The following is a 140762-nucleotide window of genomic DNA, read 5'->3' as shown; positions in this document are numbered from 1 at the left end:
TGATAATCCTGTGCAGATTAATACGTTCTGAGTGTGTCCAGCAATGGGCATGTGACACAGGCTGTCTATATGTGACTGTATGCTGAGAGGGGAGGGAGGGTGATGGTAAAAACAGCAGTGCCTCTCTGTCTCTATCTCGCTTAGGAGTGAGGCTTGGGAGTTCTGAGGGTGGTGAGAGCAGTGACTGTACACAGTCTCATGTTAAAGGCTAGCAGCATGCCAAACCGGGAGCAATGATATCTCTGGACCCCTGGAGTTCCACTCACTAACATTTGCAGCCAGAAACTTCCAAGAGCTCTGTGAACAACACACACACACACACACCACCACCATCCTACACACCAGTAACACAAAAAGGCCTTCAGGAATTAAAATCAGTGTAGTATGTGCCATACCAGCATTTTGAGGCATGTCATACTGTCTAACACCAGGTACTCCTACAAGCTACAGTTGAATGGCAAGAAATCAATAGAGCAAGCCTATCTGCAGTACTGTGACATATGGTCAAAACAGGCATCAAAAGACAGACAAGTTCATTGAACAATTTATGTATGCTATAAAGAACAAAACAATCAGTGAACAAAGAACCATGTTTTTTTTCCCGAACATATGTCGCAAAGCTTCATAGTGACAACACAACAAACATCTGAAATGCATATGTGCGTCTATCTGTTGGTATGCATTCACACACAAAATTCATGGCAGTCTTGGGGTTCTAAAGAAAAGGCCAAATGTATTTTACCTCATATTTTTATGCTGCCCTTCAGCTCAAATACTGTCAGTACCAATGATGCAGTTTTCTTTCCTTAAAAGCTGTAAAAGTAGTTACTAACCAATGAGAGAAGACAAGGGTAACCCTCTAGCCCAGGATAAGGAGCCTTGCATGTGAATGGTAAATAACCTTTCAAAACAAAGTAGTTTTCTCTATTTCCCTTCTTCACAATGTTCACATATGCTACAGAATTCAAAGGCCTTAGAGCACTCTCTCAATTCTACTTTGACGTGCATGTGCAAGCATATCCAGGATCCATCTCTAACTATGAGGCAAAAAAGGTAGTAGCCACTGTGAACTATAGATGACCTGTAATCAGGCTTATCTCTGTTGACTCTGTCAGCAAAAGACTACAGACCGCCTGACTGTTGCCATGATCTGAAGTCCAAAGTCCAACTGATGTGAGCGAGGCAATTGAAAAAGAAAGAAAAAGCGCATTGCTTTTAATAATACAGGTAAACATGGAAGCATAAATTCCACTGGAATCAAACAGATGCATAAACAATCCAAATTATTCAGAGCATTAAATATCAATGACCGCCACAAAGAAGACACACATAGTGACACAATGCGTGGGATAGCATATATTCTTATAGAGGCGGCAGTGTGTGTGCGTGTGTGTGTGTGCGTGAGAGAGAGAGAGAGAGAGAGAGAGAGAAGCGACATGCCTATGTTCCAGTGTGTGTAGTGGTTATGTGCATAACTTTAGCAGGATTACATTATCCATCAGTATCACTGGTAATTCCATCAGTGCATAATGCTCTCTCAGATGCGCACCTTCCTGTGCTGTTGTCTAAACCTGCACCCTGATGGCCCTGTGCTGTCATCTCTCCCTTCCCCTGGGGATCCCCCCCCCCCCCCCCCGTTTTCTCTCCTTCTCTTCTCCTTCCAGATCAAACACACTTCCAGCTCAACACCATCTCTAAGAGAAATCCTTTTTGTTTTCTCCCCCCATACCTACTGTTATGTCATCTTTGTAATCCTCTAAATTCTTTCTGCCTGCATCTTACTCATCTTCAGTCATGAAAGGAGTGCAATTACAAATTATATTATAAACTACAGGCGGTGGGGTAGGACATACGGAGACACACTCACACTGCAAGAATATCATTGAGAGAACAAATCACACCAATGTGAGTATGCACACACGCACACACACACATACTCACAAGTCTTATGCAAACACAAAAACTCACACATAACACAAGGGAATATACTGCACTGCGCTATGCATTGCAGTATGATATGCATTCAAATACACAAACAACACATAAGCTTACTGAATATGTAGGATATGCAAACACATATGTGCACATACATACACATACACACACATTTGCCAAAAATGTGCATTCTACATAAATCTATAAACACACATTTGCATGCACACCACACACACTGCATGCTTATTTGCTTCATGAAATCCCAGATTGCTTCACATTCCCATTCTAAGATTCTGATGCCAAGAGACAACAAGCCCATCTGTGTTGCTGTTTTCATTGTTGATTACAGAATTCAACAGTGCGTAATCAGTAGAGCAAGTTTGGTTTGGCAAAAATGGGCTGAATGTCACTACCAGGCTAACCTGATCTGTAGAAAAATAGCTACAAAAAGCACCAAAGAGCCATGAATGAGAAAGCTAGTCGAATTGCAAGGAGGATTCCTGCAATCCTCCTCTTTTATGTGTCATATTAAGGGCCCTTGGATTCACCTTGGACATCAAGTGCTTTATCTGAGTGTAATAGCTTTCTCTCTCTCTCTCTCTCTCTCTCTCTCTCCCTCTCTTGCTCTCTTTCTCTCTCCATCTCTCTTTCCCTTTGTCTTTTCTTTCTTACTCACTCTGTCACTATCTGTCTCTCTCACATTGACTCTCACTTTCCTTGGGGGTAATGGTGTCGCCATAGAAACAGGAAGTGTGAGACAAGCTTTCAAAATGGCTACCAATTTATGAATGGGTGCATTCCTCAACTGCAGAGCCTCCCATGGGGGAGGTGGGGTGAGAAAAGGAGAGTTTATTCCGAAAGGGACTATATAAATAGTAACGGCTGCTGTTTTAAGGACTTCCTGTCATTAGGTATTCCATAAAGCAGTAGTTAAACAAACAATCAGTTCCCCACTGGGGCTGCCATGTCAGTGCCGAGTGAGACTTGCACGTGAGGCTTCATTCAGGGGCTCATTTTCCAAGTCAATGCTCCAGCTGACCGTGAACAGTGTAGCTATGGGTCACCTCCCTCTCTGTCCCCTTTCTCTCTCCTTCCTGCCATCGGTGCTGATTCAGGGGAGTTGGGGGGGGGGGGGGGGGTGCCTGTTAGCGCAGGTCTGCAGGTGAAATCTGTCCACACAAATGCTGTTTTAAACTGAATGCACAAATCAAGCCTCCATCACTTCTTTCAGTATCCTCTCCCATGCCTCTATCCAGTGATCACACTTTCTACCACAAATATATTATCATTATATATTTTTGCATTAAAGTCTTGCTGATTTTGCTGTTTTCCATCACTACTTTGCATTTCTAATTTTTCTCCATAATGGAGTGTGATTATGTGATTTGTGCTGTATGTGTGCTTTTGCTCCACTACATCCCTGTTCTTTAATGCACTGTTTTGTTTTGTTTTCTAGGGCATGGCACAGTGTATAGGGGCTGAGATGCAAAGGCATACAGGCCCAGGGTGATAAACTGCCAGACACTCTCAGCACTCAGGAATGCACAGCAGAGAGGGAAGAGTGGGAGAGAATGAGAGAACAGCAGAGGGGAAAGATAGGAGATGCTCTATCCATCAGCTTCTCTGTCCATTTCTCTTAACCACACACCTTCCCAGCATATATGCACACACACTCACACACACGCACACCCCATGTGCACATGCCCATACACACACACATACACCGTACACACATGCACACACACACACACACACACACACACACACACACACACACACACACACACACACACACACCGTACACACATGCACCGTGCACACATGCATATGCGCACACACACACATGCGCACACACACACACATACACCATACACACATGCACACATACACACACACATACACACACATACACCATACACACATGTACCGTGCACACATGCACATGCGCACACACACACATGCGCACACACACTCACACACACACACACACACACCGTACACACACGCGCACACACACACACATACACCGTACACACATACACATACCCCATGTGCACATGCCCACACATACACACACCGTGCACGCACACACATGCACACACATACACACACACACACACATCTGAAATTAACAGGCAAAGCACAATCAATCATATCCTTTTCTGTAAGACAAGTTATAAAGCTGTCAGCAGTGCTGAATGCACCCCACAATACCAGATCCAGCAAGATATTATCGCTGCACTCTTTAAGTATTGAGTCACACTGAAATGCTTTCCCTTCACAATTTGATACTTATAACACAAGGGACTATAACAAAGGGCAAAATCAGCGACATGGACTCAAAGGGTAATGCCGTGTGCAGGTCTGTGACTATGTTTTGTTTGATATAAAACAGAAGACTGGTAAATTGTGCTGGATTAAAGTCCCGTATTTGCATTGAGCCACCATTACTGTAGACAATTATCCTTTCAGAGTGAACAGGGTGGAAAGGGTGTAGAGACAGTATAACAGCATAACTCTCATTACAGCACCCTCAGCACCCACATCATTGAGAAGTATCATTTGTGCGGTGCGCTTCCAGGCCAAATACATTATCTCCAGATACTATCAGTGTCTTCCGCTACTCTCCCTCTCTCTTTCACACACACATGCACACAAGCATACTCAAATATACACAAACACACATACATTTGCATGTACGCATAAGTACAGTAAAGATTCACACATGTTCACATGCATCCACACAAACATACACACAAACTGACATAAATAAAAAATGTAATATATACACAGGTACACATAGATATACACTGACACACATACATACACACACAAACACATAGCAAAGATGTGAATGTATGTGCAGTCCTATGTGTGTTTGAGCCATGCCTTGGAGAATTACATCATCACAGTGTATCTAATGTAGAGTTTAGACATGTTGTCCCAGGCGGCAAAATGAAGCAAAGCTCAAGGAGCCTTCTGCTGGAACAGGCCAGGCTGGAGGAAGCAATGAGCAGATGTGAAGAAGACACCGAGACACTGATGTCTTAATAATAGCCCCCTCTCTACCTCTCTCTCTCTGTTTCTCTCTCTCTCTCTCTCTCTCTCTCTCTGTCTCTCTCTCTTTTTCAGACCAGTCCATCCCTGCACTCGCCCCATTCTCTGCGCCTGTTCCAGAGGCAGAAACTGCAGCTCCCAAGGGGGCAGACGCCGAGACAGAGGGAATGGGCGGAAAAAGGGGCTCCTGTTTCGCATTAGATCTGCAGGACAAAGGTCCCTTAAAAGAACACCCTGAGAATCCCACAGCTCCCTCTGCAACCGGCGAAGAGCATTCCCTCCCCACCGCTGCCTCGGACACTCAGGCCCAGTCCGGATCAAGGCGAACAGTGTGTCTCTACCCATGGATGTGCGCTCTTGTTTTCATGCCTGTGTGTGTTAGAAGGTTGTAGACTCCCGATCGTGACACTGAAAGGCAGTTTACAGCCCTGTTAAATTGGAACAAAACCACTCTCCTCAGAGACACATATTTCATGGGCTGTTCTCTCCTCCTGTTATAAAGCCCACCCAAAGCGTGATTCCCGCCTTTACACCCCACCCCGTCCCCCATACGCTTCCAGATCTGCAGCTCCAAGCCAGTGCTGCCAGGCCCTGGGTACAGCATCTCTCTGCAAATATGTCTCTGTGTACTTTCCTGACAGTCGGTCAACTGAAAGGAACATAATGTTTAACTCTATTTCCTAAGCTAAAGTCACAGCAAAACCTCGCAAGAATTTGGGTTTGCGGAATGGAGGAATGGCGGGTTGGGACGTGAAGGCCACAAAGAAAGAGAGACATGTGGACAAATAGATTATAAAGTAAGACTTCAATGTTTTGACACTGTCAGACGTGGAGTGAAATGAACACCTGAGACAAATTCGGCCAAGGGGTCAAATTTGTTTGCCAGGTTCGGATCTTGTCATGGGACAGATTGATTGCTCGTCAGGGAGCACTTTGGAGTCTCAGGTTCCATGAGACGGCCCTATGCGGGCACAAGTGGGGGGGACCCGGGCAATAGGACTTCAGAGGAGTTTGGAGCAAGACCAATTTACTCCACTCAATCATGTGCCCTCATTTGAGTTATGATCCTGCTGTTGTCCTACTGGTGCCAGGTTAGACAGTGATCATTGATGGCCTTGTCTCCGTTCCCCAGGATTGAGTCACAGTAGGTCCTACTGTTCCTATCCAGGGTTCTTGGCTCCCCATGTCCTGATCTGGGATGGACTCAATTTCTCAGTGTGTTTCCAACACTATGATGGCCAAAACAGTCACGGTCCTGACCCCATTAACCACACAGTGTTCATGAACTCACTGCACCCAAAAACAAAAGAGCTCAGGCCTGTCTGTACCGAAAGCAGAAGATATATACCTTGGCATTATGTGAAGCTTTCAACCATGCATAGCACTTTTCTTTAAAAAAAAAATGTAAATCAGAAAGTGTGCTTTTCTAATTTATTGGTTAAATTATGTCAATGTTTTAATGGTGTTTACTATGGAACAGATATCATTAAAATATAATAAAACTAGCTTTCTGAGTTCTAAAAGTTTGCCAGTACTAATGACGATGGCTGTTTTTTTTTTTAAAGCTGTGCCATGCTGAGTTAATCTCTTTTCTTTTAATCTTGTGCATGGATATTAATTCCAGCCTCTCTGGCCCCAGTCCCTCCACCTCTGACCCCTGCTGTTATCCACCTGTCCCAGCAGCTCATTAGGAGCAGGGAGTTCACACCTCTCACCATGTTGGGCGCAGCTGTGACTGCCGAGGCCCAGCCAGGCCAGGGAGTCAGGAAAGGCTGCTGGCTTCACAGGCCCCAGCCTCTGATCTCCAGCAAAATGCTGTAAATCACAGAGTCAAGGTGGCGGCAAAAACCTCATTAAAAAAAAAAAACAACAATGAATAGAAAAAGAACGAAAAGCGCTCTCAACCTGTCTGGACTGAATCTTCTAATGAGAGAGGCAGGGCCTGAAGATTGATGGAAAGAGAGGGGCGGTGAGAGAGAGAGATGGAAAGGAGGCTGGGCACTGTAGAAAAAAAAAGAAAGCACAAACATTCCTTGCACCGGTCAGACTCCCTCACCCTCGAAAACAGGAACACAAACTCGGAGCGCCACACACACAATCAAACAAACACACTCATATTTATTAGCGCGCAGGCCAGCCACAGGAATGCTAATATTGGGCTTGGCGGTGTGGTTGGCCGAGTGGGGATTAGCAGCTGGTGCTCGACGTGAAAGAGACCACTCTTCGGGGCCTTATCTCCTCCACGTATCGCTGTGAGGGGTGCCGGGGTCCGGCCCGGGCTTCAGAAAGACCGCATTCACCGCGGGGGCCACGGGTGGACCTCCCTCACCCCTAGTGCCGCATGCAGCTGGGCCTCCTCCATTCCAAACCAAGGTTCCATCTGTCCGTCTGTCCACCCACTCTATCCAGCTGCTGGGATCTCACCCTTATTCTGTCCACTTCCTCTAAATCCACCCTTGCTTGTCAGCCCCCAACTTTTGTATTGCAGATAAGGGCAATATGATCTCAAAGTAGATTTCAATCTCGTTTGTTTTGGCAAGGGACAGGAGAGGGAGCAGTGGGTAGTGAGGGAATCCTTACACGAAGCATTGAACCCTCTTGATTTTGATCCTGGTTGAGGATGAATGCCCGAATTAAAACTGCTCTGCCACTTTAGAGCAGACAGAGCTTGGTATTATAAAAAGAGACTGAATACTCAAACTCTATCTGACGTTTACAGTATTCAGATACTGTTTGATTTCCATTCCGCCATGGAATTGTTTGCATTTACTACTGCATCTACTGTATGTATGACCTTAATGACATGTGAATGAATTTTCATTCCTGTTTTCACCATTCAAGAGAGCCACCATGGACATCTTCCTGTGTAGACAAAGCTAATCTCAGCAGCAGCTCAGTTAAGCATCTGCTGAATGTTATTGTTCACAGTTACAGTTATTGCTCAAAGTTTCACCTGGGGTGATTTCATTAGAATAGCAAGGTTTTTTTTCCCCTCACGCAAGCTCAACTCTCAAGCTCTCAAACTCAAGCACAAGAACTTACTTTTGTTTCATTTTGGTATTCAGTTGTGCTGTACTCCGCCTCACTTGTAAGTCGCTTTGGGTAAAAGCATCTGCCAAATGAATAAATATAAAATGTAAAAAGTAATGTCTCAGTACATTGTCTAGTGTCTAGTACTGTATCTGTTGGAAAGCAATATAAATAATTCCTACTGCAGCTGAAAAACATGATTTACTCCTAAAATGAAAGAGATAGAGAGGAGGCCAAAGAAAGACTGGAAAGGAGAAGGAGCAAAGTGGTGCTAGGATTAGCGAGGGGGGTCTGTTTTTCTTCTGAACGTCCTCAAGTTCTTGCGCCACACTAGATAGATAGTGACGGGCTGGCAGTTGGTTTTCATTAAGTTCTCAGCACACTTCAAGCCCACGCAACACATCTCCCTCTCACAGACCTGTGCTCCATTTGCTCACTCCATCACAACATGATGTACTTTCTACTCCCTAAGAAGGACAGGCAGAAGGTACAAAAATCATTCCCATTTTTTTTTTTTTTTTTTTTTCAAATAAAAAAAGCTAATTTGCCAGAGGGCAGTTTTTCCAATGTATTTTTTTAATATCCTCCTCAGACTGGAAGTCTCCCCTGATTTTTTCCCCCCCTCCTTTTTAAATAAACCCTGTTGTCTGCCCTGTGGGGCCTTCTTTGGAATTCCATTTCAATGTAAGCTCTGTACCTTTACGTTTTCTGTAATGTGCGCCTACATGCATCAGACGGATCCCGGGCGCCGGGGAGGGGGGGGGCAGGCATACAGAAATAAGGAGAAACTCTCTCTGTTTGTCGCCCTCTGATCAGACTGGCTGAAAATTGAACATCAATAAAATAAGTCCCAGATGTGCATTGCTGGCCCAGACTTCAATTGTCCATGACCCAGGAGGAACTCTGGTCGTGAGCCATCAGAAGGTGGACGGCTTCTCTTTCCTCAAAGGGGGCTGTTATCTCCCAAACATGCTGTGCTGTGGGTGCCAGCACACAGCGCTTGATAAACACAACCAGAACATCTCCCTGCAAACGCTTCTCTCCCTCTTTGTAGATGTCACGCCATCCCCCTATTTTCAGGAATGTAGGGAAAGAATTTGGCTGTGTGAATTTTGATCGGAATCAAGCCTTTGACCTTGGGCGCGTAAGCTCTGACCATGCTTGGAATCACTAACCTTTCACATTAAACGCATTTATCCAAGAATGAAAACTTAACCATCATATCACATCATATATATATCAGACATAAAATCCTTCCTAGTTACAAATCCCTTGTTCTACATCTTTGCTTCATTTAGTTTTAGTGTGCAAATGTTGTTGCGTACCATGATCCATGGATTCAGAGAAACCTAAACCTAAATACTGATTGTGCCAGAAATTTTGTCCCTTTGTGGCTTAAAAAACCATAAACTAATACTACCTTTAAAGGACAACGCTATTTTAGTGAAAAAGGAACATGTAAATGTCTCTTCTTTTCAGACAGAAAAATCACAACGCAAACCCCACCATGTGTGGGATGGGGCATTCCATCACATGACCCAAGGAATGAAAGGAGAGGATCCTTGCCAAACTGCAAGTTGAACTTGATTCACCAGGTAATCCATAAACACAGAGACACTTTCACACATTACAGAGCACAAAATGGCCCTCTAATTCCTCCACCTGTCACTCCTGCGGCCATTTTTTTCAGAAATCCCTTTAAAAATCCAAGAGGCCTTATAAAAATTATGGACATCTCACTCACTTTGCACCTGTGCTGTTTCCACACAAGAAAGCAGCACGGTGCATCATTAAACAATCATAATGACTAGACGGGTGGAGCCAAAACGAACCTGGTTTGGACCTGGACCACCCCCTCAAAAGCAGGAAGGCTGCCACCTTACAAAGCAGTAGGTGGGAATTGCCAGTGCTCATAATAGGTGATCACCCTTACTGAAAGGCATGATCGCCACAATAAATCCCAATGAGCCTTGAAATCAATTTAATGTTCTTCTGTGAAAAGTAAAAAACTATTTGAGCTCAACCCAAGGAAGTAAGACTGTTTGGCTTGGATGTCCAAGCACACACCAGAGAAGCGGTTCTGATGCTTACAACAGCTGACCCAGCGCCATTGTTTGATTTGTTTTCTTTCTGAGAACAATGCTGACTGGAACATCTCAGGTGAGCCCACGTGGTTTTGAAAGTTGTATTTGTCAACATATTATATCTCTAAGATGAAAAAAAGGAACAAGCAACATCTGAATATGTCGAGGGAAAGAAAGAGCAGGGTTTGTGAGGCCTGCATGAGCAAGCGCTGCAGGACTGTCCTGCACTGTGAGACTGTGGAGCTGGAATCACTCTAACCCCCTGCTGGAGCCGGAACATCTGCCCGCCCGACGGAACCAATCAGAGGGGAGAGCCGAGAGGCGTGACGAATCAGCCTGCTCGGTGATCTTTTCATGGAATCCTGGGATGGACGGGGAACAAAGGCTGTGTGCCCCCTCTCCACCCTCCATCCTCCATCTTCCCCACACCCTTCCGGCTTTGATATCTTAGACCCCTGCATGGGGTAATAACCGTCCCCCAAAACACTCCCCCCAACATTCCCTGGCTAGTCCCAAAAAAATTCTCTGGGTCATGACAGAAAAATCACTATCTCAATATCCCTGCCTAAATGGCTCTCCATGAGAGTATGAAAAAGGTTTGTAACTTTCTACGCTTCCCACCCTTGTTTCAAACCAGCCTATTTTGTCCAACACCTCAAGTATGTAAACATAACATATGTAAACATGAAAAACATTAAAAAAATGTGATCAGAATTGTTTTTCATGTCCATGTGGACCAGAATGCACCAAAACCTCCAGTAGACTAGTAGTAATTCATTAGTTCTCATGTGATCCGAAACTCACAGACACGCAGGCTCCATCTCTTCCAGGCAGACAGACAGACACAGCGAGACACCCTACAGTAAGCCATGCCTCTGGCCTGCCCAGACCAGTGAGCTAATGACATGGCTCTCAGAAAATATCTGAGAAATTGGCAGACTGGCAAAGGAGCGATTTGATTCAAGGGAAAAAAAATCTCAGAGGTAATTATGGGATGGAGTAATGGAGAGAGCGAGGGGGAAGGATGCGAGACAGCGGCATGTGAGAATGTGGCTTTGGGCCCAGTGACACAATGAGTGCCCGCACAGGAGTGACTTATACAGATGACAGGCCGTGACCGGATAGGATTACGCACCACTGAAATATGTCAGCACAGTTTCCTGGCTTCATACAACTACTTTTTTCATGTCCTCTTCTTGAGTTGGGCATAAAACAGCCATTGAGGAAAAAGTCATTTAAAGGCATCGTTCACCATTGAGCAGGCTCTCCTGTGTGACCCAAAATTGCTGATTTCTCGCCTATTTGTATATCAGTATTTCATTCATAGATGAGTGAAAAATGCTGATGGAATTTCTCCTGAGCCACGTCTTCTCCTCTCAGGCCAGATGTGATTTGGAATGGAGGATCACCTGGGGTACCTCACTCTCGCGGCTGGGTCAGATGCTCCCCACAAACAGGTGCTTAATGGATGTAAAATCAGCTCCATTCTGCCCATCATTACTGTTGCTTTTCACTCATTAGTCAGTCCGTTCCTCTTTCATCTTCCCCCTTTCTGTCAGGTCTAATTTATCTAATTGGTGTTTCTGGTGGAGGCAATGACCCCACCTCACCCCCCACCCCATATGCCAGACACTGGCCCCCTTACATAGGCCCTTCTAAAAAAATCGAGTCTCTCTCCTGCACCTACGCTGAACTCAAGTTAACCCCCCTGCACTGATGAGCGGTGACTCATCAGCCAGACATCAGACCTCGCTCACAATCTCGTCAGTACCATCACAGAGTTCGCGGGGATTGGGTTTTACCCTCTCTGCACATGGAGCTGCATTGCAATCTCACCCCAAAATGGCAAAGAGCACAGGAGAAGGTGCACAGGGGGGGTACGGGACACCCTTGCAATGCAGCAGAAAGGCAAAATGACAAGTGCTGGAGGGAAGGATTCTGGAACTATATCAGGGAAGAGAAAAGGGAGGGTAGCAGAGATTGGGCAAGAGCAGAGAGAGAGAGAGAGAGAGAGAGAGAGAGAGGGAGTTCGACATGGAGAACGCGGGGGGGGGGGGGGGGGGGGGGCAGGGGAACGGAGGAGGGGAGGAGCTGAGTGCCTGAGAAATGAAAACTGGCTCACTGAAAGTACTTGAGTCAGGAAGGCACGGTGGCTGGTGGGTAATTTATAGCACAGAAAGGCTTGTAGGGTGAAAAACATTATTTTAGCGGCCCCCATATCCTAATAGAAGCCAGATGTGCCGAGATCAACAAAGACCGTTCCCCTCCTTCTCCCTCTCCCTCTCCCTCCCTCGCTCTTTCCCACTCTCTTTCACTCTCTCTTTATTACTATAACATTCATTTATTCTTTTTCTTTTATCCCTTCTCATTGTCTCTGTCCTGCATGTGACTTTCTGCCTGGAAGAAAAGGAATTCTTTTCTTATTGTCATCTTGCTTTCTTGAAAATGTGAAATGCAACAAGAATATGCAAGCAGTGCTGTGTTTTTTATTTCAGTCAAGGATGCCTTACTGAATGTATTCAAAGAGCGCAACAACTGTTTACTTCATATTCACGTTCAAGCAGAAATCCATAGGTTACTGAAGTCACCACGTTGCACATTTTCAGTTTATGCTCGTTCAATTGCAAGGTCTACTGTGGTTATTAAATGGTGTTACAAACAACCAATAGCAGACATTGTGGAGCAGATTTGTTTGGATTTTGAGTTTAAGTTGTGATCAGAAAACTGCATGACTGGTCTTTCCTTTTACATTATGAGCACTGGTACTTTATTTAGATCATGATTACAGCAGTCAGGTTAGCAATAGATTTGTATCAATTGTGGAGTTAAAAATGAACCAAAGAGAGGTCCCTTCAGCTGCTGTACAGCAGTTCTGAGATGGACAGTTTTATTCACTCAAATCCAAACCAGCATCAGGACGGGTTACATGGGAAAAGGGGAAAAATGTTTTAGGGCTTAAACTTTGTTGCAAGAGAACTGCCAATAAAAAATTATATTCCTTCCAAAAGAGAAATATACTTTCCAATGTTAACATATTATGAGAATCGGATGAAATTATTTCCCTTCTTTCCTCCTTAGTTACATCATCTCCTGGGAATAAAAACTTAATGATGCAATCTTTTTCATGAAGCTGACAGAACTGATTGCACATACATGTAGGTATGTGTGTGGGTGTGTGCATGTGAACATGTCTGTGTGTGCCTGTCCATGTGAGGTCATGCATCTGTGTGTCTGTGAGCGTTCGTGTGTGTGTGAGTGTGTGTGTGTGTGTGTGTGTGTGTGTGTGTGTGTGTGTGCACGTCTGTGTGTACGTGTGTTTGCAAGAGAGAGTGTATACTGTAAGTGTAGCTAGAGTGTTTCGTGTGCGTGTGTGTGTGTATGGTTGTGCTTGTGTGAGTACGTGTATATGTGTGTGTGTTTGAGACAGAGTGCATGTGCATTGAGTGTGTATTTGGAGTGTTTAGTGTGCGTGCGTACGTGAGTGCGTGCGTGTGTGTGTGTGTGTGTGTTTGAGACAGAGAGCACTGAGTGTGTAGTTTTAGTGAGAGTGCATTGGAAGAGTGTGAACAGTGGCACAGACAGGGAGAGAGGGACTCAGTCTTTGGCGGGAGAAACTCTAGCCCTCTGATCTCCGCACTTTGTCTCTGCCCTCTGAGGTTGAAATCACTCCTGCATCCCAGCTGTCTGTGCCTCTGGCATCCCTTTCGCTCTCCCGCCCACTCCCCCTCCCTCCGCCTTTGAAGAGCGCTGCCCAGGAAATTGAAGGCTGTCTTCAAACAAAAAGTGAGTTAGACAGAGAGTATTAAAACACACCTAGGGCTGTTCGCGGAGAAATGAACCCCAGGGAAAGGGCTTAGTTTCAACTACCATGCATTTATAAATCTGTCTCGCAAAGGACATTGCAGTGGGTATGCTTGGTTTGTGTCTTTTACTGTGGTTCATTTTTTTAATTGAAATTTTCCAGAAAACATAATATCACTTTCAGGCTCTAGTTTGATATAAATAGTACATTTTGTCTAGAAAAATGTGCCTTTAAGAGACAAGATTAATAAGAAAACAGGCCCAAGTGCAAACAGACAGTATTATTTAGAGTATTATGACATGCAGATGCAGGGGAAGAATTTGAGAGAAATACCTTAAGCAGTTACTCACAATTATACAATTGTGTTGTATGTGTCAGTGTTTCAGCCAAAGTCACATGTTACCATGTTATAAAAACTCAACTCATTTAAAAAAAAATAAAATTTAACACTACAGAAGATTAAACAAGTGAGAGAGAGTGTGTTTATTGCTTGCTAGGCAGCATTAGCTCTCCTCAGTACTGAATAAGTAAACTACAGAGCTTGACACACTAATGACAGTGTTGCAGTTGGACTACACTCAGTAGTCAGATATATTTCATCCAATTCATTCTGGTTTTCTCAGAGACACTGGGCTGGAAACATGCCCAACAATCTATGTTCTATTTTTTATGCAAGATATCAGCACTTCCCTCCCATCCTATAAAATCCTAAGTCTACTGCCTTTCCCCCATGTGTTTATTTCTTTTCTTATTAATATAGCTTGCTAGCAGCATATCCAAGGTGGATCCACTATTAGCCTCATATATTACATTCGCTTGTGTTGTACGCTGCCTTACATGTAAGTTGCTATGGATGAAAGTGTCTGCCAAATGAATAAATGTGAATGTAAATGTATTAACCAACCTTTACTCTGCATTAATAAGACTAGTTTAAAGTGTCACAAACATAATCTAATTCATATACTCTACAAATTGCTTTGTGGTTGGAGTTTCCAAGTTTACTGAGCAAACCAAAGTTCTGTTAGACAAAACTAATCAAATAAAACAGGTTACCAACATCAGAGCTGGATTTGTAACTTATATTTTTTTCTATAGTATCAGTCTTAGAAATCTTAGACAAGATTTTTGACAGGAACTGGATATTGTCTTCTCTGCAGCCATGCTTGGCTTGCCACCTCTTGGGAACTAATAGTGGATTTTGAACACAAATCTAGTTTTTTTCCAGTATCTAAGCTGAAAAAGGCCTACTGTCTTCAACAACAGATATCACAGACATGACCACCTCCTTCTCTCTGCCTTGCTCACTTCTCTCTCTCTTCCTTACATACTCTCACTCTCTCCTTGCCTTTTAAAGTCAGCTCTCCAGCTCTCTTAATCCCCCTGTCAACCTGGTGTCAACCTGTTCTCTTTCCCTCTGTTTCTGACTTTCTCCTACCCTAACCTCCCCCAGCTCCCCACCCCCACTGTAACTGTGTGTGTTGGTGGTGGTGGGGTAGGATGTATGTGCGCGTGTGTGTGTGTGTGTGTGTGTGTGGCAGGAGGGGGTGGGGGGTGGGGTGGTTCTTTTTGCCACCCTGCCAGTGTTAACAGTCAGTGTTTGTTTCTCTGTTTCTGAGGCCCTGATCCCAGCATAGTCATCCGCCTCTAGGATTCAGGTGTCAAACTGTGAGAAAGCCAGAAAATGAGACTTTTGGTTCCTCGGGGAAACATAATGGCATTCCTGAGCTCTGGCATGTCTTGGAGAAAGGATGAAATAATATGCAAGGGCAGTAAAAATGGCCCCCTTCTGCCTGGCATGGTGTACAGGCGCTGATGTAATTACACTGCTGGGAAGGGACTGGGAAGAGCAGGGCACACACGCACACATACATACATACATATATATGAGCAGGTACACACATATGCACACACATATATATAGACACACACACCAACATATGTACACATGCATTTACACAGGCTCATAAACACATACATACAGGCATACATTCAGATACATGTTCACACTTGCACACAGGCACATATGCACACACAGGTACAGGCACACAGTCACACCACATACATGTGAATAGTATTCACACACAAATACACACACAAACAGGTACATACATGTACTTATAAACGTATATACTGGAACACACCCTCGCATACATGCACACACACACACACACACACACTCAGATGTTAGTCTTTTCATGTCAGTGCTATAGCATAGCACAGTAAACAGAACAATGCTGTCATACAACCAAAGTATGGGTAAAGGGAAAAGGGAAAATAAGAAACCATGCACAATTACTTTGCAAACATTTTCGAAGGTGGAGGGTTGATTTACAATGCTGAGCACTCAGTGTTGACTTTTCCACAATGCAGTAATGTTGGACTCCCATGTGCTTGCTCTGGAGAGTGTAGTCATGTCTCCGAATCTGAGCTCCTCCTTTCTTAACATCCGTCAACAGTCGGATCACTTTTACTGGCAACAGTAGCAGCTGCATTACGAGCCACTGTGAGGGCCTGTGTTACAGGAGGAATCTGTGGGGAAAGCTCTGGCTGTGATGTGCCTGCAGTTTGGGGTAAGAGAACACTGGCCCTCAAATTGCAAGGGGGCAAGTCTGCCTCTCTGCCCAGCTGTGTGTCTGTTTGTCAGAAGATATGAGGTCATGAGTGCAGAACTCAGAGCTCCCTCCACCCCACCTCCTTCCTCTCCAGACGGACACTCTGCCCATGCTGACGGGTCTAGACTGCAAAGCTAACACATACATGCAAACACACATGCGCTCACACGCTATGTATGCTATACACACACACACACAGAGTGCAGTGCCCACAATAATGCAAACAAAGGCTACTCTGTAGGGAGCAGTGTGGTGACTGAGACATTCCCTGAAGAAAAGCTTGATTATTATACAATAATGAAGTAGATGGAACACTTCTTTAAACACAAAGCGCCTATGTATGTGTACCTCTTTCTCTCTCACTCTCTCTTCCCCCTCATGCTTTCTTTCTTTCATCATCCTTCATCACTCTTTCACACTGACAAAAATTTTCCAACCTGCATCCCCAGGTGCTTTGAGGTCAAAGCTCATTTCTTAAGGGGCAGAGGTCAGAATCTATGGTCAGTGGAATTTGGGCGTTGCTATGGCGATCACAATAGAACTGAGAGAATGACAGGTACCTCCTGAGGGTAGTAAATACGTGGAGATAAATACTCAAAGTCAGAGCAGGAGGGAGGTGTTGAGGCCAAAGTGAAAATAGAGGAAGTAAGAGCACAAAGCAGGTGCATTAGAAAAGGTGACAGGAGGTAACATATGACACAGTAGAGAGAAATATGGAAGAGGCAAAAATCACGAAATCACCACCTTTAAAAACTTCAGTTTAGGGAAGGGCTTTCAGAGTGAAATTATCTGTCTGTTTAACGCAGTAACAAATCCACCGTTCACAGGAGGATGGTAATATATTGCAGATAGCTGTGATTTGAAAAGATGCAGGAAGGGGATACAGATCAGAGTGTTCTGATTTTGAGGTGTGGTGGCGGGGGGGTGGGGGGGGGGGGGCAGAGAGAGAAAAGAGCAGAAATGTTTGAGAGTCTGCCAGCCTCACTCCTCAACACTTTACTTGTCTGGCCTGTCAAATGAGAGATGGAAGAGAAGACTGTTGGTTTAGCGAGCTGCTGGGAGCGTGTAAGCGGAGACAGCGCCGTGTAATGGACTTCATTTCTGCAACAGGCTCCAAAACATTCCTTTAAGCCAACGCACAGCGGGAACGGTTGCCAAAGTGATGGGAAGGGGTCGGTGGGAGTGGCGAGGGAGAGAAGGGGTGGGGGTCAGCACGTCGACACCTGGGCCTGTTAAAATGGAAGGGATGCGGTAATGCACTGTCTTAAGATGTTTCTATTGGAAAGGCCAGCCTTCCTGGCATCCATTTTGAAGGGAGGGGTCTCCTGTCTGCTCAGCTGAATAATCAGGTCTAACTACAAACCCAGGGTCATGTATGAATTGCTTGCGTCCAAACCGATGTGTGACTGCGCGTAGCTCTCTATTGTGTACAAAGTAAGGAACCATTTGAAGTGTCTGATGTTAAGTCGGTGATATGATTGTGCACAGAAGAGTGTGGACACATGCCTTTCTTATCTCTGGAGGGGCCCAAAGGGGAAACTGATCATCTGTGAGCCCCTGGGGGGGTGTGGATGAAAGGGGGGGAGTGAGTGGTCCCTGAATCCTGACCTCTCTCTGAAAGAGGGACAGAGCAACGTGCCTGAGCAGGACCAGTGTCAGTAAGAGTAGGAAAACTCACTTTCCTCAATTTACCAAGAAAACTACTTCATTACTGATATTCATACAGATATACTCACATTTTGGCTATGATGCAAAAAGCACTTCTGGGTGTGTGTGTGGGGGGGGGTCTCTGCAAGTGACTATTCTCTCTAGCGTGGGGGTTAGGGGTGTCCCTTGAGCTAAAAGCATATCAAACATTGTACTCTGCGTCCCTCATTCCTACCTATATCGGCATATATCCATGTAATGCTGCCCATCCCCTGTCTGTGTCTCTATTACATGCCTACAGGGCTAAACATCAGAGTCTGTCCCAACTTAAAGATCTGAAAAACTGCACATTACGAAATGATGAAGGAGCTGAGGAAAGCGATTAGGCTTGTGGTTAATGTTCATAACGAGCGCACACAGCAGCATGCGTGTCTGTGAGTGACTGTTTGCCTGTATGTTTAGCTTTCCTTATCAACATGCCTGTTTTTAATTATTATTTTATGTGTTTACTCCATCGGCTGTCCTTGCTAGCTTCTTCCTTTTCGTGCTTGCTGTGTTCCCTTCTTTCCCAACCGCAGACATGAAATTCCTCCTTTGGGTTGGAGCGGGGGTATCTGTAAACCAGCCAAGCTTGGAGCAACTACAGAGGTCTGTTCATCTCTGTTGTTCTTCACTTTCTTCTTTATTCTCCAGTTAAGCGCCTGACTGACCCTTTACCCTACCCCCATGTGTCCAACTCCCATATGCCTTCCATATGTGCAGTTACCTGAGAGAGGTTCAAAAGACATACCTCTGAAGGACCAGCAGGTGGCAGCATACCAAGTGTGTCCACAGCAGGTAACCTCTCATTATGAAGACCTTCATGCAACAGTGCTATTAGTACATCCAGGTTTGCATGAGCCAGCATCCCTGTGATTCGATCAGGTGGCAAGATCAATAAAGAAAGACTCCATAATGGGAAAAAAAAAAAAAATCAGATAAAATATGAAGATTTCAGGCGCCAAATTAGACTGTTGCCAAGGAACGAAAAATGGTGCAAAGGAAGAGTGACATGAGGCTTCTTCTCTCCTCACTACCTCCTTGCTCTGCTTTGTGTAAATCACTGCTTTTTCTCCCTCACCAGATGTTCGCTGTCTGTTAAAATTAAATAGAAAAAAGGGCGAAAGGTTTTTTTTTTTTTAGGTCTTCTGCAAATCTGGCAGGGACCCAGCCAGCAGCCGCATGAGAAAATATTACATAAATATTGTTTGTCTTAAAATGTGTTAAAATAAACCTCTTCCACATGGGAAATGCAGACGATCTCTTAATGATAATAATCATTTTAGCGGCTGACTGCACAAGTGGGGAGGCGTGCTGCACAGTTTCTTGCTGGGCTCCCTCTTGGCCACACAGCACCACTGGAAGATGGGAAAAAAAATAGGTGGCCCATTTTTTACTAAACTGGGGCAAGGTTCTCCCTGTCAGCCAGTACCTCCCCTTCACCTATGTCTCTCTGCCCTATGACTCCAAACTTTCCCCCCAGTCCCCGAAAAACAAACTAGTGGCCCTTTTTCTCCCCTAATACTAACCTCTAGTCTCTCTCTCTTTCTCTCTCTCTCTCTCTCTCTCTCTCTCTCTCTTTCTTCTCCTTGTCATTAACCACTAGTCCATGTTCTCTTGGTCCCTTAGCTCTTGCTAATCGCTCACACTCTTTCCCTGTCCAATTAAGCACGCTAACAAGCTTAGCCTGATTTACTGCTAGCCTGCCGTACTGGTAATTATTGGCAGAATGTGCTGAAACAATTCGGTATATAAAACGGCTTACTGCTCTGTCACGGTTCAGTTGCCCTGTCTTTCTCTTATCTTCCTCTCTCTCTCCTTCTCTCTCTCTCTCTCTCTGTCTCCCTCTCCCTCTCCCTATTTCACCCCCTCTCTCTTATTTCGAAGAGAGCGAAAGACCTAAGAGAAAAAGAGAGAGAAACTTCTCTTCGTCAAGGGGAAATGCTGAGAACAAGTCGGTGTGAGAAAAGAGGCCATTGTAGGGGGCTGGCCCATGGACAAGCAGGCCATTCAGGTGCGGCCAGCCGTGTACAATGGCTAAACTAACATCATTGACATTTGGAGTTGCCCGGGCTTTGGAGCATTAGGGGAAGGGGATGAGGGGGGACAGGGGGAGGGGTGCGGTAGGGGAGCCAAGCTGGCTAAGGGAACAGCGGAGGAACGGGACTCTGAAGGCGCTTTTAGCCATTGATCAAAAATTCATGTCAGGGACTGGGATCAGTGTGGGTTGCCCTCTACCTGCTTTCACAGAGAAAAGCACACAGAGAGACACAGACATGGGGGAAAATGTCATTTGAACTCTACTGTCATCCTCCCCAACACAGCAATGTAGCTTCTGGGGAACAGCGGGGATTCAAAACAGAGGGCCACCCAACAGTTCACCGAATGCAAAGTGTCACAAAGCTGGATCACTTCTACAGCAGCCGACAGCTGTCTCTGGGAGAAATACACAATGATTTCTACACTATATGCAACTGACATTCACCAATGACACTTCTATGGGCTGACTTTAACAACAATTTGAGGTTATTTATTGATTAGTGTCACAGACGAGATCTGTCTATTCGTGTAGTGTTATGCTGTATTTATAAATAGTCACACTGAAAGTATGATAAACTTTTTAAATCCAAACAATATTATTTGGATTATTATATGGGTTCGTTCAGAATTATGGTCATGAGCAGTGGTCATGAGTAAATACAAGTAAATAAAATGAAGTTCATGATTTCCACAAGTAGATATAAAACAGGAAATGTTTGTGTGGGCCAGGATACAATAAGTATATATACAATCCATACCTGTGCTTGTAACATTTTCCACATTCCCCGACGTCGACAAGAGAAAACTCAACAAAGTGCCAGACATAGTAACACACACTGTCAGAGCATCATGATTCACTGATGCTACAAGCCTGGGTGGGGAGAACTCATCCCTGCTTACACACAGTTGTACACACACACACACACACACACACACACACACACACACACACACACACATACACACACACTCCTACTCACACGTATGCACACACGCACAGGCATATACCCTTGTGGAAGAGGAAGTAAACAGAGGTGGTGCGGAGGTGCTCCAGGGGAAGGGCCTGAGACGGCCCAGTGACGTCCACAGGCTGGGACACAGGGGCTTATAAGGGCAGTCGGCTTGTTTAGATAAGGCTGGCGGACTTTGAGGTAAACAAGACAGGACCACCTAGCCTGCTCCCCCCCTGCCCCCCGCATGCCAGCTCACAGACGCAGCGGGCACGGCCTCATTACGCCCCGATCCAGCGCTCCCCAGGCAGACACCCTCACGGACGCCTCACAAGGCCACCACTGTCAGGGCCCCGGTGGGGTCTTGCTCTCCGGCCGGCTTGGCTCACGACCCCAGCTGCCTTAGCTATAGCTAATAGCACCACACTGTAAACCTGACACACTGAATTACTGACCCTCTGCCACACATCCAGATACATTAAATACATGCACATTGGTCATGAACACACTGACCTGTAATGGCTGTAAGGTCCTTCGTGTTTTGGCAGTTCCCTCTAGTTGGATGTAGCCACCCTGGATGGAAAGAAATGTTACATATTTATGCCTGTTTCCTGGCAGAATGTGAAAAAGTACCTGCTGCTATCCACTGCCCTCACTTAGCTTGACCTGGCACAGTCATACTGAAAAGACCTCAGCCAGCCTTGCTGGTCTTGATATTTTTTATATTTATTTGGCTCTTTCATTCTTTAATATTTTGTGTTCAACACACCCCAAAACCTCCAGTAAAAGATTCTGTTCACTCTTTGATTTTGGCATTTCATTTTTAAATATACATCACACTGCTTATTTCAGATGAATGAGTTAATACTTGTTTTGCCAAGAGAAAAAAAAATGAGGTCTTATGCCTTTCAGTTAGAGAACAAAAATTTTGTGCCAAAGTCTATAGAACAGAAGGAAAATCATGTGCTGACAGAAGTCTTACTTTCAATCACATATGGGATCACTGAAGCCAGAGGTGTGCTATTACTGAGCAGTTTGCTGGACATGGTTCTGGGCTGGACTGTTGAACTAGTTGCAAGAACTTGTACCTCCATGAGACATGGAGTAACACAACTATTTAAGAGACTATTTTAACAAATACATCAATACACGCACTAACCAACACGTACACATATCCCAGCTCTTTAACAGGACAGCCTTTGGGTTTGACAAGGTTTATCAACACTCTAATTTTCAAAAGTGATCAGAACTCAGATATATATCCGACATGTGTGATAACACAAATGTGAAGCCGCACACCACTTCAGCCAGCAAAGACAGGCCTGTCTGTACAGCCCACAAGATCTGAAATAATCATAACTGTGACAAATATCTTCGTGAATCTTGAAATATCTTATTTATCTGGGCAGGGTTCCATTTAGTCTCCTGTGTCCTGAAACGCCAGTGGTAGACAGGGGTCCCTGCAGTGCAGAGATGAATGTAACTACAGCACACACTGATAAACACTGATGACCGAGCACTCTGGAACATCCTGTACCCTGTTGCACACATGATACTACCCTGGGAGTAAGACTTTCTTGGATTAATTCAGAGAGCTCATTAAGATGTACAAGTATTCATTATCCATTAGTTTTCTCTTTTAATTTACCCTTTTGTCACATAAACAAAATCAGCTTGCCAGGCCACCAAAAAGCCTCCTTCAGTAAACTTTAATGATACAAAGCCGTATTAGCTGGAGTAAATATGGAAAACATCTTTGCCCTTCAGAAAATATGGGTCTCCCTAAGACCACTCCTGTTGCTGCTGAAAACATCTGGCATAGACATTTCTGTTTTAAAAATCAAAATCTTAATGGAGACTTAGAGTATGAATTACTTTTATAAGTGGCCTGGATACCACACATTAAGATTTATCTTCCTCTCTCGGTTTTTGCCTTCATGGCAAAATAATTAAATTAAACATGAATGCCTCAGAAACTCTGCATGGCTCTCATTGGTCGGTGCAGTGGAACCCTGACTTTTCTACTCTGTGAAGTGCCTTTTGTGACACAATGACACAATATCAAACACACAGAAGCATAAAAGAAATAAAGTCTATATCTGGGGAATAGCTACAAGAAATATATCAGGTCCCACGTTTGCACATACGGAGTGCTTCTGTTTCTAATATAGGTATGACATGACATGCAGCCCTGCAACGAATTCTGAGTTGCTTCACAAAAAGCCCATAGGACATTTTGCAGATATAACTGAACACACATTGCGAGGGGGGCTTTCTGAAAAACATTGTGCATTAGTGTTCTGACTGTTCCCAGTAAGGAAAAGGCCCACAGGGCTAGGCTTGGCCTCTTACTTCCCCTCTCTCAGGACTAATACACACCTGCCTGCAATTACATCGCAGAGGCCTCTCCGTGACCTTCAACCCCTGACTTTTGCCCCGTGAACGCAGTACTTCAAAACACGTCACAGAGGGCACAAATAGCCAGGCTACTCCCTCCCACAGCCCTGTTTTTAATCAATGCCCCAAACTGCCAGAGGAGCAACAATTAATGTCGCAAGAGTCGAGAGTGTTCCCAAATCCCTCATCCCAACACTCCCCAGACTGTCCCTCTTGGCTTGTCATAGCCCTGACTTGCTGTCGAGTGTGATAGCCAACATTGACTCACTATTCAGCTGTCTTTTGAATCATTTTTAACTATAACCATGACTTAATTAATAAATGAATTAATTAAATAATTAAACAAATTCAGATCAGAGCCATTATGAATAGACAGGGCCCACATTGGACAGCAGCCATAAGGGACCTCAGTTCTGCCCACTACAGGATACTGGGTAAAGGTGCTAAAATAACAAAAACAAAATAACAAACAAACTTTTTTTAACCCTCTCCTGCATGGTGATGACCTCAGGCTACACACATACATTTTATCCCTCCTGCTATACTCTGAAATGCAAGTTTTGTTGATTTTGTCCCATGATTCTGTTGCATGATGATCAGTTTAATGGCCTCATAAAATCCAAGGTTGACTGTGACGTTTTTGGAGAAGGAGGGACTACATGTCAAGATTCAGGATATTGAAAATGTCTGGTTGGCTACAGTATTAGTAAATGTTATGTGTTTTTATTCTCATTACTTAGAGTTATATTTACTTTGTACAGACAATGATTAGCAAACAAGCATCTTATGATGAATCAGAAGATGTATATAAGTACATGAACATGATCTAGATGTATACATTAGTTGAGTTCAGTTGCATTTAATAGATTTAAATTGATTAACATCTCTGAAAATAACTTTGAATGACACCTTGAAAGAGTTACACTGAATATGACAGATACTTGCAAGCAAATAAATATATGCATGTATTCCAATCATTGCCCTGGGGAAACAAATTAGATATCAGATTTTTGGAGTGTGAAAATTTTGACAGTAAAAAAGAAGCGTATTGTTAAGGATGAAAAACAAACAAAAGAGGAAATGTAAAATCAATGGACAGCGAATGTTCTGAGGCTGTGTGAGATGCAGACCAGAGAATCCGAAAGGAAGCGGGGGAACCTCCCTTTCTGTGTCACTCTCCTCCCATTTGCAGAGGGTGTGATGAAAGCTCAGAACTGCGGTGATGAGAGACACAGACATGGTGGGGGCGACTCTGTGGCAGATGTCAGTGTTTTGTCAGAATAATTTTGTGGGATTTTTCATAAATTGCACAAGGCCACAGCTGGGGTACAGGTGGAGAGGATTGGGGGGGGAGGGGCAACCTGCACCCAGGATAAAGACAGATGGAAAAAGAGAGAAACCACAGCATCCTTTGTGTGTGTGTGTGTGTGTGTGTGTGTGTGTGTGTTGTGTATTTACAGTTAGGTGAGAGTGCTGTGATGGTCACAGTGGTGGATGGTAATAAGAGCACAGCTTCAGCACTAAATGGCTTTCCTGCATATGGGAGACTATGCATCTGATTTTAGTATGTCTGGTGGAGGGAGCAGGGGTTGTAGGTTAACATATATTCCCACCCCCCACTCCTTTTAGCCCTCCAGAAAGAGAAGAAAAAAGAGAGTAGAGTAAAAGAGAGGGAGCACTGAGCTGCAATTACCTCAACTCTTGGCAGCGGCTCTAATTAAAACCAAACTTGTTTCCTTCAGTGAACAAACACGACAGACGCAGAGTATGGGACGTTTTTTCCCCCCTCCTGCCAAAATATTAAGTGAGTACAGGTGCCTCAGGAATGTCAGAGAGGGTGGGGGCATCAAGGAGGTGACCCCTCTGTTGTTTGTGTGTGTGTGTGTGTGTGTGTGCATGTGCATGTGTATGAGAAGTACAAAGCACACGCAGCATTTTGGTACTAATGCATATTTACACATGCAAATCTTTTCTGCCGTAGAAGGAAGAAACCTGGAGCAAAAGTAAATGATTGTAAAATTGTTCAGGAGATGGAGAGGGCAGCCCTAAGCAGGAACAGATGCAGGGGTCCTCGCTCTGTTGGGGCCTGATGGAGAGAATCTCTGTAACTCTGGCAGAGCCCCACACAGAATTGGGGAGGCTTGGCAGGCCGGGGCAATTTCCGCTCTGTCCCTCGGGCAATGCTGAGATCTGCCTTCCTCTCCCTCGACTCTATCGCTGCCTGTACATTTATAATGGTAACAGCAGTAATAGTCTACAGGAGCATTCGCGAGCTCAGCACATACAGTCTGGCCTCAGTTTGCAGCTATGGACATAAAGCAGTCATGCAATGGGCAAAAGGGGAGTGGGTCAGTCTCTCATGTCTGAGCCTGAATTCTGCGTGTTTTTCTCCCTGCCTTGGGACCCATTTTAGAAGGACTATCGGAGGGGGGCACGTGTGCAGAGAGAGGCCCGTTTCAGTCGGGTCACCTGGGTTAGCTGTGGCCTTGGGTCATCCTCACACCTGGATATGGGAGGGGACGTCCACACCAGATGGTCACCTTGAGGCCTCCCATTCCAAGGTATATTTCCCCCACCAAAAAATGCAGTGCTGGTGCGTAGATTAGGCATCCAGGACGCTCGCATGGAAAACCAGAAGCGTAAGGAGATACCGGGACATTAATGTCATGGATTATGTGCGAGTGCAGGGCCTGGGTCGTTAAAATGACAGCACTGGGAGGTGGTGAGGCGAGGAGGCCAACAGACAGCGGGACACAAGACATACGGTTTACGATGCCCCGCAGGGTCAGTAACACTCGGAATGCCTGGACGGGGGCCAGTCATCTGAGAGGAGTTATCACCTCCACCACGTTTCCCAAAACTCAGCCACGAGAGCTGAGACCCGGATCACATGGCCCTCAAAAGGCTGGAGGAACGGTGGGGTGTGAACGCTTTGCCCCGGGGGGAGGACTGACGCACCCAGACCAATGAGGTCACTATGGAACGGACGGACCAGCTGGCACACGCACAGTGCCCGCTATTCTCCCGGCTGCGTAGGGCACGGCCCTGGCAGAGAGCGGAGGGGTAATTTTCCACGGGTCTGCAGTGCCCGGTCACACACAGACACACCTTTGTCTGCTCCCACCCTTACATTCGCACCAGCACTGGGGCAAACACAGCATCATGTTGTCGGGAAACACACTCGACTCCCCATGCACACAGCAATGGTCCATGGGAGCTTTCACAAGCCTTCACTGATACCTGCCAGTAGCTGATGCTGATAATTAAACCCTGTTGCAATCCTCCTTTTATTTTTGAGATATGTATGTTCACATATTATATGAATATAATTTATTCATATATAAAGTACATGGATACGATGAAGAAGTAAATAGCTCAACAGTAAGTATTCTTAACAGAATGACTCAAACATTGTCTAAGGAGAAAACTATTGAAGCTCATAGCTGGCTTCCTAAGTTCCAAACAGGACTATGGGCCTGTTTCCTGTTCCTCAGGTTAATCTTTACACACAGGTACTTTTCAGACAGGAATTTCATGTGCTTGAGAAATTCAAACACTAATTTAGTCTCGTCTTCACTTTTAAATTTGGGAAAGGAAAAAGTGGCATAAGTTGAGATGGAACATTTAAAAGAACTAAAATCATTTACCTTTTTTTCAAATGTATTGTCATATAACTGAATCAGATGCAGGCATACACACATATATAGAAACATGTACACACAACACCCTGGAAAACATACAAAAACAAAGAGCAACATCAGTCATGCTCACATTCAGCATTTCATATGGGTTATCGCTTTGTTATACTGTACCTCCCAAAATACATAACCTTGAAGGATATGACTTTATCATACAGGCATAGCTGCAAAAACCAAGGTCAAATGCTGGTCAAAGGCTCACAGGCATAGCCTTGAGGTATAAAAAACTTCAGTGGTGATTATGTGTGTATCTGGAAGGGATCACCCTGTTTTCTTTGAAAATGTTGCACTAAAGCGTGCTATATATTGAGGTGAAAGGTGAAAAACACCATCATCAACCCAAAGTGTGATAGGATAATTCTGCACTCCAACAACACATAGACAACTTCAGTGTCACTTTCACAGCTAATGCAAGTGACTTCAACTGAGTACAAGAGTTTAGTGCTAGGTATTAAAGCTTCATGGTCATGTTACTTTCATCTCGGTTTCAATACCTTTGGCATCTCCGCTGTCTCTCAGCATTAAAGACGGTTGTCTCTTTCAAAGACGATTTGACCCAATAAGAGACTCCAGGCTCAACACCCCTCCTCCCCAACCCCCAACCCCCCAACACCCCCATTCCATAACACTCTCCCGCAGGGCGGCTCTGAGTGCCCCTGGTGGTGGGGTAATTAAAGATCCAGCGGCGGTGGCAAGCTGAAGTAACGGTCACGGATCCCGCAGAATGGCCCAAGCCACGGGTCCCTCTAATCCTGTTTGCAGCCTTCAGGAGCCATGCTGCCCCAGGCCGGAAGACCAAGAGGCTGAGCAAGGGGGACAATAACTCAGCCGGTGAGGAGAGGAACGGCAGGGAGGCAAGGAGGGAGAGGGCAGAGCCTGCTACTTGTTTGATGATTCGACTTTAACTGTTCTTAGAGTTCCCAAAAACAAAATCTTTTAAACTGCTGGCCACTGTGGTACATTTCTCTGCTGAAAATGTAAATGGCACAATGTTTTGTAGCACACGTACTTTTTTTGTTAGCAAACATTGTTTGTTACCATAGATATCCTTCACAAAGTTGACATAGGTCAATTTTTTTTCATTTTAAATTCAAGGATGGAGACTATTGCTTCTGAGAGTTCTTCTAGATGTATGTGCTTACGGCAAAAAAATTACCTTGAAGTGGAGCCCATAATAGAGCACATACAGGGTGTTAGTGTTATTAATCAAATACCCCATTGAAGCTTGGCAGCAAATACTTTCACCATTTTAGTGAATGCTCTCAAAGTTGAAATGCGGTAAAGCTTCACAGAACATTCTTTAGGTGCATATGGCTAAAATGTGAGGGTCATAGTTTGTGGAAAGAGGTGGGTGCTCATGGTCAAAATGTACAATAACCACAATGTTCTACAGTGCAACATTTCACTTGCTGACCATCCTCAGGAAATAAAGTTATTGAAAGGTACAGGTGGGGAGTGAATTACAGCAAACTAAAAATGAAATGTACTGTGGTTTTTCAGGAGTAAATGTCACACAACAATTACCTGTAACAGTCTGCAATATAAAATAAAATCAATCACATAGTACAGTAAACTCTGATGAACACAGGCAAGAACATACCAGGCCCTGTTAAATATACACACATATCATGAAATGTATTTCATTTCCTACACTTCATGCAAGCATTAACTATTGATGTTTAAGACATGAAACATTTAGTTTAGACAGAGAAATAATAACCAAGAAAATCAATTTCATTAGTATTAATGATTTATGATATAGTATTAGTGTAGGTTAGCTGAGATGGTAGCATTGTTCATCTTTTATTCATTAAGTAACAGTACTTTAAAATTTGCTTCTGAAATTTATTACACCTGTACTCATTCAGTTTTGAAAATGCTTGAAAAAAAAGAAATCTATGTTTTGTTTGCAAATTTTCTTTTATTTTGTCTTTTTTTGTGATATTGAACAATGTGTTTATGATTTGTGATGGAACAAATTTTTTGTTTTTGTTTTGCAGGCATCGGTGACTTTTCTGTCTGAATGAAAGGTTTCGGGATTTGTGAGAAAGAGTTTTCAGAAATGCGTAACAAGTTTTAGAAATCGAATCTCAGGGACTGTGGAAAAACAGCAGAGCAGATTTTCTGTACCTTTGTGTAAGCGGCCCTTTGCTTTTAACAAGGCAGAACTGATTAAATGGTCACCCCCACTTACACACACAAACAGGGACACGCACTCTAATCCTGGCCATACAAGACAGTAGAGTAGAATGGGACACAGTAGTGGGCTGTCTCTTCTGTCCGTCCCCTTCGTCTCCTGGACCCTCAGGGGTCCTGCCCGGCTCGGCCCAGTCCCGTACCCCCCTGGACCAGCCCCACAATCCAATTAGTCCCTTCATTAAAGCACACAGTGGGAGAGGCAGGAACAGCTCACAGCGCACATTCACACACACTCACGGTCACATTCACACACAACCTCAATTATGCAAGCTCTCACACCTGCACATTCTTGCATTCATGTATATAGTCAGATTGTGTGTGTATGTGTATATGACTGTATATGTATATGTGTGGATATACATATGTGTGTGTGTGTGCGTGTGCACATGTGTGCGTGTTTGTATATATGTGTATGTATATGTACATGTTATTGTATATGTACATATACACTGACACGTACAGTAGATGGACACAGAAAACTGCAGAAACACTACACTTTATTTCATAGCTGCAGATAGTCAATGATTCTCTGAAAATCTTGGCCAGAGTAAAGTCAACCGGATGTTGTGTGACATCATGCACTGTTCTGTAAGTAAGCGATACATTGATGGACATGCTCATACAGTTTCCAACTATGCGACCCATGGTGCCATCTCAACTGGATAGTAACCCAGGTGAGAAAATCTCATCGCCCTCATGTCAGGAGTTTGTGAAGGATACATATTTGAGCATTGAGCAGAACAGGACCCAGAAGAACCCCCACCCAGAGGAACGGTGTAAGAAAGCAGGTCATTGTGGCGCAGCATAGGCAGATAGGGCGTGAGTGTGGGGAGAGAAGGGGGGGGGGGGGGGCAGTTGGCTGCAGGCCTCAGGACTGTTATTTGCCAGAGTAAATATTCCTCCAATGCCTTTCCCCACCCATTCCATTGCGCAACTCCTCTGACACCGTGCGCTGTACCACACATTCAATTACCATTCTCAACAGGGAAGGAAAACAACATGAGCGCACACACATACACAAATGAATGCATGAGAAAAGTGCACATGCTAAGTGCTTCTCAGAATGAGAACCAGACAGAACCCCCTTCTGCTTTTCCCCCCACTTCAGACCTCTTTTCCTTCTGGAAAATCACTCTCACAGTGTGTTTGGTGTTCAGTGAACACCAACACAAACTCTGGGCCTGATTTGCAACAAATAATTGATGGATTTGGTTGTTTAAGCCCGCTGAACAACTGCCAGGCTATGTTTGTTTGTGACTAATGTCTCTGAAAACAGACCAGGGCTGTGTACTGACTTCAGCATGATTAGGATGAGAGTAAAAGTTACTCTTTGTACACAAAGCCAATTTGTAGCGCAGTGACACAGGGCAATGAATTTTCGGCAAACTTTGGGCCACCTCTGAGTTTTGTAGATTCTTAGAGCTTTGTCAGCTAAAATTATGGAGCATCAAAAGATGACTGAATATTTTTTAGCATGTAGGTGGGGAAGGTGGGAGGGTACAGGAAACGAGCTGACTTTATGACTTTACTGGAATCTTCAGGAAAAACCTCCTCCCACTCTATAACTGACACCAGACCTTCACACTCCATTCTCACTCCTAGCATCCCATCACCTCTCTCCCTCCGTCACAGGACTCGAATGTGCACAGTAGCCATTTTGCAGCTCGCGGAAAGGGTTACAGTGAGCCCCGCATTCCAGGAGAAATCGCAGAATCAACAGGCATGAAATTCATTTCTCACATGGCTGCGTCGGCAGCACCTGATCATAACCTGGGCTGACAATTCAATCGCATGCACTGAGGCCTCCGCCCTCTGCCCATCCAACTCTCCTCCCTCCTCCTCCCCCCCTCCCCCCCTCCCCCAGCACTAATTACGCCAGCCAGCCTCCCAGCTCATTAGCCCCAACAAAAACAATTAACAACGCCAACTGAAATTACAGTAATGGTCGTTAGGGAGCAAGTGACCTAGTTCCCCGCCGCATCTACCCCCCCCCCCACCTCTGCACCGTCCCTCGTTTGCAAGGGAACTGGATCTGGTTTCGGGGTGTCTGATGGCTGACTAATGGCCAGCGGGTGCCGGTGATTAGGCTGAGGGGGTCCCTGGAGCTCCATGTTGTCTGTGCTCACGGAGAGAAATTTGGGGGCCCCCGCAACGCCGCAATTCATCATCCCCCCCCAGACCCGAGTCAACCGAAGAAGTGATAAATGCGGGAAGTCAGGTAAAGGAGGGAGCCACGGTAATAACTGATTACTGTAATTTACAGGGGGGCTGGCCCGCATGAGCCCTGCCAGAAACGTGCATTCCAGCGCACTTTCACCTTCTTGGGAGGTAAATGCCGCTGATCAATGCGAGCGCTTCTCACGGGGCGAAAAAGAGCATTTCCTCTGACCTCATTGGTCGCGCGGGTCCCCCTGCAGCGGGTAAGACCTGGAGCGGACTCGGACAGCTTCGCAGCAGGAGTCTGTGCTGGCCGTGAATCAGGGGGTCTGGAGATCTGGCAGCGCTGCTCTCGCGGCCCCTCACTCCCAGGATTAATACCAATTGTTCTGGAATGATCCTGAGCCCCGGACCACCCACGGAGGGGGAGGAGGGAACCGGGACCTGGGAACCGCAGGCGCTCAGGGAAAGGGGTTCCGCCGAGAGCTCGCAACGGGTCTCTCTTCCTCACTCTCTCCCTCTCTATCTCTCACTCCGTTTCTCTAATACCTTTTTTCCCCTCTCCATCCTTTTCCCTCTCTTATTCTCTCCCTGAAAACTGAGCAGAGCTTTTAAAGAGCACAGTTCTTGTCTTTCTTTTTTCAAGGTCAAGAACAATGTTCCTTTTCTCTCTTTCTCTGTATTCAGGGTCTCAGCTTCTGCCTGCCTCAGTGTCAAGGGAAGCAAAGAGACACCTCAACACAGGGAGAGTGAGCTAGAAGACAGGAGGGAAAAGAGAATAACTAGTTAATTGAAACACAAGAAAATGTACAGGACACTGCAGGGTTTAAAGGATAAGTTAACTCTTATTTTAGCTGTCCTTTAGTTACAGTCATCAAGAAGTTGATCCCCAGGGGACAAATGGGTCTCTGAGACCACTTCCACAGCATAAGACGTGATCAAACTGCGAGCATGTGACATCATTTCACGAAGCAGCACTGCCCTGCTGCAGCGTAATCGATCCAAAGTCCGACAGAGAAACTCTCACACGGGAGAAAGTCAGTGATGGCGTGGAGTTCTCCCTGAGCGCCGTTCTGCCCTGTAATCACGTGCATGCTGGGAAAAAGAAAACACAGGAGCTTGGCAGAGGCACGAGGCGCAAGACTGACAGCTGTGTTTACAGTGCGGTGGCAGGAGGCGTGTGGACTTAATTCTTCTGAAACTGAGATTCCGTGACTCTCCAGAGCTTCCCACTCGCAGGCACTTGGTGTAAGTTATTGCTGGGGAGAGTCTGGGGAGGGTAGTGTTTTCATCAGCGGAACGTGTCATGAATTAGCCCGGCTTTCCCTCTCAGGTGTCTGGGACGAACCGAGAGGCCGAGGAAAGACGGCCTGTGGTGCAAGAGAAGCTTACAGATTCCTGAGAGCAGACTGAGGAAGCCGTGTGTCAAACCCCTTGCATGACACGCCTGCCTGGATGACAACGCACGCCCTCCCGCCCTCTGCCCCTGGACCCCAACCAGTTTTTCTCTATTAAAGAGAAATATGTGTTCATTTCAGGGGCCTTCAGGCATTCTCGACTGACCCACACACTGACTGATTGACTTACACACTCTATATTAAACCTTTCTAAGCAGACTTGCATAGCTTGCATTTAATATATTTGTACACCTGCATATTTACAGAGGTAATTCAGGTTAAGCACCTTGACCAAAGGTACAACAGCATTGCCCCCCCCGGGAATCAAACCACCAGCCTTTGGAGTTATAAGCTCTGCTCCCTACCACAATACAACAGTGCAGCAGACAGACTGACACAGAGACTGAGTGGAGCACTGACTTACTTACAGACTAACTGGTATACTGATTTACTCACAGTGTTACACTGACTTACTTACAGAGTGACCGGCAGAGTGACTTAGACTGACAGGCAGAGTGATTTACACAGACTCACTTGGCAGTGACTTACACAAACGGACTCTCACAGTAACTTACTTATACAGTGATTGATGGACAGAGGGCCTCGCTTGCTGCTTGCCACTTAGTTTACAGAACAACACAAACAGGAGAAACCACGAAGATAATGTGGCATGTAGCGACTCTCAATATCCCTTTTTACTAATCCCCCCCCCCCCCCCCTTTGATTGCTGCTGTTCCTGATTTTCCCCGGTTCAGCAATAAACACAGTCCAATTCTCTCCCCAGTGACAGAGTGGGAGGCTCCTATCCCGGCCCCTGCGCCCCAGTCCGCCCTCCTCAGCAGCTGCCAAAAATAAGACGGCTCGGTGCGGGAGCCCCCGGGGAGCAGCCTGCGGAGGTGAAGCGGAGTCCGTCTCCAGGCCGAACACTTCCCCAGCTGAACTCAGCCACTTGGCTCTGTTTATTTAATATTCAGTCAGCTGTGGGGAGCAGAGTTAGCCACAGCTTATAAAACTCAGTCAGCGTGACCAAGATATAGCCCCCTACACACGCGCGCGCGTGCACACACACACACACACGCATACACACACACACACACACACACTCACACACACACACAATACTATTGCGTCCCTGTACACAAACATGTACAACCACGCACTTTATCATTAAAAACATCAGGGTCAATTAATTTAATATTCAGCCCCCAATGGTTTTGTGTTTGTATGTGTGTGTGTGTCAGTGTGTGTTCCATTTATGACTAGTGAGAGGCAGTTTTTGCAGTTTACACTATATGTCAAGGGGAGCAAAGCCTTAACTAAAGCAAAATGTATGTGAAGCTGAAATTACACATTAACTGATAAAAGGCAAAACAAAATTTCTTTCAAGTTATGAACCCATTGTGATTTTAATATTATGGATTATTAATTTGCTCTCCAGGCCCCCTAATTCAAGATGATTTACAGACCCTTTTACTTTGGTGTCTATTTTTAATTACATATCATGGGGAATACTTTGGAAAGAATAAAAAGATGTGAAACACAGTAGCAGAAGCACAGTCACGTGAGCATTCATGAGTTGCAGACTCATGAGCACCATGAATGCCTGTGTATGGGTGAGTCTACATGTTGGGATCATGCATGGCGGGGTCTAGAGGTCATTAATTTTCACAGTGGCACAGCGGCAAGGCTTCATTCCACCCCACTGAGAGATATCCCAGCATGCCTCATCTTTGCCTCGACTGGCAGACTCTGTGGCAACCCTGAGGGTCGGAGGTCGCTGGGAAGTCTTGCTTTTATCTGCTAATGAGGTCGCTACCTGGAGCTCTCTGTCTGTCTCCCTCTCTCTCTCTCTCTTGCTCCCCGTCTCTTACAGAAAGGGGGACTAGTCACTATAACGAAGTGGGAGTGACACCACTGCTGTTTCCAGCCATTTCATCTGTAGCTTCAAACACTTGACATTTCTCAGCAGGGTTTGGGGGAGGATGGCAGATTGTAAGACAAAAGCCACCTCCGCTGCCACTGCTGGTTTGGCATGTCACTGCTCTGTCTATATCCCCTCAAGAAATACAATAAAATCCATAGACACAAATTCTACTTCCTTAATCTAATCAATTATAAAGGACTGCCTAAATTTTTGGTTTGTTTATGCATGTGTCATTTTTTATTATTCCGAAATTGAAAGCACGAAATTAAACAGACCGTGCTGAACCCGCACATGGTTTCACCAGTGCGGAAACAGCATGTGTTATCTGTCAGATGATGGAAACATGAATGCATGAATGACATCTGTTCATTTGAAAGATGGGAAACAAGCACAACCAAGCTACGTTGACTGAAATCAATGACTCTAAACTGAGCAGGCATTAAGCAACACGTGCGCACACTTGCACACACACACACACACACTTCTTTTTGACAAACAAGAACCCTCCATGACACTTTCTGACTCATAAACACACTCTCACACACTTGTACGCTCTCGCGCACACTTACACGGTGTCAGCCACACACAAACAGTCTCGCACACAGGCATACCCTCTCGTGCACTCTCACACACCCTCGCACGTACGCCCCCTGTCATATCACCGAGGCTGAGAAAGGAGTCCATTAACTCCTGATTTAGTGCCAATGTCATGCGGTCCCCTTTTGTGCACTTGTGACATTCAGTGAATGGGAATCAGAGGGCACAATCCCTCCCCACATGCCCCCCCCCCCCCCCCCCCCTTCCAAAACTTGGCTGCTCTGAGGATGTATTGGAAAGGGTGTATGTGTATGTGTGTATGGGGTGGGGGGGACAAGGGGACAAAGTTGGGGTAGAGGGGTGGGAACGGGGATTGGGGGAGGCATTTCTGCCACATGTCTGAGATTGTCAGACTCTTTGTGTAGCGGTCTGTCTGTTTGTTTAGCCCTCCCGACCGAACGGCCTTGCTCTCTGGCATTCAGACTTAAAATGCAGAGGGAGGACGAGAAAGAGGGGGAGTGAGAGACGGACACGGAGAGACAGAGAAAAGCAGACAGCACTCACAAATGACTGACGCGAAAAGGGAAAAAATAAAAGAGGAAGGGTGGGCAGGAATGCAGGCACATCAACAGTATAGCCAAGTATTCTCACACACGCTCACAAAGACAAAAGCAGGTCAGCAAAAGCCTTCAGGAGTATTGATCGCATGGATTAAAAATCTCCATTTCCAATGAAATCATACGCGATGTGCTCCGCAGTTTACTTGTTTATTCTTCTCTCAGTCTTTATCGTCCATTAATACCTCTAGCATAGCTCAATAACTCGGCAGTCAGTTTCAGCAGAGTAATGGCATCGGTGCTCAAGTGTGAAAGCACACTCCTCTCCTCTCGCATGCAGCTCACAGCACATGAATCACAGGCAAAGATTTCTCTCAGCCAGCTTTTACTTGTATATATTAAGCGGCACAGACATAACTGGGTCAATAAAGGCGGATGTACGTGAGTATAGCAGAACAGGAGGGGGAGCGAGAGCAGGTGCTGCTGCCAGAAGTATGAGCCGGGGGGGGGCAGGAGGGGTCCTGTGGCTATCAAGCAAGACAAATATTTATAATAACAGGAAGCATAGGTTTTTTTCCAATAATTGGAACCAAATTTTACTCTTCCCCAAAGACATATATGAACACAAAAACACACAAACATACACATAACATTGAATGGGGGGAGGCTTGGGCAGGAGGGGTGTGAAAGTGACATCATTGTAAACTATAAAATTGTGTTAATTTACATGTTTAATACTCCAGCTTCAAAATCTGTAGACATTTGTATTTGCAGTGATAGGATTTGGGAAAGAAGAAATGTTTTCTGTGTTGTAAGTGTCTGTGTAATGTCACTGTGGATAATACACATACTGACTGAAACTTGGAAAAATAAGTTCACCTCTAGTTCACTATGCTATGATCACAGTGTCTATCTTGTGTATCATGCAGATGTTTTTTTTTGCTTTTTAGCTTTGATGTTATTTCAATCAGGCACAGTCACAATAACTGAAATTTTGTGGAAATGTGTGTACATTTGTGAACCTCTGCAAACTTCTGCCACGATTCCTAATTGCATACATCTGTGCCTGGTGTTTTGAAGTTCTGGCTCCTCTCTGCAGCTGTCCCTTCTCTTTCCCAGAGCCCCCAGTTAATGAGCACTCACGCCTCACTCCCTAATCTCCTGATTAAAGCAAACCGTCCAATCAAATGCATTGCATTGTTTCAAAAAAAAAAAAAACCCTGAAACATTCCAATCAAATCGGTAAAAAGCTCAGCTTCAGACCCTGAGGTGACCTTCCCCCGAGCTCTTCCTCCAACAACAGCCTCCTCTTCCTCACGCTTTCCCATGTGAGTGCGCAGCAGTGGTGTGCCCGTGTCTCTGCTGTTGTGACAGCTCGGATCCTGGAGTCTTTTAGCACCACATTCCGTTCAGCGGCGCTGCCCCCATGGGTCCTCCCCCTTTCTCAATTAGTGCCCCATCTGAAGGAATTCAGCAGGTGCAGCCCACAAAACACTCTTTCAATTAGGGAGCAGGCCTATGAGCTGATGTCACGCACACACACACACACTCTCTCTCTCTCTCTCTCTCACTTGTATATTCTCTCTCATACACACCAAGGCACAAACACACACTCACATACTCTCTCTTGCGTACACAAAGACACATGCGTTTATGCACTCGACAAACACACAGACATCACACCTTTCTCTCCTGTAGAAAAGGGATAGCGGTGAGAGATTGAGGACTGCAGGGAACCTGATTCCCACCCCCCGCCCCCGTATTCCATTCCACATCAGTGGAAACACAAACACCCCAACCCACACCTGCAGAGGACAGAGCGGCACACAAACATGGGCTTTCTCAGCATCTGACACCTTAACGCAGCGCCGGTGCACTTAGCCTGCACATATTGCCATTTGATTCAGCGAGCTGTCGCGTGAGATGGGGGCTTTGGCAGCTAACACTAGCACTCACAAAAAAAATGATTGATTGGTTGGGAAAGATCACGTTCAAAGAATGAGATAAACCACAGATCGGGTTCCTGTAACCATTATCAGCCTGAACTGGAAAACAAGGAAATAAATATTTCAGCTCACAAAGGTAATAGCGTGCTGAACCCACATAACAGCTTACATAAACAAGGATATGCTTGTTATTTTTTGGACTTTGTAGCTGTATTGTAATTGAATTTGGTTCAAAGAGATGCTCTTTTTCTAAGTCCAGAGGGCTGTTCAGTTTTACTGACAGCAGTTATGTAGCTGGCCATGAGCCTCTTTGCATGTGTTTTTGTGCAGATAGAGCCATTATTTGTTTCCTCATCCAGAAAAATTCAGTTCTATTATATTCCTTTGGAGCAGTATTGTGCTGTCCATTTAAACTTAGTGACTATGCCTGCACTGACTCTAATAAATGTTTGTTTGTATGCACTGCTGACCTCCAACATTTTGATGGTGTGACCAAGCACGCACAACGTTGCAGCAATGTCGCCAGCAAGTGCTCATTTGGTCAGCGCGAAATATGGTCGCCAGGACGTCGAGGTTACGGACTGACAACGTCACAAAATTACGTTGCCGTTACGAAATAGCACCTTTCACTTTCCACGTTGCCGCGACGTCCGACTTGACGTTGTAGCAACGTATGTTTAGTCATTAAATTACGTTGCGGCAATGTAGGGGAAACTTGACTTTGTTAGCTGGGGAGTGTCTCTATCCACCTCCCTTTTTTCCTTAATCCCTCTATCTGTAACCCGGGTCTAAAACACAATAAGGCTACAGTTGGGGAATACCATGGGTGTCCAATACAAACTTACGTTAGCCAAACCTGAGAGTGAGGTGTTTAGACAAGCTTTCTTAGAGACGATTTGGAATCATCCCTCCTCAAATATCAGATTCATGTATCAATATTTTAGATTCGTCGTAGCTAAAACTAAAAAAAATCAATACATAAATATTATAGGTTTGATGTATTAAATTTCTTCCTCTTCTGAATCTAAGATGGTCCATGAGATTGAGTGGCCACACATTTTCTCATTGCCTGAACTGGTAAAGTGTGTACCATTGCTAAACCGCATCTGTGAAATCGGTCATTGAAGTTTGCATGTGAAATAGGTAAGGAAAATGTGCATATAAATTACTAGCGAGCTGTATGGAAAGTTTGTCTATCCCGAGGCGTCAGAATTTATTTACTAAATAGTCATCGGAAACAAACTACAGAGCATTGCCTGGGGGAATGGCCGCTAATAATTTATCAAACTGCGCCCTCTAGTGGTAGAATTTTGTTCCCAACTTTAATTTGATCGCTGTCAATGCGTGAGCATACCTGCTTACGAGAGACCTTTAAATGAATCAGTTCATCTTAAAACAGTTTTCTAATCTATTTCATTAAAAAGATTTACACTACAGTATACAATATTACAAAAATCAGAGGAAATTTTCTGAGAAGAAGTGTTATTTATTTATAAAAATACATTCATAGCAAATGCTCACATTTTTATATTTACATTGAATTTAATCTTTTTTTGAAATAAATAAATTACACAGATAAGCTGTCAGCTATTCCTCCTCCAGGGGGATAGTGTGACCTAATTGTCATGTAGTGGGATTAGGTTTTGGGAAGATGGGGTCAGAGTTCACATCCTCCTCAGAGAGCTGCGCAGACATATAAGAGTGGAAGAGAGGCGCTGAGCTGACCTCTCACACAGAGTGGGGGAGACAGCAGTGGGCAGTTGATCCTGGGTCTCTGGGGGTGGACAGGAGTGTAGGGGCGGGGTGTCAGAGGGATGGACACAAGGGGTGGAGTTGCACATAGAGGATGAAAGATCCAGGTGTGACTGGGATGTCCGCTCCATCTCCTCATTCATTCTGAGCCCCTCAAGGTGGGTTTGGAAACAAGACGTCAGATTCTCCAAGGACAAGAGATTGTGCTGGACCTCTTCAAACTGCAGGCACAGAGTGTGGAGAGTTTGCTGTGTAGCTTAACTGACTCATCTCTAAGACTTTGCTGATGCAATGTTAAAAATGTAAGAACACTTCAGGTGCAATCTTGCATTTTAAAATAAGCAGTTGTCATTATGGGGAACGAACAGTCATGCAGTCAAAACATGCATCTGCGTTTTTAAGAAAGCACACTGAGTGGTGGAATGAAGAGTTTTAAAACCGTGATCCTTGTAGCCAGAATGCAGCGTGGTCCACAGTCCTGTACCTGTGCAGTGTTGGACTGAAGCAGGCGTTCTGTCCAGAGTGTCTCTCCCCTGGTGCCTCCACAGTTCCCCAGTCCCCGCTGACTGCACCCCAGCTCCTGAGGGGGAGAGCAGAGAGACTTGTGAGTTAAGTGGGAAGGACCACGGCACTGAACTGGCATTTACCGCACGTGTGGAGACCCTCACCTGCAGTAGGTGTGTGCTGTCATTCAAGAGTGCCTGGCATTGCTGCAGCCTGGTCCTGCATTCACCCAGCTCCATGGACAAGCACTGTCACACAGACATACATATGCATGAAAACATACACACACACACACACACACACACATTTAAATACATTATTTAAATCCACATTGAAATATACACCTTACATAAAAGGATTCAAATAGAAGATATTTAGAAGCTGGCATTTGGTTCCATTGTGTTCTATACCAAATATATGGTTCATAATTAAGGATCCATCATGGTGGTCTGTACATCTAGCAGCATCCCTTTTATATAGATGGACTTCCAACATCTTGTAAGGTGTAGACAGGAATAACACAAACAGCATTTTCCAGTGACGGGTTCCCAAATCGTACATTTTTAAAAAGATGCACACACACAGACACACACACCCATAAACGACTATACACTCCAGTGTGGAGTTTACGGTTCTACTGAACTGACACGCTTACAGATAACTCAAATGTGCCTCACCTTCACCTCCTCCAGCACCGTCAGAATATCCTCCTCTCCCACCCTCCCCTTCTCCATGGTGACTCGGACGTGCAACACCACCAGCTGGGCCCATCGGTGCTGCAAGCCCTCCAATACAGCATGCACGCTGTCTCTGTATTCCCCCTGGGCCCGGAGCAGAGCGTGCAGCGACTGAAGTCTGTGAGAGGACACATGTCCCTCAGTGTCTCAGCAAGGGACACACAGAAACATGAGCAGATCATCCTTTTGCTATGGGGATTACCTCTGACTCAGATAGTCACAGATTCCCTTCAGTCTGTCTGTCAGCACAGGGTCCTCCACGTCACCTCTGGCTCCAAGATCTCCACCACTCTGTGGTCCACCTTGCAGGATATCAGCCCTCTGGAGCATCTCCGTCGCCATCTGCAATGAGGGGAAGGGTGAAGCTGACTTGGAGGCATTTCGACATCTGCGAGATGAACTAGTGTGATTGAGGAGCAGGCACTGCAGTGCATTTGTTTACTAGATGCAGGAGCTCCACTCTTACATTTACATTTATATTTACATTTTCATTCGTTTAGCAGACGCTTTTATCCGAAGCGACGTACAATTCAGGCAGAGTACAACACAAGCAAAAAGCCACATGAGGAGTCAACAATATTAGAAGCGCTGCATGACTAAGTTTCAATAGTTGGCAAGACAAGGTACAAGTTAGCTGGCAGTTCTTCTTTGTAACACCTCGGCTCAGGTCAGCTGTCCTTGTGATCACACCCACAGCCACCCTCTTTGGCCCGTCCCAGGTGACTGACCTCAAGCCTGTGAGCGAGGGCCTGTATGTGGGGTGGACTAGGGTTCTCCAGGGCCTCGGAGAGCAGACAGACCAGCAGGCTGTCCATCAGCGCATGGGCCACAGGCACTGGGCCGCCCATATGCCTTTCACTGCCCACACTTTAGAGAGGGGCACCGCCGGAAGGTAGGCAGGAACATCACATGAAGATAGAAGAGAGCACCAGAAAGAACACAAATTACAGATTAATAGATACCATTGTTTCCTTAAGGGAATACGGTTATGGTCCCCAAGGAATATGGCCCACAGTAGGTGAACTTATTTTTGTTTGACTTCACTTTCTTCACATAAATTTGCTTAGCAGACACTCTAAGCTTTTTCTCAACAAAGTAATTTCCCCACAGCCAGCAGTTTTATAACAATAACGTGAGGTCTTGATTTTTCTCTCTCACTTTCTCTCTCGCTCTCAGACAGATGGTGACACTGTGACTCACCAGGCCTGCAGACCTGCTGATCTCTCCCTCACAGCCACGTCACTCTCCAGGAAGTGCTCCTGCTGAGGGGGACAATCCTGACAATCAGGATCGTGATGGTGGCACACTTAGAGACAATGGTGGTGCTGGCGCCGGAACTGTAGACTCACCTGCTGCTGCCTGTAGTGAAGCAAGGCCTTCAGAGAAAGGAAGCACAGTGCCAGGCTGAGCCACAGGGCCCCAGCCAGCAGGGACCTCCGCCACACCTCACCCAGGCAGAGAGGGGGGAACAAAGGTGCCTCCTCCTGGCAAACTGCCCACACTGCCGTCGCCTGGGCCACACTGCACCACCTGCAGCAGGATCGCTACACAAGGAGGCACAAAGAGAGGGAAAACTGTAGGATAAACACGCTGAGACCCAGAGAGATGGACAGTGATGTAGGCACAAACACACCGAAACTCCCCGTGTCAGAGAGCTGTAGAATAAGCATATTGAAATTCATACCGAGACTTAGAGAGATAAAGAAAGCTGTAGGACGTTCCGAGACAGTGATCAAGAGACAACTTGTGAACACAGTAAATGATGGGTTTAAGGAGAGAAAAATTACATGCAATGGTTACAGAGAAATACATAATATGAGAGAGAGACAGACTGACAAAGGATATAAAAAGTGACACAATGAAAGAAAGATTTAGAGGGTCCTTTAATGTGAACAGCTTAAAATGATCATATCTCTAGATTGTTCAGCTGCTCTTCATTCTGCGTGATCATCATTCATCACGTCACCATCTGGAACATGGGAACAGGACTCACACAATGGCAGTGACAGATTTATGGGACCGTAAAGAGATGTGCTATCAGAGACCACATCCATGTGCGGTGACAGATGCTTCTCTAATGAGGCACAAACCTATACCTAGGCAACTTCAACCAGCTTTGTTACCAAACAGGCGTCCCCAGGTGTCAGCAAATTACTATTCAAGTCACAGAGGAGATATATATATCTCCTGATTCCCCTGCCATACTTACTGTAGCCATCCTGAGCTCCATCCCACTTCCTCTCTCCTGTTCATGTGTCTCTCGTCCATCAGTGCCCCTGTCCTCTCCTTGCCTGCCGCCCACAGTACTGAGACCATGGCCCCAGGCATCGACCGTGACCATGTCAAGGCATGGGGACAAGCTCACTCAAAGACGCACTCACCCGTACACCAGGACTACCCATTCAGTTCCACAGCTGCCTCTGCTGAGACGCGCATCCGGTCGGGCCTGTAGGACGAGTTTGCGCCATTCCTCCATTGATTTTTCGCTAATGTTTTATGTTCTGGCTCACGGGGGTATTTGTGGAATGCCACGGTCGTAATGTGTTCTTGGGCGAGCCACGCCCATCGCGCCCGGGCCCTGCACGGGAATGCCACATATTACGACAAGTGAAACTCCACCCTGAAAAGCTCACAGCTTTAAAGAGACTCTCCATCACTGTCAGAATCACCAAAGAACAATGTACAGTCTAAATATAGTGGGTTTTCATTGGCCAAATGAAATCAGTATGAATCAGTCTTGCTGTTGGATTTCAGAATTAGAGTTATAACCAGGATCAGTTTCAACCCAATACTGAAGATAATGTCTGATTAAACCTGAAAGGACAACTGAATATCATGCCTATGAACGTCTTACATTTGTATTAAATATTGGCTGTACATTCTAAACACGAGTGCCATGCTTTTCCCCACGCTAACGAGAGTCTGTGAGGTGTTGTTATAGTGGTCAACCTATTTTCAATCTTTCAGAATATGGATTGAAAGAGATTATTGTGTGATTTGTGTGGCAATCACAATAAAAACAACAGATTGACTATTTGGCAGCAGTGCTTGGCCACCTAATAATGGTAATTCTAATACATTTAATGAAAACAGTACTAATGGGGTTGACTTTGGCTGTTTATAATTTTATTAAGAACATTTATTGCTTAAATGTGCAAGTTTGAAATATATGAGTGTCCCCTACAGATGAAGTAAGTAGGGCTTCAAGAGCACATAATAGCTTTAACAAGGGAATGATGTTGTTTACAGTGGTGAAATGTTTGAAGTGTCAAATTATTTCTGACTCAGGTAACAGTGCTGCCATCTAGTGACATTACAGCAACACATAAATCAGCCACACATTAAGAAATCACTACATCCACTGTAGCGCAATAATCTGAGTATCTTAATGAAGTCTGCATATTCACCAAGCTTCTTGTGTGCATGTGTATGTACATAAAAGTCAGGTTGTGACAATATAGTCTGTAGAGACAAAAAGCAGCTTATTGAAGTGTCTCGTGTTTCTCCCCTGAAACTCCTTTCATGAGGCTTATGTGTAAATCTATACATCTATATCCAGCCAAATACATTCCCTGAGTTTTTATACATACATTAGCCAGATGTCTTTTCATCACAGTGTAAAGCACAAAGCTCAAAACTAGGAGAACTCTGTGTATTTTTTAGGTCCATTCTACACAGACAAATTGATCTTTGACATTGACAGACCTACATCATTTTTAAAAATTACACGTTACATGATAAATAAAAAAGGCACAAGAATGAGTGGATATAAAAGGGTTTCTTTAATTTCTGAACACTACAGACAACAGGACAACTTAAACAATGATGGGAATTGCTGTACATCAAAGTAAACTAATTTTTTATAATACATCTTTTTTCTTTACATTGTACATGCCATTTTGGGTGGCAGTGTGGCGTAGTGGTAAGGAGCAGAGCTCACAACCAAAGGGTTGCAGGTTTGATTCCCCACTTTGGCACTGCTGCCGTGCCCTTGGGCAAAACCCCGAAATGCCTCAGTTGTACAAATGGGTAACATGTAAAGTTGTAAGTTGCTCTCAATAAGAGCTTCTGCTAAATGACAATAATGTAATCTATATATATTTCTGTATGTTTTCAAAATATAAATACTGAAAAGTAGTATTCCCTTGGATCCCTCAGGATGCTCCCTGAGGGCACCCTGAGGCAAGAGCAAATACTCCCAAGCACAGTAACCATGTTCATATCTTCCCAGGGCAATGAAATTGAATGTTGCTATTTTTAAAGACTAATTTTCGGGTGCTCAGACCTTGTGCAGGAAAGTAGCGGGGTGATGTGTGCGTTTTATCTTCCTTCGAAATCCTAACATAAAATAAAATAATAGCTGGATCTGGCTGGCCAGTTACCATTTTGTCTTTTTTTTTCCCCCAAAGAATTCAGTGCTTCCTGATATAAAGCGTGGTGAATCCCGCAAGAATGTAGCACTCTGGACACAAGGCTGAAATATGCTGGTTTAGGAATGTAGCAAACATTAATTCTTTCAATTTTGCAATTTTTCATATGCTACATTTGCCCATCTCATTTCTTATTGTTCAGCTTCTACAGATGACTGGCACAGCATTCAGTCACAAAAGGAGGTGCTGGAACTTTCTGTCTTACATAGTACAAGACAGTGTTTAAGTTCTGATTACTTTCACAAATGCAGGTGAGAAGATGGGAGTAAAAAAATATACAGTTTGTTTAATGTCATTGTTACCACAGCCAGTTGATTTGTCTATAACAGAGTACATAAACATTCTAGGTTGCATCTTAGATGATATAAATACCACTCAGTTACACATTTGAGAACCCTCTGTTCTTAAAGCAATGCTTGGTATTTTTAGCGTCTCTGAATTTGTCTACAACAGGTGTGTAAACGCAGAAGGTGAGGAAAACATCGGACTCTTTCCCTGTCATTCATCAAGGTTTTGCCAGTTATGAAGAGCACCTTATACAATGAAAATCTGAAAACACAGAGCTTTGTGTGAAAACTTTTGCATCCCAGCAAGGAGAAACATAATGCCTATTATACATAATGTCAGTTGAAATCTTGATATATAGTGGTTCAACATGCTCGATCTAATTCTAGACATTTGTCACAATATTAAAAAAGTTTGAAACAAAACGTTTTCTGTTCCTGTTTTAATTGGATGAGATGTCCCTTATAACATAATAAACCTTAACAGGTGAGGTGTTTACCATGGAAAGGGAAGAAAGGCAGAGACTTCAGAGAGACAGACACCTTCAATGGGCACTGGTATGTGTAATAGGATCTCGACGCCTTGTGTAAACCATCCAGTGTTTCTTAAAAATACAACAACACATTGTTCTTGGTATTAAGAGGTTATGTAATTCACTTTGTTGACCCTCTAAAATAAAAACAGACTTCTTTTTTATTTTACTTTCTTAAACTGTTTTGGCAGCTTGCTATTCAGCCATGTCACTGATGCAATTGAAGTCCCAAGCAGCTGTGCATGAAGCTGTGGCCTCCATCCTCCAGCTTTGCTGCAGCGAGGGACTGTCCCGTGTTTGTGCGCATGTGTGATAGAGTCAGATGGTAAGGGCAGCATGCTGCACGCCAGTTCTGGAGGGTGCAGAAAGGGCCAGGGGTCACGGTTTAGTGATGTGGACTTCGTTGGCTCCGTTGCCATTGGTGGTGGTGGTGATGATGAACTGCGTGGTGGCTTGCTGATTGGCTGGCTGCTGCTCGAGCTGGTCGGGGTGCACCTGGGTGGAGTTCTGGGCTACGCCGGGCTGTTTGGGGTCCAGTTCTGCCTGTCCCTCTGAGATTACATAGTGAGTCTGCAGAGGGCGGAAATTAACAGAAATCGGAGCAGAGCTCCAATGACGCACTTGCAAAGAGGCATCACGCATACTCCAACATTTAAACTGCGGTTCATTCTGCCACTCACCGCCTTGACCTGGCCGCTGTTCACCGCTGTCACTGGGGTACCCGCCTCTGCAATCACGTACTGAGCGTGGGGGAGAGTCATCATCTGGATCTCAGACGCTATGGAGGCAACAGGGAAGGGTCAAACCACAAAGCACAGCATGTCACAAAATATTCCTCACACACCTATAAAGAGAACTCACGGTAGCTCCTGTAGTTCCAGTTCCCGGGCAAGTAGGTATGCTGTACCGCCCCCTGCTGCTGAGACGAGGGTGTCTGTAAGGTGTGACTCTGAGCAAGGGTCACTGGGGTGAGCTGTGCAGGGCTGAGCTCCTGGGCCGCTTGTTGGGAGGAGGGGCTTAGGGGTTGACTTGTTACCTGAGGGAATGATGTGGAATTACGCGAGCACAAAGAGAGGTGCATTCGTAAGTTAGTATCCCTATAGCAGAGTTCATCTACAAAATTATGAATTGCAGCTGCATGAAAAATTCAAAAATATGATTCAAAATCAACTCCTAGCTGTTTTTCTTGTCGTCGTTTGCCTTCGGTGGAATGCTGTGATGACGGAGGTCTCACCTGGGAGGCGCCCTGCGCATTGGCGGTGGGCTCAGTGACCTGGATGTGCTGCACTTGGATGGAGTGCTGGCTGTAGCTGTGGGGGTCATGCAGCTGGCTCACATCCACCGTGGAATGCTGGGAGTGGGGCGAGGAGGTCTTGGGACAGAAAGAGAGGCAGTTCTTCATTTGGCACTCACTGAAACACAGCCAGCGGGGTGACACAGAAAAACGGTCTGCCTTACCGTAGCTACCTGGACGACCTGCAGCTGGATGTGCTGAGGCTGAGCCAGCCCACTCCCTGCCTGCGACACAGGGATGTACTGAATGCGCTGGTAATCCCCCTGAGTGGCGCGGTAGTCCGTGGTCAGAGTCTGGGACAGCTCTGTCATAGCCTGGGTCAAGAGGTCTGTGGTCTGGGGTAAAACCACATGGAGGACATAGTAAATCCCACTGCTGGCACCACTGACCGCAAACACGTGCACGCGAGAATGTACGTATGACTCTTACAACCACTGCCTCCGCGGTGGTGCCGTCGCTGGTGATGACGGCAGGCGCGCTGCTAATGACAGCCGTTGCCAACGGGGCCTGAATGGCGTTAGCCAGCTGCGCGTACTCCGGGTGCTTCTTACGAATGTGCTGGACCATCTTAGTCTGCAGGAAGACAGAGAGGCAGTGCGCTCAGACCAAAGACAGTAGGAATAATTAGGTAATACATGCACTAGAGCACAGAACTGGGGCTCGGCACAGGCCTTACCTTGCTGCTGTACTGTTTAGCGCAGTGAGGGCAGCAGACTGGCGCGGTGGCGATGGTGCCCGTCAGCTGGGTGTGCGTGCTCAGCATGGGGTCGGGCTCCCCGGGGCCGGCCGGCCGCAGCTTGCGGATGCTGGGGGGCAGCTCTGCCCCAGGGTGGTTCTTCAAGATGTGGGCTTTCCTCTTGCTGGCGCTTTTATACACCTGCCAAGGGAGAGACAGAAGTTACCTTCTACGAAAGACCAGCAGCATGGGAAGGTACATGTATACATTTGGGCTTCAAAACCTAGACATGTGGATGGAGCAATCTGTGGAGAGCAATCAGGTCACATGGCCTGGGGAGGGGTCAGAGACCTTGTCACAGTACTGGCAGAAGTAGTCTCTGTTGGGCTTGATGATGGGCAGCGTGAGCTCGGGCACCTCGTCGATGCGCATCTCCGGGTGGCGCTTGGACAGGTGGTTGACCTGTGGAGACATTCACATCCATGTCAGCAACAACACCCACGCTGCAGATGCAACACAGCCACAGCGCACCACTGAGGAGCACCACCCAGGCGACACCACCAGCGGTGGGGGGTGGGGACCAGGCTCTTACCAGCATTCCGCGACGCCGGAATCCCATCATGCAGAGCCGGCACTTGAACATGAAGCTCTCGAAGTCGGTGGTGGGCACTTTCTGCTTGAGCGTCTTAGAGCGGTGGATGCGGTCGACCTTCTTGGCTTCCCGCTCCGGGTTGTGCATGCGCTGCATGTGCTCCCGCAGCTTGTCCTTCCTCTTTGGGGGGGGGGGGGGGGGGGAGAGGGTGAGTGAGCCTTTTCTCTGAACAGCCTCCCCCTGGGTCATACCTCATCTACTAGCCTCCCCTGCCTCTCTGAGATTTCTAGGGGCACTGCTGCTGTACCCTTGGGCAAGGTACTTAACCCAGAATTCCCCTAGTAAATACCCAGCTGTGTAAATAGATAACATGCAAAAACTGTAACCTATTTAAATCACTCTGGAAAAGAGAGTCTGCCAAATGCCAGTAATGTCATGTAATGTATCCCCCGCAGCCCGCTCACCTTGAACTGCTTGCCGCAGGTGGAGCAGAGGAAGTCCTTGCGGTCCGAGTGGCGCAGCATGTGCAGCCGCAGCTTGTCGGGCCTGCAGAAGGCCTTGTCGCACTCCGTGCACTGGAAGATCTTCTCTGAGTGGAAGCTGCGCACGTGCTTCTTCACCTGCGGGGAATCACGCTGTGATGCTCTCCGTCACCAAGGCTACAGGTGACCAATCGTTTGAGGACAGAATTCTTAAAGGTTCCACTAAGATCACCTTTTTCATCTTTACCGTCTTCACCCACTAACTTACATGCTTGAAGATCATACTGCTACATTTTCATGTATTCTATTCTTATTGGTGGTGCTGCTATATTAAGGAAGACCCCCCAGTTTGTCATCACCCTCTTGAGCACCACTGCTATGCATAGACTGGATTCTCCCAGCAGATCCTATCAGTGGTGCTAGCACATCTCACCTGGATGAAGTCTGTGAAGCTCTTCTTGCAGGAGGGGCAACAGTAGCAGCCGTCCACCAGGTGGACCCCCACGTGCTCCTTGAGCAGGTCCAGGCGGTCGAAGGAGTGGGTGCAGAAGAGGCAGGAGTAGGTCCTCTGCTCCGAGTGCTGCTGCAGGTGGTCCTCCAGGGCGGCGCTGCTGAGGAAGCCCTTGTTGCAGATGTGGCAGGGGAGCGGGCAGCTGCCGTCGCGGCCGTGGTAGCGCAAGTGCTGGTCCAGCTTGTCCTTGTCGCGGAAGGCCTTGCCACACTGGGAACACTTGAAGGGCCTGAAGGTCTTTCTGATGAAAAGGTGCTGGAGGGCTGCATTCTGACAAAGTACAAGAACAATATACCTTTAATACATACACACGCAGATGTATTAATGCCACATATAACTACCCAAACAACACTGCAACGGAGCCAAAATAAAGGGTTATGGAGGCTGAATGTATGGAGAATTTTCATACGTATGCAAGTTTATCACAGCAAAAACAATAATTTAAATGAAATTCACTCTGTGCCATCTGAGACCTACCTGCAAATCCATCTTTATTGGAAGCACACAGTGAGAGAGAAAGACACATACTGCAGTCAAGGCCAAAAAAAAAAAAAAAAACAAACATACTAGAACTAAGAGTCTAAACTACAGGGGTGAGGGTCGGTGCTCGTACCCGTATTCTCTTGGCACGTCGCATGTCCTGGGGGGTGAGATGGGGATCGGGTTGATTTCCTGTGGTCGGGTCCTCCTTTATGGGCTTGGAGGTGTCAGCACTTGAAGGTGGGGGATCAGCGTTGAGGGTGGGCTCTCCGCTAGGGGCCAGTTCTGCGTGAGCCCCCTGAGCATCTAGCTGGCTGTCCGTGTCAGGCACGACCCCCTGCGCTCCCATATCCACTCCTTTCAGCCCGTTCAGGGCACCCTCTGACCCCTCCTCAAAGGTCCCCTTCCCTGCAAATGCCAACATCACCTAGAAGAGAGACAGTTGTTTATATTGAAGTAGCAGCTGAGAAATAAAGGTTTTCATCACTGATGTTTGTGGAAAGATGCGTACCTGCGTCTTATCCTCGCCACTCTCTGCCTGTGTATCCAGGTGCACAAATTTGGGTGGGCGTCCTGGTCGCCGTCCAGTTCCAAATCTCTTCCTGCCTCGGCCTCGACTGCGCCCCCTTGCTCTGGAAGAGAGTAAGACAGCACAAATTACAGGTTCGTTAAAAAAGTACCAAAACCATCACTATGTGTTTACTGACACTATGAAGGAGAGCCTTCACCTGTCCTCTAGAAACTGAATGTTGTTAACTATCAGTTTGTGTTGAAATGTTAAATGTTCTAAGCCCTTTATCTTCTATCCAATTCAAACCTATGATCTACAGCAGATCATATTTCATTTAATTGCCTTCAAATCTGTAATTGTTAATTTTGTGTCTATCACTGTAATTATCTATACGCATGTGAAGACAGCCATTAGTTAATGGACTACACCTGGCTTATCAGAGGCACATTAAATGCAGGTGTGTGGGTGCTGCTAGGCACACCTTTCTGAGCAGCTTATGGTACTTGTACTCAAGCCTATACATCTTTGCATCTTAACATAAATTATTTGATTTTTTTTTTTGTAAATTTGTTCTTTCTGTTCTGTTGTCTGGTGAGAAGTGTCAGCCAGCGTCCTCACAGACTGAGTCTGGGAAAGGCCTACGTGTTACCTGCTGACAAAGTCCAGCTTGTCGTCGTGCATGTTGAGGTGCTGCTGCAGCTGCTCAGAGCTCATGAAGCGCCGGTTGCACTCATAGCACGGCCAGTTTTTCTCCTGCTCTCTTAGAACTGAGGCACCCAAATAGACAAGAAAACAAGCTTAATTATTCTTTCATAATCAGAGGGAAGGTTGAGACAGGCCTGTAAGCAAAAGCACAACATTAAAGAATCATAACCTACCACATAGGTAGCCCATTTCTTCTAATTTTCCATTTTTTCCACAGGGGCAAGTATTTCATTCCCATAAAAAAGCCTCACCTTTCCTCTCTTCATCAGTAACATCATGAATCTTTTGGTTGACAAACTCTGCATATGAAGCAGCATACCACACCTAGGGGGAAAGAGATGATCCAAGGACTAATATTCATCCACAGAAATCATCAAGAGCCTCTGTTATGACTGGTCATGGACTTGATTGGATAGAATGTGTGCAAATGATGTTCCTACTTTGAGCTCCTGCTTAGGCTGAATGTTCTTGATGGTGGTGTAGAAGATGTCTGCGCCGTACTGATAGGCCACCAGGTTCTGCTCCAGGTGGTTCTGGGCGGGTCGCACAAACATCATCCAGTTGCAGCGTTCCTCATCAGAGAGATCCACCCACATGTCCTCCGCCTTCTCCCCTTCTTTGGCTGAGTCCTGCATGCACACCTGAGGGTGGGAGAGAGACAGAGGCCAGCCTGAAACATGGAGCCCATCCCGACAGATGCAGTGTGGGTGCCACTCTATGAGGCATGTGACAACCATCGCTTTCAAACAGAGGGCCAGACTCAAGATGACCAGCATGCATGTCCCTTGCCTTGAGGTGGATGTAGTTGTCCTGCAATTCACTCTGCCGCACCAGAGGCCCCTCTACGGGCCCGAACTGGGTGCGCTTGGGGATGCGTCGCTTGGAGAAGACCCCTCCTAGGAAGCGGTCGATGTAGAGCACCAGGGGCAAACTGGCCCGGGCTTTGGACAGCACCGGCCGGTTGGGGATAGGGTGAAGGGGGCCATGCTTGAGACACACAGAAGGGTTGGCATTATTGCACTCCTCACACCCTAAGAATCAGAACAGTGAGAAACACAGATCATTAGAATGATCAGAGAAGGGAAAAGAGAGAAGACTGGGAGGGGCAGACAGTGGAATTGCACAAATAAGGAGATAAAGGGCTTTGGCAAGAGGATGTGTCCTGCACCTCTCCTAATTTTTTATTTGATTCTTATTTGTATTTGTATCTACAGAAAAGTTTGAATCAAGCCACAGTCACTGATAATTGTTGCACTGGACATTAAACTACACGTGCAAAATGGCATCAAAATGCAGGCTGCTTTGCCTTCTTTAAAGCTTGTTTTATGAACTGTTTCTCGTGGCAGCCAAAGGGATATGAAGAGGCACTCACAAAGGTTCTGAGGGGTAAATGGTTGCGGAGGTCTAGGTTCCCATTCATCCAATTCTGATTCATCCCCTTCATCATCTTCCTCCTCATCCTCTGAGTCCACAGTAGAGTCTGTGGCCCCCAGAGGGCTGGCAGGAGGATCACCCATGCCAGTCATGGTGGGCAGGGAGGAGCTGGACAAAGACAGTGTACCCTGTGGAAAGCAAGAAGCACATGGTATTATCACTGTAACAGGGTAGAGCAGAGCACAGCGGTGACGTGCAACTACATAATATACAGTGCATAACAGAAACTACCTTTTGCTGGCACGTGAGCCCTGTCCTTTACTACCCAGAGAGGGGAAATTTTACAATGCTGTTAAAAACCCTGCACTCAAGCACTGGTCTTTACTTGGTACAGAAAGAAAAGCATCCTCTAATTGCCTGCAAATATCACCTTCATCATGAATCTGGACTTCCTAAGTGGTCTCCCAACAAAAAATGCATCAGACGCAGTTCAGTGTAGCGTGTGAGGGGTGTACGTGGTGGATGGCACAATGGACCATGACAGAATATTGGCACATACTCTATGTGTAATGCCCTGTGCCATAGCTTAAGCTTCTCTCCCTTAGCTCTGCCCTCACCTGTGGAACAGGTTCCAGGATGGTCTGAGGTGCCTCTGCCACATTACTGAGCACAGTCAGGTTGGCAGCGTTCATGTTTTGGCCGCTGGGCAGCAACACAGTCACCTGCAGCAACAAAGAAATAAACACTCTGAGCCCGACGATCTTGTTTTCCCCACACACATCTACCTGACTGGCACGACTGCCATGTCATGACTGACCATCTGCTCTACAGAGCGCCCAGCCTCACCTGCTGTGTGGTGCCATCCTGCTGTATGTAGGCCACCTGGGGCTGATCAGCAAACACGGTCTGTAACAGAGCAGACAGTGTGGTGAGAGATGCAGTGCCCTCTGGGGAGGCACAGCTGTGACTAAGCCCTGAGCTCTGAACTCTGAGCCTGGCTGCCATGTGGAGCCCACCTGTGTCCCATCGGCAGGGTGGATGTACACCAGCGTGTGCTCGGCCGACTCTACAGAAGTGTAGGAGCTGCCATCGGCGGTGTACACCACCTGCTGCGGCCCGCGCTCCTGCTGGTCTCCACTGTACACGATCTGTGCCACGGTGCCACCCTCAAAGTGCACCTGCAACACACCATAGCCATTCAATACCAGTTCAGTCAAATTCAATGGACTAGCTGCTTTCCAGCAGAAGCTGTCTCTCTGGGCTGCTGAAACTCACATTTCATGCACTGGTCAGAAATCGAAGTATGAGACATATTTGCTGCCAGGAATCTACTTATACATGACTTGAATACTTACACCGGTGACAATCAGATTCATCCTATTATTTTGGTTTCAGCAACATAATGGTTGGTATGGTAACCCCATTCATTCTGATTACAAACAAACAGTGCCATGACACAGGTGGCACAGACCTGAGTGGCATTGCCTGGCTCATTGTTTGGGGCCTGGTTCCACACTGGGGATGCTCCTTGCTTAGTCTCCATGACAATTCCCGCCCAGTCTCTTTGTACAGACCTCCCGTCAGCTCCTTCACCTGATACCACACCTGAAGCTGGTGAGTGCACACTCCAGCATGTACACTAGAGAACAATGGGGGAAAACAAAGGCAAATTGACTGTAGGCCTGGCAAATGTAACAATGTATTGCAATACTTAATTCAGTGTGTTGGGTTAAGTAAACTAAAATGTACTAAAGTATCAAATAAAGGTTCCTCCAGTTGTGTGATTGGTTTTTTAAAAGGTATACGTTTAAAAACACTTGTGACAGTGTTACAAACCGTATCCTCCTTTTACCTCCCTGATCACCCACGGTCGGAGTATGGTGGCTAACAGATGTCATCTTTACATGAACAACTAACTGGGTCGCTTGCTGGGTAACTTAGCTAGCTATCAATATAAATATGAATTGTGAACCGAATGACTATCGTCTGCTCTATACTACACATCTGCATTGAGTTGATAGTTATACATTTTGGTCCTAGTAGACCTTCAGCGTGCTATGTTTGGCAAATAACGGCAAATAACAGCCAAATAACATCTGTTTGTAATCTAGCCAGCAGATGAATAATATGTAGCTCATTGTATGTATCGCTTTCAATTGACAAAGCATTGCTGTCACATAGGCCCTGTGCTTAATGTTTAACGTTATAGCTAGTCAGCTAGCTTGCCAATGTGACCGGGACGAAAATTCTACCCATTTTTAAATAGAAAGCAAAGGTCTTACACAGCATTGTCACAAGTTGTTAACTGGATAGCTAGTTATCTAGCTGAATAGCTCAATATTTAAATTACACGATACATTTTAAACAGACTGGCCATCAGCAAGCTAGCTAGTTGGAGTTTCACTTTGCTCGGCTAGCTTTTTCATCCCGTATGGTTGCGAACACGCTACCGCCAACCAACTAGTAAGTAATTGTGTGTGTCAATTTGCTGTCTTTGGTGCACACTGGCGAAGTTAGCAAGCTAAACCAAAATAAACCAGGAGCAGGCTTGTCCTCGCCCAGAACGGTCAGTCTAATATTATTGTGGGGGTACTAAAGAAACGCGGGTGAATATGTGCAGACAACCGCAGAGGAATATGGAGTCAAAAGTACACAGCGCTACATTGGTAATGCCTTGGTGAAAATACCATGCTGTTTTGGGGGTACAAGTACAAACCAGGGGTGACATCGATTTTATTACCCCATCCCCCCTACTTTGACCCCTCAGGTTCTGAGTCCCAACTGGACCATACCACAAAAATCAAAGCTGCAGAAACCCGGGAAATAAGCGCACCGCAATGCCCAAATTATCCTGTTTAAACCCGATACAGAACCTATCCGGATGGTGTACTGTGCGAACCTGGGTGATAAGGCCAACGCGGCGGTGGTTTTCGAAACAGGGGTGTCCGAATTTTGTAGGAGCCCCAAATATTTGGAATACACCCACCCGTCCCCGCGTCTGGTTGAGCCCAGCCCTGATTCTGCTGCAGAACAAGGAAGGAGAATCTCCATTTTGGGTGGGACTAAACAACAACAACCACCTTTGATAGACCCACGAAAGTCTGCATATTTTCATCAATACAAAACGCTATGACTGCTCGTGAAACCCAAACAGATACTTACAATAAGATAATGTGGCGGTGGAACTTCGGGTTTAATGCGAAAATACACTCAATTTTTGATATTTTACACGAAAACGCAGAAGTTGTTCTTACCTCAGAATGGTAGCTGCAGAGATGGCTGCATTGCATATATTAACATAATCTTCCTAGTAACACAAGGGGACTCGGGTTGCGATTGGTAGAATGTCTGTGTTTGGAAAGATAAATAGATAATCTAGCAAGCTTTATTGAGGCACAAAATAAACACGTGAAACATTTTGCTCATAAATTCAGTATAAAATTATTTGCGCTTTGCAACGATTTTTCATTTCCTTAGATTTATTCTTCCTGCTTTCGGCAGGGGTCAATCGATGTGCTCCGCCATTTTCCTGTCATTTCAAAACGATCCAATGAAAATTCGTTTCTTTGCTCCGTTGTAGCAGAGCCTCTAGCGGTGACTTGCGGTGTTGTCATGAAGGAAGACAATTGGAAAATGACTGACAATATTCGAAAATACATATAGCTTGCCATATTATGAAAGCCAGTTTATTTATGTATCACTTTCTGACTGGACCCAAAATTAAGTAACGTCTACCAAGAGCACACATTTTATGTATTGAGTTTCCATATTCGAGTTAGGTAGCTGTGTACTATCACCTTGGTTTTTCAGTTTGTAATTTTCTTCATTGTGGCTCCAAATATTTGTCACAATACAGTGCTGATGTCTGAAATCCCAACATTAAACGTAGAGTTAAATGACTGGTCATACTTTAAGTGCAATGCTAATAGTGACTGCCGGGAATCAGCTGTCCCTTTGCCTACGCATTCCCTGTGCTACTTGCCTGCCACATGCAGTGCAGGCCACATATATCTGCAGCGGGAGTTGTTTCTATTATTGAACACATCAAATGGAAATGACACATATGTCACCTCACTGACATGAGGAAGTTTCTCCCCTTCATTTCATAGGGTTACACACTTTTTAACTTTTGGGAAGCAGGAACAGTTGTGCTTAATCCAACCTGCATGAAAATGTATTGTAGTGTTCTTTTCTGGTTATTGACTTTAGAAATTTCAGTATGTCTAATAAAAAGTGCACAGTATGCGTCACATGATTTTAAGTTTTCCATGGGGGGTGGTCTGCCATTTTGGCTAACACGTGGGGGAAATGATGACAGGGGCACTGAGGGAATTCCAATCTCCCAGATTTGCTAGTTTGAATAGTGAAATGAATAGATGATAAAATGATCAATCCATCAAAACTGGCTATAGCACATTTTTATATTTTCACAAAGGAAGCTGGGCCTGAGCCATTTGGGATGAAACTGAAAAATTATTCTTAGACCCAAGACATGCCCGCTGAGAGACAGAACTGAAAGATTGCAGAGTAGAAAACAAACAGTGAGACAGAAGCTAATGAAGCCTTGTTAATGATATCTACCACTTCATTACACAAATCCAAAGACTCTTAGGTGGCTGCAGAGATGAATGTCTGTGGGATATGGTGGACTATTGGTGGGAATTTTCCATCCAACAGCGGCCAAGGGAGGCATGTAGAGGTCTCCCTATCCAATGATGGTCTAGGCAAATTGCCCTGTTGTTTCTGTTCTCTTCTGTTACTTCAAGGTGCATTATTTTCATAGTAACTACTTTGTAGCCAGGGGCTAAGCTGAAGGTGGCCTTGCTCCTCAGATAGCATTAGGGAGATAAAGAGAATACATGTAAATGCATGTATGCATATAATGCATGCATATAATGTAATGTAATGTAAAAGGAGAGAAGAAGTTAAGATAGCAGGGCAATGCAATTGAGCACAGTGTGTAACTGGCCCACCAATACCACTTCCATCAGCAGCCATCCAGCAGGTCTCCCATCAAAGCATTAGCCAAGCTCATCCGTGCTTAGCTTCAGCCTTTAGGTAAGAAAAATTTTCAGTGTGGTATGGCTGCTGAGTAGACTATGACAGCATAATAAAACATTGAGAAGGAAGAACATTTGGCCAAGAAAGTGACTATCCAGCCCTATTAATAGCAGGACCCTGCTGAAATGGAGTGAGCAGATCTATGCAAGGACAGGCCTTAGCACTTGAACTTTCTGTAAACACAAACTCACACCATTTGAGCATCCAAATACATCACACAAAATGGATAACATTTTAATCACCTTAATCTCTGGAATTGTGTCTGATTCCCGGTCTAAAAAATGAGACAGAAGTTGGTGTATCCAGGAAATATAGGTGTCATTGTTACCCTGCTGCACAACTGTCATGGCTATTGAATAATCAGATTAAATAAAAAGGAGGTTAAGTATTAAAGGCTTCAGTATTTTTAAATACTTCATTTAGGCTGTTTTATGGCCACTTGAGGGTAAAAACTCTTTTAGTAGAACATTCCAGACACCTCCTTTTAAGTGAAAACTCTTATCTTAATCCTCAGTACTACTTGTAACTCTGATCTTCATAATATTTTTGTGTAAAAAGAAGCATGAGATATCACCTTACAGAGCTTTAAAAGTGGCCTCAGGCTTTTGTCAGCTCTAGATAGTGGACATGTTTCAAGCTCAGTGATCAAGAATGTGCTGCTTTATCAGTACAGTGAATCAGTGTGGACTTCCATCCTTATTAAGCTTTAAACCTCGCCCCTTCCTACCACAGGAGAGTCTGAAATTAACAGCATGAGTCAAACAGGAAGCAACGGCTGCCAAATCAAAAATGGCACAGATAAATAAAAAACAATCCTCAATGTAATGATTATGCTGAAAACAAACCTGAGCCCTGTGGTGTCAGGCACGCCTCACCAGGCCTCATTATCTAAGAGGGTAATTTGCCATTGATTCATTATCAGCAGAGCTATTAGGCACACTCATGTAGGCACACTCATGGCCCACTTTTTCCGCCGTTGCATTCTGAAGGGACTTTTAAACACTGTGTGCATTTATGTTGTTTGAACTCTGAGCTTACTTAAGTAATTAAAACAAATCACAACAGATTCAGCAGTCAGAGAATGTAGCCACTCAAAAGGTATGACCAACGATGTATATAATTTTTCTTCACTGAGGGCAATCTGATGGATGACGATTCACATGTCTAGTAAGAGGAAAGCTTCATTAGTGTTTTAACACCACTCAAGATGATACATATCATATCAGGTTTCTTTGTAATCCCCAAATGAGTTTGTACAAGAAATAGGATCAGCAAACAAGGAAGACAACACAACTGAGAGAACTATCTGATGCGAAATTGACTTAGGAAGTGTGGGGTTTTTAAGGAACTTTTAAAAGATATGTTATTAAAGAGACCAGGCATGGATGTCTGTGTTACATTGGTATTTACCCTGTCTTCCAACCATGTTGCAATTGTATCTGACCACAGCTGACTGCTACATTACACTGGGCCAAATCCCTCATCGCCATGAGTGCAACTTTTTCATTTTTATTGTATGGATTCTAACAGAGAAACATAATTTATTGATGTTTTCTACATTTCAATGTGCATACTCTTATGTGTATTTCGAAATGGACCTTGAATGGAGTATCTACTTTTTCAGAGATAACTATTTTCAGAATAACTATTATCCAGCAAAATCAACTTTAGACCCTAGTGTATGTCAAGGTACTAATTAATACTACTCTCTGACTGCCACAAGCTTCATTAGTCCAAAAGACACAGAAGGTGCTGAGAGTGTGAAATGATGAATTTGTAGAGTGAAGCCTTTGTTTATAAATTCACTTGTGTTGTATCACAACAGAGGTATTTGTCTCTGTCTTGGTCACACATACCAGTATAACCTTAAGGACCTTCTAACAAACTTAAACAATTTTCTCTATATGTGTTACAAGGATGCTTGTAATTATGCTTTTGAACCAGTGACTGAGAAATTTAAATTGATGCCATTTAAAAGTAACTGTCCTTACCACACAGCAATTCCCAGTTTAACTTAAGGAAGGAAACACCATAAAGATATCTGTCTTGTGATATTTAACATTGGTTGTGTCAAAAGAAATATATACTTTATTTAGATGTTGCTTTTTGGTTGGCACAAAAAGTCCCACTTGAGATGTACCAGGCAAAACACAAATCAAAGTCATGGTATGAGAAATGGCTGGCCGCCATAGAGAGGGTGTTTTGCATTTTTGATAAGCTGCGAGATGAAAGTTAGCAGCGATGATGGAGCTGCGTTTTAATTTCCACAGTAATAGGCATTTGAAGTCACCATATCAAGGAATCTGTCATTCTGCTGAATGAAGGGTCTGTGTCATCCTGTGTTGATGCCACAGATGAAATACTGAGCCCCCACCCCCCCCCCCCCCCCCCCCCTCCAACCACACACACACACACACCGCCACCAGTCTGTTCTTTTTATAAAAAGCACTTTCTATCAATAATTTACAAAAACAGGCAGCCAGCTCTCTTCTTGGCAGGCCTCCTCTCTCACGACTGAGAAACCTCCTCTGTATGGCACTCCACACATCTCCTCTCCCAGACTGCTCTCCAATGATAAACTGTGGGAATGAATTATTGATGCAGCCATCATACGTCCACCCACAAACACAACTGCACCCCAGACCCAATGAGAGATTTCATGGGTACGCCTGGAAAACTGATGTACTTTTATTCAGGCTATTTTATTCATGACACCATCTGCCCCTGCGTTGATAAAATATTAAGCATATTAATATCTAGAAATTAGCATGAAATGATAGCACTCAATTTACCATTTAGTTACAGTTTAAAAGGATTGCTTAAAACAAACACCTTTCTTGTTTTTTTTTAATAAAATTAGGATGCTATAAGCCCATTTTGTTGAGTCATTGTTTGCTTATAGCAACGAATAAAGGACATGATTGAAATGGAACTGAATGTCAACCCAATGCAACAATGTGGGAGTAGTGAAACTTAATTAATAACATCCATTTTACTTTCCTTCTCACAACTTCTCTGTCGAGATTGCAACGAGTAGAACGCTGTTTGTGTAATGAGGTCTATTTCTGTGTGTTAGACTGTGGGTGTGTGTGTGACGGCGATGATGGTGTAGGACGTGGTGTGAAGACTGCCTCCGACAATCTGTGAGCGGAGTGTCCTCCCTGACGCCAAGCATCCCGCTTTGCTGCGTCAGTCATAATTCATCTACTGTAGAATTTTCTATTTTCTAAAAACAGAAAATAGCTGCATTACCATTCCATGTTATTATTTGATGCTGACTGCATCTGAATACTATTCCATCTGAAGTTTCTCTGCTGCTTTTACGGACATTCAGACAAAGACACAGTAAGGTGTCACTGGGAACTGAGGGTTGCTGTCAGTCTTCTCCCAGTTCCTCTTGTTCTTTCTCCTTGTCCCATTCATCACCCCCTGAGCTGTCACATTTAACTGTTTCTGCCATTCCTCTCCTTTCTCCATCTCTCTCAGTCCCAAACAACAAACAGAGCTCAGTATTTCTGGGCTTATGCTTCATTACCAATATACTGAATACACAAATTACACTGCTGGGATAACTTTAATTAGTTAGCCTACTTCCAGCAATGTAATTGATTTGTGCATTAAATAGAACGTTTGTATTTTATAGACAGTCATTGAAATATGTTATAATATGTTGCACAAATATTGGTAAATTGATCTTTATGTGAAGAACCAGCATGTCTTGGTTGGTTGCGTCAGCAGTCAAAATATTCCCTCATCAGCACATAGCACAACGCTTGTAGAAATGCTGTTTGGAAATATACTGTAATGTATAATATATAATATATAATATAATGCTGATGTATTGAATGGGAGCTTAACACCATTTTCATATTTATGCGCTATAACTCAACCATTAGTGTGTCTGTGTTTTACACTAAGGGAACGTCAACAGAAGCAGGCCGAACGGATCCATTTCAGTACACTGAAACGCCGTGTCCAGAACTTTTAAACACACTTGAGGTTGTGTTTCGGTAGATGCACAGAAACGCGTTCGTGGTCAGTCAATACGGGGGGCGTGACTGGGGCCTGGCGTCATTTCCGGTAAGACTTTGATCAGACGCCTGGCGGCGCAGTGGATCAGTTCAGCTGAGAGAGCAGGGCTGGGACACTGGAGCGGTGCGCACTGCAACCCAGCGCACACCGAGCTGCACTATTGATAGCTTAGGAAATCAACAAACACGGCTTACATGTAAGCTTCTCAGCCAGCCGCAAGACAACCAGAAGGGTGTTGCAGGATTGATTGTTATTACTCTGTTACTTGGAGCCGTACTTTTCCCAAAACGTGTCTCTCCAATTAGATAATATCGGAGGAGATCGTTGAAAGAAAGATGGGTTCAGTCCCGGCGATATCTGTCCTCATTTTGGGCATTGCAGTTCCAGCCCTGGCGGGCTATATTGAGGTAAGAATGCTGATGCACAGATTTATTTTAAGATGGTTTTGTATTGCTTCCGTTTAGCTAACCTCTGTTGTCGCTTGTTATCTAGCTAGTTACTTATGCGTTAGTATAGCCACAGTATACTGTAAAATTAATTTAGCAAACGATATAATCAACTGATTGAATATTGCGGTTTTTATTGGAAATGTTTAGAGCTAGTATGCTACAATTTCTATTTCGTTTGGAAGGCTTCATCTGTCAATTTTTATTGCGTGTTTTGTTCCTTTCAGTGTTTACAGACTTTGCTGTAGCGCCGAGTTAACTAGGCTAGATAAGATTTGTCTATCATCAGGCTGTGGGAAACAGGGTACGCAAGATATGGCAAAGCTGGCAAGACATCTACAGATTTTCACGAATTTATTTATGTAAATACAGCATAATTTCGTCATATTTTATCTTTACATTTTGGACACTGCATTGAGATTGCTTTTCTTTTTTCACCAAGTAAGGTTGCTGTGTAGTGCTGTATAAAATAATTATATGTCCTTCTGCTTTGAGAAGACTATATATCAGAAATAAATAATAATTTTTGTGTGATGAAATAGCAAGGTCGCTGGTACTAATTCACTCAGAAGATCGCGCAACAGTAGGTGTAGGGCAGACCGATGTACCTATTGTGCTAGTTATGCTGTTGTGTTCGAGTACGGTTTTGGAACGGGCCGTAGGGGCTGTGTATTGCGGAAAACAGACTGAAGGACCGCCGCAGTGATGGCTATAAGGGAGAAAACGAATGGTAAAATTGCCCACTCATGGGGCGGTTGACTCTGTATGGGTCATATAATTTGGAACAGGGAGTTACTTGACTTACGAACCTGAACCAGACTTCCCAAGTGAAATTGAAATCGTAGATGTCGTAGATGCAGTTCTGTAGAGGTCTGTAGCTTTTTTGGTCGAGATATTTATTATTTGATCGTTCTAACATGAAATGTAGTTTGTATTCGTTTGCTTGACATAGGACTATATATTAGCAGTTTAATAACATGCATATGTATTAATGGATAAGGCTCCTGATTTTATCTGCTAATATCACTATAAATACTGAACAAGTTCTGAATGCAATCATCTTAATTGTCGTGAAGTATAATGCAGGTAGATTGGTGCGTGAGTGCATAGGTTTTCCCTCAATACTACATCAGGTACCACGCGTGGTTTGTCCTGTTAAATTTTCCACAATCATTGGTCCTGCTTGGAGAGGTGGTGAGCACAGAATGATTTGGCCATTTTATCACCAGTCAGCAGACTGCGTTGGTACATTCTCTGCTCCTCCAATTAAATCGAATAAAATAATCATTGTAAAATGGTATTCATGGTTACTGCCTTACCTTGTCATTTTTTATCCTGTATTTAACAGTGCTCACACTGAGATTAAACCGTGCTTAAGGCACCTGGCAGTGTAGAATTCGTATCATTTCAAATAAGATAGTAATGTTAATTTGTCTGGTAGTTTCTTTTGCGATTGTACAATATGTGGCTTACTTTTCAAATGGCAGTATTTCTCCAGAGGATTATTGCTTCCAGCCAGCAATTGTGTGACATAATTGGTGTGAAATCTGTGTTACAATATTTAGAATTATAAAATGTTGATTGACAGTGGATTTGAGCTCAATTTGTTCACCGACTATAAAACAAATCAAAATCATCAACATGTAGTCCAAAATGATTTCTCTGTTGCTTTGGATTGCTGTAAACACCTTATGCATTATGATGTGCAAGAATCTGTCAAATTAAAGAAGGTCCTGGTTAGAAACACTTCCCAGTTATACTGCCATTTCACTTGGTTTCTTCATTCATTGTTAACTTAAAGCTGTGGAATATGGTCAGTATTAGCCTAAGCCTTGCTTATTGAACAAGGCCCCGTGCATTACGACAGTCAATGCACCCAAGACAACCCAAATACAAAATGCAGCATGATGCCAGGGTACATTTCAGCACAACTTTTGGTATACCCTGAGTGTCATAATGAGTGTCCATGTGTCATACAGAGGTGTAGTTGAGGAGAAGTCTATTGAACAGGAAAGTATTCTGAATGAGTGGCATTTGCCTGTATTTTTGGTGTGGGGATCAAAAATCAAGGAGATATGGTGTGTGGAGATAATGTTTGTGTGCTCCTGTGGACCTTGAACCAAATGTGTTAACAGCCCGTGGGCGTTCCACTGAGAAGCCCATGAGTTTCTCCTGAGAAAACACTCTGTCCTCGCACGCCTAGGGGTTGCTTTTATGCTTGGGTTATCCAGGGTTTAGCATCATAAAGGCACTAGTGTTGATGTTGTTTAATTTGGTTTATTGTCCAACTCTGCCTGGTTTTATTCCATGGAGCAACTGTAAAAACAATTGTTTTCAAGCTTTATTAGATATTTTTATGGTTGAATTCTCTCCAAAACATGCTTTTCGCATCAGCTTTCGCAAGATGTTGTTCCAACCCTTCTTTTGTCAGGTGCCAAAATATCAGTAATTATTCTGAGAATTGGAGAGTCTGTTATTTTCTGGAATATTATGCCTTTAACTTGCTCCCTCTTTTGCCATGAGTTTCAGTTCCTTTTTGCTGTCTGAAGAGAAAGAATTAAGAAATGGGAACTATTCTCTTAATGTGCTGAATCAGCCACTGGAACAGTTCGTTGGAACAGGATATGTCAAGCAATGCCCAACACATTGCCGTGCCTTGCAGAAACAGCTCTGCGACATGCACAATTAAAACTGTTTTCTTGGAAAGGTTTTCGTCAATTTCGAAAGTGTCTGGGGGTCTGTCGGGTTTCTCAGAGGCAGTGCCATGTGAGGCTTGGTACTTCCTGACACAGCTCAGTGTGGATTAGCACTAGATGGGATAGCTGAGATTCCTTTACTCTCCGGTGCATTTTCCACACTGTGCTCTTGTAAGGTTCAGCAACAACAGTATCACCATCATGGTACTGAGCTCAGCTAGGCTATGTTCTACTGGAATGTTGCTTCAGTTGCGCTTGCCATTATTTAATTGTTTTGCACAGATCAAATGGATAAAATGGCAAGAGACCTGGTGAGGAGCGAATTGCACATTAGGACCAATAGAGGCCAATAATAAATATTATATTAAAATGGTGCGAGGCATCACGGGAAAGCAAACCAACAGGGCCCTCTGTAAAATAAGATTGTGAACTTTTTGTTGGAACTTTTTTCCTTGGTTAAGTACTCCATAAAGGTTTACACTGTGCCACAGTGTAAACATTTATACAGCTAGTCTTGGTGCAGATGTTGGCATGATTGCCTGTAATTTATAGTGCTGGAAAGAATTCTGCAATCTTTTAAACTTTAGTGAAAGTTTCACCAAGCTGTAGTGATTATTCATACCAGCACTTTCATAGCCCTGGCATTGCTTTTCTTTTTCTATAAATAAGCAAGCTTCTGTCAGAATTGCAACACATCAAGGCTGAAGGTTGGTCTTGACCTTGTATAAATGATACAGCGGTCTCCATCCTTCCACAGTATAAAAATTGCTGTTTGTTTTCTAAATCTAGTAATATTGTAAACATTGATTGGCCTGTGTCTTTTGAGGTCAGTGTAATGCAAAGTTTTGGTCAGTGCTTTTTGTCTGTTCTGTTGTGGCAGGTCAGTTCTCTCTCCATTTGTGGTCTTTTAGTAAATGTATGCGACAACAGCGATGTGTTTGTTTTCTCTCGGGCAAAACTCCTGTGGCCCCCACAGTGTACACTGCATATGAATGCCAGACAGAGTTGTCTGGAAGGACAGGACAGGATCTCAATGGACACCTATTGTGTGGCCCTGAATGAATATGAAAAGCCACAGTGGGCATTAGAAAACGGCCTCGGGCATGGGTTTAGTAGAGAGACATCAAAGATGGGTCTTTGTGTAGTGTCATGTCATCTCTGTTTTAATAACCATAACTTGCCTAAAGAGAGTTGTGATCCAAGCAGTGTGGTTTGGCCATCAGCTTTTCAGCTAAATTGCCTTGTCCTGCTGGAACTAGCTAGATTGACTATGCATGCTTGTTATCTATAGCAAAGCATCCACAGTAATATGACTGTAATATATCACATGACTTTGAGTAGAGGGGGAGGTATTCAATATCATATCCACTAGTACACGATACCATATGTCTGTGAATTTAAAGCTTTGCAACACATGTAGTTTTATTTATTTCATAGGATTATTATATTCATAAGTATACATCTAGCAGTGCCCTCTTAATTGTTAAGTCGGCTGTGCTGTTGCTATGGCTGTCAGACTCTTAGGCTCCTAGAGAGGCCTGGTATGAGTGATACCAATCTATGTCTCTTGTTACATTGGAGCTGACTGATGTCACCTTGCAGGCTGCTGAGCCTGTCCCAGACTCCCATGCAACCAGGCCAGCACCAGTCTTTAGGGCCAGAGTTTCATGATTGCTACCTCCTCTGCTTGACAAAATAGATAGTTGAATGCTGTACAGAGCTCTAACACTGCCAGCAAGCTTGTCTCGGGCGTAGCAGTGGGGAAAGGGGATGGAGTGACTGATGGAAATGTAGACTGTGGCAGGCATCGGGAACACCATTTTAGTTTTCAGCTTGAAGGTTCATGTCCAGGCCTGGTATTGCGTGGAGCTCAGGGGAATCCTGAAGATGATCCCTTGGGCTAAGTATGCCTACGTGCCTTTGTGTCCAGCATTGAGTTCCAGGGTCAGGTTACCATATGCATAGTATTTGTGTCGAATAGTCCTGAAATACATTACCGCTGGTATTCCATATATATAGATCAGACATGTTTCAGGATCAAAAATCCCTCATTATAATACCATTGTTTATAACAGGCCAAACATTGGCTTGTGTTGTAGTTCTTGGCATTGTTATTATCACTGTGAGTCAGGATTGTGTGATCTAATGTGGTTGTTATTAATGCAGTTGTCAGGCACTGTTTGGCATCCTCCATAGAAATTATATCAGGGGTGTGAGGCAACATTCTCAATTATAGCATTTCTAATTGTCTCAACCAAGGCCTGAATAGATTTTTCAGTTGGGATTAGATACTTTTTGCCATCTGTCAATATCAATGTCTAATTTGTCCCAGAAACATAAACTACTGAATCTTTCCTCCCTTCCAGGCACGTACATTAAAACAAATCACATTTTTAGTTGTTTTTCAACTGAATTTTTTAATCACATAAATCTCCTTACATGTAAGCAGTTTTCCATACCCTGTTGCCTCAAAGCTAGGGAATGATTCCAGTTTCCATGCCTGGCCCTTCCTATCTCACGTATCCACCCTGTTCAGCACACACTTATTGTACAGACATGCCTCAAAGTCGAGTAATGTTACTTGTGCACTCACTTACTGTACTTCTGCTATCAGAGTTGTGTTCTTGGAAGCAGATACTGCTGCGATTTCCACGCCAGTTTCTTATTTACTTTAATGACGGCCTAAATGCTGACCAATTTAATCTGGGTCTCACACATTCCATGTTGACTCTGCTCTCTTACTTTCTTGAGAGCAGGAAGGTCTCCTCCTCCATCTCTGCTCCTCTGCTCCTCCCCCTTTCTCCTCCTGTCTTTCCAAGCTTTTACGTGTCTGCTGGAAGCGCACCATCTTAAACCGCGTCCTCTTTGTATCTGAGCCATTTAAATATAGCCACACTCTAGTCAGGCGAGCCCGTTTGCACGATGAGAGTCCTTATCCTCTGGGTGGTGTGTGCGCTGTGATTACCTCTGTCTGAACACACTGCTTCTGATCTCGGGGCAAATCCTCCAACAGCTAACTCGGCTCGTCACGCATTTAAGTTTTGCCCAGGGAAAGAAAATATTTTTTAAAAGCTTCTTGCAATTAGTGGATTTTGACTCCCTCGTGGTGCAGGCTGCGGAATGAAGCCTGCTTTCGGTGCTTTTTCCTCCTGCCTCTGTTTCACACCATGTCCTTGTCTGCTGTGGTCTCAGAATGGAAAAGTTCACTATTGCCTGGTGTGTACCTTGTCCCCCCTCTCCATGTGGTGACCTGCTGACTTCATGAAACAATGTTCAGGTTGATAAGAAACTTATGCCTGGATTCAGTTTAACCACAGTACATTTCTAATTAACTATAAGCAGGTGCTACTTTTTTCACAGTGCGTATATTTGCGAACATTTGTAGAATAGGCTAGTATTGTGTGGAATAGTATATGAGGTATAGAAAAAATACCACACACTTGCAAGTCATTACACATTGGCAAAGTTAAAATGCTTTGCAGTTGTTTTGAATGCAGGCCTTGACTGCAAATGTAAAGTGAATGAAAGGAAATGGGGACCATAGAATCTACATCCCAAAAGGAGGGGTGTAATTAGGGGACACACAGTGCAGGTGTGCTGAGTGCATTCTCTTGTCTCTTCTCATCCCACACACTTCAGCTGATCTTTGATTTGACCTCAGAGAGAGATGAGCTGCCTCTTGTTCTTCTTCTGACGAAAAGCATACAGGGTTGCTCCACAAAGAAAGTGCAAGCCAGGTGCCATTAACATTGAATCCATTAAAGAATTAAATACAGAAATAGATTCTTCTAACAGGTTATTCAAACCCTTTTGAAGCTACCCTCCTGAACTCTGTTGCTGTTAACTCATAAAACTTTTTTCCTTTTTGTTGGTGGTCCTGGGTCACTGTATGTTCTGTTTTAAAAAAATAGGAATATTTAATTGCACCAAACAAATTCTGGCTTGATTAAAGCAAGTCTGGGTGACTTGGCGTTCCTCGATTTTGCTTTTAGCGTGAAGGGCAAAAGAGCAGCGTATTGCATAATCTGTTTTTAAACTCATCAATCCCCTCCCCTGTGTAAGCTGTCCAAACATGAAAGAAGAAATGTACCTCTCTTGCCTTCTGATGGGGCGGGGTTTCCACCTAGCCCAGATGGACTCAGTCTTGGCATCCCTACAGCCGCAAGTCTCTACCACTCTGCAGTGTGGTCCTGGGCCAGCAGCTTGTCTAACATTGCGTTTGAATTTGCAGTGGAGCTGCTGGTTGTGAGAACATTTAGCAAATGGGTTATATATTTTGGACACTAACCGTTTTAGGCTAGAACCAAATAGTTTGTGTTCTGAGTAATGACCTTTGATTTAACAAGCCTCCCGATTCAAAGTTACGTGTTGAATTCCTCCGGGCTTCTTGGTGGTGCAGAATGTGGAATAGCTCCTGGTTCCACTCACACATCAGGCTAATTTAGTGGGTCCTGGAATGTTTCATCCTGAAGGCCCCTCCTTTCCTGTCTCTCTCCACCCCCTGGCATCCCCAGCCTGCCTCAATCACTGTTCAGGGTGGCATAGTGAGTCATCCCTCTTAACTTTTTTTTTTTTTTTTTTACATGAATGAAATATTCAGTGTTCTTTCCAGGAGTGTCTTGAAGGTGTGCATGTGTGTGTATGTGTATCTGTGCATGTGTGTGTGCGCGTGTGTTTGATAATAGTTCTGCTTCTGTGTGAGAGCCACTATCTGTCCCAGTGGATCAGTGACTCATCCTCACTCTCGGCACACTGATTCATTTGTGATTTTTGAAGACTGCAGTTGGGAAAAGAAGCAGCAAAGAATCAAAGGCTACATTTAACAGTGAGCCCAACATCAGTTGCCATCCATTTACATGCTCAGCTGCACTAACAAATCTAAGGGAGGAAATTATTTGTTTTTCTTTTTCAGTTGATTTCACATACTGCTCATATTCAGCCATTATATTTGTCTCCTTTTGCTCTGAAATGAGCGTTTGATTTGTCTGTAAAGATAATTTCTCATTTCCAATTAATAGCATTACTTTTCTATCTGCTACAACAGTCTTTCATTTGCATAGGCTTTGCTGTGTCAGTATTTTGGTAATTACTTATGAATGCTGATGTTGTGAGTGACTCATGATTTGGGATTCTCCATCCCAAGTGTGTGTGTTCACACATGTAAGGTAGCATGCCTGAGGCTGAGTGTGCATCTGCATCTGCATTTGCATGTGGATGGCTTGCTTGTGTGTTGATGAGTGTGTGTGTTTGAATCCGTAGCTTGTGTGGGCTTGTCTTAGCGGGTGTTTATCAGGTTTTCACTGTGGCAAAAGCACTCCCGCACTTAGGCTAATGGTTAGATGGGTAAGCTCTGTGTGAAGCTGTCGAAGGTGTTTTCACGGGGTGCTGGTCGGCTGTATTATTTTTGATCGCTCAGCAATTGGGTGTCACTCGCCAGAGAAAGTGGGCCACACTTACCCTCTCAGTGTCACTTGCATGGGAACCCGGGGCGACAGGGAAATGGACGCCACATGCTTGTCCTCTTTGTTCCTTTCCTTTTGCGGCAGGGAGCCGGCAGAATGAATCTCAGAGCTGCATGAGGCAGAAGCAGTGTACAGTAACAGAAATGATGCCCCACGAGGGGAGGCCAGCTCTGCTGGTGTGCTGGCTGCTGGCTTCTCACCAGCTTGTTAGCAGCTGCACTGAGACGGCGGTTTTGAAGGGAAAGGCTTTGAAGGACGAATTGGGCTGTTGTCAGCGGCCCCCTTGGGGTGCTGGCGGTGTCATTGTGAAGAACGAGGTCGAGCTGGAGGTCGGGCCCACATGGCTGATGAACACATAACTTGTAAGCCACCACCGTGGAACAAAATCGGTTATACAAAGCAAATTTCAGTCACAGATCTGTCAGTGACCATCCTATATGCTGGCTGTGTGTGCGTATGTTTTTCTCCAGTAATAAAGGGTATTTCAGGACTGTAAAGATCAAGCTGCCTGTGCCCATGCCCTACCATCACAGAGAGGCAGAAAGAGGAAAGAGCTATGAGTTGAAAGACTGGCGACAATGTAAGGGTAGGTGACCCTGAGGAGAGACTGAGCAGGTGGAGAAGAAGGTAGAAGAGCTCTGAAGAACTGAGGCGAAGGGATAAAGACAGAGAGAAAAAAGGAAGAATGCAGATGAAAGGGTTGGTGTAGATGGGGAAAGACTGGGAAGGACACACTGAGGGTGGGTTGGAAGAGGACAGATTTGAGCTGGACAGTAAAACACACACTGTCTCTTTGGGATTAGTTTCTGTGTAACAGCTCTTCTCAGCCGGGCCTCTCCTTGTTTACTGCCTCTGCTCTGTTCACGTTATCAAAAAAAACAGACGTTTACGCAAGAATCAGTCAAACAAACTCTCGAAAGCCCAAGACCGTGAACATGCTGACCTCTAAACTTTGCACACACCCAGACCCATCTGGTGCAGGGACTGCAGCATGATTATTCCCCACAGTAGCTCCACGGTCAGACAGCCGGTCTGATGGTGACTGCAGCAGACTCAAACTCATGGATCCTCAGGCTCTTTTTTTCCTGTGGGCTCAGGTGAAGGAAGAAGCAGTTCAAGATGCATTTTTAGCAAATGTGTCTGCGGGAGCCACACAGCACAGAGCTGCAGAGAATCATCCAAGAAGCCGTGAGGGTAGATCAACCGAAAAATGGCAAGAAACCTGTTAGCTCTTACACCTGAGAGCCAATTCTGTGGTGTGATGTCTTCATGCATAAATATCCCCCTTGTAGCGTAGCACTTGATGGGGGAAATATGTAAATAGTCTTTGTTGGCCATTCCTTTTTGGTTGAGATGGTTTCAGGTGTCAAGCTTTAGGGTGCTGTGAAATAGAACAGGAAAGACTTGAGGGATACCCACATGCGCACATGTTTTTCAGTCATTTCGGTGATTGTGACCAAACAATCAGTCATGCTCTGATTACTTTGAATTTATTTATTTTTTTTCACATTGGGGCAAGACTGAAATGCAGCCAGAAAATATGATTTAAAAAATACGGTGTTGCTAGGGGATGAGGCAACTAAGAAGCCATTTGGTAATTACCATGTAATTGTAGAAGATGCTGAGGAACCAGTAGACTCGCACTATATTAAAAAAAAATTCACTCTGGTCCCTCTCCCTCCTTCTGTCGTTTGTTGAGCGGAGAACATTGTTATGTTGTGGAGACATCTTCAGAAGCTGTTCTGTTATTACTGAGGGTTGGAAATGGGTAGTATCACACTGCGCCCCATCGAAGAGAGGGGAAGCAGATGCGTTTCAGTCCCAGCATGCATTGCAGCGTTGCTTCCAGTTCCAGATTGCCGCAATTTCGCGACTTTGCCCGCACGCCGCGGCAGCCCGCAGCAGGCCGCACTCATAGCATGCTACATTTCTGCCCGCTGCGTACCGGAGAACACATCCAGGCAAGTGGGAATGAACCATTACGCCCAGCAGGAGAACCGTTCCTGCACCTCCTCCAACCCTACTAATTCAATTCCCTATCACCCCCCAGCCAGAAAAGATAAATGCTCTAATGACACATTAAGTGTCGTAAGTGACATAGCGTGTCCAAGTGCATTAATTATTTTGCCCTGACAAAGATGGCTGTCATAATCTCTCCTCCAGCACACAGAGCAAAGCTCAGTGTCTCTTTTTTTCCCCTGCCATTTGACATCTGTTAAAGCAACAGGGGGAGGTCAGCAACGGCAAGCCATCCATTTAACTATAACGCCGGTCGTCATCAGAAGTGGCTGGATATCCATTGACGTGAGCCCTAACACATACATCATTTCACAATGGTCCCAACAGTTTGTAATATAAGGACGTGAACCGTTTGGGATTAATGTAACAGTGATGTGTTACATGAGCTGCAATATGATACAAAGGATAGCTACCCGGCAGTTGAACACAGTCGTACTTGGTGCAGTTTGGTATCAATTACACACAAAACTGCAATCATTATCCAAAACCTAGCTATACTGGAAAAACAGTAGATGAAGAATATAGGCTACTTGCAATCACTGTTATGACTGATCTGATTTAGGTAAATATCTATAATGGTTCTATAAATCCATAAATTATCTATAAATATCTATGATCTATCTATAAATAACTATAAATTCAATGCTACTGAAGTACCTGTTTGTTTCTATAAGGTGAAAGAATACAAGGCAATGTCTTAATATCAAAATGAATGTTTGCACATTGAGTCATTTTAGAGTTCATGAAATCTTACAGCCCCAGAAACGTGGGTTTACTGCTTGCTCGTGTGTGCCTATTAATGGGTCTGACTGTGTCCAAACCACAGAAACCCAGAGCGGAAGCCCACGGGTCTGATAGCAGCTTTGCCACTGTGTGCCGATAAGAGACATTCCCACAGCCAAACTCGTTCCTCGCTGATACGCAGATAACGCCCCCGCTGCGCCACAGTCTCGTCCACACATTGTGAAGCCGCTGAGAGGGAAAATGTGATCTCCTGTCCTTGAGTCCTGCTTCTCCCCTCTGCTTTCAATGTCACAGTAGTTCTCTCTGCCCTGGTCCCTGCGCTCTAACTGCAAGCCTACACACCAAGCCCCTCCCTCTGCCTTAGGACCCTGGTGCGATGCTATGGTAACTGAAATTTGAAGCACTCAGCCATTTAGTCTATTCCTGGCTTTTTTATTTGATGTTACAGATTGATATGTGCTGAGAAGGAGTGGGCCGGAGTTGGTCCTCTCTTGTAGCTCTTTACTAAGTTCAGAGATCAAGCTGTTTGCTTCCTGGATTCTTGTGACTCCTTGTAAGGGGTGTAGGGGAGGGCGGGAGAGAAAACAGTTCAGGGAGCGCATTACATTTCTCTCAAATCCCTCTCTTCGTGGTAGAGATTAAGCGGCCAGCAAGAGAACCTTGCTCCTGTCTCTTATCCCTCCCTCTAACGGCTAAGGCTGAGGCACAGTGTGGGTGTCTGTACCATCAGGTTCTCTCCCAGTGCACCCGTTCATAGAGCCCAAATTCATACCTGCCCTTCATTCCTAACCTAGGGAAGAGTAACACAATTTTGTTCTGCCTGTTGTACATGTACAGAAATAACTCAACACCCAGCCCATCTACAGACACTCGCTCCACAAAATACCTTCCCGCATCAGATCCGGAGTTGACCTTAGAAAATTTACCTTTGCTCTAAATCTGCATTTCCGAAAATTGTCTGTTACGTCCTGGGAGTTTTTAAGCTTTTGATCATGGTGGGAGCTGGCTGAGGCAGGGCAAGAGACTGAGGGGGCTGGGCACTGGGCTCAAGCAGAGGAGAAAATGGAAAATGGACGAGCTAGCAGGGAAGAGGGCAAAAGAGGGTAGGAAGTTGGACGATAAGAACCGTGAGAGGACTGGAAGACGCAGAAGGTGGCAATAAATCATATCAGAGAATAGGAAACAGGGAAAACGGAGGGATGCAGAGAGCGGGAAAGGAAGAGAAAAGACAGAAAAAAGGGCTGTAGAAGACTAAGGTGAATCCAGAAGACAACTCAAGGTGATAGAAATGGACGATGGAAGGATTTGGCGGACGAGATGTGAGGCGAGCGGAGCTGGAGCCTGCCTGCACAGCAGCAGCGTCCCGCTCTGTTGGACGAGACCTCTGTTGTTCCGGCTATTTTTATCGTAAACATCTGGCCCGGTGATGTCAGGAACGCAATCCTCTCAAGGCCACGTGGACAGTAAGCCAGGATAGGGAGGACTGAGAGGGGTCACCTGCTCACATGGCTGAAGGAATGAGTGAGAGAGAGGGAGGGAGGGAGCGAGCCAGGTAGAGACGAAAGGAGACTGTGCTGATAGGGTGGACTGTTGATAGTGCTTTAAGTGCTTGCAACACTGGGGAAAGAGATTGAGAGTGGTCGTGCAGAGGGTTTTAAGAGTATTACAGTGGCATGAGCAGCATTACAAAGCACAGAGCTGTGGGAAAGCTTTGGAATAGTACACACAATTGAATGAATTTGCTCTTTGTGTGTCTTGAAGATACCTCTTTTCTCTTTCAAAGGCAACCATCTAACTAATGTATGACAATAGCACGAACAGCTCAGCGTTTCTCTATGTAATTTGATACAAGTGCACTAAAGCTAACGTCTTACAGTTCAAAACCACTTCAGAAGCAGGTCTTTCCCTCCATCAAAATGTCTGCCGTTGCTTTCATGAAAGCATGTACATTATATGCATAGTTATGTGCTGCACACTCTGGCAATAAGACTTATTTTTTTCTGTGGAATGTATTCAAATCGAAAGATAAGCCAGGTGGAACTATGCGGTGGAACTATGCGGCTCTATTGAGGTTCTGCATTCATTATGAGACATCCATGCTGGATGGCAGTTCTGTGCGCTGTTGTCAATGACTGCAACTTTTGCATGCCATGCATGCATTGTATCTTTTAAACTGAAGTATACATTGAAAAACATACCCAACATGTAATCTAGCTAGCTAGCCATAGTTGATCGTGCTTTACAAAGTCTCCAGTACAGAGAAACCAGTCGTCATGGGGAATAGGCAAGATCCGCATAACATCCTTTTCACTCCAGGGAACTGATAAAATGATGTGCCATCTGCTTTTCCCTACCTATTTTTGCACCCGAAGGTACAACAGCAAATTGCTATTGTTTTTTCCCAAGCCCTTATCACGAGAAAGCGTTTCACTGAAGCATAGCCTTGCAGCCTGCTCATTAAGCAGCAGCAAAACAGCTTCTGAAGTCGGCGTCCTGTGAAGCAGACCGTGGCACCACACGCACGGCTCCCAATTTAAGTGAAGGTATAGTTTGTTCATGGGAAAGTTTTGTCCACAGGAAAACAAAGTTGCATACTCCTAGCTGGCAGGGTTCCTTATTGACTTGAACATGAATTGCAGAGTGGCATCAGAGAGACTTGGAGCCAGCCAGGATGGCTTATATGTGTTGATCATTTTCAATATATATTATGTGGGCTTATCTATATTTTACATAAATTGTATTTCAGTATCTTAAATTATGGGGCTTTGAGGAGAATTCATACATTCATGGAATATTTCGTTCATTTCGTCTCATTCATTAAAAACTCGTACGTCCCTTTGTCCTTGCTTGTCCTCATTGCTCTCTCCCTTAGTTCTCACGGTTCTCAGATCCTCCGTCTCTTCCTCTCCCCGTCCTCCCTCCCTGACTGCCGTCTATCCCTGGCAGCTGTTGCTTTAACAAGGTCGCTGTCGCCGAGCCCCGGCCAGCCCTTGTCAGATGCCTCATAAAGTATTCAGATCCCTGCAGACCCGGCAGAGGCTGCGGTGAGTGCAGCCCCCCCCGGCCCCCTTTCCTGTCACTCAAAAAAACAATCTGCTCCATATCAGCCCTGCTATCATCACCGCGAGGCCGGGGAGTGTAGGCCCGGCATTCTAATGGGCGCGGGTGGGAGTCGGTTCCCCCCTAGTGTCTGTTGAAACCTGTGTGTCAGCGATGACCCCTGGGAAAAATGACCCTCCGGCTCTGTCCAGCTTGCTGCACCGACCTGGCCGTAGAGGCGCCAGGACCAGTCATGCCGAACTGTGGAGACGAGGTCTCCCCCGCAGGGTGCACGCCGGTGCAAATAAACGGCCGTCCGCGGCAACGTGATACGGCAGGTTTGTTCTGGTTTCTTTGTGGACGCGTGCTCCCCCGCTGAGCAACCCCCCCCGCGGACTGACGCAGACAGACGCACTGCAGCCCGGGCCCCGAGCCCATGCAGGTGGGCAGAGAGAGTGTTATTCAGCACCCCAGTCAGAGATGGGGCAGTGAACGGTGCCCAGTGGGCTGCAGAGAAAGGACTGCCGTACTGTCAGGGGTGCGAAAACACCAGAGACGCAGAGAGGGACCAGCTTGCTGGATATACACTGGGTGTAACTGATCCGCCGGATACCTACGCTGCCATTGACCTGTCCAGACTCATTGTGTGGCAGTGCAGAATGGAGCCCCACTGTTACACCACATGGTGCCATTTATAAATAGACTTGCAGCCGTTTTCGTGCGATCACACGCTCGTTTCAGAAATAAAGCGCTGCGTGCTGATGTATTCCATGACGCTGATCGTGCAAGTAAACCGCAGCTCCCTGCACAGACATGTTGTATTGTTGTAAGTTTTATGCGTGTGTTTTTTCCTTTTCATGCTTTTTGTGTAAAAGCATATGCTCCCTGTGTAGTGGGTCACACTTGGCAACAACGGCACACGCTATTGCCGTTTGCGTAATGCAGTGTGATGTCCATCCCAGCTGCTGTTGTTTGATTTCCTTCAGGTAGTTCGTGCAGACAGCTTGACCACACTGTGTACCGCCCCTCTCGCCTTGGTCTTGTTTTTGCTGTCGCTCTTTCTCTCTCCCTTTTTCCCTCTCTCTCTCCCTCTCTCCCTCTTCCCCTCCTTCTGTTTTGCTGTTTCCCTCTCTCTCTCCTCTTTCCCCCCCCCCCCCCCCCCCCTCTCTCCTCTTCCCCCCCACCCCCCCCCCCCCCCCCCCCCCTCTCTCTCTCTCTCTCTCTCCTCTTTCCCCCTCCTGGTTTTCCTCCCACTCTTTTTGTCTTTTGTTTTTGCTCTTGCTCCCTGCCTTTCTGCCTCTTCCTCACTCTGTCCCTATGTTTTTCCCTCTCTCTCTTTCTTTCTCATTCTCACTGTTTTTCTGTGTGAATAGCTGAGATGCTTTAGCAGCTGGTTGCCATAGCGACAAGGGCGTTTGAACAAGTTGTTATTCACGTCTGCACAATCCAGGCTGGAGAATGGCCAGGTTATCTCCCTCTGACACAAAGAGACGCACACTATGTCTCTGCTACTATCAGGCAAATAAAAGCCTTTCACCACAGAATTTTGTTGACGCTCTGCCTTTCCCTGTGCTCTTACCGATATTTGTGAATACACACTGTTAATGTTACTGGTGTTGCGGTTCAGGCTGGGTACTTCTGTTTAACAAATGTTGTAATGTCCTACTCTTAATGAGTGAGAATCAGTGTTGGATAAACAGCATTGAGCTTTCTGTTTTGTTTGTTGCATAAGTTTATTTGGACTGCCTCTGCTTTGTGTGAAGTGTTTTTTTCCCCTCACTCCCATGGTCTCTCATTTTATATAGACTCCCCTGTGAAACACATAAAAAGTAGAAGGCAGTTCGGCTTGGTGATGAATGACTTGAGCTCAATGAGCCACAGACTAGTGACTGGAGACCAAACCCTTGTGAGTTCAGCTGTTGGCAGGAATGTCACACAGTTGCACCGAGCTCTCCCCAGCACCACTGGGGCGACAGCTTCCTGTGACATTGGCGAAGTGTGCTGGAGGACACCTGGCGATGTTTTACGGCAGTGCATGTGCTGTGCTCTGTGTGTGTGTGTGTGTGTGTGTGTGTGTGTGTGTGTGTGTGATGTGGTCTTCTCGACAACACTCAATTTCATTCATAAGCTTTTAAAGGGGAGGCTTTGTTTTAGATATTTCACATTTACTTACTGCTGTCATTATTCATAGCCCCGAGAACTGACCAATGTTTATATTTTTCTTATTGTGATTTTATAGGCATGTCATTAGAGGCAGTACTTTCATTGGCTCTGACAGGATTTGAGATTGAGGAAGTGACCTTCATTTAGCCTTTAGTAGCAGTAAGGGTGACTCAGAGGATTCAGTAAAGGACAGGCCCCAGGAGCAGGCTTGCACACTGCTGTTGTTGTGCAAGTGTGGAATTTTGTGAAAGTTTAAGGTTTCTGGGTAACTGAAATGGATACTCCCAAGTCCACATTTCCCAGAATAGGCTTTCGGAGCACCGTGTTCATGCAGCGCGGGTGAGTCACATCATTGGGCTGGCTGTGATGTTCCACACTTTCCCTTCTTCACTACCGCAGTGTGGAAACAAAAGGCTGCTTATGCGCAGGGCTCCCATTTGCGCTGCAGCGAGAAACTGCCCTTTTGTCTCAACGGCCGGGAACACGCCCCCGGGCCAACTTTATTGACCCGTTGTCACTTTCTTTTGATGGGGGGAGACGCTGGGAGCCGATATGCAAATCAAACGCCCCCCCCCTGTGTGTGTCTCTGCCGCATCCTTCCTGTCTCTTATCTCTGAAGCTGTTGATTTAACAGGGCCGTTCTGCTCGGTATACTCCTCTTCCTGTTGAACCCCTGCATTGTTCCTGCTATGTGATGTATGTGAATCCACCCTTTTCCCCAACTGTTGTCACCGACACATGTGGTACTCAGGTATTACGTTGTGACAGGGAGTGGATTAAGGCTTAGGACTTAATCAGGGCCCGAAAGCAGATATTCCTGCAGCGGGTCACGTGGTCAGCTCCCTGGGAGCTGTTAAATCGCACCCTGTCCTCTGTTGCGATAATGGAGTTTCATATCGGTCACCAATTGTCAGGTCAAGTCTGGTGCCAGGTCATTAAAACCTGTAAATCATCGTCAATATTTACCCCCCCCCCCCATCCCCTGCACAAGCTGTGGGCCTGCTCAGTGTCCCCAGAGGGAAATTCACCATCAGCAAAATGACAAGGACATGTAACTTCTTTCCTAAATGCAGAACTTGGTCGTGCCGGAAATGACTGAGAGACTGCCAGTGCAGAACAGGCGGATGCTGTAGCATTTGCTGTTTTCTGACCCGTGTGTTTCCTCTGTTTATTCTGTGCCGTCTAGTTCCTCTTTAAACGGCAACCAGCCATCATTATAAGAGTTACAGTAAGCTTCTTGTTCAGTCTTTTTAATGCAAAAAAAGAAAGTCTTGTTGTAGTTTGTGAAATGGGCTGTTGGTGCTGTTTCTGTGAAAGGTAAGCAGCCAGGCCTGGCATGGCCACCTCCACAACCACCCTGCCGCCACCACCAATTGCCCTGCCCTGCCAAAGTGACCTGTACTGTGCAGCTCACACTGCCCCAAGCTGCACAACCTGGGCCACACACGAACACCAGGGATTAGCAGCGCTGTCAGAGGCGCTGTGTGCTTGCCAGCCGCTGGGAGGCAGGCCGTGTAATAGCTGACCCGCACTGGGCCCAGCGAAGCGAGCCAGCTCTGTGTGTGTGTGTCTGTTTGAGAGAGAGAGAGGAATGGAGAGGGATACTCTGTGTGTGTGTGTGTGTTTGAGAGAGAAAGGAATGCGGAGGGGATATTGTGTTTGTGTGTGTGTGTGTGTGTGTGTGTGTGTGAGAGAGAGAAGGAGATGCTACTCATTATGCGGTTTGTATGAGGCTCAGAGATGCGCTGTACGTGGTGTTTCGATTGAGTGTCAGCACATGCTTGCTTAGTTTAGCGTCTGTGTTTGACTTTGCTCAGTGTGGTGTGAAGGGAAAGAGGCTGCTCTCTCCTCCACTGTAAAAACACAACAACAGGAGAAAAGCACCTCGTTCACACAATGACACGGAGCCATTGTTTTCGCTGTGGCTTCTCTATCCTCATCTTCCTCACTGCAGGGTTTAGAGAATTGCTTTTTTTCTCTTGCTTTTTTCTTTTTTTAATGAAGCGGCAAATCCTGAAAACCTCATCAGCGCAGATTGCTCTGTGATGATACCCATCTTTTATAATTACTGTGAAACGCTTTCACACTCCTCCCGCCCTCTAATCTGACATTTTAAATTAAGCACTGTCTTCACAAGACACACTCGTCAAATGAGTATTCGCAGCGCTGCACGATATCAACTCTTCTGGGGAAGAGGAAAAAAAAGAGAACAGAACTCTGCAATGGCATTATCAGGCTCAAATTATGATTGATAACCACAATCCCCCCCCCCCTTAATCATGCCATTTTTCGGGAGAGTCTCTTTGTGTGTTTTGTAACGTGCCCTGTTTTTGCTGGAGCGGTGTTTGAATGAATGGAGCCGGGGAAGAGGTCAGGAACATTGAGTGTCCAGTCAGGCTGCCACACACCAGAGACACACAAGGGCCGCTTTGTTCCTGCCTCGTCCAGCAAGTCCTTGGTCCTTGGAAACACATCAGTGACTCGAGCGATCAAATTTGAGACGGGGGGTTTGTACGGTATGGGTATTTCATCAGAGCAGCTCCTCTGTGGTCTTTTTGTTCACCCCCCCGCCCCCAAGCCCTGTACGGCGCTTTTCTCCAGCCCAGGTTCCCCTGTTCTGAGAAGCAGACTAAAGCTTCTTGCCTGTACCGCACTCAAGAACCAGTCCGCTGGTGTTCACACTGTTCAGTGGATTATTTTCATGTAGACAGGCACGTGGTTGTGAGGTCTTACAGTTTGTTATTGAACTGAATTCTCCTCATTCTCGTCTTGAGATATATTATTGTCATTCTGCAGAGACTCTTATCCAGAGTGATTTACACAGGTTACATTTTACGTTATTCATTTATACAGCTGGATATTTACTGAGTAAGTTTTCAGTTGTGTACCTTGCTCAAGAGTGCAATAGCAGTGCCTCAGCAGGGAATTGAACCTGCAACCTTTCAGTTAGAAGTCCTGCTCCTTACCACTACGCCATATTGTTGCCCTAAAGAGACTGAAGTCTTACGCTTTGGCCACACTAGCCTCTTTTACATATATGTGCCGTGTTTTTCATGACGTGATTGCTTTTATTTTTTACCTCAGTGCCTGACAAGCATTCCTCTGCTGTAGCTGTAATGGGCTGTTGATTATCCTGATTGTTGATCTTCCTTTGCCCTCTGAGGGACAGAGAGACCATTCTGTTTTGATAGCATGTTTCCAACCTTGACTTCAGGCTCCAATTAAAAAAAAAAATGCAGTTCATTCTGTTCTCTCACAGGCTGTCTCAGAAAATCATCAGGACTGTTTGTACCTCTGGTTGAGTTTTTATCAGTTTTAGCAGGGATTCGGAGGTTGATCCTCAAACAGTTCTGTCTGCAGTGGCCTGGCCTCGCAGAAGAACGGGATTGTGGGGAAAAAAAACTGCAGCAGAAGCCTTTCAGGGGTGTGGGAAGCGAGCGAGGAGTGCGGTCGGGTAGAGACATAGCTGTCACTTTGGCAGTCCCTGTAGAGCTCTGACGGACAGCCCCGTCCCGTGTTAAGCACTGCCTTACCGCTCCGCACGCTTTTCGTGACTATTCGGCATTTTCTTTCTCCTTCTCTCCCGTCATATTTCCATAGCTGTGGGAGACCGCGCCAGTCCTTGCTAGGCTTCATTCTGCATCCACTCTAGCTCTTACAGAAAACAGAAAACCTGTGTCACACTGCCTTATTTTTTGATTAATTTTGTCAACTAACATTTTTTGTAGCCACACGGCTGTAGTCACACCTCAGGTGATTTTTCAGTTGGTGTTTATTCATGGCACTCAGTGGGACATCACTCTCATTCTAGCGGACATCCTCTTTCCCCAAATCGACTGCACCACCAAACAAGCTCAATACTCACAGTCAGAGATCTGAAATAATCTGCTGGCTGGCAAAGTAAAGTACATTCCGCCATGCGGTTCAGGTGGCATCCAAATTCCAAACACAGAACTGTTTCAAGTGACCATGAGAGTGAGTGAAGGAGGACCATGGGACTGCTACTTAACCTGTGTTGTAAGAGCACATTCCACAATGCATTAGTCTGCTACATGATGATGTACTGTTGTGCCAGGGGAGGCACCTGGTCATGTAAGACACCACTCCACAGGAGGGAGGATTCAAATGTTCTCTCCAACAGCCAAAAAGATTATCTGTGGAACAGTGTAGTACATACAGTTCAATCTGTGCACATGACGTGAATAGCAATTACATGTACTGGTTAGCGTAACATTTGTTTTCCTCTCAAGTCGGAATATGTGGAGCTTTTAACTATTATAAACCAGTGAATGGTTATAAACCAACCCTGGTCAAACGATTGCGGTCCATGTGGTATTTATTGGGCTATTACTCACCTCGGTAAGTGTAGCCTTATGTGAATATGCCAGTTGGGAAAGTTTCCTGTTATTTCTCCCCAGCCATTTTACTGGCCATTTTTCCTGCTGCTTTCAAGTGTGTCCTAGGGAAGCCTCTGTGGTTTATGATTAGTTTATTGGCATTTGTGACAGTTTATTTACAGTTGTTACATTACTCCTAACTCATGTTAAGAATAATGTAAACATTTTTTCACTTCTTATAACATAAAACTCGAGAGTATATTTATACCAGACTTGGCAAAATGATTCTATGACTCACAGAAGAGACATCTGAAATTTCAGCCTGTTTGGTTCTCTGTGGAGAACCAAAAAATTGTGCTTAAAATAGAAACCATCAGGCACTGTTAATTCCACAGCATGCTGTGGTCATAAACTATTATTTTGATTCATCAACTAAGAGGGAGTTTAACTGGAACCTGTGGGTTTGGAGTGTTCGGAGCATCATTAAATGTGGCCATGTGTGCATCATTGCCCTTGGTCAAATGGAAGGAGGAGCTGCCAGTTCCTCAGAATGGAACTGGCCTTATGTAACAGGAGTGACACAAATCCCTGCCAGAGGGTGGGGGGGGGGGGGGTGCTAATGGTGAGGTGAACTCACTTACAATATGCCCTGGAAAAACCCCTGTGTTATTCTGCTTTAATGTAGTATTCTTACCATAAGCCATTCCCATTTTTTTAGCATTTAAATTCCAGTGATTTATGTCATTGTGATTATTGTACAATAGGAACTGTTCTGCAGATGAACGTGATGTTGGAGGGCTTCTGAGTGGCCCGGACAGTGGAGACACTTGTTCTGAGTGCAGGTTTAGGCTTACCCCTGTGTCCCAAGTTCTGCCTACACCCAAGTCCCCTCATAGCACTGCTCTTAGAATGTTAAGACTCATTGGGTGTCAGCGAGTTTCTTGATTGACATCAGTGGAGTGGCACCTATCCTCTAATTGGCACCCACTTCACTACATTGCACCATGAGGCACGTAGTTTCAAAGTTATTCACTTTTGCATAGGTGCATTGGGCAATGTGAGAGTCTAAATTTTACAATTTGCAGTAATAAAAACTGGCTGAAATATGCAAAAAAAATACAAAAAGAAAGTATAATTCAGCATCTGCTACACAAATAAGAATATGTGCTCATATCCCCTCATTGCTTAGAGGTGAATTTTGCATTCAGTCAAGCCTGTGTCACGCAGTGCCTCTGTACTCCCACCACACGCTCGCACTGCTCATGCTAGCAGGGGACAGCACGCTCAATTTAATTAGCTCTCATCTCCGGGAGGAGCAGGAGGAGGGAGAGGAGCGCAGCCTTGCAGATGAGACGCAGGATTATGGTGAAACAGCAGAGCCTGGGAACAGCAGACGGATAATGTTGCACTGGCATGAAGGCGGGATGTGGTGACTGAGCCGGGGAACGCGCGCGCCAGTCACTCAAATCGGCCGCGGTGATCGACAGAGCCACCTCTCTTTTTCATTTCGTTCGCTTTTATCTGGAAGACCCGGGAGCGTTCCTCGCATCTCCTCGCAGATGTCGCAACCTCGCTGTACGTCCCCATCTCCCCAGGGCCTGTGTAAACTGATTTAAGCACGGCATAGATGGACAGGTGTATAGACAGACAGTGTCACTGAGAGGTGCCCGGGCCTTGTCACAGGCTTCCTGATTTACATTCGTTTTCCATCTAGCCTAGTTTTTCTCAAGGCATGGGTGTCTTTAATCCTAGTCTTTTTTGTTTCTCTCCGCGTGACACACCCCGGTGGCCTGAATCGCCGGTAACATGTTCGCTGATGATTTGTACCACTCCTGGACTCTTAACACAAAGCCCATGGTGTTGCAGAAGTCGTGTACCGGGCACTTACATAAGAAGAGTGCATTTGGATGGGGCCAGGAAGCCTTGTGTGTCAGAACCGTAGGAGTCGAGAGAACTATGTGTGGGAGCCGTGCTGTCCCTAATCTCTACTGTATAGCAAAAGGCACAGCACAAAAGCAAACTGTAACCCTTTAAGGAGCAACCGACTATAAATGCCCTCAAGGCATAGCATTGTAGGGGAAAGCGCACCCTTCTTCACTTCATTGACGTTGAACTTGTAAGAGGCAATGGTGTACATAGTGGTTTATGTCTCTCTGGATATAAGTGATAAGTCTTGGGGGGAGTAAGATCACAGACTCCGGAATGGCTCCGAAAGGTCTATAGTTGTGCATTATGGCTGTATTAACCCCTCGCCTTCTCTCTCTCCTCCCCCAGGCTCTGGCAGCCAATGCGGGCACCGGATTTGCAGTGGCAGAGCCACAGGTTGCCATGTTCTGCGGGAAACTCAACATGCATGTCAACATCCAGACTGGACGCTGGGAGCCAGACCCCTCCGGTACTCAGACCTGCGTGGGAACCAAGGAGGCTGTGCTCCAGTACTGTCAGGAGGTGAGACACTGCCACACCACTGTGCCTGCAAGTGGACCATAATGAGTAGAACTTGACTGCAAGCCGTAATGCATATATATTTGCACTGACCCACAGCAAATGTAGATCAGCTGTGCCTCACATTTTCACTGCAAACTGACTTGTGCTGTCAAGCCGTTGGCCAACCCAAGATAAGACAAGCGGTGTGGTCTGACCTGAGGCAAGCCAAGCCGAAGCAGGCAAGTTTATCCTGTAAAAAGCGCAGGATAGATAGGGGGAGGTGTGGGAGGACAGCAACGGAGAGCTACTCAATGCCAGTGTTACTCTGTGATTGTGAAACCCAGTTCCCCAGTGGTAATTCAGCTGGTTTGAGCACTGATGACTGCTGTCCCCTGACTGCAAAGTAATCAGTGACTTGCAGGCTGCTGCGGAACAGTCTCTGCTGCACGCAGTCATCTCTCGTTATGCGCTCTGCCTCGGTCGCTCTCTTGGGTCTCCGGGTTCTCTTGATCACTATACAGATCAGATTACAGATGCCATTACCATCATCCACTATGAGGTGCACATTTTACAATAGCCCGAAAAAGCACTAGCTGCCTGTCATTTCATGCTATACGTGTTGTTGTTTGATTTTGAAAGGATGCTCTTGTAACTTGTTGGATTACATAATGTCTTATGGTATTGGAGTAGAGCAGAAATTGCATGTGATTTAATGGCAAAGCTGCTGTTATCTGGAGATTGCAAAGCTCCTGGGGGCTGCTTGAAACATTCTCTGTTCTTCTGAAACAGATGTACCCTGAGCTGCAGATCACAAATGTGGTGGAAGCCAATCAGCCGGTCAAGATTGAGAACTGGTGCAAGAAGGATAAGAAGCAGTGCAAAGGCCACGCCCACATTGTGGTACCTTACAAATGCCTGGGTAAGTGTACTCATTGGCTGTTGGAGGGTATGGGGGACCAATAAGAGATGGCACAAACTGTTAGCATTGAAGTCATTAAGTGTCATGGACCAGCTTAGCCATCAACAGAAGATGATACAGAATGGTAAAACAGCAGGGTGATGCAACCGAATAATCCCAGCCTTGAGCCACAGATTCAGCAGATCTGGGCTAGATTGTAGCTAATGTGCTTCAGAAATGATTGCTAGGGCTGAAAAGCCATTATTGTGAGGCAGTGTGTAGCGCAATAAAACACAATCTTATTTCCCCCATCAGACAGGGGCTATAAAACCAGCAGATGCCTACGGGGCAGTGTGTGGGAGGCTGGTTGCTTTATTGCTCCCCCTGACTTCACTCAGCATAGGCTCCTCTCTGCAGTGTCTTGGGTTCTTTTGTAATTGATGATGGCAGCAAGGCTACTCTCAGGTTATGTGGACAGTCTGGCCACTGGGTATGCCCTCCCTTCCTCGCCCCGCCTCCTGTTGTCTCATCTTTCTGACCGGCTCTCTGTGTTTTCCTGACACGCTGATGTTGTAAAAGAAAATAGCTGAAGTCTCTATCTCTTTCTCCCACACATACCCTACTATATACTTGACCATACCAAACAACAAATGGCTGAATCGCCCACCCTCCCACCCCCCGCCACCAATCCTGCATTCCCTGTCAGTTATTAAGTTGGTGAAACAGCCTGTGTTTGTCCATGTAGTTATATCCTTGTTCCAGCCCCTCTTCCAATGGCAGTGTTTTCCCTCCGCTCTGTGATGAACGGCAATACCCCCCCACCCCCACCCCCGCTCTCGCTCTCCGTCATTCCCAATCAGTGATTGAGTTGTGGCGCTTTATGGGATGGAAAAGCCATTAGCGCCGTCAGTGGACTGTGAAATGGGCTGACAGTCGGAGGCGCTGCAAGATTGCGGATTTTTGGATGAGCGGCGGGCGGAAAACACAGAGAGAACTGCTGACACCGCAGCTCTTGGGCTCGCGGAAGCACGCAGGGACAGCGGCGGAGAACCTCAAAGCGCTTCCCTCATAATGTATCCCTCTCAAATCATCTGTTATTGTCTTTGGCGTAAGGGTTCGTAATCGCGTCATCTCGGAAACCTCTTTATTCGGCCATTGTCGCCAGAGCCATCATTTCAGCGCTTTCGCCTTATCACTCTCTTTTATTCTGTCTGCTGTATTTTCCCCTCTTTCTCCTTCACTGTCACAGTCTCCTCCATCACAGCCCTGGAGGAATCAGGACATAATCCTTGTTTGAATGTCACCCATCTATCTTCAGTTTAACTGAAGGGCAATCACTTCATTAAGGCAAGCTATCATGGTTTTATTGGCTGTCTCTGCAATTCTCTGTGTGCAGGCAATGTGCAGTTCACCTTAAAAGTAATGTGTTGTCTAGCTTTGTAATCCAGCAGGATTCCCTTTTTGCTCTGGTAGCAGGACTGATCCAGTGGCCAGGTCAAATGCTAGCTTTGTGTGCCGTGCTCTGTAGTCAGCTGCAACGGACATGCACCACTCAACAGATAAATGACAAACAGATAAATGAGTCCAAAAATTTACCATGCTGATTTCGTGACACGAATGGCATGGTGAATTTGTCATCCCCCTGCAGCCCAGACCTAGCAGAAGTATTGCTGAAAGAGCTCCTTGAAATTCTAACACACTCTGTCGACTGTGCCTCGATGCCATTTTCAGCTGCGTGCAAATGCCAGTTTATTCGGTTTACTAACTAAACAGTGACTAAACAGAATGACTCTTTTCAGAAAGGAGAACTCCTAGCCTAGAAGGGACTGCTGTACTGCAAAACGGCACAGTAGCATGAGCTAAACACTAAACATATATTTCAGTGTCTTTAACAGGGCTGTCAGTCTGAGCCTTTATGTTTAACTTCACATTGCTCATTTTCAAAACATGCACTTGTGCACACAGACACAGTTATTTGTTAAATAGCTGTACTTAGGTTTTACCCCACATATTACATTATCATCTTCTTTCAGACTAATACTGGGAGTAAAGGCCACCAAAATAGGCTCAGTATAATTGGGAAAGGAAGAAAACAGACTCTCTGTGGGAAAAAGGGCAGACTTAATTAGATTACTGTAGGCAGTGTATCGTTTACTCATTTATTGCTTGGAGATCATGGGTAGAGCAATTGGAGGAGAAAATAGGCTCTACCTGGAAGCAGGTGCACAGTGTTCTTTGGCCACACTTCCCAAAAGACTGTTCAAGTCAACATGCAGAGCAGGGCAGGAGACAGTGGGAGAGAGCAATGGAGACACGGAACAAGTAGAAGTGGAGGAACATGGAGAGGGAGAGTCAGCACTAGTCATCAGAAACCTTCAGTCAAAACGCAGTCCTGCAGCTTGTTGTGCCACAGAACCGTCTATGAGTTTTTAGAAGTATAAAAATGGGCAAATATTCAGTTAATAGTATAAAACAAAACTATAGGCTTGCCTAGAGTTCTTTCAGGAACAGGGAAAAGAACAGAAATTTGCAGATAGAGGTTGTTAAAGCTGACAGAGAGAGAGAGAGGGATTCTGTGGGTAAGAAGTGTATGAAAACAACAGACTTCAGAAGAGTTTGTTACAAGTTAACAGCTCCAGAGTTCTAATGAAAAAACAAGGCACAATGGAATTGCGTATATCTCCACTGCACCACCCCACAGCTATGAAAGCCCTCAGCTCCACTCTTTGACTTTGATTCATCTGAACTTGATCACTGCTGTGTTCTGATCCTGCAGTGCTCAGGGTGAAGGAGATAAAAGATTCAATTTATTACTGGGGTTGGGGGAAGTAAGAGAGCTTAGAAGCCAAAAAAAAATGGTTGTGGGGAGGTATGGGGGGGGGCTCTTCTGAAGTGCGGCCGAAGACCAAATGGAGACAGCGCTCGCCTGATTGCAGTCAGGTTTCCTGTCACACGAACAAGGGGACAGACAGAGAGAATATTCCCCAGCCAGCACACAAACAGCAGTGAGATGACAGCTGCAGTGATTTCCCCTGTGGTTTGCTTTCTTAAGCCGCCGGGGACTCAGTGCTGTCTCTCAGCTGGATTGAAGGAAGTTGCACGAATCAACCTGATGAAAAACTTACTGCGTGTTTATTGATCATTTTTACATTTGTCTGCTCCTCTGACTAAAATAAAAAAAAAAATGTATCTCTTTTGCATCTTTTTAAATCGGTGTTCTGAATGCAGGAAGAGTATTGAAGTTGGTTCTTTTTTTAGCGATGAGGTACCCTTTGTGGTAGGGTGCTAAAATGAAAATGGGAATGATCTGTTCTTCCTCGAAAAGCGTACTTGTGACTGAATCAGACTTTTTTTCAGGAAATGTTGTTGAAATGTGTGACTTATTCTGAAATCATGACACTCTGCTCTGTGAAAGGCCCCCAAGTGACACTATAAATGCTTTTTACAGATGACAATTTTAACGTGTAGTTTTTTCAGTAAAGCTACAACGAGTCCATAAGGAAAATATCTGATTTTTGCTAATGTTAATCAACAACTGAAAGGTTTAATAAAGATATCTAGGATGTGAAGACAAATTAGAGGGGGAACTGAGCTGTTTTTCTTTTTGAAGGGAAGGCAGGAGCCGTTGTGCAGCGTGCTGTAGATCCCTCAGACCAAAGGCAAAATAGCGATGAGATCAACAATCCCACAGTCTGTCATCCTTCCATGAAACAATGACTGTGACGATTAACTTTTTTCCTCCCTCCTTAATCCTAGCACTGTAATGTCTTTTTTGATGATACTGACAGTGTCTCAGACCAAGTATGTCCTGTTTTTGTGGTATTGGCAGGGGATGGTGGTGGGGTTGGGTGGTTGTGTAAGTGATAAATATGGAGGATTAAATGTGAGTGATGAAGGGAACACGGGGGGGGGGGGGGGGATCCTTAGTTTTTTGAGGTCAGCCTTTTATTTTCATAAGGTTGCTGGCCTCCATCTCTTATGTATTTCTATTGGCAGGCAATACGGATTTATGTCACCCCACTTAACATTTAATGGGTGCCTCTTGGCCTCTAGCCACCATAGGACCCGTAATGCATAATGCCCCAGGGCTGTCTGCCGCCTCAGGTGGACACGGGGGGGAGTGTGTCCTGAGGAATGTGGAAGACCTAGGGGTGCGTCCCCGCGCGGGAGTCGTGCAGGCTTGTGCTTTATTACTGCAGAGCCGCGGCGCTGTAAGCTCCGCCGCCCGCCCGATCCCGGCGCCACGGCTTTGAGTGCTCGCCGTGGGAGCCCCGGGGGGGCAGGGGGGTGCGGGGTGATCGGAGAGCCCGGCAGCAGGCAGACAGGTCCCAGATCAGCCTGCATGCAACGAAGGGCTCGTTACTGCAAAGCAGGCCGCTGCTCGTGGTGCGGGGAGCATTGCAACAGCCCTCTGGGAAGGAAGCTCATGGGCGGGGTGTGAACCAGCTGCGTCCTCTGCTATTTTAAAGCTGCCTCCTCTGTCTACCCTCTCATTTTCCCAAACATTGCCTTTTTCCTGTTTTCTTTTTCCTTTTATACAATGGCACAAAGCAGCCTTAGGCTTGGTTGTGGTTTGCTGCTAAATGAGCAGTTTAGAGCTCTCACAAACCACTCTGTCCTATTTTCCTTACCTTAACGGTACAGTATATTATATTTATATATGTACAATGTATTTATTATAAAATATGCATCTTCATATCTGAAATGCTACATGCATGGCACATGATTCTCATTTATCCTTTTTCACCTAGAGTTATTTATTTTTGGGGTGTTTTTCATGTCTGCTTTTCAGTTTTCAGAAAAAATGAAGACTATATGAAAAATAAATACCTCTCAAGAACAGAGCAGAATTTCAAGTGTCAGTTACCCCAAAGGGAAATAATTTCAGGGCTTATGTTCATTTGTAATTGGCAGTAGGCATATGCCATCAAGGAAAAAGTAAGACAAATTAGGCTAAGCCTTTTCCCTTCTAAATCAATCATAAAAATGCTTCTGTCATGGCATGGATGTTGTTTGTTAAAAACCCGCTTTAGGTTTTTTCTGTTAAATTATGTGCCAAGTAAACAAATTATGTTGATGCGGGTAAAGACATCAGCATTGTCTTTTAAACTCTTCGCAGACATTCAAGATCAGGATATCATTTTCGTGATCTGAATGAAATGTACTGTAAGAAATAAGATATTATTACTTTAATTTAATACAGTCTGTTGCAAAATTAAACTATTGCTCATATGAGTATCTTATGACTTTGGACTGACCTCAGTGTGGAGGAGTACTTCATCGGGTGAGGAGAGTGGGTCTCAGCCTAGTGAAACTTTTGTCTTGTGACTTTGCTTGCAGTGGGTGAGTTCGTGAGCGATGTTCTGCTGGTGCCAGAGAAGTGCAAGTTCTTCCACAAGGAGCGCATGGACATGTGTGTCAGCCAGCAGCAGTGGCACGGCGTGGCTAAGGAGGTAAATGCACAACAGTGAAGGAATTCTGGGAAAAAAAACACTACCTTTTTTTTTTTTTTTTTTTATAATGGCAGCACCTTAAGAATGCACCTGTTTACATTAGGAATCTGGTTGTCTTCCACTGCTTCAGCAGCTCTCTTTTTACAAAGCCAATTTCGCACCTGGTTTGTAACAATTCATTGTCCTAGAGGGTTCAAGTTGTAAAGACAGTTTCATGTAATTGCTAGCTAGCTGGCCTTCAAATCCCATCAACTTTTGCCCTTAAACCTATTGAACAGATATTTTAAATGTCCTCATATAACAAGCAGTGGTGTACATGTTAGGGGATGTTTAGGTTTTACACAGCGTGTCTTAACAAGTTTCACCAGTAAATGTTATGTTGACAATTTTTTTAAAAAGTAGGCCATTTTACAATACATGGCAGGTGTTTTTGGAAATCTCAGCCCCCTGATTAGAAAAGGTATAGATCACCAAAAGGATTCCATTGTCTTGCCATGTGACAGGTTCCCATGAGATTCGGTGTGGCCTGTTTGAAGATCACTTTGTGGTGCCTGTAGACTGTTCACTGTGTTCTGCCTCATTTCTGGCTCCCACTGTCCCAGTGGTGATTTGGGCACAAGGAGACCTGTGATCCTTCAGATTTGCTCCTAATCAGATTAGTGGAGCAGTGGTAACACTGCTAATCCCCGCTCTTCCCCCCCACCCCCGTGACAGCAGGACTGCCTTCATGTCTCCACTGTGACCTAAACGCACCTTGCTGACACACCTTCTGTAGTCTTCAGTCAGATTCCTAATAACCACTGCCTGACTACCCTCCTCACACTTACTGTTGTTTTGGAAACACACTGCAATTCAGAGTCATAAACCATGTCATAGACCCATGGGCCTTCATTTTAAAAGGCTCTGAGCGATGGTAAAGCAGCGACCCGGGAATTATGCAATATGGTATGATGACATAAAGATTTAGCAATGTCAAGGCATATTAGGTATATTAGCTGTACTTAGCTAAATTGAGGTGTGTCCCCCTTGTGTACTTATCTTTTTGTCGAAGACGCTGTCCTCTCTGTCTCTCAGTCCGTCCATTCCCTGCATCTGCGTTTCAGGCCTGCTCCAAGGGCAGCACCAGCCTGCACAGCTACGGCATGCTGCTGCCCTGCGGCGTCGACAAGTTCCATGGCGTCGAGTACGTCTGCTGCCCCGCGCCCCGCCCCGAGGAGGCCGCCCCACGTCCCCAGCCCTCCCAGGAGGAGGAGGAGGACGAAGAGGAGGACGAGGAGGAGGAGGCGACAGAGCTAGATGAAGAGGAGGATGAGGACGAGCCTGTTGAGGAGAGGTGTGTGGGATATAGTGCCTTTATGCATCGAACTGTGCACATGTTTGTGTTTGTAGATGTTTGTAGAGGATTTATCCTTTCTGTTCTTGATTAGCTCTAGGATTTAAAGAGTAGAGTTATTGTCCATTTGGCGTGTTTCTGTGCCTTGGTACCCTTGTAAATCTCTTTCTCCCTCACTCTTTTCTATGTCTTTCTCTCCTGTTCTGTCCTCTCTCTTGTCTTTCTCAGTGAGACTTCAGTTGAGGAGCAGCCTACTCAGAGGACTGAGACGATTGAGGAGGAAGAGGACGATGATGAGGAAGAGTACCACTATGTCTACGAGGATGAGGAGGGAGACCGGGAGGAGGAAGATGAAAAGAAGGACAGGGCCAGCGAAGTGGACAGCATGGATGCAGACAAGACGGCACAGGAGGTCAAAGGTCAGAATGCTGTTCTTGTCATCACGCATGGTTACTCTTTCTCCCACTCTCATTGGGCTAGTTCATATCTCTGTTTCTGTAAATCAGTGATCCTCTTTAATTTTTAAGCATTAGGGCTTGGATAAATGCCAAAATCCACTGTTTAATTTAAGAAAATTTGTTTTTCTTTTTCATCGCTCATCTACTTCACGTTTTATGATTTACAGTTTACATCTACTTGATGTATGTATAATGAAAGTTCTGTGGTTTGACAGAACTTGTTTACCTGTTAATATTCCCCATTTTCATTTCTCATTTTCAGTATTCTCATTTTCATGATGACGTAACCATAATCAATAGTGAGATTCTCGGTTACAGTCATCATATACTTGCTTATGTTTGTCTCAGTGGTAGGTGGTACAGGTGGGTGTGCAGTGCATTGGTCAATCAGAGGGTTGGTCAGTATGCTGCCCCCGTGTGGCAGAATGCTCTAACGGCTGTCCCCTGGCAGCGGTGTGCTCCCTGGCGGCCGAGACGGGCCCCTGCCGTGCCTCCATGCCGCGCTGGCACTTCGACATGAGTCAGCGGAGGTGCGTGCGCTTCGTGTATGGGGGCTGCGCCGGCAACCGCAACAATTTCGACTCTGAGGAGTACTGCATGGCCGTGTGCAGGAGCCTGAGTAAGTCGCACGCAACGTAGACTGAAGCAGGCCTTCTCCCGCGGACTGTCTAATCCCGCCCGACCGCGTCTCTCTAACCCAAACTCACACCCCTCAGACCCACACACGCTCTCATGTACTGTCCCACGCATGTGGAGACTACGTACTTTCTGACCACAGCACATTTACTGAAACACAGCCTCTGTGGCACGTCGGCTTCTCTCTGTCAGCTCTCTCCCGGCTCGCTGCGGTCTCCAGCCCCTCCTCCTCTCTGCTGCGTGTCTGCTCATTCCTACTGTCTGTCTGTCCGTCCGCTAAAAGCTAGACAACAATCAAGTGAAGAGCTTTGAAGGTCCGCCTCAGCACTATACAAGGATTGTACTGCATTGCTGTGTCATCTCACTGCTTCCCAAGGAGTTCCTGAGGATCCCATGGAGCGTGGAAGAATTAAAAAAAAACAAGAAGTATTGTGATTGGTAGTTATTCTGGACGTCACTGTTTTAGCACTGCCATGTGTTTTGGGTCACCAGCCAATAAACACTGTCTCAGTGTCTACCTCTCCAGATGAAGGTCCTTCTTTTTTGGACTTGAGGATATATTCATAGCCCAGCTTATCTCCCACCATTATAGCCACAGAGTCCTCGCTGTCTGAACCTCACTGCCCGTCCCCTTGAAAACCTTCTGTTAACATTAAACAAGCCTGGCCTGTCAGAATGAAGAGTCTGGAGAATGAAAGAGACTGAACATGAAAGACTGTCGGATTCTCTCAAGTTACTGAGATCGGACAGATACTTTGGGGAAATGGCTCCGTGTGCAAATTCCTGTAGGGACGGCTAAATGTGCTTTCTGCTGCACGTTTCGGCTCTGTGTGCGCCCCACTTCCTGCTTTGATTTAAATGCTTTTTCTCTGTCCGTCTGTCTGTCTAAACTGGTGCTAATCTCGGACCGTGTCCCTGTCTCGTCTGTCCACAGTCCCCCCCACCCCTCAGCCAACAGATGACGTGGACGTGTACTTTGAGACGCCAGCAGATGACAAGGAGCACAGCCGCTTCCAGAAGGCCAAGGAGCAGCTGGAGATCAGGCACCGTAACCGCATGGAGAGGGTAAGGAGCAGCACATCACAGCCTCGCCCACCCCTTTACGCAGGAAACGGGACCACTCCCTCACACCTCCGTCTCTGTCTCTGTCTCTGTCTCACTTTCTCCAGGTGAGGAAGGAGTGGGAGGAGGCTGAGCGACAGGCCAAGAACCTGCCCAAGGCAGAGAGACAGACGCTGATCCAGGTAAGTTTTACTTGCCAAGCCCCACCCCTCTCTTAATCTCTGTCCACCTATCAGTGCATGATTCTAAGCCCCGCCCGCTGTGCAGCACTTCCAGGCCATGGTGGAGTCCCTGGAGGAGGAAGCAGCCAGTGAGAAGCAGCAGCTGGTGGAGACCCACCTGGCACGCGTCGAGGCCATGCTTAACGACCGCCGTCGCCTGGCGCTGGAGAACTACCTGGCTGCTCTGCAAGCTGACCCTCCCAGGGTGAGACATGGCCACACCCATCACTGTCACCTGCACAGACACATTAATTCACTGGTACTTTGACTGGCAGAAAAGAACACTGTTGAGTGACAGGATATCTGAGCCCTTAATAACGTTCATGGATTAATATTCGCAAGAGGGAAAACCCATTACCGTCTTACAACTACATACATATGCACATATTAGCACAGGATTTTTTTATGTAGCATTTAATAATCTGTTTGCTGTGTTCTTTTTCTCTCATTTATCTGATTAATCTCCGGTGATCCCTGTGCTAGCACATGGTTAGGCCTGTGCCAACAGCAGAGAACCTGTACTCTCCCTCACTGTCTGCCTGGTTATCTAATACTCTCTCTCTCACCCTCTCAGCCACACCGTATCCTGCAGGCCCTGAGGAGATACGTCCGCGCCGAGAACAAAGACCGCCAGCACACCATCCGTCACTACCAGCACGTCCTGGCTGTCGACCCGGAGAAGGCCGCCCAGATGAAATCCCAGGTCAGTTTGTCTGTCTGTCTTGGCGGTGTTGCAGTGTGACTGCGGGGGGTGCTGAACCTGTGAAATACGATCTAAAAAGTTCCTTTTAAAAAAAAAAAATCTCTAACCGTTTTAAGTTTGTACTGATCTGTCTCCGCATGCCGCAGAAATCTTGAAGAGCGGGTCTAATCTGGCACTCAGGGCTGTTGCTAGATGACTCCATCATGAATCTTCTTTATGAGCCCTTAGCCCTCCACCTCTTTACAGAGTGCACACAGTGATGTGAGTTTACACATTAACTAATGCAGAGAGAGGTGTGGGGAAAGCAACACATTCCATGTTGTTATTTGGAAGCTGGCTTCCGTTGTGCTTTGTCCACGCCCCTTCCCGTCGGTGAGCCTTTCCGCAAGAGTCCCGGCTCTCCTCACCGTCTTCCTGAAAGGTCCCAACCTCCATGTCGTTGGGAGTAACAAACAGCTGAAGTGCTGTGCAGATGCAACACTGTCCGTTTACATTTTACATTTAGTTGCTCAGCAGACATTCTTATCCATTGCAGCCTATACAGGCTGCAGTTCTTACAAGCTATCGGTTTATATAGCTGGAAATTTACTGAGGCAATTATAGGTGAAGTACCTTGCCTAAGGGTACAACAGCAGTGCTCCAGCAGGGAATCAAACCAGCAGTCTTCCTGTTACAAGCCCTGCTGTTTACCACTGCACCACACTTCTTCCCTGTCTGCTTCTTAACTCGCTGTTTCAGTACATTTGCTCTGTGTGTGTGTGTCCACAGCGCCGCGCCATTCCTCAGAATGATCTGTTGATTGAGGTGGTTGATACAGGGTAAAGCTGTAAAACGGTTCAGCGCTTCTGTAGAGGAATCTATCTGTTTCTCCAAAATCCTCAGGCCAGATGGGACAGGTTGGAGGAGGGGGGGGGATAGAACTCAGTCATCACTGTCTTCTGTTATTGCATTTCATTTTTATTATGAGATTGTTTTCCAAATGTATGAACAGGGAGTTGTTTGGGGGCGGGGTGGGTGGGTGGGGGGGGGGGGGGTGTTATTGCAAAGGCTCTCTGTTGCCCTCTGCTGTTTGCTGACAGGTATTGCAACAGTATGTCTCCTGAACACTAATCCATGTCTTGTCTCGACACCTCAGGACATGCCTTTTGTATTGAGCTGTGTGCCCCCTGGCATGACTCCTCAGCATAGCGCAAACAGAGAGGGTTTGACTGTCTTTCGGTCCGTCTTCCGTCAGGTGATGACCCACCTGCGTGTTATTGAGGAGAGGATGAACCAGAGCTTGTCCCTGCTTTACAAAGTGCCCTATGTGGCCGAGGAGATCCAGGACGAGATTGGTGAGTACAGCCTTGAAGAAGGACAAAAGAATTGCACAAGGATTTCAGCATGATAATGATAATACATCATTAATGGATATAGACGGATAAGTTATGAGATGTTTCATTTAGTGCCAAGAACCAGCTGTAATTATTTGAACTATGAGATAATAATGGCAGAGTTTGGCAGGCGAGGTGAGCGGGATTCAATATTTCTTGCTTGCACAAAGTCTTGACTACACTTTATAAAGAGTCACAGGGTTGTTACGGATGATCTTTTTTTTTTGATGAATGACTGAATAAGGACACCTTCTGCATACTTTTTATATAAGCAGAAGCTCCACGGGACACGGATGCACTGCGTCAGTAAACTAATTATCAAAGATGCGGGTGGAAAAGAGCAATGCTCTCTCTCCTTCTCTCCGAGATCCTCTGCGTTTTCCATTGGAGAAAGCACTATGCAATTAACCAAACCAATCAGACTATAGCTTTGGAATTCTTTTGTCTCTGGCATTGAAAGTTGAGACCTGTAGGGGGAGGGGGTGGGGGGTGGCAGGGGGTGGGGGGGTTGGGGTTGAAATATCTTGATGGTATTTTTCATCTCCTTTCACAGTTAATAAAAGGAACCGTATCATAGTGTATTGTACTGATTAAAGCTGGGGCTGATACGGTGACAGAACTGGGTCACTGCTCTCCCAGCGCTGTTTTCATTCGGGAGATCGGCAAGTTTAGAGCGGGAATATCTCTGTAAATAAAGACTAATTGGGTGTTTTGAAATCTAAGACTGGACGTTTTGACACGTTCTGCATTGATTGATATTAATTTGGGAGTGCAGTAATTGGTTCTGAAGCGTCTCGTTTGTTGCCGCCTGTCTCTCACTCCTGACTGCCTGTGTCTGCACTCTCTCCCTCACACACGCCCCCCCCTTCCCTCCCTCCTCAGACGAGCTCCTTCAGGAACAGAAGGCTGATATGGACCAGTTCCTGTCCTCCATCTCCGAGTCCCAGCCGGACGTGACCGTGTCGTCGGAGGAGAACGTGGAGCTGCCGGCCTCGGAGGGCAAGCGCTACCGCCCCATCCAGGTCACCTCCAAGGCCAGGCAGGAGCCTGAAGGTGAGCTGCTCTTAGCCAGTGCCAGATCAGAGGTTTTGGTCAAATATGGGATGGGCCGCACAAGCAGCCTGGCCTCATACACTTCATTACCCCATAGCATGGTTCTGTAATGACTTTGTAAGGGTAGTGCAGTGGTTAGGCAATTTGACTTGTAACAGGAAGCTTGCAGGACACTGATGATATAAATGGGTGATATAAATGGGTGATTCATCAATTATAGTTTAATATGGATATAAAATATAGATATTAAAATATATATAGTGCAGACTACGTATCTGGCATCTGCGAAGCAAATAAATGCGAGTGGTTTAGTGACTTGGAGGTCTGTATTGAGAAAAACAAGGCCCAAGGCCTTTATCATGACCTGTCTTCTGCTGTCCAGATGAACAAAAGGCATTAAATAAAGCATTGCATTTATTATATCATGCAAGTTTAAACAGCAAAGAATTCTCACAGGCCGTATAGGCACAGTCAAAGTAGAAACATGATACACCTGGTAGTCAGTGGCAAACTCTCTCTATCAAAAGTAAAGCACTTAAAATACATCTAAAAACAATTTCTCTTAACAGCAACTGTTAGCTGGTCGTTTCTCTCTCTGTTCACATAGACAAGATACAAAGATTCCATTCATTTTCTTGACCGGTAAAACTACAGAAATTGCAAATTAGGAAAAAGATTAGGGTCATTAATCAGACGGATTTAAGATGGATGTAATCAGAATCAGATGGATGTAGAGTAAGTAACTGAGCTCGCACAGAGCGGTTGGAGCTGATAGGCACAGAGGCACTGATGTCTGTGAGAATGGTGTGTCTGTAGGCTGTTGGGATCTGGTGTAGAAACTTCTCTCACAGTCTCTCACATCATGGAGTTCTGCTTGTTGTACCCAGCATGAGTTCCCAATGCCTGAACAATAAAACAATGGTTCTGAGCTTCAGAAAAACTTTCCAGAAAGTCCATTCTCAAATCCTAGAGTTTTGGTACAAACTCGGAGCATAACGCTTTGAAAATCTTGCCAATCTTCAATAGCCTACTTTGCTTTTTTTGTTTTCCTTCCCATAGTCATACATTTTTTTCTGCATTGTTGTTCAAACCCTTGTTAACGTGTGAAGGGAAAAAAATCAAAATAATCTTTGGAAAAATAACAAATTGCACTGTCAAACCCATTAGGGAAATAGATGCCTGACAAAAAAAATAAGAAAGAAGCAGACATGAAAAAACAAGCAAAGAAGGGCAAGGAGATGTTCGGTTCATTAAACGGAAATGATACCCTCTTCACTAGCTGATTTGGTTTAGACCTGGACTCAGAATGAGGTACTTCCCTCTTCAGCCAATACTTTAACACTTCTGTCTTCTCTCAGCTCACCTGAGTTTGTTTTCTTTCTTTTCTTTTTTCTTTTTTCCTCCTTCCGTTTTACCTTTGCTCTATCTTGATGGCTAGGCCCTCTGCCCGACTCCCCCCGCGCCATGACGAAAGGTTGGTCTCCACTCCCACTTTCTCTCTCCATCTCTTTTGGTCCCTTCATCCTTTATTTAGACCTCCTTTTATGTAGTAGAATCCTACAACTGGTCTCCTCCCGCTATCCTTTTTTTCTTCCACTTCCCTTCACTTCCAGCTCTGTTTTTTTTTTTTTTCCTTCTATGGTCCTGTTCATTGTGTTTCTTTCCTTCTATGGTCTGTGCCATTCTTCTTCCACCGTCTTCATTATTCATATATTTCCTCAACCAGGAAGTTTAACGGAGATGTCATTTCCCTTTTAACAAGACAACCTGGAGAAACAATGAGTGTATAAGATTGGATAGCCAGTCGTTGTATAGAATGACTACTTAGGCTGAGAAAACCTGGTTAAGGAGTCTGACCAGAAGACCAGGGTTATTTGCGAGGAGAGATTGCACGACCAAAGGTTCAGCTGTCCAGCCTGTCTTACCACAGGTTCAGCTTTCCTGCTGGGCACCACTGGTATATTTGTCCCAGGGCTTCACTTAGACTTTTACACTCTCCTGTCATCACTCTTTCCGAGATTTAAATCTCTTTGATTTACCAGGCTTGTCATGAGAGCAGTTTTTCCACTGACGTACAGCCAAGTTTAAATTAGTCCATTTCGCCCAGCCAGAATATCACGTTGGCACATCCCACTGTCTGATCCGGGCTTAACCTTGCGATCATGCCCTCTGCTATCGGAACAGCAAGAGGTCATTTCTGCTGTATTGATTTGTCTTTTGGTGTTATGATGCCAGATTAGCACCCTGTCCTCCTGTCTGCTCTGTAGGAGTATGTGTGTGTGTGTGTGTGTGTCAGGGTTTGTGCATATGTGTTTGTATCCACCCACTTGTGTACTTATTTTACTTATTTATTTTTTCCCCACAAGCACACCTACCACAACTATTTTTCACACTACAAGTCCCACAGTGCACCAGGAGGCTAAGGAGAGGTTCCTCCTCCTGATGTGATATGAGTCACTCATAGGCACCCATGCAAATCCCAGGGCATTGAGAGCAAAGCAATAAGTGGACCCTGACCAACCCACCCACCCCTATCCCTGGCAGAAGGAAGCCAGTTTGTTCTGCTGCTATGGGCTCCCAGTCACTGTTGATAAATGACATGGCTGGTTTCAAACCCATGCCACAGGGCTCAGCCTGCACTTGAAACGAGCACTGAGCCACTGAGCCACTCGGGAGCCCTTTGTGTACCTATATTTGTTTTAGCATCTCTGCTGAGTTTAATTTGGCTGTCTGTCTGAGCTAATATACAGCAGAGTCAAACAGCAAACCTGGAGCATGCAGTTACATAATTGAATTGGTGATCACCGAATATAGTCGATCTAATAACATCTGACTGCATGTGACGTCAGTTCCATTATAGTGAAGGGAACACATGTACAGGTCATTGGTGGTTGTTCATTGTCTGTGACAATCAATCCCCCAAATCATGTAGCATCATGTTGTGCCATCTTGTTTTTCTCATTTGTATAATATGTTGTGCAGAAAATTCAATAAAGTGTGCAGGATCAAATAAACAAGGCTGTCTCAGCATTCAAAACGGGCCATATAATATGTTTTTATATGACATGGATACCACCTCTCTCAAATCATCAGAAAAAAGCCTGGTCTCTGAGGAGTTTCAGTCAATTACTAAAAAATGTCATAAAATAAGGATATCTAGGGTTCTGGAAGAAGAAAATGTGAATTTGACCCCAAGGAAAATGTTTAGTTGTGTGTACCAGCATTTCTTTGTAATGGCCCTTATAAGGCCGATTAATTAATATTTGACAAGTCCAACCAGACTCTTTCCTTGTAAGTGCCTTTCGGAGTAATCCTTACTGAATTAGGAAGGGTTTTTGCGGATTGAATTGTGATCTTTGCCACACCAAAATACCACAGACTGCCTTCTGCATTCTAATAGTCACTGTCCATTTGTGGCATGCCCTGCATTGTCTGTGTGTGTTGGCTCTCAGGCTTTAAAAGCAATTATTTGACACTGAGAGGTTGAGTTGAAGTGGATTGTAGCATGCCCTTGTTGTTTGTCCCTGCTGCTGGTGTGGGTGGACTCTGACCAGGGGTGTGTGGGTCCCACAGGGTCCGGACTGGACGGGCTGATCGGAGCTGAGGAGAGGGTCATCAACAGCAAGGGCAAGATCAATGAAAACGTGGTAAGTGCTGCGGCCTCTCACAACTCAAGGGTCAACGGGAAAGGAGACGCTGAGGATTCCTCAGTCTCTCTTTCCTCTCCTCTCATCCTCGCTTTCTCTCCTTTCTTCTCTCCTATCCTTCTCTTTTTCTTTCTCTCCCTCCTCACTCTTTCTGTCTCCCGCTCTCCTACCTTCCTCTCTCTCCTCAGTGGTGCTTCCCTCTTATCGTTCCTCCATCTGATTCACCTCTGCAGTCTTGCAGATATTAAATTACTATAGTGATTGAAATTTTTTGCTATACTTATTACTCTCACATTCATTCTCTGTTACTGAATGGACACACAGTGCATACCTACCTGGTAATGATGGATCACAGCAACCTCTCTTATAGAGTTATAGCTGAATTGGAGCTAAGTTTATGATTCAGTCCTTTTCATTTTGGTGAATCAGATTGTGCTTATATTCAGCTTTTTATAACTGTGTTTCTCTGGTCACTACAATGTGGTGCTTGGGAATTTTCTGTTGTGTGCAAGTTTTTTTTTACCTCCCTGAATCTGCTGTTTACAGATTCTTGCATGGTTAAAGTGTATTTTTCCACAGTACCCTTGTCTGTTTCAGAGTATGAACTGTGCTCAGTTTGTTCTGATAGGTTTCTGCATGATTCCCAAGACCAAGCATAAGAATGTGTCTGTGGATGCTCAGTTCTGTGCTCTGTGTTTTGTTTCTGTCATATATGCCGCATGCCAGAGTGTTGTTCATGAACACAAGGAGTCCAAGGGCAGAGCAAACCCAGTTTATATTCAAAAGCTTTGACCATTTTCAATATCTGTATCAAAATTCTCACGGAGAGCCAAGGTGTAACTAACCACCATCTCTTGTGGGGTACCCATGTATGATGGTGTATGACTATGAGTGCATTCATTCTAGATGCCTTGTTAATTTTTTGTCTCAAAATACATTCATAAACTGTTCCATGGACTGCATATACATATCATAACATGTAGCCACAATGAAGCACTCCCAGTATCCCATGCTTTCTGTCAGTATTCTGAGCCTTTAGTCCCCAAACCCATTAACCATGTAAACAAATATAGGTTTAAGACAAAGAAGACTAAGTCACTTGAAATCATTTAGAATTGGTATTGCCCACAGTTTAACTCTCTCTATCTCTCTCTCTCACACACACACACATACACACACACACACATACACACACACACACACACACACACATACACATAGAAGCAGACTCTTCAAAATACGCATGTAGGCACATGTACCCATGAAAAGGTGCATCTTTACTTTATGGAAAAAGAGAATGTCATGGAATCATGTTATCCTCACTCACATTGCCATGCTGTTAGCAAATGCCTTCTGGCCTATGACGCTGGACTGATTGTGCCACACCACCTTAGAATGCCTAGCTAGCTTGCACAGTATAATCACCTTGCTATACATAGCAGTATATTCACAGTAGCAAGGTCATATTGGCCATGATGGATTTATGGTGGTTTTCCACATTGTTTGTTTCTGATTGGGCAATGATGTGGCACTTAATATTTTATTCCTTTTAGCAGCCAGTACATTTCACTGGTGTGTCTCAGAACATAACTAAACCGTGAACAGTTCTCTGTGTAGAGGGGAGCACACACAGGGGTACAGCAGGCTGGTGCTACCTGAACAAAGCCATGTGCTACTGTTTAGGACCTTATTACGTGTGCAGATGGTCTTTCACTGCTGCTGTCCACCGTTAAAGCCAAAGAAACCCGAACAACAGATTCTGGTTGCGACTATTTCTGCCACCACACCATTTCCTGGGCCTTAATGGGAAGGTACATATACTGACATGATGATATAAACACACACGCACATAATAGAATGTAACCTTGGCCTCCCTGTCTGTGTTGACAGGTGATTGATGAATCTCTGGATGTTAAAGAGGTGATTTACAGTGCAGAGAGAGTCAGCGTTATGCATGATGATGAGCTGGTGAGTATAGCACCCCTAGTGGGCAACATGGGGAACTGTAGACTTATAAGAGGGGGTGGGGTTTAAAGGGGAAGAGAGCAGAGCCTGACTTTTCACACCCCAACCCCTCTTTGCAAACTAGAACTTGGACTGGCCCAGATGAAGACCACTTCCTCATGTCTTTGTTTTAAATTTTCATCTGGAGTTAATGTTTTATATTGTCACTGCATGTATGCATGTCTCTAAGTGAATGTCAGTGTATACACAGTTGCACATGTCATTTACGTGTTTGTACATTGGCACAAATGTATGTATGAGTGCATTGAACATTTGTGTGTGAATGAAACACAGAATGCCATTTCTGGCTGCATACCTCCATTGTATTGCATCAGCTCCTCCCTGGTACCATATAATGGGAAATTTTGGCATGTAATTTATTTTGAATATATTAGCAGTATACTTTAACTGTCTGTTTTAATTCAGCCAATCAAAATCTGCCCTACAGTGCTTGCCGATTGTCATTTCAATGCTGGCCTTACAATGTCATATGTTGTTTGGGTTCATACCTAAGCTTCCAAATTTTTGCTTTTGCAAACCTTAGTGAAGTGATTACACAATAGCAAACTTATCTATCCATAGTTGACACCACAGCAATGTTAACAAAAATAATTACAAATGTTAAGTTTAGCCTAACACTTGAACCACCTACTGGGTAAGGTAACTGCTGTTCAGCTTTGGTGATGTTAGTAGCAACAATAAACCTGGCTGTTACAGTCTTGAATTGATTTTGATTTTAAAAGTGTCAGGCACTTTGAATTCGCCAAGCCAAAAACCTGTCAGTCTTTCCCATTATATTTTAGACTTCTATGGCAATATCCACAGTGGAGGAGGGTCACATTACTCAACTGTTTATGATTCCCTTTTTATGATCCAAAGGAATTTGAAAGCTTCATGTAAACATTGCATAGTTAATATGTATATCTATGAAACCCTAATTACATGCACTGTCAAAACAAGGCCATCTGAAAGCCTTCCAGACTGTGTGCAAATACACGGCCCAGATTATGCAAGCACACGTTCTGAAAACGGTGCATTAATTTCCACATTAGCATAGGGAATAGGATGCCAGCAGAAGGCTTTGGTTTTAATCAGGCTCTTTGCCATTTTGTGCTCAAGGATGTGCCTACACATGCCGTCTTGTACACAGGATCTGTTTGGATCCATTCTTATATAGAGAGGCCTAGTGATTGAAACATATTTACAATAACTGTACATGGAATTAGGATGACCAATAAAACTGATGTCTGGTATTATTTTCTGGTATGCCAATGCATCTCTTTAATAATGCATTATTACTCATTTTCATATGTATTGTGTCTTGCTTCTTATGAGTCTTTATTGGTCCTTTCCTAATGTATAAACCATAGACCTTGTCTCCGCTTCCTCTGTGTCTCATTTTTATTTAACAAGCGTTATGTTAACAATACGTAAGTGAGCCCGTGTTTTTGAAATACACTTGTGTGTGCAGATTGTTTTCTTGTGCCTTTGACTCATGTGTTCCTTTTTCCTCCCCTCTTATTAGGAAACCTACCGGCCTCTGGGGGAGGAGTTCAGCTTTGGAAGCAGTGCTCTGATTGGCCTCCTGGTGATTGCAGTGGCCATAGCGACAGTGATTGTGATCAGCTTGGTGTTGTTGAGGAAAAGGCAGTATGGCACCATTAGCCATGGCATTGTTGAGGTGAGTCGTGATCAGCCTCTGCCCATAAACTTCATTCTGATTAGTAATGCTCAGCTTCACTGTACTAAGAAAGTAATTAAGAAGAAATATTTGTTCCCAGAAAACAGACCTTTGCTAAAATAGATTGGACTTTAAGTAAGTTCTAGGTAGATTAATCTTCAAACATACGCGTGTTTGAAAGTCTGTGTGGTTGGTACCATTCTCCCTGCGCTTCTGTGAAAGAGAACTTGATTTATTTGCGAAAGTCTCAGGGATTATGCTATTACAATCTAATATTCTTGGAGAGTGTAATGAATCCTCCACACTCTTGCATGTTTATTAAATTCTGAACAATCAATCCTAGTGATGCTGATGCTTCTTTCTGCGGATAGTGTAAGATGTACCACTCTGTCAAAGACACAATTAATCCCAGGGTCTTTCAGACCAAGCAACACTGTGAAAGATTCCTATGTCTCCACAGTCTAACCCCCACTTTGTCTCTTACAGGTTGACCCTATGCTGACCCCAGAGGAACGTCACCTGAGTAAGATGCAGAACCATGGCTATGAGAACCCAACCTACAAATATCTGGAACAGATGCAAATTTAGTTTGGACAGGAAGGGGGCGCTGTGGAGCCGAGATAAGAAAGGAATAGGGGGAACATACTACTGACCAATAACAAAACTGCTCACGTCAAAGAAAATCATCTTCCTGCATCAGAAATGCACATTCTGGTTCATTCAAGACAGTCTTTAAGTAATGCTACTACTTCTACTACTACTGCTACTACTACAATTGTACTATAGTGCTCTTTTTTCTTTTCTTTTAAAAAGACATTGTAACTATGTTTTTAAAAATATCGGGAATATGCGATTTGACAACTTATTCAACAGTGATTGTCTTCAGATTGATATAATGCTATATTTTAAATGTTTTTGTTTTTAAAAACACAAGACAAGTAAGGGAAAACATTCGGAATCATTAAATGTAATTAAATAACCACTGAAACAATCTACAGCAAGATTGCATTCTTTCTGTTCCATCTTAGAAGTGTCCATGAAATAATGATCTACGTATATAAAAATGTTTTTTTTTCTTCAACAAATTGCTTGTATATGAAGGTTATTTGTACTGATTTAATGTATAGTGAAACAAATGAAAAAAAGAAAGTCCTAAATTCATTCATTCATTTTCCGTTCTTTGTTATTACAAATCAAAAAAGGATATAAAAAAGTAGATGTATTTGTATATTTTATTTTTTTTTCCCTGAACAAAACTGATGAGTTGTGACACTGTGATTCTGGTGTTTGGCTCTGTCGCTCTGGGCTGTAACTGCGGTATTTTGGCAGCAAAGACAGAAGCCGAGCCCTGAATGCAAGTCATAGAGATGAGTGCAGACCTCCAGTCCCAAAGAGTCTCCGATAAGGCACAGACAACCACTAATTATGCCCTAAATGCTCAGAAAGAAATGAAAAGCCTCCCGTTCGTTCCTGTGGATATCAGAGGGGCATCACCGCTGAATGGATTTGCTTACTGTTGTGATCAACAAAAAGACGTCTGTCTAAAGGAAAGACTGTAGTGCAGAGGTCTTTGGGACAGACAGTGATCCGTTGTGTGGATCTGCTGAGTGGAGCGCGGGGTGTGATGCTTCAACCTCCCAGTTCTGTGGTGCAAACGCTGTTCTGTGGTGCAAAACTGAGAGAGGGCAAACGTCACGTAAAGACACTGGCAGCATTACATGAAAGGAGACTTAACTGATCTTTTGATGACAAAGTAATAAGCTTGGATTCATTGAAACAATTGATTGGGCCTCATAAAAAAAGGCTGGAGATCTGGTGGCCTGGATAGATGAGTAGTAAGGGCTTGGCTAACTGGTTTTGGATTCAAGGAAGCCATTTTTCCTTGTAATAGAGGCAAAGAACAGGTGAGCTGAATCAGTTTTCATTTTCTCATAGTAATGTCTTTGTATGCCTGTATAGTTGATGTTGCTATCATGGCTTTCATGGAGGACAACCTGTGGTGTGCATTGGTCTTATGATATATATATATATTTTTAAGTTTTGTTCATTTGTTGTTATTTTCTATTTTTTCTCTCTTCTTGTGACAGTATCTCTGTATGTGACTGTCTCACTATGCACCGATATGGCTTCAAATATTGTAACAGCCCGCTTGATTGTGGGCAGGGTAAGAATGAATATAAATATGTATATGTAATTATGAAACAAAGAAACACATGATGATTAGAATGATGATTACAGGGGGAACACATCAATAAACTCACTACTTCTTCCATAGATTCTGTATCCTGACCTTTTCCTTTTCCATGTGTGTGGCATTCTGTGTGAGTGCTTGACCATGTGCTGGTCTTTAGTCTTATCGTTAAATGTGCAGGGCTTTTATCATTTGAGAGATTCTGTTGGTTTGCTTCATTTGCTTTCAATTTCCCTGCTTAGAATGAACCCCTAAAAGAAAACTCATAATTGCATCATTATTGTTTGCTGAGCTGTGCAAAAACAAAATACAAATTAATACTGTAAAAATGCTCATGTAACTGTGTGCCACTTGAGACCGCACTCTGATTTCCATGCTGAGCTTTTATTAGAAGCCAGCAAATCTCTTATAAAGAGTAACAGTCATTAAACAAAATATTTACACCTTCTCTGGAACCAAATATGATAATACATGCAAGCAAACCTTGCATTTCACACACAAGAACATTATACAGAGAGAACAAAAAACCATCAACAAATTTCCAGTCATAAATTTGACTTGAAATGCATGACAAACCAACAGATGGAATGTGATGTTTTTTTATTATTATTCTGGCCAAAATCCTGCTGGTACAATGAATGAAAGACCCAGAAAAGGGGTTAATACTAAAAGCCAGAACACTGACACTGGAACTCTCACATAATGTGTTGCTTGTAAATCAAATTCTTACTTAATGTTTGACTGTATCGAGCAAGAACTTGTGGTGGAAATTTTTTATGACTAAGTTTATACCCCATATGCAAATCATAAGCATTGCCACTTTCACCCCACCATAGAAAAGTGGAGCTTGACGTGGTACGATTAAGCTTTTTACTTGGTGGAGATAAATTATTGCCAATAGATGTTAGTGATTTGCGCACATATTCAATAAACCTATTGCATCAGACTCTGAACATTATTTTCTGTACTTATTGTCTGCGATTATTTTATAACATTGTTTAATTCAGAATTGTTACTGCACAAGTGTGGAGGGAGCCTTCAGTCTCTTCGGCTCAGACTGGAAGGGGTTTTTCCCACCACTAAGTGTTAAGGTCCCCAACAGACGTTCTGGCAGCAGTCTATTTTGAAAGTACCTGATAATTTTTTTAAAATCATCAAATCGTTAAAAATAAAACGTCGACCAAATGTGTAAATAACTGGATTTAAAATCGGGAGAAAAGTGATGGCAACCGTGTCATTTACGCCTGTTAATTTTGGAGTTACAAAATTACACCTGTCTGTCTGTATCATATTAAGAAATTCACATGGAGATTTAGCATACACTTACCTCAAGTGATTAGAACAGATAATATGAAAATAATATGAAGAAATACAGTACTGGAAAACCCACATAACAGAAACCGCGGAGAACGGCTTGCGCAACACTGTAGACGTAACAGAAACGAGAAGCCTCATTATGAATTACTCATCACCTTTGAAGCAAACACCTTTGAGCGTAGGATGCGCATCTTTGACGACCTTCCTATATATACCAATTTTATAAAGCACATTTTACCAACTAAACTAAACTTGCTTAGGTAAAATACTTGTATGACATTTTCATCACAATTATTACAATCACAAAAAGATTAAGATCGCGTCCCAAAATGAGTGCCCCGGTCACAAAAGAAGACTGCACTCGAGTCCAGAAAGCTGAAGATTTAAATCCGCATGGAGTTCTGTCTAAACGTATTTGGAATAGGTTACCAAATGCGACAATCTTGTCCAGCCCCTGAAAAAGTCACGTGAGTTGCAGTGACGATCCAGTTTGCAGTTTTGCAGCAAAATCGATAAATATCACCTCGTGACATCACGACAGTGTAATGTAATTCAATGTAATGATGTATATGTGCGATATGTTTATTATTCTGTTGTACCTGAACGATACGGTGACGAAATCCTTTACATTAGACCGGTGTGTCGTTGTGTCCCTCACCTCTGTACTCCAGTATCACCTGAGCAAAAACAGGAAGTTACAGGTATCGTCGGAACAGTGACACACCCGCAGTAACTTGAATCTCACGGAAGAGTGCCTTCCAGTCTCACTCACCGAAACGACCTGCTCAGGTACCGCAGCGTGGATTACCTTTGCACAATTTTAATATTGCGTCGGTGTCGGGTTAAGTTATTTATACCTATGTGTAGGTAATGGATAACAGCTGAATTCATAAGAATTCTTTTTAATAATTTTAAAGCCGTATTTTACATTATTCCTTTCGAGTCTTCTTTTGTTGTGTGTACCTGCGAACACCTGCATTCGACAACAAACAACCGCAGTTATTTAGGAAACAAAAGGCCTCGTCGGAATTTGCCAGGAAGAGAGTGAAACACAAGTCGGAAAAGAGAAAGAGGACGACATAGCCACAGTTTTTTCTTTTTTTGGTCTGCACTGTCTTTTTAGACATGGACCCACTTGATTCTGGAATGCGATACACTCCAAAATCTCAGGTAAGTTGTGGAAGTGATCAAGTTATCTGAAAGCTGTTTTCACTTTTTCGATCTGCGTTATGTAGGTGTTGATTTTCGGTTTAATATATAACCCATTAACTGTTGATTTACCTGTGGAATATATATAAACAATTAATTTTTTGATCGTCCTAGTTCCCGTCATCCATTCTCTTGTGAGGTGAGTCATTCAGCAGGTGGCTGTGTAGAATTAAGTAAAAAGATCATTCCTGTATAACAAGTACAGCTGGGCTATTTGTCTCAAATTGTTTGTTTGTTGTCGGGCCTATTTGTGCGTTTCTCAGCGATAGCCTGTGCATTCAGGTAGGTCACCGCCTTTAAGACAGGCACGCTTAACGACGCGACCGCCTAGTGCAGAGAAAAAGTAAAACTTAAAATGGTTCCGGTCACTGTCTCATTTTGCGACCTTAACGTGTATACCTGGAGTCATATTTACGACCTATGAAACACTTTGGACTAATCTGCTCGCAATGACAGCATCTGAAATCACGTAGACACTTGGGATGTTTTCCACCTTAATGGAATGATTTGTAATATCTGTTTTACATCGATTTAAATGTGCGAGGTCAAGCCAACCTCGATTTAGTTTCAACAGACAATCCTGTAGTTTCCAGTAGTTGTGTTCAGGAATGTCACTGAAACTCCTGATGATGACAAAAACACTATCAAAGCTTTCAGTTTCTGCGATGACTGATAACTTGTTTGAAAAAGACACTTCTTTCCCTCTAAAACCCAAACAGCGGTTTCCTGGTGGGTCTGTTGTTCATATTTTGTACCTTACCCACATTATGACACAGAATAGCAGAGGTGGTCATCATATCAAACAAACATTGCGATACTGGTCCTTTCCTGTTGGTCTGTGTGACAAAATGAAAAGATATCAACACACAGGTTTACTTTCCAGAATACCAGGGCTCTTTGACAGCTGTGAGTGTATTGCAGATATGCTACAGGCTTGCATCTCACAACATGGGATTGCATATCTACCATTTCACTGTTTGTGTCAATGCATTCATCATTCAGATCACTGATTCTTGAATCAACTGTGATACAATTTTTAATCATACAATGAAAAAGCAGAGAGCAGCCATATGTGAAAACCATTGTTTTCTTTAGACTAGTTGGTGTGTGTATTGAGATAAATTCAGCAAGCCAAAGACAAGGGAAATGGCTGTATCTGCACAAGAAAACACATAGTGCATTTTGGTTTAGGTAGTACCTGTTGGATTTCAAGGCAGTGTTCCCCAGTCTATTTAAACTCAGCAAGTATACACTACTCTAATAAACATTTGTTTGTATATATAACCTATGTCCATGTTTTGTTCACATGCATGTTTATTTGTTTACAGTGCCCCTTTGAGCACTTTCTTTCCCACTGCCTGTTTTTGGGACTTTAAAAATCTGTTGAGACATCAGAACCTTACCTGCAGCTCTGCACATTGTTGCCCTGATTGCTGTGCTCTCTGGGCAGCAAGTGTGCTTGCATTGCTCTGATTTGGCTGAGATGAATCAAGCAGAAACGTGCCCTGAACACACAGATTAGAGCGTCCTCCTGCGTTTGTTGTGCCCTATCTTTACTTCCACATGCTTTCATCCTGTGAACTGAAGCTTGCAGAAGGGGTTCTTCGGCACTGTTAAATGGATTGGTAAGACCAGCACACACCTTCTGCAAGCACTTGGAGAGATCCCCTGTGAAATAAATCCAAACAGTCTTTTTAATTCACTCACTTGATTGTTCCCAAATGTCTTCATTTCTGGTCCAAGAACAGAACAGAGTCAGCGTTGAAAGATCTGTGTCTTCATATGATGACTGAATGTTCACCCCACCACTGGGGAGCTATAGAGTGAGGTTTGGTAAACAAGGACAATGCAAAGATTGGACAGTTGTTCTGCTTATGGGAGTACCACTTACATTTGAACTTTAGGTTATTTTTTAATAAAGTTGCTCCAGATCATAAATTAATAAAAGCAATCATCAGATCATAGTTTGGTTGGCTGTACTTTCTTATCTACAGCCTGGAGCAATCAGATCTCCTTTATGTGTGGATTGCATTAAAATTCCCATGCAGTGGCTGAGTGTGACCTTAATGTAAGCTCTGGTCAAAAGTGCAGATCTGACATGTTTTGCATTATGCATCAAATACCTACATGCCTGATTGAGCATTCCAAACCATGTCCTATAATCCTAGGGCTCAACCTTCCTCTAATCGATGAAGGTGAACTTGCCTTTCTACCAACCAGTGTTTCATTAGCAAACACTGAGAAGTACAGAACCCTCTCAAAAAAGCCCTTTTCATTATTATCATTACTGGATTATTTATAGGTATTTAAAGAACCATGTACAGAAGTATGTACTTCAATCCTTAAATGTGTATCCTCAAATGTCACAATACCTCTGTCGTTTTTGGTCATTTGTGTGAAAATAATATGTTTCCCAAAAGGAATCTTTGAAAGTTGATTACCTTGAGACTAGGGACAGATATTTCCTTTGTCAATTTTAGTTTTCTTTTAGAATTTTCATAAAATATGTGACTGAAAACCTTAATGGGAGGGGGTGTCCAAAAAGTGTCAAGGAGTGACATGAAATGTTCTATATTTGACTTTATACTACAAGCTAATTGCCATTGTGACCAAAATGGTGAAACGGGTCAGATGTGCTAATGTGCTGATAATTCACCTGGTCAATCCCGTTGTAGGAAAACATCTGTGATTGGTTAAGCGACACTGGTATAAAGTTTCAGCCAGTCCTGAGAGCTGTTTTTTCTGGCTTGGACTGCATTTGAAGGCCCTGTCATACCAAGTCCTCTGCACCATACGCATCCTGATAAGAAGGACCTGTTGGGCTCAGCATCACAGCGGTGCTACTCAGATTATCAGACAGGCCTACATCAGCCTGTCTAGGCACAGGCTAGAACTAATACAGAGCTTTGTGAGGTCCAAGAATTTGTCAGTGTTTTCTTGTTTTTATGCATCTGCTCCTTTGTCTTTTTGTCCATTTTACTTGTCCTCAGAACAGAGTTCAGTTCTGAAGTGATGGACAGTTTCACTCTTCAGTTTGCAGTTCAGTTTTAGCACAGGAATGTGTTGCATTTGCTGAACTGGAATGGCAATTGTCCTTTGAGAATGCAGGTAAACACGCACTAAGATAAAATCTACAGAGTAACTAACCTCTTGTCCTGTGTTCGTCTCAGTAGGCAGCACATTAGAGGACCATGCTCTTCCCTTCCTGTGATCGAAGAATCTTCCCATAATTCATATCAACTGCTGTTGTCCCTCATCAGCATTATAACCTTTGTCATACTGTAATGATTTCATATGGCATTATGAGTCTAGAGAAAGTAAAACCTCAAGGCGAGTGCTTGGTTAGGCATACCAAGCATTCAAACCGTGTGATGCCTATTGACTTGATCTGTACTTAGCACATCCAACCAAACCTTTTTCCTGCACATTTGATTTCAAATATGTTTTTAGTTATTTTTCTGAAAGCTTAAAATTGATTTTAATTTCAGACCAGATATACATTTTTATTAAGAATCAACAATAAATTTATAGCTCATTATTTTCCAACAGACAGCCCCAGGCAGTGGAAATGGTGTGTTGCATGCCTTTAGCTGGCTCACCCCTTGTGTCGAGTGCGGAGTATTGAATGCGATAATAGAACCGTGAAGCGTACGCTGACACGACATGGGAAGTGTTTCAGCAAACAAGTGTAGGCTCTCTGTCCGTCCAGCCACATCCAGAATCCTTATGTTAATGCAGGAGGAGGGGGGATGTAATGAGCTGAAAGCATGTACGCGTTACAGCATGTGATCAGTGGATTCCTCAGCTCTGCACTGACATGTTAACAGCAGCCTGCCTCCTGTGCTGCAGACCTGTGCAAAAGCCTCTGTATGAAGATCACGCTGCATAATCGAAACATCAAGTCAACATCACACACATTTTTTTAATATTTTTTTTTTATGATGACTGCTCCATAAAAACTGTTTTCCAATAGCCATCAGGCCGTACGCCCATAAAGGAAATGAGCTGCAATGATCAGTGATCTTCAGACTCCTTGTAAAGTGTTTTCTTGCTTCCTACTGAGGAAATGCATGCAGTAAGAATAACTGCCAAGGTTATTGAAACTTCTATCACTAATTTCCTGTTACTTGATACCCTTTTTGTCAATTTTCAAAATCCAGCCTTAACTAGGGAAAACACCATTTGACTGCATTGAAACCAGGTGTAAATATGCAGTAGTACCGAAGTGTGTGATCTGTGGTGTTTAAACAAGGCAATACAATACAATATAATATGGTGACTCCTGAAACCCCCCCACTAGTATGTGCGTAATCTCATAGCGCAGTGGAGCCCAGCCAGGAAGTGTCTACATGTGCAGGATCATGCAGGGTAGATTTCCATATGCCGACAAACCGGCTGATCAAGTGAGCACTGGTAATCAAATCTGATTTCCTCTTGGCACAGTAAACGAGCAGGCACTGCTCAGGGTTGCAGCTTCTTCACTGCCCTTGTAGAGAGAGTGAGGTGCTACCATTCACCGCTGAGGGACCTCCTCAATCAATGAGTGAGGGACAGTATTATTTCTTGGGCTGCTTGCACAAATCAAACCAGAAACCACTGAAGGCTCTAAAAGGATAATAGAGTTTTATAAGGTTTCATCCTTGCACGCTAAGGCATTACAGAGGCAGGGTCATTCCAGGCCAGACTTAAAACCCTAATAGATACACTCTACTGTTTATAGAGATCTCTTGCTTGCAAACGCCAGGAAATCCACAGGTTGTTTTAAAGTCATTCAGTGACAGATAGCTAATGGCTTACAGAGCAGCCAAAAAACGTGTACAAAACATTATTTGTAATAATATTTGTGGAGTGTGCATCAGAGTTATGTGTAATCATTTATGTGGAGGTGTGCTTTATTTTGATTAGAATAGTCCCTCTGTCATGTATATTGGGCTGTACTTGCATGTTGGTCTTGGCATACACTTGCTGTCTGAACACTGTGTTTGGCACTGATGCTTCATATGTAGGAAGTGGTATCTTTTTTGAGAAACTTTTCATGCCTCTTCATTAGATGCAATTTGTAAGTTGCAATGGATAATCACACCTTCTAAATGACTATAATGTAATGTGATACATATGACAATAGTTTTTATTTGTCTCTGCAAAGTGCTGGCCAGCATTTTTATTGTGATGCGAAGTGTAATAAGTTGATTGAAGCATTGATCGTCGCTGTTTGTCAAGACAAAAATCTTCAAGTTTTGAATCATAGATGCACAGCATATGGAAATTGGTTTTAATGTTTAAAAGAGATGAATTGAAACTTGGAGTGAAAGAATTGTTTGGAATTTAGAATGTAGGCTTTCATTTCAAAGTTCACTTCAGTACTTCCACCAATGTGTTTCTCTACATATCGCTGTAAATAAGATGCCTCTGCTATATTTCCTGAACAAGTATTTTTTCTCATGTGATTGTTACAACAAGGAGAAAGTCTGGAAAAGAGCCAGTCCTACTGTATACATGACTGTGTGTAACTGTAGGGAGTACTGTAGTACACATCTCAGACCTCTTGATTTTAGCCTCTGGTTAGCTATTTTAATTGCTCTACCAAGTTTGACAATGGTTTCCCACAGGTTATGTCTTAAATCAACCACAACTTAATGCCTTAGAACATGCAGTGTGTCAGGTCCTACAAAAAATGATAATTCCTCATGTTTTACAGAAAGAGTTCATTTGAAATTTGAAAGGTACTTACACCTCTACTTGTTTTGTTTGCAGGTATGTCAGAGATAAAGATAAACCTTCAATAAGAAAGGCTCCTCTACACTACACATACGGAATGCCAGAGTTTGTTATGCAAAAATGCTAACTATTCAGTCTAAATGACTGGTGTCTGTTCTATGTAAAGAACTCTTCATGTACCAACATGCCTTGACAAACCATTTGATACCAGAGTAGATTTATTCATGTTTTTTTTCCGTAACATTAAACTTAAACACTTGTTCAGACATAAAAGTGTCGCTGACCTTGAATGTCTGGAGAAATCAACACCTTTTAAACCTAAGGGTTCATTTCTTTCCCACTGTGAATAATTCCTCAATTAATACTTGCAGATTAGTTGAACAAGAAACTAGGGCGATTCAGCCAAAGAAAATGACCTATGTTTAAACTTACAAAAGTAGAAAAGCAGGCACAGAAAGAATTACAGAAAGATTCTAGTATCATAAGTGAAGTGACAGTGAAAACCAGGAGATTTAAAGACAGGCAATACTTGTTTCTATACAAAACTGAATGGAGACCCCACACTTGGCATTTACTTGGAGCAAACTGTACAAAATGGGTTTATCTAGATCTGAATTTGAATATCTGCGTTGGCTACAGCTAATTCATTGTCATATACACATTAGTTAAAATGCATACACAAGCCAGTTCTTCAGGTTACATCGCATTTTTAATACCAGTGATGATTTCCTAAATAACATACCAGATATGAGGAATGAATTTATATCTTGTGGCTATCCATCTAAGTGGGTTGACGAGGCCTTGGATACAGCTCTTTCAAAGACAAGGGAAAAAGACCTCCTAAGAAAAAATACTCCATGATATTCACCACTACATTTACTGTCAATTCTTGTAAAATAAGTGCTGTAATAAAGAAACATTGGTACACACTAGCAGCTGAATCCTCAGTCCATCCACCTATAGTTTACAAAAGGAGACAGAATCTGAGAGAGACACTTGTAAACACTAACTGCAGGCCTAAACTAAAAAAACTCCCTTTTGCTCCCTCTGCCTAAAGGCAGTTATATATGTAGAGGCTGTTCACAATGTAATAATATGGTTGAATGTGAGTATTTATCTCACTTATCAGTGATGTCATTTGCTCTATGTCTCATGTAATTTATATGGTTGAATGTGCATGTGGGTTAACCTATGGTGGAAAAACACCTCACCCCTTAAAACAGAATTACTGAACATCAACCTACTATGAGGAGAAACAAAAGAACTTATCTGGTACCAATACACTTTAATGCTTTCCACTTGACATTTCATCTTTAAGATTAAGGTTGTAATGTAGAAGATATTTTGAATGAAAGAAATGTTTGGATATTTACATTGTAGACCTTGTCAGCAAGGGACGTACAATGAGTGTTGTGTTGTGAGGGGTTACTTAATTTCATTATAAAAAGGACAGTACATTCTGCAAACGACATATAAAAGTCTCCATTTTAGTGGCTGATGTCTTTATTCATGGAGTGAACCAAATTGTAAAAATTTGTAAATTCCTTCTGTAGATGGGGACCTAGAGTGGAGTGGAATTTGTTTAAACAAAAAGCATTCTGCATTATGTATGATCTGATAAAGGTCATTTAGTCCAAAACATTCTAGTAATTTTTTCTTATTTAAAAAAAAATTGCTAACTTTTAAATTACCTTATGCGTTGGGGTTATGTTAAGTGCCTCATAGGCTTGTATGGCAGCATCTGTGTCCAGTGAGTGGCACCACATAGCTTTAAAATTGTTCCTGAATCCTGAGATGATGAATCGCAGAAAGATTACCCTATTTCAAAACTCACATGGTGTGTCAGACTTGGCTTTCCTTTTTCTGGAATTACCCATTCATATTATGTAGGATTAACCTGTATTATACCAGCAATTTGCAACTATTGTAATATGTGTACTTACAATAAGAATTTATGGGCCCCAAAATGGGTGGGGCGGTCATGTGTTATCACTGACTTCCTGATTTGAACTAAAGTGTTTTAATGTTTTAAGTGTTTTAGTATTTACCAAACTTCCTTTACTGCAGAGTGACATAAACAGCCCTCTTGAAACAGAACAGCGAGTCTGAGCTCTTTTCCTGGTAACTGAATAACAGCCTCTTAAGTCATAAGACCCTTTTGGCCTGTACTTTTACTGTTGAGGTGTGTTTTGTGGAAGACATTGGAGAGTGCTGAGCATACCCAGAGTCAGACTGGATCGGGTATATCAGTGTTCGTGTTGTCCCTCTCTTTTGCAGGACAGAGAGTGGGATGCTGCCATCCAGTTCCTGCCTGCGTCCGACTCCAGCAAGCTGGAAAAGAAGAAAGGTCCAGGGAAGGTTGGGGCAATAATTGGCCTGGTGATCTTTGCTGCAGTCATTGCCCTCATGACCGGGCTACTAGTGTGGCATTTCCACTGTGAGTAACCCCCTGCATGAGCATACATACACACACACACACACACACACACACACACACACACACACACACACACAAACACCACTCTCAGTATCCCCCTGCTCTCGGGCTCACCTCATCTACTGTCATAGCACCCCATGCTCTCATCCATTGCCATTAGCCCCACCACTGCCACATGTACACACATACAGTACCATTTTGGACATACCTGCTCGTTAGAATGTTTTTTTTTTATTTTTACAAGTTTCCTCATTTTAGAATAATAGTAAAGACATCAAGACTATAAAACAACACAAATGGAATTATGCAGTGACCCAAAAAGTGTTAAACAAACCAAAACCGTCTTAGATTTGAGATTCTTCAAAGTAGCCAAAAAAAATATTTTTTAAAATAAATTTTTTTGGAAAGAAATTCATACATAAGCATCAACGTCACTATTTTTATTTGTCTAAGAAACCAATTTCAAGCATTTAAGCAAGTCTTCAGATCAAAATGCCTTTGAATGTGTGATTCCCATTATATTAATCAGGTGTGTCCAAATTTTTGACTGATATTGCACTTTTTTAGTGTCAGTAACCCCTCAGTCCCTTCTTCTCATTGATCCCCTGTTTGCACAGCTCCTTGACATATTTGCTGCATTCCTGACATACGTTAATCTCTTCTGTCATGTGCATAGCTGATTTTTGCATTAACTGTCCTTCTTTCTTTGGCTAATATTCAGTTCGTAAGGACACAAGGATACAAAAGATGTACAGCGGCTCCATGAGGATCACCAACCAGGTCTTCGTGGATGCCTATGAGGACCCCAACAGCACAGAGTTTAAAGCACTGGCCATGCAGGTGGTCTCACAGGTAAGAGAGGGCCTGCATGGGACAACTGTGCAAGGGTTGTATGATGACATCTTGTTAGCAACGAGATTTGTGATTACAAGTGCTTGCCTTTCCTTTCAGCTCAAATCGATCTACTCCAGAACGCCAGAGCTGTCCAAATGTTATGTACGATCCACAGTGCAAGCTTTCAGGTATGTATGTGATTTTGTTCACTGTCAGTATCTCTGAATTGCTTTTAGAACTCGTATTATTCTCATCAATTTATTTAGTTATACACCTATAGCCCTATAGCCTCTCTGTTACTAATCAGTTTAAAGTTTCTTGATCAAGGCCCAGTGTGCAGCTGTGCAGTCAAAGCGTAAACATGTTGTGTTCAGTGTTAAGAATGCTTTGAAAGTTCTGATGTGGTGCATGATTATCCCATCCCCCCCCCCCCCCCCCCCCCCCCCCCCCCCCCCCCAGTGAAGGCACCGTCATCGCCTACTACCTCTCTGAGTTCAGCGTGCCGGTGGGGCAGGAGGCAGTGGTGGACAAAACCATCTTGTCCATGGACAAAATAGTGGACAAGCAGCAGGGCCGCATGAAGAACAGAGAAGGAAACTCCTTGCTCTTTGACAATGTGGAGTCTAGAGGTAATGGCCATCATGTTGCTCGAACTGATGTGGGTTCCTTGCCCTAGGTGTGTCTCGTTGAGATGTTGGCCCCAAATGGCTTAATTCTACACTCATTGAGTGAAAAATGTGTAGATGTAGAGAAATGGCTTACTATTTTTCAGTGAATTAATTGCGCTCAAAAACCTGATTTGGTCACCAAGCTGGAAAAAGTGAAAGACCCTAATGTATAAAACAGTCAAAATTAGTTTCAAAAATATGTGCTGTATACAAAACAAACACTCTATTTTGTTGCTGAATGTGATTTTATTATATTTTCCCCTATGTGCTGATGTTCTCTCATCTCTCATCTATACTCTGTGTTACAGCTCTGGATGCTCGTTTATTTAGGTCCACGTTCACAGGTAAGAAACCTTGTGTTGTGTTTCTATCTGTGAGGCTTTGCATTATGCTGGCCTCCTCAAAACATATTAACATTTGTTTGTCTGGCTGCCTGTCTGTCTCTGTTGCAGCCTCTTATAGCTACTACTACCATGCCAGGAGTGGTGAGGTTCGTACACTGCAGTCCCCTGGTTTCCCCAATGATCCATACGCTCCCAACACTTTCAGCCAATGGTGGCTGAGGGCTGACCCAGGTTACGCAATCAAGCTTGACTTCGACACCTTCAACCTGGAAGAGGATTGCAGAAAAGACTTTGTCAAGGTCTATGACTCGCTGGTCGCTATCGAGAGCCGCATCCTGAAAGAGTGAGTACCTCGGGGTGGTTTCCAAAGGTCTGCTGGTGAAAACTGCGAGGTTATCAAAGCTGGGAAGGGCTTTACTCTGGATGACAGCACCACCAATGGAGCTAGCTCACACAATGGTCATTCCTTGAAACAGTCAAATGGTCATTTCCATATTGTGAAATAAAGCATATTTACTGTGAAGTTTTAAGCAGGAAGAGAGGAACGTCATAGTCATTTGATAGTGGAAGAGCTGTGTTCATAGTGATAATTCCTTGTGTGTTTATTGCCCTCTACTGGTTATATTTTATTTGTGTAATTATTGTATTGTATTGTGAGTCAGTTCGAAGGCACCAAGGGTAGTGCTATGAAGATGTGTCTGGTTGGATATATCAAACAATTAAGCAACACATATTTAACTAGCACAGACTGTGTACAAATTCTAACCTGGGGGACTGTGAATGAGAATGCCATGACTATGTATGGAATGTGTCTGATACTCAGCAAGTATTAGATAATATTAGGGACAGCTAAGTAGTGGAAAAATGAACAAAAACGTTAGACTTTAAGTTAGCAGACCCTCGTGGTATATACCCAGGAGTATATCAATAACTATGAAGAATTTAACAAAATAGTTACATGGTCTCTAGAAAGTGAAGTAATTGACCAAACCTTTTTGCACTGAAACCTTTCCTAATTTTCCTGAATCTCCTTGTTTTGCATGGTTAGGGAGTGTGGGCACTACGCCTACAATGAGCACCTGACCTTCGTCTCCTCAAGAAATGTCATGCTGGTCACACTGGTCACCGACGAAACAAACAACTACCCTGGTTTCCGGGCCCATTTCACCCAGATCCCTCGCGACCAAGGTAAGACCAGCGAGAGCCCACAGCTGGCTAGTTACCCCTGCTTGAAAATCATCATTAATTATTACGTGGGTCACATCTGCAAGGAGTCAACACATCTGTGTCAAGGTTGCACACTTAGGGTGCTTTCACACTAGAGCTTTTGGTGTGGACCTGAGTCCGCTTGAGGCGTTAGTTCGGTTCGTTTTGCTGATGTGAAAGCTGTTTTCGGACCCGTGCACACCAAAGGACCATACCCGAGTCCTCCAGAAAATGGAAGTCTGGGGTACGGTTCACCTGAACTCTAGTGCGGTTCGCATTTGGTGCGAAAGCTATCAGATTCAAAACCAGGAACTAAACGCTACGTGGCAATTCACGCTTGTCGCATCTAAAAACTATTCGGGAAATATTTGCAGGTAGCCACACTGTTCGCTCACCTTGAGGGTTGTGAGAGCTGAGTGCCTTCTGTGTGATCATTTTGTACTCTTTGTTTCCACCTGCATGTATAAAACTTATACACAAAGATGTTATTCTTCACAAAGCCCTCTGTGTACGCTCCTGAAATGTTAAGGGTGTTGTTTCTTTCCTGAGCGGAGCAGATTATCTGCTTCACGGCCTAGACTGGTTTCTGTCCTGTGTGGGTCTAAGGAAGCACACAGGCCATGCTTGGTCAGCAGTAGATATGGTTTCACCTGGCTCAAGTTTAAAAGAATGTTTTTTATGGAGTTTTTCATTTTTAATTTACTGCTAACAACAGAATATTTCAAAACACAATGATAACTTTTCTGCCTGGATACTTCCTATAAAATGACGTATGCTCCTATTTGAGAGTTGCACGCCTTATCACTGCATAAAAATTGTGATGTACACTACTGAAAGTTGACATTGCTCTGACTTCTTTGAGCTTTCAGAATAAACATGGAATTGTCTCACTGCACTCACTCGCACTAGTCGCACTCGAGTTCGGACCAGCAAAACAGACCAAATGTGAAAACAGCCTTAATGAACTTTTCTTCTCCCCCACCTCCCCTCTCCCAGTCTGTGGTGGCCAACTGACGGGATCCAAAGGCAGCTTCACATCCCCCAACTACCCCTCATACTATCCCCCTCAGGTCAAGTGTGAATGGAACATTGAGGTGAGGAGCAGGTTCTGTCTCTTACCAGGCTCCGTGCTGTATTTTAAGGACTACCACCAAGGTTTTTCACTCTGTATTTCTGTGAAAGCTATAAGATGGCACCCACCATTGTCAAAAGCTAACCTTTTAGTGGCCTAATGTGACCTGCAGCCGGTGTTTTTTCTCAGGTCCCAGCAGGGAAGCAGGTCAAGGTGCAGTTCAATAAGATCTACATGTCTGAGCCGACTGTGAGCACTACCTGTTCCAAAGACTATGTGGAGGTCAACGGGGAGAGGTGAGTCCACTCCTGATGGGGTGTGAGTAGAGGATGGCCTTTGTGCTGAATTTGGTTGATAGTCATATTATCGATTGGGTGAATTAAATTTAGTTATTTTAAGGCAGTATTCAATGGAAAAAAAACATCTGGTCATAATGACTTAAGGGAAAATAATATGATTTTTTTTATGTTATATTTCCTTGTTTTATATGCTTGTTGAATGTGTTCAGTTTTTGAGGATCTGGATCTTTAAAAATGGGTAGAATTTTTCCTTTTCAAATTGCAGCTTAGAATAGTTCAAGTGAGGAAAGTGAGGAAACAGTCAGGGAATCTGAGGAGGCTGTGAGCTGAGTCACTGAAGACTTGTGAACTGTTCCATGTGTTAACTAAAGTTCACATCAAACAATATACACTTTCAAGATTTGCTTTTTTTTAATGTATGAATTTTTTATGCATTAATAAATGACTGAGAGGCAAGCTGCTTAGCCAGCTGGCTAGCTCTGCATTGTCAGAAATGCTTGAGAGCAAATATCTGCCATTAAATGATAGTGTCACATTTTCATAATCTATTCAGGTGAAGCATGACCAAACACCATCCAGGAATACCTCAATGGTTATTGTGTTAGCAAGTCCTGATCTACTCCTGATCAATGCTTTTAAAACATCTGAAGGAATTCATTTGTGAAATTGCAGATTGCAGAGTTGCATATGATTTTTAACTGATCTGTGTTTGCGTGTGTCTTTCAGGCTGTGTGGAGACAAGTCTAATGTAGTGGTCACCGGTAAGACCAACCAGATGAAGGTGATGTTTAACTCCGACTCCAACTACGTGGATCACGGCTTCACTGCCCAATACGAGGCTTTCAACCCTTCTAATCGTGAGTCGAGAGATCCTTTTTGAATCTTAATCAGCTGCGTCTCTGTAGTTTGTGGTATTTGCCCTTTGGTGTCTGCACTCCGGAACACACGGCAGCTGCCCTGTCAGCGTTCTCTGCTGGCTGACCCTTCCCTCCTCCTGCCCTCCCTCCACAGCCTGCCCAGACAAGTTCCAGTGTAGCAACACCCGTTGCATCAACTCCGACCTCAGGTGCGACGGCTGGAATGACTGCGGGGACAACAGCGATGAGAAAAACTGCCGTGAGCACCACCCCCGCCCTCCCGCTCTGCCTGTGCTGTGTGTAGCGCACACCTCCTCATGCAGTGCACAGTGCATGCCTTGCACAGTGAACACTCCAGGCCTCACAGTGAACACTCCCTCACACCATTCACTCCCAGACTTGCACTGTGGACTTACACAGTAGTGTACACGACACTCGCACAGTAGTCACTTTCTCATTTGTACAGTTCATACATTTCGTCAAATGTTATTACAGTCCCACACTTGTACTGACTCTATCTGGTGTGTGTGTGTTTTTTTTGTGCATACAGAGTGTAGTGAATCTCAGATCAAGTGTAGAAACACCATGTGCAAACCCAAGTTCTGGATGTGCGATGGCGTCAATGACTGCGGAGACAACACTGACGAAGACAACTGCGGTAAGACCCTCTGAGCTTCACCCAGACACAAGCGCTGATATTCAGGGGAAGGGGTTTAACAGTTATGATACCTTGTAGAGATAAAGTTCATGGTGAGTAAGTCCCCCTCAGGCACCGATGACATCACTCTTGCTCTCTGCAGGGGGGTGTAAATCCGGTGAAATCACCTGTCGGAACGGGAGGTGTGTATCCGAGAAGAAAAAGTGTGACGGAACCGACGACTGTGGCGATAACACGGATGAGTCTGAATGCAGCAGAGGTAGGTGCCTTTTCTCTCCGCAGTCAGCGCGGGAGGCACGGTGAGGTGGTGGCATGCTGCCCATTATTTGTCAAGATCAGGATATTGCATCAGGGCGTTAGCTGAGTGACGCAGCCACGTCACAGCAGGCTCTCTTCTCTCTGATCAGTGTCTCAGGTCACATGCACAGAGTTCACGTACAGGTGTAAGAATAACAACTGCATCAACAAGGTGAACCCTGAGTGCGACGGCGTGGTGGACTGCGAAGATGGCTCCGACGAGGCCGAATGCGGTGAGAGACGACCCCAATCTAACCGCACCCCTCTCTTATCCTCTCATCACTATTTCTTCATTTATGTGAATATGCTGCTGAATGCACATCTGTACATTATTACACTACATTACATTATTGCCGTTTAGCAGCTGCTCTTATTCAGAGTGACCTAAATATGTTACAAGTTCATCCATTTATACAGCTGGATATGTTGTACCATTGGGCAAGGTACTCAACCCAGAATTGCCTAAATATCCAGCTGTATAAATGGGTAACATGCAAAAAATTGGAACCTATGTAAGTCGCTCTGGATAAGAGCATCTGCTAAATGACAATAATGTAATGTAAGTACCTTGGCCAAGGGTACAACAGCAGTGCCCCATCAGGAAATCGAACCAGCAGCCTTCTAGTTACGAGCCCTGCACCTTACTACTACAATACACTGCTTCCAATTTATGGTGACAGGAGACTATTCCGCTGCTAGTCTGGAATGTGAATATGTGTCTCTGTTCTCTTCTGTCCACTGTCCAGACTGTGGCAAACAGCCCTTCAAGGTCCAGCGTATTGTAGGCGGGCAGAATGCAAATGAAGGAGAGTGGCCCTGGCAGGTCAGTCTCCACATCAAAGGCGCTGGGCACGTGTGTGGTGCCTCCATCATCAACAACAAATGGCTGGTCACCGCGGCCCACTGTGTGCAGGATGATAACAAGATCAAGTGAGTAATACCGCCAACTGCAACCTCTGCCACCTCTGCTGTCTTCACTCAAACACACACACACACACACACACACACACACATAAATATATATATATATATATATAGATATAGATTTAAAAAATTTACAGAGTTCCCATATGGGTTCACACAGGTACTCTCAGCCAAGTGTTTGGGAGGCCTACCTGGGTCTGCACATCCAGAAACAGAACACCAAGTTCACTGTGAAGAGGAACCTGAGGCGCGTCATTGCCCACCCCTACTACAACCACTACACCTTCGACCACGACATCGCCCTTATGGAGCTGGACAGCCCCGTCACCCTCAACGAGTACGTCATGCCCATCTGCCTGCCCAGCCCCGCGCATGAGTTCCCTGCAGGAAAGAGCGTGTGGATCACTGGCTGGGGTGCCACCCGGGAGGGCGGTGAGTTTGATTGGATTTTCAACTAGAAGCCTGTGATCCATTTATGCTGCTGAAAACAGGATGTCTTCTCCTTGATTAAAAATTGCTCAGGGTTACACTGGCATTAATCAACTTGGGATTCACAACCACTGCTGTGTGTGAGTGGTTGTGTATGTGAGTGCATGTGTCTGTGTGAGTGTGTGAGTCGTGTGTGAGTCGTGTGTGAGTCGTGTGTGAGTCGTGTGTGAGTCGTGTGTGAGTCGTGTGTGTGTGTGTGTGTGTGTTTGAAAGAGAGGTGACTGATGACTGTGTTCCTCCCTCTCAGGCTACGGAGCGTCAGTGCTGCAGAAGGCAGAGGTCCGCATCATCAACAGCACTGTGTGTAACCAGCTGATGGGTGGGCAGATCACGTCACGCATGGTTTGCGCTGGGGTGCTGGCCGGGGGAGTGGACGCTTGCCAGGTAACCGCCAGAGGTCAATGCAGAAGGACGTACTGTATCCCTGATCCCCTTCTTAATTCTCCCTCCATCTTATTTCATCCGTACTCCAAACACATGCGTTCTCTCCTTTCTCTTACAGGGTGATTCTGGAGGCCCCATGTCCAGCCTGGAGTCCGATGGGCATATGTTTCTGGCCGGGGTGGTGAGCTGGGGCGATGGATGTGCCCGCAGAAACAAGCCCGGGATCTACACGAAGGTCACCAAGTACCGCGGCTGGATCAAAGAGCAAACGGGGGTGTAGCACAAAGAGTAGGGTCAGGGAGCAGGGAATATCAGGGGGATACCTGGACTGTCCACAGGCAGACAGAGGGGTTGGTTTGCAGAGTATCCCTCCTTGTTGGTATCATTGATGCTGGGAGCCTGGTCGTGCTCCAGGCAGTCAACAGTTTGATCCACGCATGCACGAGCATGCACTGCAAGCAAGGCCCTGCTCTCCTTATCACCCTGAGTAACTCTGCATGTACAGATCTGTATAACCAACTGAATGTCTAGCTCGTCTGTGACATCAGTTATGATTTCACAAGAGCCCCCTGTGACCTGAAATGGACCAGAGTCAAGAGGACTTCAATGCGCTGAACGCTCCTACACACACACACACACACACACACACACACACACACACACACACACACACACACAGTTCTATCAGGTCAATCAAAATGCCACATGTGCCCCTGGACTTTTAAATCAAAACAAAACTTTCCTCATTTGAATGAAATTTTATTTTTTGTCTGTTTCCTATGTGTACATTTTTTTGTTATTGTTGGTGGGGCTGTCACACATATGTAAATAAATGCCTTGTTTTAACTTTTAAATGTCTGTTTTAAATGTCTGGTTTGTAACTGCTGTGATCATGTTTGCAGATGGAAGTCTGGTTCGCATAGTGGTGAAGGGAATTGGGAATTGCTGCTCCTTGACTGCAAAGTGCAATACAAATGCAAACAATTCTGCCTGCACCAGACCAGTCACTCAGCTGCTCTGAAAATGAATTACTTACATATTTTGTATCTTTTTCTACAGAAAATATTTCTGAGAGTGTGACTGGAGCATATTTGTCTAGGTTCCAGTGCTTCTGATCAAACAACTGAGTCTGAATCTCCTTTTTCCCTCAAGTCTGCTCCTGTGTTTCTGCTCTGAGTGTTGAATGTCAGTTCATTTCATATCACTATTACCAGGGGTCAAAATCAAGATCAATGAAAAAAAGCTATTCCTACCTCCCTCCCTCTGTTCAGTCAAATAGATATGTGAATATTGTTTCAGAACTCATTAAATGCCGGCATATATATGTAGGGAATTTAAAACAAATAAATTACATTTAAACTGTTGCAACTTTATTAAAGCTGAAGTGTCTTGAGTAGGGTTTTCATTTTTATGACATACACTTAGAACACCAGAGAGTACTGGAAAAAAAAATCATTGTTAATAGTCCATTGCATTTTCATTACAGCAGAACATTGTGGTGTAACTTACTTGAATGGAAATGTTTAAAAATGATTCTTAGCAAAACGCTAAGAGATGCAGAAGGGCCTTGATGAAGATAAGTTCAGTACAGCTAAAGACACTGCCTGCATCATAATACATAGTTCTGATGCATGGCTGTTGTACTCTGTGGGATAGCACAGTGGAAGTGATTTCATCTGCCAGACTACAGTTCCTGGACTTCAGGGCATCCCCTTCAACACCACTCTTCACAACGAGGCCAACCAACTTGGACAGACATAGCCCTGGAGCCAATGTGTTTGATTCTGAATAACTACTTGAGATCTTGGAAAAGTAGTGTTTAATTATAACTAGCTCCAATATAATCAAGCATGTGTGAAAGCATCACTTCTTAATCACATGTTTGGAGATGAAAAGGAAGTGATAATATGGATATTGATGTCCCTGTGAATGCTGTTGTCAGTATGTTGTTACTGCATGGCTGTGTGACTCCTCTGTTTTGTCCATACCTGTACATCAGGATCTATCCTATTTTAGCTCAAGTCCATTGAAATTAACATTGGGAAATGAACATGTCCCTTAACATAACAAGTGATCACCATGTTTTCTTTTTTGTTCTGGGATGCAAGTATAAAGTTTTATGTTTTGTGTTTAATTTGCACACAAGAAGAGATAAAAGGAAACATATGAATAAAGGTAGTATACATGTGCAGGGTGAGCGAAGAAACCCAAAAAAGCTTGGAAGCTTAGCCTCACCCTATGATAAAAAGAGAAAAAAGAAATGAAAAAGAAAACAACCAATGAAAAAAACAAACGCACACACAGATTACATGATGGCTGGAAATTTAATCAAATGCGGAAATTTCAGAAATTGGCGGAGTTGGCAAATGAGGAACCCCCTGTAATGTTCCTGTCAACTTTACTGAGAATTTTCTATTTATTGTCCTGTAGAATGTGAAATAAAGATCACTTGAGTATCTGGTTTGGTGGGAATGTATTTGAGAGTTCATCTGAAAAAGTTATGCAAGCAGTCCAGGAGGCTGAAAGCTGAAACCAAACAGGCAGATCTGGAATTTGCTGATGTCCAAAATGTTGAGGTTTCCAAGGCTGTTGAATAATGGAGACAGGCTCATGGCTCTATCAGAACTGGCGGCTACCCTCAGAAAAACAGAAATGGTTAAAATATAAAAGCAGTTTGTGTATGCAACAATTGGTGTGGTTATTATCCAGTAGGTAATCTGTACATAATCTGTCTCTATGAGTAAAGGCCTAGGAATAAAACTGTTTTTTTTTTTTTTACTTGCAATAAATAATGTAAAGCATGTGTATGTGATTTTCTAAAAGTAATGATGATGAAGAGAAGCAAAGCACAGCAACAAGAGCTGGGCACTGGCAAGAATGTTGAGTCAGACTTTGTGAGCCGCATTCCAGTATTTGGGACATTTCAGCAATTGGGACATTGCAGTTAAGGAACTGGTTTGGTGAACGACACAGCGCAGTCAGAGATGGGCCCGATGTACTGTTCAGCAAGGTGCTTAGCCTACATGAATAATGTGTGCCCGTGTAAGCTGCCCCGAAGAAGGAAGTGTGCTAATAAATGTAAAATGATGATCATTCAGTCAAACCTGTAATCCCCTGTGTAAGTGCATTATAACACATGCAACACATGTGTATGTAATCCTTTCTATATGGCAGAACTGCGTTCCATCATTATCCCTAAGTAAGTAGTTCAGAGCAGACTCTCAAATGGCACATTGTTGCTGCGTTTGCATGATTGCATTCTATCTCCAGATAAGGCTGCTGTCTCCACCTCGGGGGAAAGACCTATCTCCTCAGGGCAGGGAACATAAAGCACTGGCAGGCTGGGAGATTTGCATTGTGCACAATGCAAGAGAGGGCAGTAGACTGGGGAGATGTGCTGCTCTCTGGAGCATTCAGAAGCCTGACTGTGACTGTATGGCTGACGTGTCTCCTGTCTGGACGTGCCACAGGTACGGTATGGCATTCCTACCTCACTTTTCAGCAACATGCTCACTACAGATGTAATTCCAAAAGCAGCATTATTCACAGACAGTCTGAACTCTAACCATACATTTTTGGAGCATTTTTGGATGTCATCTTTCGCACAATTTGTGGTGACTGAAGGGAAGGAATGGGGCTGTTCTTCACCTATAAATGTATGTGCATCTGATTGAGTTACCTTGTATATATCGTGGAATTGATGAATGACTGACATTTGAAGTAGTGATTTGTGACAGGTATAGCAAATGGGTTTTTGAAAAATAATGGGGGTATACTATTAAAATAAAATCTGCATTGGAGCACATTTGATGGCAGAATATAACAGATTGAGAGTGCTCCCTACATATCTACTCTACTAGGTACCTCACACTGCCTTGCCTGTTACTTGGTCCAATGACCTGCAGTCTGAAAGTATCTGACTCTGGGTTCTGACCTTCCAGGTGAAGAGCCCCATTGCTCAGACTTCCTCTCCACTGAACCTACCTCACCAGTGCTGAGGATGATGGGTTTCACCAGAGACCACAGCCCTTGTGGTCTTCCCTTCAACATCACGGCAAATGTCTCAGATCTTCCCCTTTGGGATCCAAAGAAGCCCAGTGTGGTCATCATACCAGGCAAGAGGCCCCCTGTGGTACAGCCCAGTTGGGTCAGGAACATGGCAGGGGACTTGCTGACCACTTGGAGGAGTAATGTGTTGGCAGCAGATTGGCTGGTGCCTGGAGACCAAAAACTGATTGATGGAGCCTGCAATGTGGGCGAAAGTCTGGCACAAGTCATTCAGGCACTACTGGTGGGTTAATGGCTTACACCAAGATGGCAGTTATTTGCCTGTAAATCCTCCAGTGAAAAACTGTAATTCAAGACATCTTGGTGTTATTTCAATGTTAACTAATGGACTTGGACCCTGCATTTTCCAGGCTATGGGGTCTTCCCCAGAGATGTTCCACCTGGTTGGATTTGGGGTTGGTGCACATGTTGCTGGTATTGCTGGGGCCAATCTGCATGGAGCTTTAGGGAGAATCACAGGTAATGCAGCAACCCCACAAGATTTCCGGAAGTTGGAAGACACCCAAAGATTTTTACCTGGCTAACTACTGCAGTAGTGACAACACAGGAGAGTGTTCTGTTGGGATATTTGCTTATCTGCCATTTGCCTTCTCTTCAGGTCTGGACCCATTTGCACCGACATTTACGGAGGCAGATCCATCTCTCTCTCTGGATCACACCGATGCACAGTTTGTGGATGTAATTCACACCAACTTTAACCGTGAGAACCTTTATAAAGCATAGTGCACTTTTACAATTGGAGGATTATTTTAATGTATGCAGGTGTGCTTATATCTTAGGCTACCTTGACCAAGTTCACAGGTGGATTGGTAGTTAGATAAAGCCAATATTCATTTTTTGGACAAGCGTAGAGTTAAGCCAAAATCCAGCACCACAGAACAATTTGTTAGGGAAATGACATTCAGGGCTAATGTCATATATCATATAAAGTTTTCAAGAACGCATTCAAAAGTTGCCTTTGGGCTATCAGTGCAGAAATGTGCAGAAAATTCCATGTTCCAATGTTTCCATGCAAGTTTAAAATACCACCCAAAAATTCTTTCAAGTCAAAATCATACCAACAGACTGTTAATATGTACCCAAAAAATGACAGCCAAAAGCCAGATAAATAGTCAAACAAGTCCTATCTGATGTACCAAGCCTTACAATGTTACTTTTGGTTCTAGGCATACTGTATTTATAATTGACACCTCTATCATCAGCATTCATTTTTTATGATAATGAAACTGTTGATTTGCCTTCCACAATGCCTGCTCTCTGGCTTAATTGGGTAGAATGACTCAAAAATTCTACATGTAAACAGGCAACATTGCATTGACTGTAGACAGTTGTTTATCTTTCAGCCAATGAACCGGTGGCAGCTCTTGGTGCTTCCAAGCCCACAGGTCATGTGGATTTTTACGTTGGGAAGGGACACTTGCTGCCTGGCTGTCCTCAAGGTCTCATAGGAAGTGAGTGGCTCAGAGGGCACCGCATCAAGGAGAAACTAATTTTCAGAAAACGTGTAACATCAACAGCCTTATGTAGTGGAGTCTCAGAGTGTTGCTTTTAAAAAGACAGTGTTGCACACTTAATCTGGAAGGTGGGATAGTCCTCCTTATGCTGACAAGGCACATTTTGTGTTGTTGCAGGAGAGAAATATCTGTTGTGCAGCCATCACCGTGCCCACCAGCTTTTCACAAGCTCAATACATGCTTCCTGCCCACTCACTGCCTTCCCCTGCGAGTCACTGGCTGATTTTAAGAAAGGGCGCTGCACGCACTGCGACTGGCCTGGGCTCCATGCCTGTCCTCAGCTAGGTGAGTTTAACTCAACAAACCGAGACTCCTCAGCACAATGATAAAGATGAGCTAAGACACATGAGTTACTGATGTACGTAATTCTAATGTCTACACAGAGTCAGACAAATTTCATCAAGCTGTTCCATCTCCTCACCCTCTCTCATTCAGGTTTTAACATCACCTGGCTGCCACCAGATCGTCCCATCCCATTCCAGCTCCTGACTGCTGTACTGGACATTACATCTGTTGCCCCTTTCTGTGGTCAGAACATAGTCACATGATATAAGTGGTTCTAGTGGCAGTAAACTGATGGACTGATTGACACATGCAATGTGATTACTGACATGACACTGCTCCATCCCCCTCCCACCAGTCACACCATTCCTTCTAGAGCTGCAGATTGGAGGAGACTCGCCATTGGAGGCTCAGCTCTTTATCCGGCTTAAGGGCGAAGTTACAACAACATCCACCATGCTGCTATCAGGGTAAACGACTGTAATTATTATCCCGTATTTATCAAAATGCAATTATCAATTCATTGTTATTTTACGTGGGATAGAGAAATGAATGGTGTGGTCTCATGAATACTTCCCATTGTATGTCCAGCCCTGACCTGATTTCCTTTGAGCCAGCAAAGGGGTACCAGTTCCAGGTTTCAGCCAACTGTGATGGAGATTTCACTACAATGCTACTGGAGTTTTATACCCAACGTCTGCTCTACCTGGACTGGAGAAAGAGAAAGGTCAAAATCACTGAACTGGTACTAACACGACTTCCCCGCGAAGAAGGGTAAACACCAATACATCGGCCTGCTTACATGCCAGTCAGGAATCACAAATCCAATAGCAATTTCTCTTTAATTTACACTCTTTCTGCGCTCCATTCATCCCAATACTTCAATTATGAAAATGCCTCAAAGTGATATTTTATTTTTTTGTTTTTTTTTTTTTTGAAGTGACAATCCTCTTGTGATTTTAGTAAACGGCATACAGTTTGGTGATACTTTTTGTATGTTTGTGGTCCTTGGCAGGATTTCTTATCACGCCTGGAATATAACAGCAACAGAAGGCCACACAGAGGAAGTACAGCTCACCAAGATCGCTACCAACGATGGAGAGGAAATGCTGAGCTTAGTAGTAGAAAGATCAATAAATTATTAAATTAATTTAGAATTGTAATTACCATTTAATATTAAACAAGGACACTGTGTATTAACCAAATGACTTCATGTCTGAAAATATTTGAAAATATCCTCCAGTATATGTTGAAAACATTATATTTGATTCTTGAGGGAATGGAATTAGATTTAATGAAGGTTTGCTCAGCGACACAATGACTCAAAAATACACGTGGCTGATTGTGGAAAATATCTGACAACGTTCCTCCCAGGTATATTGCTTCAATCTTAATATTTCGCTTTTTTTATTCATTAAAAAAAAAAAAAAAAAACATGCAACAATGGTGTTTTTCTAACTCTCTTGCGTTATTCAACTTCATCCTCTTAAATTCCATAATAAAGACTTTAATTGAACAAATGAGTCTGTAATTTATCATATTTCGGTGAACTCTCACAAGGGGTTAAACTCTTATTCTCCGGAGATAATTATAATAATAAAGCGGAAAGAAAATATCAGAGACACCGACACATACCACATTCTTAGGCGGAACGGAAATGGTTCGTCCTTCTTTTCATTCCGCCCTCCTGTTATTTTCATTCGATACAGCCGTCCAATGATGATTTTCCTGGGCTTCAAGGTAAATACATTTAGTAGCACTTACAACTACCCTTTAATCTTTACTTTATACTGGACTAAATTAGCTTGCTTGTTCCAGGAAAAATTAATGATCACTTAATGAAATAAAAAAGTCTGTTGGCTTACTAGCTAGACCGGTTGTTATCCTGCGTTAAAACGAACTGTGAACGTAAATCTCATGGAAATCCCAAGCTACGTACCTACTTCTGTTTTATCTGAATGATTTCTAGCTACATTAATATATTAGTTAATCACCTAGGTAGGTAACTATTCTACAGATCTTATTTAGATAAGTAGAATAGTAGCAGGCATTTCTGCACTATTGATTTCATTTAACGTAAATGTATTATAGTTTTCGAAAAATTAGAGCAAAATCCGGTTACTTAGCTGACAAATACGTTGTGACATGCCGACCAACAACCTGCATTTCTATCGTACTTTTGTCGCAGGTGAAACATAACATTTCAATGACTGCAACCGAGCACTGCTAAGGTCAGCTACACGCAGCATATGTCTGATTCTGCCCCTGGCAGTCGGACTTCGATATGGAGTCGGAACGAGATCGACACCACCGGAGCTGGGACTGGGACGACTCACGATGTCGTGCCCAGCTGGACGAGGTGTTTTTCCGGCAACACGACTATATCCAGGCGGGAAGCCCGGAGCACAAGGAATTCTGGGCTTTCTTTGAGCGCTTCCAAAGGTTCAAGGAAAAGAGGGAAATGATGGGGTCACAGGGCAACAACGATGGAAAGCAAGACAGCAAACCCAAGAAGAAGACAGGAAGTGTTGATCTGGGGCTGCCCAAGGAATATGATGCCCGCTACAGGATCAATGTGTCCGTGTGCACTAAGGACGTGGAGGAACGCCTCGGTGGCTCAGAACAGCGGCGGCGGCAGACCTCCTCTGGGCCAGGAAGGGAGGAGATAGCCACCTGCCGACTGACCCTCCTCCACTTCCTGGACTTCACCCAGAGGCAGAGCTTTGGCAAGTTGGCCAAGCTGCAGCGAGAGCAGAGAAGCCTGCCCATCTTCCAGTACAGGGAGCGCATCGTGGAGCTGGTGAGGACGCACCCTGTGGTGGTGGTAGCAGGGGACACAGGCTGTGGGAAGTCCACCCAGGTGCCTCAGTACCTCTTGTCATCCGGTTTCAGCAACATTGCCTGCACGCAGCCACGCCGGATCGCCTGCATCTCCCTGGCGAAGAGGGTCAGCTTTGAGAGTCTCAATCAGTATGGATCCAAGGTACGAGGGACACTTTGTATGATTTGACCTTCCACTTAAAAGCTCATATTATCAGAAACCGATTGGGGTCATGACAGAAGATTTTTGATTCTATCCTGCTATAATAAATTCATTAAGGCACTGAAAGCAGTTAGCATACATAGATCATCAGCATTTTCACAGGTTTCTGGTACTGTTAACATGATAGCAATTTCTAAGAAAATAATTGGTTTGCTTTATTTTAGTATTCAAATATTCTATGAGAAATTGAGGAGGAGGTGAATTTTTTGCCACCATTATATGATATAGATAGGAGAGCTTGTTCAGCTGAAACCTTGCTAAAGAGTGTTCAGATACATGGTTTTTGCTGTGGTTGCAGGTGGGATACCAGATCCGCTTTGAAACCACGCGCACTCCCGCAACGAAGCTGCTGTTCCTGACCGAGGGGCTGCTGCTTCGGCAGATCCAGCAGGACGGGGCGCTGGGGCAGTACCAGGTGCTGATCGTGGACGAGGTTCACGAGAGGCACCTGCACTGTGACTTCCTCCTGGGCGTGCTCCGCTCGCTGCTCGCCCTGCGCCCAGAACTGCGCCTCATCCTCATGTCAGCCACCATCAACATTAAGCTCTTCTCCTCCTACTTTAACAACGCGCCTGTCCTGCAGGTCCCTGGAAGGCTTTTCCCAATACAGGTGAGCACGTGATGACAAGGCACACTCAATTAAAGGCTCTTCTGGTTGGAGGTGAAGTGACGCTAGAGCACCCTCTGGTGTTCACAGGTGATCTACCAGCCGGTGCCACCAGAGGAGCAGCCCTCCCGCTCAGAGAAGTTGGACCCCCGGCCGTACCTGCGGGTGCTGCAAGGCATCGACCAGCGCTACCCCCCCGAGGAGAGGGGCGACCTGCTGCTCTTCCTCAGCGGAGTGGCGGAGATCTCCACCATCCAGGAGGCCTGCCAGACCTACGCCACGCACACCCGCCGATGGATCGTCCTGCCCCTGCACAGCACCCTCTCCCTGGCCCAGCAGGATAAGGTACTGGGCCACATGGGATAGGGCCCAAACCAAGCCTTGTGTTGCACTGACACAGTAACCGGAGATTAGGGGTTACATGACCTACACAATGCTTGTGCAGACATAACATCTCTCCATGAAGGTAGGAGTAAAGTCAGTGTTTGTAAACAGGTGATCAAATGTCACCCTCCAGGTGTTTGACATCGCACCCCCGGGGGTGAGGAAATGTATCATCTCCACCAACATCGCCGAGACCTCAGTCACCATTGACGGTGTACGCTTCGTGGTGGACTCAGGTGAAGAAATGTGTTGCCTTGCAAAGCATTAGTACAACACTGGCACACACAGCCAGAGTCAGTCTGAATTGCAGTGACAGGAATCACGGTTACATATTTTCTTGCAGGCAAGGTGAAGGAGATGAGCTTCGATCCCAAGGCCAAGATGCAGCGCCTGCAGGAGTTCTGGATCAGCAGGGCCAGCTCAGAGCAGCGCAAGGGTCGAGCGGGGCGAACCGGACCTGGGGTCTGCTACCGCCTCTATGCGGAGTCAGACTACGAGGCCTTTGCCCCCTATCCAGTCCCCGAAATCCACAGAGTGGCCTTGGACTCCCTGGTGCTTCAGGTGAAACCTACCATCAATGACCATTATCACATTACTTCTTTTCACATTACTTCGTTTTATGTATCAGTTTAGCCTGGGTTTTGATTTGATCCTGTCAAGAAGGTCATGGTTAGTACAGGTTGATTTTATAATATATGACTGTCACATTTACATCTGTACATGATAAATAGGGCTCTTTTCCCAGGGGTCAGGGTAAGAGTGAATTTCAGTATCCACCTCGTAGACTGATGTCATCCTGACTGTATGTGGTATGTCCACTGGCAGATGAAGAGTATGGGCCTTGGAGACCCCCGAACCTTCGCCTTCATTGACCCTCCGCCTGCTGCCAGCATCCAGACTGCACTAACTTATCTGAAGGACCAGGGGGCGCTAGACAGCCAAGAGGAGCTCACATCTATCGGGAGCCTGTTGGCACAGCTGCCTGTGGACGTGGTCATCGGTAAGGCTCCCTCTCTAGGGTCTTTCAACAACTGCCATAAAGCTATGCACTTAATGCTTTCCTCTTTGCACCCTAAAGGTAGGCGTCTCTGGTTGTCCCACACATGTCATACGGGGCTGTGCCAGTCAGAGATGACTGCTTATTGCATGCAAATAGAAAATGAAGGGGAACAATTTCACACAGTACATATGTAATATATTGCATATGTGTGGCCTTCTGTGACCTCTGTGGTGTGGTGTGTGTTCAGGGAAGATGCTGGTGTTGGGCGCTCTGTTCAACCTGGTGGAGCCTGTGTTGACGCTGGCGGCTGCCCTCAGCGTTCAGTCCCCCTTCCTGCGCAGCGCCCAGCACAATCCAGACTGCTCCACCGCACGGCAGCCCCTGCACAGCAACCAGGGAGACCCCTTCACCCTGCTGAACACCTTCAACACCTGGGTGCAGGTCAGTGTCGACTTGTAAGATGTGAGGCGTGTGCCGGAAGTGTGTGTGGAAGCCATACTAGAACAGTAAGAGTTATGTATTGTGTTATGTGTGAGGTTATTCATATTTACATTTACATCATATTACATTACATGCGTTTAGCAGACTTTCTTATCCAGAGCAACTTCACAACACAACTTCCAGCACAACAGAGCATGAATGTATCCAAGTATCCATGTAAGTTAAATGAGCAACAGTGTCAGACCAGGCTAACACTCACAGACCAGTGAGTGTGAGCATAACACCATTCAAGCCCTACCATAAGTTAGCTTGTGTAGTCTGACTAGGCAACATTAGCTTTGTTCACAATGTAAATGCTGCGATTCGACCACATCAGGTGAAGGCGGAGAGGGGCGGCGGCTCGAGGAAGTGGTGCCGCCGGCGCGGTTTGGAGGAGCAGCGGTTGTACGAGATGGTAAACTTGCGAAGACAGTTTAAGGTGAGAGAAACGCGCCTGCACTCGCTTCAGCCGCACGGTCACTTCACCTCAGCATGTGGAACGGCAAGCGCATGTGGGAGCCACCTGCACAGTGCACATGTTTATTGGTGTCAGTCTCATTGCAACAGGAGCTGCTGATGAGCCACGGGCTGCTGGACAGAGACGAGAGCGCACCCTGCTGGCAGGACAGGCAGCAGCGGCGGGAGAGGCACAGCGAGCGGCGCAAGCTGCACCAGCTGAAGAGGGACCACGACCTGCAGGAGGGGACCCGCCGCAAAGTGCTGAAGCTGGGGGAGGGGGAGGAGGACGCGGGCTCCTCCGGGTCGGAGGAGGAGGGGGCGGGGAGAAGGAAGAGGGAGAAAGAGGGAGCGGGCCAGGGCGTGGACATACAGGTGAGGCAGTCAGACTGATGGCTATAGTATACAGTATTAGTCAAAAGTTTGGACACACCTGATTAAGATAATGGGAAACATGCATTCAAAAACATTTTGATCTAAAGACTTGTGCTTAAATCTTCATTGTTGCATCATTGTCACTAAACAGCTCAAGTTTTTTGAGTGGTCCCGAGCCAAGACACGTGCTCACAAACTGGTTGGCTGTGAACTGTCTGTCCATTAAATCAGCGCAAGACAAATTTGCTCATTTGCCCATTTGCTCTGCCCGTGAATATCCTGTGTACCCTGATTAAACATTGGATTGGTTGGCTCCTCCCTGCAGGAAGTGAAGTTCAAGCTGCGTCACAATGTGACAGAGCTGCAGGAGGCGGCCAGCGCCAGCCAGGACCTGTCCTCGCGCCAGCAGGCCCTGCTGAAGCTGGTGCTGTGCCGGGGGCTGTACCCCCAGCTCGCCCTGCCCGACGAGCACAACGCCACACGCAAGGACTCGGATCAGGTCAGACCTCCTCCAGCACCGGCTGCCTGTTTGATGCATGTTTCGTCTGTCCTCAGTTTGGGTATGTGTGTGTCTGTGTGAGAGAGCGGTTGTTTCCCTGGTGCATGCAGTGGCCCCTGTATGACAGCTCACATTCTTATGTCTTTCAGATATTCCATACACGCAACAAGCAGGGAGTGGTCATCCACCCTACCAGCGTGTTTGCCAACGACCCCGAGGTGCTGCACGTTGCGGAGCAGGACCCCAGGGAGTCAGGTGCATTACATTACATTATTGGCATTTTAGCAGATGCTTTCATCCAGAGCGACTTACCTAGGTTACAGCTTTACATGGTATCCATTTATAGAATTGGATATTTACTGAGGCATTTGTGGGATAAGTACCTTGCCCAAAGGTACAACAGCAGTGGCCCAGCAGGGAATTGAACCAGCAACCTTTTGGTTATGAGTCCCGCTACCTACCATTACGCCACATGATGCCCACAATGCAGCATATAGCTAGAGTTATCTAGGTTTCTGTAAAAACAGTGTGGTGTCTACACTATTCAGACATGCATCTTACTACAGCATATGTGTCTGTCCCTCTGTGGTTTCCCTGCAGGTGCTGACAAGGGCGAGAGCACCAAGCACCAGCTGCTGGGCTTCGTCACTCTGCTGGAGACCAACAAGCCCTACCTGTCCAACTGTGTGCGCGTCCCCGCCTTACAGGTCAGTGAGAGCTGTGCTGTTGCTGATTGTGATGTCATAGGTTTGTGCGTCAGTGTTGTGTGCCCTGGGGTTTTGGATCATGGGTCATTGTAGGACCTCACTTCATGACTGATGCTACAGCGTGCCACTGTGGTGTGTGTCCCTCCTGACTGGGGTCTCTGGGCCTGCGTTCCAGGCTCTGCTGCTGGTGGGCAGCTCGGTGGACAGCAACGCCGACTGCACTCGCTTGGTGGTGGATGGGTGGCTGGAGCTGGGCCTGAGCGACGGCGAGGCGGCCCTCCGCGCCCTCTCCTCTGCCCTGACGCTGCGTGGGGACTGGGAGCGCCTCCTGCAGGCCCAGCTCGGCAGGGGCGCTGGCGGGCTGGCAGGATCCGGAGTCTCCCGAAAGGACCTGGAGAAGCTGTGTGAGAGCCTGGTCCGCTTCCTGCTCTACACTGAGGTACTGAAGCACTGAAGCTTTCGGCCCTTTCTGCATCTCTGTAACAGCCTTCGCTTCCACTCTTAGGTCTCCTATTAGAACATCTATTCAGGTGCCCACTAGGGCTTAGATATGCTCCTCTGAAACAGCACTGCGGTGATTTAGGGGTAGATATCTGGTTTATTCCTTTCATTTTCTCTTTCT

General features: G+C 44.7%; 5 protein-coding genes across 10 annotated transcripts in view; 3 read left to right on the top strand and 2 right to left on the bottom strand.

Moving 5' to 3' along the window:
- Positions 1-39591: 39591 nt before the first annotated feature.
- On the bottom strand, positions 39592-43390 carry si:ch211-151h10.2 (uncharacterized protein LOC567699 homolog). 2 transcript variants are annotated; one of them, XM_036537584.1, is made up of 9 exons: positions 43211-43390; positions 42351-42545; positions 42202-42263; positions 41730-41868; positions 41204-41343; positions 40942-41119; positions 40429-40512; positions 40245-40340; positions 39592-39981 (listed from the first exon to the last, which is right to left on the bottom strand). In XM_036537584.1, the coding sequence occupies exons 1-9, from the start codon at positions 43340-43342 to the stop codon at positions 39673-39675; spliced, it is 1335 nt and encodes a 444-aa protein (XP_036393477.1). In that variant the 5' UTR covers positions 43343-43390; the 3' UTR covers positions 39592-39672. The 2 variants fall into 2 exon arrangements, with proteins under 2 accessions (XP_036393477.1, XP_036393478.1); XM_036537585.1 differs by having other exon boundaries at positions 42202-42260.
- A 1773-nt stretch (positions 43391-45163) lies between these two features.
- Positions 45164-56165, bottom strand: prdm10 (PR domain containing 10). 2 transcript variants are annotated; one of them, XM_036537205.1, is made up of 24 exons: positions 56128-56165; positions 54345-54512; positions 53890-54051; positions 53720-53779; positions 53491-53595; positions 52872-53061; positions 52289-52530; positions 51940-52140; positions 51751-51823; positions 51444-51561; positions 50795-50915; positions 50417-50710; positions 50281-50292; positions 49726-50073; positions 49275-49430; positions 48811-48990; positions 48570-48680; positions 48219-48419; positions 47972-48115; positions 47707-47877; positions 47483-47620; positions 47110-47284; positions 46929-47026; positions 45164-46818 (listed from the first exon to the last, which is right to left on the bottom strand). In XM_036537205.1, the coding sequence occupies exons 1-24, from the start codon at positions 56161-56163 to the stop codon at positions 46627-46629; spliced, it is 3696 nt and encodes a 1231-aa protein (XP_036393098.1). In that variant the 5' UTR covers positions 56164-56165; the 3' UTR covers positions 45164-46626. The 2 variants fall into 2 exon arrangements, with proteins under 2 accessions (XP_036393098.1, XP_036393099.1); XM_036537206.1 differs by lacking the exon at positions 50281-50292 and having other exon boundaries at positions 45165-46818.
- Positions 56166-62041: 5876 nt separating this feature from the next.
- On the top strand, positions 62042-106604 carry aplp2 (amyloid beta (A4) precursor-like protein 2). 4 transcript variants are annotated; one of them, XM_036536108.1, is made up of 18 exons: positions 62042-62373; positions 85147-85320; positions 86089-86218; positions 91538-91650; positions 92754-92983; positions 93212-93402; positions 93893-94060; positions 95012-95142; positions 95247-95321; positions 95407-95565; positions 95935-96063; positions 97298-97397; positions 98319-98489; positions 99928-99963; positions 102063-102136; positions 104027-104104; positions 105666-105821; positions 106308-106604. In XM_036536108.1, exons 1-18 carry the CDS (start codon positions 62302-62304, stop codon positions 106407-106409), a joined length of 2289 nt encoding a protein of 762 aa, XP_036392001.1. In that variant the 5' UTR covers positions 62042-62301; the 3' UTR covers positions 106410-106604. The 4 variants fall into 4 exon arrangements, with proteins under 4 accessions (XP_036392001.1, XP_036392005.1, XP_036392002.1 ...); XM_036536112.1 differs by lacking the exon at positions 93893-94060; XM_036536109.1 differs by lacking the exon at positions 99928-99963.
- Positions 106605-110079: 3475 nt separating this feature from the next.
- Positions 110080-127154, top strand: st14a (ST14 transmembrane serine protease matriptase a). The gene is made up of 19 exons (XM_036536482.1): positions 110080-110499; positions 118534-118693; positions 119415-119545; positions 119645-119715; positions 119987-120156; positions 120504-120539; positions 120648-120882; positions 121588-121727; positions 122742-122839; positions 123007-123113; positions 123843-123973; positions 124128-124232; positions 124524-124631; positions 124774-124890; positions 125039-125161; positions 125675-125858; positions 126013-126284; positions 126589-126725; positions 126844-127154. The coding sequence occupies exons 1-19, from the start codon at positions 110455-110457 to the stop codon at positions 127003-127005; spliced, it is 2532 nt and encodes an 843-aa protein (XP_036392375.1). The 5' UTR covers positions 110080-110454; the 3' UTR covers positions 127006-127154.
- Positions 127155-134748: 7594 nt separating this feature from the next.
- dhx34 (DEAH (Asp-Glu-Ala-His) box polypeptide 34) overlaps positions 134749-140762 on the top strand; it is a 7186-nt gene continuing 1172 nt past the window's right edge. Inside the window, exons 1-13 of the mRNA XM_036537011.1 lie at positions 134749-135572; positions 135931-136242; positions 136330-136584; positions 136757-136859; positions 136967-137184; positions 137449-137623; positions 137871-138064; positions 138441-138542; positions 138671-138934; positions 139260-139433; positions 139583-139688; positions 140034-140140; positions 140316-140579. Coding sequence (XP_036392904.1) covers positions 134874-135572; positions 135931-136242; positions 136330-136584; positions 136757-136859; positions 136967-137184; positions 137449-137623; positions 137871-138064; positions 138441-138542; positions 138671-138934; positions 139260-139433; positions 139583-139688; positions 140034-140140; positions 140316-140579 — 2973 coding nt within the window. The 5' untranslated portion in view covers positions 134749-134873. The remainder of the gene's footprint in view (positions 135573-135930; positions 136243-136329; positions 136585-136756; positions 136860-136966; positions 137185-137448; positions 137624-137870; positions 138065-138440; positions 138543-138670; positions 138935-139259; positions 139434-139582; positions 139689-140033; positions 140141-140315; positions 140580-140762) is intronic.

The sequence above is a fragment of the Megalops cyprinoides genome, chromosome 9 (genome assembly GCF_013368585.1).
Source record: "Megalops cyprinoides isolate fMegCyp1 chromosome 9, fMegCyp1.pri, whole genome shotgun sequence".
Classification (NCBI taxonomy): Eukaryota; Metazoa; Chordata; class Actinopteri; order Elopiformes; family Megalopidae; genus Megalops; species Megalops cyprinoides.
This window is presented reverse-complemented; position numbering and strand designations above follow the sequence as displayed.

What these genes read in the sequence shown, in the direction of transcription:
- si:ch211-151h10.2 (XM_036537584.1), bottom strand. Translation starts at nt 43,342, where the DNA reads ATGGTCACGGTCGATGCCTGGGGCCATGGTCTCAGTACTGTGGGCGGC. An exon ending in TGGAGCTCAGGATGGCTACA is followed by an intron (nt 42,546 to 43,210) that starts GTAAGTATGGCA and finishes CTCCTTGTGTAG; the next exon opens with CGATCCTGCTGCAGGTGGTG. An exon ending in TTCAGTCCAACACTGCACAG is followed by an intron (nt 39,982 to 40,244) that starts GTACAGGACTGT and finishes CTGTGCCTGCAG; the next exon opens with TTTGAAGAGGTCCAGCACAA.
- prdm10 (XM_036537205.1), bottom strand. Translation starts at nt 56,163, where the DNA reads ATGCAATGCAGCCATCTCTGCAGCTACCATTCTGAG. An exon ending in AGCCTAAGCAGGAGCTCAAA is followed by an intron (nt 51,824 to 51,939) that starts GTAGGAACATCA and finishes CTTTCCCCCTAG; the next exon opens with GTGTGGTATGCTGCTTCATA. An exon ending in ACAGCGGCCAGGTCAAGGCG is followed by an intron (nt 46,819 to 46,928) that starts GTGAGTGGCAGA and finishes CGCCCTCTGCAG; the next exon opens with ACTCACTATGTAATCTCAGA.
- aplp2 (XM_036536108.1), top strand. Translation starts at nt 62,302, where the DNA reads ATGGGTTCAGTCCCGGCGATATCTGTCCTCATTTTGGGCATTGCAGTT. An exon ending in GACGAGCCTGTTGAGGAGAG is followed by an intron (nt 92,984 to 93,211) that starts GTGTGTGGGATA and finishes TGTCTTTCTCAG; the next exon opens with TGAGACTTCAGTTGAGGAGC. An exon ending in AGAGACAGACGCTGATCCAG is followed by an intron (nt 95,322 to 95,406) that starts GTAAGTTTTACT and finishes CCCGCTGTGCAG; the next exon opens with CACTTCCAGGCCATGGTGGA.
- st14a (XM_036536482.1), top strand. Translation starts at nt 110,455, where the DNA reads ATGGACCCACTTGATTCTGGAATGCGATACACTCCAAAATCTCAG. An exon ending in TGACAATGTGGAGTCTAGAG is followed by an intron (nt 120,157 to 120,503) that starts GTAATGGCCATC and finishes TCTGTGTTACAG; the next exon opens with CTCTGGATGCTCGTTTATTT. An exon ending in GGGTGCCACCCGGGAGGGCG is followed by an intron (nt 126,285 to 126,588) that starts GTGAGTTTGATT and finishes CCTCCCTCTCAG; the next exon opens with GCTACGGAGCGTCAGTGCTG.